The following is a 144,179-nucleotide window of genomic DNA, read 5'->3' on the forward strand; positions in this document are numbered from 1 at the left end:
AACAATGCTCAATAGGAAATGTATTCATTACCTTACTCATGTAACTGTGACCTCTTTGTACAGTGTCTGTTTTTTGTTTTTTTTTTGTTGGTCATAGGGGCTGAACTCTGGGCCTTGGCACTGTCCCTCAGCTCTTCAGCTCAAGGCTAGTGCCCTACCACTTGAGCCACAGCACCACTTCCGACTTTTTTCTGCTTGTGTGGTGTTGGGGAATCGAACCCAGGGTCTTATCTTTACAATATCCTCAATATATATATATATATATATATATATATATATATATATATATATATATTATATAAGGATTATGTAAATCTTTGCATAAAAAGAAAAAACGAACAGAAAAGCATTCTGTTTGCTGAATGGGTACAACAAACAGTACAGAAATCTATTATTAGTATTGTCATTGTTGTTTGTTTTTTCTGCCAGTAGTGAGGCTTGAACTCAGGGACATGTGTTCTTGCTTGGCTTTTTCCATCAAGGTTGGTGCTCTACCACTTGAGCCATGCTTCCACTTCTTTTATTTTGCTCGTTAATTGGAGATGAGTCTCTCATATTTGTCTGCCAGGCTGTCTTCAAACTGGATCCTCAGATCTCAGCCTCATGAGTAGCTAGGATTACAGGCATGAACCATCAGTGCCTGGCTTCTTTTTCTTCTAGTTTAGTTTTTGGCTAAGGCCTCACACTTTTGCCCAGGCTAGGCTTGGATTTCAATCCTTGTATTTCCATCCTACCACACCAGGCCCTCACTCTATGGTTTTGTTGTAAGGTGGGAAAAACAGAGAAGCCCCATTTTGAGTGGTTCAATCTTGGAGTCTTTATTGGAATACTAGCAGTCTGGAGGCAGCCAATTGTTACAAAGGCCAGCAGCCTGCAAATACACTTAAGAAACAGGATAGAGGAAAGAAAGAACAAAAACAATAACAACAAACCAATTATTCAGCTCCAATGGAGAGCTGAAATGGGATGCCATATTGACTAGAGAACAGCCTGGAGACCGGAGACAGGATAGGAACACAGAGACAAGTGACATGGCGTACTCAAGGCCGAAATAGGGTCAGGCCAGTGGGCAGGATCACAGGACACTCCCAATCCCAGGCACTGGACTGACAGGTTCAGTAACCAGGGATTCAGGCACAACCATCACCTGGGAGGTGGAGGCTTCACCTTCTCCCACCTTGAAGACAAGATGTCAGACCTTGAATGGACATAATCAGGTACCAGTAGAACTTTTCCATCTAAGGAAGATAGGCCTCAATCTTCCATATAGGGTATACTTAGAGGATACTCAGAGGCTGGTGATTCAAGCCATTTAGGGAGTTAAGGCAGAATCAGAGCAATCTCTATATGCAAAGCTTTCCTAAAGCTATGATATCTGCATTTCTCTGAAGCAGAGCCCTCCTAGCTTACTTTGAGCAAGGATGCCTTTTCTCACCTCTAGGCCTTGGAACTGGGTAAACAGCCCCCCCTGCCCCCATCTCTTGCCTAGGCACCAGGATGGCTGTGTAAAACAGCTCCAAGCACCTAGCCAGGTGCTGGGATGGCTGTGACTCAGTTTTCTCACTTTATTCCTTACTGATCTTTATGTACATGAAATAAAATAATTTATTTCCTCACTTCAGTTTCAAGTCACAAATCACAGTCTCAATGCAGTAATTTTAAATGTCCAATAGGTACTGGAAAATAACAACTCCCTGAACTTGACCAAGAGCTCAAGCTGCTCCCCTCTCCCTCTTCATGTTTTGTTTTGTACTGAGGATAGAACCCAGTAATGCCATACTAGGTAAGTATTCTACCACTAAACTACAATCTCATCTCCAATATTCCATTTTTAAACAAATAAGAAAGGCCAAGGTAGTTACAAAATGTATTAGTAGATTCTTTAATTTCATTTCACTTCTAAAGTTCCTATAAATTCATGCACGTGAGTGTCACTATAAAATCAGAAACTTTATATTGTTATTGATTAACCCTAGAGGATTTTAAAATTCCACTTATGCTAAGAATAATATGCTTCATTTACTAAAGGAGAGCATGAAATGGTCTTTTATGGCAATAAAATACATCTTGATAAAAACTGACCTTGGGAGTTGAGAGGTAGGAGTGTTTTGAAATGATGAGCTAATTTAAAAAGTAGATCAAATAGGATTTAATGGACTGTAAAGCTGTAGTTTTAAATTAATGAGTATACATAGTAAAAAGTCTTGCACTGATAAGGAATATGAAAGGTCAACTGAAATATAATTATCTTAATAGCTAAAGCATTTTACATATTAACATGTCTATTATTTAGACAGCTTTTGGGAGAGATGAAAGCAAGGAACTGTGTCTTTTATACATCATTATAAATCATTAACCAAGTGCTCACACATGTAGTACCTATAATGGCTCACACAATCAAAATGCACACATTCATACTTGGAGAAAATGTTGCTTAGATGCTTTCACATTACAATTATATGCCTAATACTGGATCTTGATTTGGTCTGTCAAAACCTTCAAAGTCATTAGCCAAAAAAGAAAAAAGAAAAAGAAAGACAAGAAAAATAAGTGGGCTAAAGACTTAAAGAGAAACTTCTCTGAAGAGGAAAGAAGGATGGCCAATAGACACATGAAGAAATGCTCAACCTCCCTAGCCATAAAAGAAATGCAAATCAAAACAACACTTGGATACCACCTCACCCCAATTAGACTGCTATAATCAAGAACTCTAATAACAACAGATGCTGGAGGAGATGTGGACAGAAGGGAACCTTACTGCATCCTTGGTGGGAGTGTAAACTTGTTCAATCACTTTGGAAAGCAGTATGGAGGTTCTTCAAAAGACTCCACATAGAGCTCCCCTATGACCCAGCAATCCCACTTTTGGGCATTTACCCAAATGTTTACAAACAAGACCACACTAAAGCTACCAGCATGACTATGTTTATTGCAGCATTATTTACCATAGCTAAGATATGGAACTAACCCAGATGCCCCTCAGTAGATGAATGGATCAAGAAAATGTGGTATATATATACAATGGAATTCTATGCCTCCATCAGAAAGAATGGCATTGCCCCATTTGTTAGGAAATGGAAAGACTTGGACAAAATTCTTTTAAGTGAAGTAAGCCAGGCCCAAAGAAACATAGGTCCCATGGTTTCTCTTATTTACAATAACTAGTGTATGTCTGAGTCAAGCAGAAAAGGTCAGATAAGTTGATGTTAGGGAAATGAACCCTAAGATATGTATTCAAATGTTTTTTTTCTTTCATGCGATTGTTTCTAACACATTTATAAGATTATTTCTTTGTTGCTTTGTATGTCCCTACCCCACGATATAACCCCTGCTTTCACTGTATTTGATGTTGGTATAATTTGTGGAGGGGAAGGGAAAAAACAAATCGTTTAAATAGAGATACAGGTGGACCCATTGCAACAATGAGATGTACAAGTCGTTATGTTGAAAAATGAACTTTACAACTTTGGTGGGGGAGGGAGGATTGGGTGGGGGGCCAGGAGAGGATGGGAAAGGATGGGAAGGGGAAACAAAGGAGGAGGCTACAATGCTTGATAAGAAATGTACTCATTATCTTGCCCATGTAATTGTAACCCCTCTGTACAGTATTTTCACAAAAAAATAAAAAATAATAAAAAAAGAAAAAAGACCGCAGACATCTGGTCAATCAGCTTTATTTTTAATTACTCAAGTGTGTATTGACCTTTGTATTGAGACATCATGTGAGATTCAGAAGAAAAGCAAGACAACAGTTTCCTACTCTCAAAACAACTAAAATCAGATACACTATGCAGACTACAAGACATAAGGACATATACTGAATAGCATTTGAGCACAGGAAAGCCTTAGTATGGTGTGAATCCACAAAGGGACGCATCAGTGACTGTGGTAGGGGTGGAGAAAAGCAGTTGAGGACTGCATCCAGGAAGGAGGAAAAAGCACTGAACTTGTGTTTTACCCACCCAGATGCCAGTGTTTTATTGTATACTTTGGGTGTTGAATTTCTTCCCCCCTTGGTTTCAGTCTACTCAACTGTAAAATAAAGAACTCCAGTGGCTCACATCTATACTCCTAGGTACTCCAAGGAGGCTGAGGTCTGAGGATCATGATTCAAAACTAGCCTGGGTAGAGAAGTCCATGAGACTCATCTCCAATTAACCACCAGAAAACCAGAAGTAGAACTGTGATTCAAAGTGGTAGAGCACTAGAAACAGCTCAGGGACAGCACCTAGTCCCTGATTTCAAGCCTCACAACCAACCAAAAAAATATAAAAATAAAAATAAAAGGTGAGGTCCAGATGATGTCTAAGGTCTTCTGGCTATAACAATACAAAGCTCTACAGTCAAGTGTAGCAAAATCAGGGAGGTGAAGATATTGTATGTAGGAGGAAAGGACAAGCACAAGACCACAGGCATGTGAAAAAAGTCATGTGTGCAGCAAGGAGGGGGCAAGATTCTGAGGGCAGTGAACTTGGGAATGGCAAGGCAGGTAAGGGATGCTAACCAGGTACCAGCATGAAGTATCTCCTGTGTTCTGACCTATCCCCATGATCCCCCGACTTTACTCTGCATGCTTTATGACTTCCATGAATTTTATTGTAATTGTTTTCCCAGGCCCAAATCCCAAGTAGAGTACAAGAAGGGTATGGTTTCACATGGGTCTCCTTAGATGCGCAGAAGCAGCCCCTTTTTGTAGACCAGGAAGCCCAGAGCTGCTGCTGAAAAGATGGTGGAGAATCCTATCAGCCTCAGCAGGCCTGGCACAGAGGGCAAATGTCTCTCCAGGAAGGTAGTGGTGATAGGCAGTGCAGGGACATCCTAGGTTCAGAGAACATTTGTGTTAACATAGGATTTATGAGGATTATTCCAGAAAGTCTGTATTTCCCCTACTTCCCTTACAGAGACCCATTCTTCCCAACCTCTAGGCTATTAAACCTGACATTCCTTCAGTGAAATTGCTCTCCCCTCTTTTCCACTGGGTCCTTTACTTCATCTCAGCCATTTTGCAATCCCCCCTAGTCTGAGATGGCCCCTTCGTTTTACATTGTCCTTTGGTATGTTGTCTCTATTACACTTGAACTTTGGCAGGGGAGGGGGGCAGGGGGTATGTATCTTCCCCCACCTGTCCTGGAGCCCCAAGAGTGTGCTTCTGACTACAAAGCCAATTGTGGGCACACGTCTGTCACAAATATTTGTTGAGAAAATAAATGAAGGTTTTTTCCCAGCCCATAGTTCCATCTCCAGCAGAAGGTGGAGAAGGATGATTTTAGAGTGTCAGGGCTAGTCTCTGGCTGGTGTTCTAACACTTGAGCCACACCTCACTTCTGCTTTTTTGCTGGTTAAGTGTCTCACAGATTTAAGCTAGATTTGAACAGGGAGCCTCAGATCTCAGTCTTCTGAGTAGCTAGTATTACAACCATAAGCCAACCATGTGTGTCACTTTGATGTTTTAGACTCTTGTCTGCTACAGCAGCTTTTCACTCTATCTGTCTGCTGTGTACCTTTCCTTTTAGCCAGGGGAAATTTCCTGGGCTTTTATTACAAACATGATAAGCATATTGAGAATGGATTTTTAATCTAAATAAGTCCCAAGATTTATTCCATCCCTTTGCCTCACACAAGAGATAATGTAGTTTTCTTTTTCCCTCTACCTACTATTAAGATTCATCAAGTCAGATATTTATTCAACAGACATTCATTGAATATTTTAGGTGTGTGTGTGTGTGTGTTACTGAGGATGGGACCCAGGACATCAGACATGTCAAGACTCGGGCATGTTAAGAGAGCACTCTACCACTGAGCAACACCTTCAGACTCTACTGAGTTCAACCAAACCTCTCACCCCTGCCTTCACTCATAGCACCCATTTAAATAGTCACGGGTCAAATTACTTAAGGAAAGGGATGTGGAATTGATACAAGTGTATCCTTGCAAAACACTGATTTTGAGGAAAGATGTCTACATTTAAGAAATGTAACCTACCACAGACTCTGGTTCTGGCTGCCAGATTTCATCTTCTGGAATCTTGCCCATGGCATGCAAGATCTGAAATAAAACAGTATACCTCAGTGAGAAGCAACACAGGTCCTATCTTCTAATTTACTCTTTAAAGAAGGGAGTAAGTGACTGTCTCTTGGGATAGCCATCAAAAATAACAATACTTGACCTTTAAAAGACTCAAAAAGGTCTTTTAGCTATGGTACAAGAGGTTCTGACTATTGACCTCACTGTAAAGTTTGGAAAATGTGAACATGACTTAATAGGACAGGAGAACAGAGGGATTGCCAAGAGAGATAATCAATTCTGAGTCCTAATATAAACATGTTTGATCATACAATACAGACCCAAGCTATCTCTCAAGTATAATTTCATGTACTCTTTTATTTTAACCTTAGACGATACGTCAGATCTTTTTTTTCATTATTGCTGTTGGGTTAAAATGTTCCCTTCACCTCTAAATGCCATTATAATGGTGTCTCCTGAGTCTTTAGCTGAGGGTCCTGGGGAATTGTCATCCAGGATCTCAGATACTGTTAATCTGTTCAGGACCATGAGTAGTATTCTTCCCCAGAGCCCCTAACCTTGGGCCCTACCTCTCGAGCAGCCCTCTCTCCAGCCTCCACAGCCCCCTCCATGTAGCCACTCCAGTGTGTGGCAGTCTCAGTGCCCGCGAAGAAAATCTTGCCCACTGGCTGGCGCAGAACCCTAGGGATAAAAAGCAAAGTCATGCAGCTAGCAACCTGTCCCAAAAGGTCCATGGCTAGTCAGTTCCTTCAAGTTCAAAACTTTAAGGAGAACTCTGTCAACTGTGGAATAATGATCCACAGAGCTGGCTCCTCCAGCTCGTGTGTGATTTTTGTTTTCCAATAAAAGTTTACTTACAAAAGCAAGTGGTAATGTGAATTTAACCAAAGACCATATATTGCTAAATTTTTGCTTTATACTATGATCTGATTGGATATACATTCATATAAAAGCATACATTCATGTCTTATACTTTATAAATGGAAATGGATCATTACCAAGTAGCCTTTTGAATAGCTATTATAAACCCAAATATCATATGAAATTGTTGCTAACATTAATTCTTCTCCAGCCCTATTCTGTATAAACTAAAAGATGACTAAAATGGCAATTAGTTGCATTGCATTTGAAAAAGGACAATCGGCAAAGTTACAGTTCTTTTCAGTTCTAATCAAAAACCAAGTAAAATTAGCCCAACAAAAGCTATAGTCCATTCCAGCCCCAATACTTCATAGATAAAGGACCTGACATTGATGGATTCCAATTATGTATTTGTTTCATCTGAATGAAGTATCAGCTCTGGACATGCTAAGATGTGTGCCCAATTCCCATCTATTTATTCTACTATTCAAATTGTATTTATTCACTTTTCATTGAGCTCTGTTTCCCCCACATCTCTCTCTCTCTCTCTCTCTCTCTCTCTCTCTCTCTCTCTCTCTCTCTCTCTCTCTCTCTCTCTCTTTTGTTGGTCGTGGGTCTTGAACTCTGGGCCTGAATGCTATCCCTGAGCTCTTCAGCTCAAGGCTAGCACTCTACCACCTGAGCCACAGTGCCACTTCCAGTTTTCTGGTGCTTGATTGGAGACAAGAGTCTCACGGACTTTACTGCCTTGACTGGCTTTGAACCGTGATCCTCAGATCTCAGCCTTCTGAGTAGCTAGGAGTACAGGCATGAGCCACGAGCACCCAGTTCCCCAATTTCTTAAAGAGGATGATCTAATAATGATTTCTAAGATTGTTTCCATCTATAACATTTTTAAGTTATATTTTTATTATCTTTATACTGTACAAAAAGTTGCTATTCAACAAAACAGTGTATGAATACAAGGCATCTTGATCAATGGCACCCCGTTTTTTGTTCTCCCCAATTCCTCTCAACCTTACCCCTGCTCTCAATTTTCTTAATTTTGTAGTTATGCATTGAGTTTTATGACTGTATTCTTCATTTTTCTACTCCTCACCCCTTGACCCCATACACACCCTATCTTTTGAGCACTCATTTCCTGGTAGTCATTTTTGTTGGACTGTGAGTTAGCCTAAGGATTTACACAGTTTAAATTCGCCACTGAAATGATCATAACTTTTTTTTGAAGCAGAGTCTCACTATATAACCCAGGCTGGCCTCAAACTCACAATCTACCTGACCCAGCCTTCTAAATGCTGGGATTATAGACATGCAACATTACATTTGGCTCTTTATCAGTAATATTGAACAAATTCATGAGTCTTATGGCTTTTTGCCAATAAGTACCCTAAGATTGAGCTTCACTGTATCAAATTGTAACAGTGTCCATTTTTTGGGTGCCAATTATTCATCAAGGTACCTTCATCTTCACCACACCAATTTTGCTCACCATGTTGCTGATAAGACTGTGTGGATATTGTGGACACTGTGATGCACCATCCAGGCCTCTTTAATAATGAAAGACTTATTCCAGGTGCTAGGAAGGTCACTGGAAGATGGCCTTTTGATGTTGGCTCCCTTTACTTTTGCCAATCCTGGGGCTTGAACTCAGGGCCTCCTTGGCACCTTCCCTAAGCTTCTTTTGCTCAAGGCTAGCACTCTACCACCTGAGCCACAGCACAACGTCTGGCTTTTTCTGCTTATGTGGTACTGAGGAACAGAACTCAGGGCTTCATGCATGGTAAGCAAGCACTCTACCACTAAGCCACCTCCCCAGCCTGTTGACCCTCTTTGAAGACTTCCCCTCACTGCAGCTAACAACCTCACCAATATCATACTTCTCTCCCAAGAGCAGGCACCTTCAGTGATAGATCATCATGGATCTATAAAGACCTGACCCCCTAAGCCCTATTTGAGACCACTCTTTTTTTTGCCAGTCCTGGGACTTGAACTCAGGAGCTGACCTTCTTTTGTTCAATGCTAGCACTCTACCACTTGAGCCACAGTGCCACTTCCAGCTTTTTCTGCTTATGTAGTATTGAAGAATAGAACCCAGGGCTTCATGCATGCTAGGCAAGCACTCTACCATATAAGCCACATTCTCAGCCTTTGAGACCACTCTTGAGACCACCATTCTAGTTCCAGGGCTCCTTAGGGAGCCAGATTCAGCCTTTACTGAGACTCTATCACCCTGTTAACATTTCCCTCTGAGCATTCTTACTTCCTTTCCCTCCCTTCCCAAACTGTTCATCCCAAGGATGATATATCATTTCAGATTCTGCTTACAGGAATCAAATCAGCACCAACGACAATCCTGTTTGCTCCCAGCATGGAGTGCCGTACTTGACATGAAAGTTTCCAACACAGTCCTTGGTAAACAGTTGGCACTAAGCATCTGGGTAAAAACAGTGATTGACGTACTCCACATTCAGCATATCTAACATTTGGCAATAGCCCATTAGCTTATCAGGTAGTACACTTTGGCCCCAGAATGTTCTCTTGGATGGCATTTTGCCATCTGCAGTAAGATAAGGAATGTGTTGAGCAAATCCATTATACTTCTTCTGAAAAGCAGGTTTTAATGTTTCATCTGTTTTTTTTTGGAGAGATGGATGACCACTCCCATTTACATACCCCATTTGCAGTGTACTCCCAAGCTCCTCTCACTCACTGTATATTTCCTGTTTTGTTGATATGGAGTTCTTGGCATTAAATTATTGCTTTGTGGATCACTTTGAATACCTCTGATCATTAACTCAGGCTTGTTATAGTCATGTAATACAATGAACTGGACATCAGTGACTTGCCCTTTGAGGGGGCCATTTGTATAGTGTATAATTATACCTCAATTAAGTAGTTAAAAAGTAACACTTGTTCTGACCCTATGTACTTATCATTGCCCACTGTATATATCTTGTGTTTTCTCATCAGTAAGTTAAGGAAAATGAGCTTGTCTACCATGGCAAATTTGGTTGTGGCAGTCAGAATGGAACCTAAGTCTCCTTACAGCCTGGCTAGAATTTATCTTGCTTTCCCAATGTTATGCCCATACTGGTGTGCCCAGGGCAGCAATGTCTAAGGACATTCTTCTAACAATGGAAGTAAACCCTTTGGTGTCTAAATTGTCCTTCTTGAGCAACCTTTATTGGTTTTAAGGATTGGGGTTTCTTCTTGCAGAGGGATGATGAATGAGAAGCAGTACCAGGGAGCAGATTTATAATAACTCCATTCTCAAGAGTCCTGAAACCCTGAAAAGCCATAGTGAAATTTGAGATCTATCTATCTCTCTCTCTCTCCTCTCTCTCTCACTCTTTCACTCTTTGTTTTCCTCCTCCTCTTCTTCTACCTCCTCCTCCTTCTTCTTCTTCTTCTCCTTCTTCTTCTCCTCCTCCTCCCTTCTTTCCCCCTTTCTCTCTTTCTTTCTTTCTTCCTTCCTTTCTTTCTTTCTTTCTTTCTTTCTTTCTTTCTTTCTTTCTTTCTTTCTTTCTTTCTTTCTTTCTTTCTTTCTTTTTCTTTTTTTCTTTTCTTTCTTTCTCTCTTTACTTTCTTCTTTCTTTCCTTTTCTTTTACCATAAACCAGAGAGAAAAGCCACATCACAAGAACCTATTGAGGGTTTGGATTTTGGATCAAGGTATACATTTACTCTACCTTCCATACTGTGTCATGATCCCAGGTGGGAAATACGTGGTGTAGCAGCCCCCAGAATACTGTTCCTCACACCAGTTCTTCTCCTCATAATGCACTGGCTGCAAAACAAAGGGACAAAAGTCTAAGGGAGAGGCAAAGAAAGATTCCTAGTGAAGAATAAATCATAGTCCAGTATATTTTATAGACTGAGCAGTAAAGTCAGAAAGATTTCATCTAAAATAACCAGCAAAAAGCAGAGCTAGAGGCATGGCTCAAGGGGTAGAATACCAGCTGTGAGCCCTAAACCTCAGTACTTCCCCATTGACTTTAGTATGTATTTCATATAGTGTCATGAACTTTTGCCTAGGCAAGTCTCAGATCCTTATCCTACCTCCAAGGATCTGGGATCTGGGATTATAGGTATGACCCACCACATTCAGCTTGTTGGTTTTTTCCCCCCAGGCTACTGTCAAAAGTTCTAAGAAACTCTGCTGGTTGCTGGACATTATCAACTAGTCTTCCTTTGATCCCTAAGTTTCAAGGAAAGACAAGGCAGGGAAGGGGTCATCCAGGAGGGAAAGATCAGGTCATTCCTGTTTTAACCAGCCGTGGATAGATTGAGTGGTATTTTATGTACAAAAATGAGACATTTATCTTTGATGTGTCTGTGTACACAGCAGTCCTAGGGCTTGAACTCAGGGCATGGGCACTGTCTCTGAGTTTCTTTTGCTCAAAGCTACCACTTACCACTAGACCTACAACTTTACTTCCAACTTTTGGGGGAAGTTAATTGGAGACAATAGTCTCACAGATTTTCCTGCCAAGACTGGTTTCGAACCATAATCCTCAGATCTCAGCTTCCTTCCCAGTAGCTAGGATTACAGCCATGAGGCACCAGTGCCCACCTGAGATTCTCATCTTGGATGCCAGGATCTAGGAATCTCCCATGGATAGCAGATGCACCCTCTTTTTTACTCCTTGATAGAACTAGAAGCAGAGTGTCTCAATGTCCAGCTCCAAGTAGAGCTCTGAAATCAAGGGCCAGAGTAGCATCACAGCATGGCGCAGTGTGACTGACCTGCCCTGGCTCCAGAATAACCAGTGCCTGCCCTGTGCAGATGCTATGAGTCTAGCAGCAAAAACCTGAGCATAAGGCCCTGTGTGCACAAACATACCTGATCCCACCACACCTTCAGGCAGCACAAGATCTATCTTCCCGCCTGGGAAAAAGTCAAGAAGTGCCTTACCTGTAGAGCTTCTTCTGAGCCTAGAACTTTGGCATAGAGCTCACAAAGCTTCTTTAACCTAGGGGAAAAAAATGAGAAGAGTGGAGATGATGGAAAGAAAGGAAAGAAAGAAAAAGTGAAATGTGAAATATACCTATTCCCTTCCAACTCTACTACAAAGTCATAGTAATCAAAACAGCTTGGTACTGGCACAAGAACAGACGTGCAGACCAATAGAATAGAGCTGAAGGCCCAGAAATGAATCCACAGACCTATAGCTACCTGATCTTGGATAAGGGAGCTAAAAAAATAGAATGGAAGAAAAGAAGCCTCTTCATTAAATGGTGCTTTCAACATTGGATAAATACCTGTAGAAAACTAAAGCTACATCCTTATATATCACTCTACACCAGAATTAATAAGTGGGCTAAAGACTTAGAGACTTCTCTGAAGAGGAAATAAGAATGACCAATAGACACATGAAGAAATGCTCAACCTCTCTAGCCATAAAAGAAATGCAAATCAAAACAACATTGAGATTCCACCTCACCCCAGTTAGAATGGCTAGAACCAATAAATCTAACAACAGATGCTGGAAGGGATGTGGCCAAAAGGGAACCCTACTGCATTGTTGGTGGGAGTGTAAACTTGTTCAACCACTCTGGAAAGCAGTATGGAGGTTCCTCAAAAGACTCAACATAGGGGCTGGGAAGGTGATCAGTTGTAGAGCGCTTGCCTTGCATGAATGAGGCCCTGGGTTCGATTCCTCAGCACCACATAAGCAGAAAAAAAAGCCGAAAGTGGCGCTGTGGCTCAAGTGGTAGAGTGCTAGCCTTGAGCTGAAGAGCTGAGGGACAGCGCCCAGGCCCAGAGTTCAGGCCCACGACCGGACCCCCCCCCAAAAAACGACTCAACACAGAGGTCTACTATGACCAAGCAAACCCACTTTGGGGCATTTACCCAAATGATCACAAAGAAGGCCATGCTAAAGCTACCAGCACAACTATGTTTATCAAAGCATTATTCACCATAGCTAAGATATGGAACCAACCCAGATGCCCCTCAGTAAATGAATGGATCAAGAAAATGTGATATATATATATATATATATATGTGTGTGTGTGTGTGTGTGTGTGTGTGTGTGTGTGTCTGTGTGTGTCTGTGTGTGTCTGTGTGTGTGTATACATATATATACACACATATATGTATATACATATACATATATATATATATGTATATACATATACATATATATATATATATATATATGCCTCCATCAGAAAGAATGACACCATCCCATTTGTTAGGAAATGGAAAGACTTGGAAGAAATTATATTAAGTGAAGTTAAGCCAGACCCAAAAAAACATAGGTCCCATGGTTTCCCTTATTTGCAATAACTAGTATAAGTTTAGGACAAGAAGAAAAGGTAAAAAACTATGTACATATGACCATATACGATGATGCTAAGCGAATTGAACCCCAAGATAGGAACACAAAGGGTTTGTTGTTTTTAATGTACTTATAATGAGGTATGTGATTTTTGGGTTTCTTTATGTTCTTCCCCCATGGTGTAACTCCTGTTTTTACTGTATTTGATTCCGGTGCCCTGCATCTTGTATATACATTTTTCTAATTTGGGGAGGAGAAGGGAAATAAATTCTGAAATAAGGATACAGGTTGACCTATTGTAACAGTGAGATGTACAAAACACTACATTGAAAACGAACTTTACAATGTCAGGGGTGGGGGGAGGGAGGACTTGGGAAGGAGGGGAGGGAAGGAATGATGGAGGAAACAAAGGAGGAGGTAACAATGCTCAATAGGAAATGAACTCATTACATTACTCATGAAACTGTAATACTTCTGTACAGTATCTTTACAATAATATAAATATATATATAAAGGAAGAAAGAAAGAAAGAAAAGAAAGAGAGAGAGAGAGACGGAGGGAGGGAGAGAGGGAGGGGGGAAGGAAGGAAAGAAAGAAAGAAAGAAAGAAAGAAAGAAAGAAAGAAAGAAAGAAAGAAAGAAAGAAAGAAAGAAAGAAAGAAAGAAAGAAAGAAAGAAAGAAAGAAAGAATCATCTGTGTTGATACAAACCTTCTGAATGATTCTCAGATTTGAGAAACCGTGATATAAATTTCCAAACCCAATCATTGGACTAAAAAAAATGAGCAATAAATTTGTAGCTGTAAAGTCTATTTGGGGTATTAGATGATAACAATTATAGTCAAATAAGATGTGTCAATTAGCTGTAATCCTCGCTAATCAGGAGGCTGAGATCTGTGGATCATGGTTCAAAGCCAGCCCAGACAGGAAAGTCCATGAGACTCTTATCTCCACTTAACCAACAGAAAACCAGAAGTGGTGCTGTGGCTCAAGTGGTAGAGCACTCACCTTGAGCTGAAGAGGTCAGGGACAGAACCCAGGCTAGAGTTCAAGCCCCTCGACTGACCAAAAAAAAAAAGTCAATTACTCAATTAAGGTAAGATTAGACAACTCTATTTCAATAAATATATACTGTTATTTCAAGTCTCTTTTCATAGAATAGTAATAATAAAGGGAATATTGAATATCTATCTATATATATTAAAATATAATCTTACTGTTATTATTAAGATGTTATGCAGAGGGTTTACCATTTCACAATTCAGGTAATGTGTGCATTTCTTTTTTTGGACAAAGTTACTCCTTCTTTTGCTTTCCCCCAGATTCTTCCTGCAGTTCCTGCCCACAAGTTTGAATATATACACACACACATATGTACAATAGTACAATATATATGTCTGTGTGTGTATAGAGAGAGAGTATTATTGTTATTATTAGCATGCTTTAAATCCAGAAACTCAGGAACTCACTCTCCCCTGACCCCGTGTGTGTGTGTGTGTGTGTGTGTGTGTGTGTGTGTGTGTGTGTGTGTGTGTGTGTGTGTAATGTTAGTCCAGGGCTTGACCTCATGATCTTGGAATCTTGTTGAGCTTGCTTGCTCAACTGGGGTTCTACTATTTGAGTCATGTCTCTAGTCCAGCATTTTACTGATTAATTACAGATGAAGTCTTACAAACTTTCTTTTTGGGATTGCTTTGAACTGAGACCCTCCAGATCTCAGATTTCTCAGAAGCTGGGAGTACAGGCATAAGCTACCACGTCCCAGCTGCAGGAACTCTTTCTACTAAAAATATTTGAAATAACTGCCTAACAGGCACATGACCATGAGTTCAAACCTCAATACCATCAAAACATGCCTGATTTTTTCTTCTCCTCGCTATAACAACCTCTTTACATAAATGAAATAACTTGACATAGCAGAAGAACAATTAGGCAGAGTTGTGAAATAAAATTTAAATTTAGATATAGAAGCAAACACATAAGGAGATTTTGAATTCTCAAAATTGATCACTTTAAATTACATTCAACAAAAAGGTACTTCATAAAAGAACATATAATTTTTTTAGTATAAAAAAGCCCATTTGGGGATTGCATGAAGTTACAGAGCTTCTGCATGGCAAAGGACATAGCTAGCAAGATCAATAGAAAGCCTACGGATTGGGAGAAGGTCTTCACTAGCCATACAACGGGCAAGGGTCTCATATCTAAAATATACCTGGAACTCAAAAAATTAAATCCCCCAACAACAAATCCTCAAAGAAACAACTGCCCAATAAATAAATGGGATAAAGACTTAAAGAGAAACTTCTCTGAAGAAGAAAGAAGGATGGCCAATAGACACATGAAGAAATGCTCAACCTCCCTAGCCATAAAAGAAATGCAAATCAAAACAACATTGAGATACCACCTCACCCCAGTTAGAATGGCAAAAATCAAGAACTCTAATAACAACAGGTGCTGGAGGGGATGTGGACAGAAGGGAACCTTACTTCATTGTTGGTGGGAGTGTAAACTTATTCAACCACTTTGGAAAGTAGTATGGAGGTTCCTCAAAAGACTCCACATAGAGCTCCCCTATTATCCAGCAATCCCACTTTTGGGCATTTACCCAAATGTTTACAAACAAGACCACACTAAAGCTACCAGCACAACTGTGTTTATTGCAGCATTATTTACCATAGCTAAGATATGGAACTAACCCAGATGCCCCTCAGTAGATGAATGGATCAAGAAAATGTGGTATATATACACAATGGAATTCTATGCCTCCATCAGAAAGAATGACATTGCCCCATTTGTTAGGAAATGGAAAGACTTGGACAAAATTCTATTAAGTGAAGTAAGCCAGGCCCAAAGAAACACAGGTCCCATGGTCTCCCTTATCTGCAATATCTAGTATGAGTCAAGCAGAAAAGGTCAGATAAGGTGATGTTAGGAAAATGAACCCTACGATATGTATTTAAATGTTTTTTTTTCTTTCATACATTTGTTTCTAACGCATTTATAAGATTATTTCTTTGTTACTTTGTATGTCCCTCCCCCACAGTATAACCCCTGTTTTCACTGTATTTGATGTCGATATAATTTGTGGAGGGGAAGGGGAAAAACAAGTCGTTTAAATAAGGATACAGGTGGACCTGTTGTAACAATGAGAAGTACAAGTTGTCATGTGGAAAATGAACTTTACAACTTTGGTGGGGGAGGGGGGGAGGATTGGGTGGGGGGTGGGGGGAGGCTGGGAAGGGATGTGAAGGGTAAACAAAGGAGGAGGCTGCAATGCTTGATAAGAAATGTACTCACTATCTTGCCCATGTAATTGTAACCCCTCTGCACAGTATTTTCACAATAAAAAATAAAAAAGAAAGATGGGAAATAAATGTAAATATTGGGGAAAAAAGAGCCCATTTGCTCTAAGCACTGGAGATCCAGCAATGGACCAAGCATTTGAGGACCAAGCATTCCTAACCTTTGTGATTTTTTTTATCATAGCCAAACATCTTTAGCTGTGCGTTCTGAGCAAATGTTCATATTCCAGGCCACATGTGGTGGTGGCAGTGGTCAAGGAAGATCATATCTGATAGAAGGGAGAACATATACCATAACACCCTTTAGGGCTCTTAGTTTATAAGGATTCAGTAGTGATGTGGAAATATAGAACTGGCAGTATAAATTAATACTATTTGCCAGAAGAGATTGTCACTTCTATAGAAATCAGTCCTTCTGCAACTATAATCTCTAATTGCTATGCCTCACCCATGTGCTGCTCACTGACTCAGTAATTTGTTTACCTGCTTATCTCCTGCACAAGTCAGTTTTTAGTGTCTGGGATAAATCCATTCCCACTGTCTCTGCATTCTTAACATGGTATCATTTGTACAATAAAGTCAATAAATATTAACGAATACTTGTTTGCTCAGTTATCAGCCTTGCACCTTTATAGGAGACTCATAATTAATTTAACAGACATAGAAGGTGCAGTGCATGTTTTTGTAGGCATTTGGCAAGCTCAGAACTAAACAAAATTGTGAGGCAAGCAAGTAGGCTAAGAAGAAAGTAAGAAAGCAAGGAAGGAAGGAGAAAGGAAGGAAGGTAGGAGGTATGGAATAAAGGAAGGTAGGAAGGAAGGAGAGATGGAGGATGAGAGGGATAGAAGTAGGGAGAAAGGAAAGAAGAGGAGGGAGGAAGGAAAAAAGAAATGGAAAAGGAGGGAGAGGAGGAAGTAAGAGAACAAAGGAAGGTAGGAAAGGAAGGAAGGAAGGAAGGAAGGAGAGAAGGAAGGAGAATGGGGTGGATAGAAGGAGGGAGGGAGTGAAGGAAGGAAGAAATGAAGGAAAAGGAGGGAAGGAGAGAAGGAAGGAAGGAAGGAAAGAAGGAAGGAAGGAAGGAAGGAAGGAAGGAAGGAAGGAAGGAAGGAAGGAAGGAAGGAAGGAAGGAAGGAAGGAAGGAAATGAGGGAGAGAAGGGGAGAGGGAAGGGAGAGGAAGCACTTTTTGGTTACCTTTCTTCCTTGGTTAAGCGGGCCAGTTTTCGGGCTTTGTGAGCAAGGATAAATCTAAAACACACAAAAGAGAAAAGGGGAAGAAATTAATGTTTTCTTTTCATCCTGCTCTCATTTCTATAGCTACTCAGCTGCCCAGTGTACAATGTTAAAAATTAGCCAGAAGAAGTAATTTCTACATTAGCTTATTTTTTTTTTTGTCGGTTGTGGGGCCTGGGCACCGTCCCTCAGCTCTTCTGCTCAAGGCTAGCACTCTACCACTTGAGCCACAGCTCCACTTCCTGCTTTTTCTGCATATGTGGGGCTGAGGAATCGAACCCAGAGCCCCATGCATGCGAGGCAAGCAATCTACCACTACACCACCTTCCAATCCTCCACTTTTACCATTTCCATGTTGCCCTCCTGACACTGAAGAACACCTCTGGCTTTGGGGACTCAAGGGACTGTTTACTATAGGCCTGGCTATGATTCCTGTTGTGATAACAACATGACTTATTCTCTTCCCCTCATCAGGCTGGTAGCTGATATAAAGGAGCCCTGGGTCTCAATGCCAAGGAAGGCTGCATCTGAGCTCCCATTCCATTTGGTCCTTTCTCATTGGATCTGCCTTCTCTGGTCATCTCCTGAGCTTTCTTCTTCTCATTTCTGATGAATTTCTAGCCCCATGATGTTTTTCAACTTCCTGTTGTTTTCTTGGTTTATTTTTTAATTTAAAAAATTGCCTGTAATGGATGGGGCTTGAACTCAGGGCCTTGGCACCATCCCTGAGCTTTTGTCACTCAAGGCTGGCACCTTACCACTTGAGACACACCTCTACTTCTAGATTTTTGCTGGTAAGTTGGAAATAAGTCTTACAGAATTTCCTGGCTAGGCTGGATTTGAACCAAGATCCTCAGATCTGTCTCCTAAGTAGCTAAGATTACAGATGTAAGCCCCTGGTGCCTAGCCTCTTGGTTTATTTATTTATTTATTTATTTTTGCCAGTCATGGGGCCTGAACTCTGGGCCTGGGCGCTATCCCTCGGCTCTTCAGCTCAAGGCGAGCGCTTTACCACTGGATCCACAGCGCCACTTCCGGCTTTTTTTTTCTTCTGTTTATGTGGTGCTGAGGAATCGAACCCAGGGCCTCATGCTTGCAAGGCATGTACTCTACCACTGAGCTACCTTCCCAGCCCAGCCTCTTGGTTTATTATGAGATAAACACACACATGTCCTAGTGATCATCTTAGTTTTAGCTTCTCCAGCATCTTTTGGGGTCAGTACTGGCCCTCAAGACATCCTCCATCTGTTCAGTTCTTTCCTGCCAAGGTGTGGATAAAGCTGGACTTGGTTTCTTCCTGTGAATCTTAGAAAATATCAGTATTGCACATAAATCATTCTATGATTTGGAATATTTATCCCTACTAAAACTCATGATGCAATTCAATTCCCAATGTGGTGGTATTGAGAGGTGGTGGGACCTTTAAGAGACATATAGGGTTTGGAGGGATCTGTCCATGTGGAAGGATTTAATATACTAAAAGCAACTGTGGAGTGTCTCTTGCTAGTATGGGTTGTTACAGAGCTGGTTTGGCTTTCTCTAGTTGCTCTCTTTTGTCCTCTCTTGCACATGATCACTTCTATTTTTCCACTATGCATGAAACAGCATGAGGCCCTGACCAGAAGCCAAGAAGATACTGGCATCATGAACTTAGACTTCCAAAATTGTGAGCTACAATTAACCTCTTTTCTTTATAAGTTAGTCTCAGGTACTATATTACAGCAACACAAAAAGACTAAGACAACACTGAATAGCCACATTACCTCTACAAGAAACTCTCTTAGGAAAACAACCTAAGAAAGTTCTTAGTATTGTGTTTCACCAAAGGAGGGTTCATCAAAATATATCTTCCCTAGAAATAAATATCAAGAAAAAACTGAAACAATTTTTTTTAATTTTAGGGAATTCTACTTGTTCTCTAGATAAAGACCTTGAGAAAAAGAAGCAATAAGAATGTTTCTTTGCTGTGATAAATATAGTTGTGCTGGTAGTTTTAGTATGGTCTTGTTTGTGATCATTCGGGTAAATGCCCAAAAGTGGGATTGCTGGGGCAAAGGGAAGCTCTATGTGGAGTATTTTGAGGAATCTCCATACTACTTTACAAAGTGGTTGAACAAGTTTACACTCCCACCAACAAAGCAGTGGGGTTCCCTTCTGTCCACATCCCCTCCAGCATCTGTTGTTATTAGAGTTCTAGATTCCAGCCATTCTAACTGCGGTGAGGTGGAATCTCAATGTTGTTTGGATTTGCATTTCTTTTATGGCTAGAGAGGTTGAGCATTTCTTCATGTGTCTATTGGCCATCCTTCTTTCCTCTTCAGAGAAGTTTCTCTTTAAGTCTTTAGCTCACTTATTTATTGGGCAGTAGTTTCTTTGAGGATTTATTGTTGGGGGATTTATTATTTACCATACCTAAGATATGGAACCAACCCAGATGCCCCTCAGTAGATGAATGGATCAAGAAAATGTGGTACATATATACAATGGAATTCTATGCCTCCATCAGAAAGAATGGCATTGCCCGATTTGTTAGGAAATGGAAAGACTTGGGACAAAATTCTATTAAGTGAAGTAAGCCAGGCCCAAAGAAACATAAGTCCCATGGTTTCCTTACTTGCAATAACTAGTATATGTCTAGGACAAGCAGAAAAGGTCAGATAAGATGATGTTAAGTCATGATTTTTTCTTTCTTGCTATTGTTTCTAACATATTTATAAGGTACCATGTGATTTTTTTTTGTTGCTTTGTATGTCCCTCCCCTATGGTATAACCCCTGTTTTCACTGTATTTGATGTTGGTATAATTTGGGGAAGGGAAGGGAAAAAATTATTAAATAGGGATACAGGTTGGTCCATTGCAACAATGAGATGTACAAGATGCTATGTCAAAAAACGAACTTTACAATTTAGGTGGGAGGCAGGGAGGAGTATAGTTGAGGAGGTGGGAGGGATGGGATGGTAGGAGAAAAACAAAAGAGGAGGCAACAATGCTTGACAAGAAATGTACTCATTAGCATAAGGGTTTGAGAAGTATTCCCTTATAATGTTCTGAATCTTGTTTGTTTCTTTGGTGATGTTTCCATTCTCAGCTCTGAGTTTATTTATTTGGGTGGGTTCTCTTCTTTTTTCTGGTAAGATTTGCTAAGGATCTATCAATTTTGTTAATTTTTTTGAAGAACCAACTCTTTGTTTTGTTGATTCTTTCTATGGTTCTTTTTTATGGGGGGGGGGGGTCCGGTCATGGGCCTGAACTCTGGGCCTGGGTGCTATCCCTCAGCTCTTCAGCTCAAGGTTAGCACTCTACCACTTGAGCCACAGCGTCACTTCTGGCTTTTTTCTTTTTGCTTATGTGGTGCTGAGGAATCGAACCCAGGGCCTCAGGCATGCAAGGCAAGCGCTCTACCACTGAGCCACCTTCCCAGTCTCTATGGTTCTTTTGGATTCTAATTAGTTTAATTCTGATTTAATTTTAATTATTTCTTTCTGTCTACTGGATTGGGGTTTATCTTGCTGCTCTTTTTCAAGGAGGTTCAGCCAGGCCCAAAGAAACATAGGTCCCATGGTTTCCCTCATTTGTAACAACTAGTATATGTCTGAGACAAGCAGAAATGGTCAGACAAGTTGATGTTAAGTGAAATGAACCCCAAGATAAGGACTCAAACGGTTTTTCTTTTTTGCTATTGTTTCTAACATATTTATAAGGTGATTTCTTTGTTGTTTTATATGTCCCTCCCCCACGGTATAACCCCTATTTTCACTGTATTTGATGTTGGTATAACTTGTGGAGGGGAAGGGAAAAAACAAATTGTTTAAATAGGGATACAGGTGGACCCATTGCAACAATGAGATGTACAAGATGTTATGTTGAAAAACGAACTTTACAACTTTGGTGCAGGAGGGGGGTGTGGCTGGGGGGATGGGGGGATGGGAAGGGATGGTAAGGGGAAACAAAGGAGGAGGCAATAATGCTTGATAAGAAATGTACTTATTACCTTGCTTATGTAACTGTAACCCTTCTGAATGGTATTTTCTCAATCGAAAAAAAAGGTTTCTTTGGCTGGATCTGGAAAGGACTATCACTGAATAAATTTATTTCACAAAGTTTGGGATGAAGTTAACAATGTTTCAGTATCTTGCCAACCATGAATACAGTCATTATGTCTTACCCCATTATAGCAGCACAGCTGCCATCAGGTTTGGTATCATCCAGGGTGTAGGCAATTGGTGCATCCTCTCCTTCGATGACCATGGTTCCACAGAAATCTTGGAGAAGGTTAAAATGGAGAAGTTTGTTTATCATCTTATCCCACTATCCTTGCAATGAAGCACTGTTTTCAATTGGAGAATCTCAAAGATTAATATTATAGAATGCCATCAAATATTATATTCTAAACTTATGATAGCAAACCAAAGGGATATTAAGAAGATTGAGTAGCCAATGTTTGTGGGGGGTGTGAGGGGGGAATCAAACCACATGAGCCTTTCTTTACCAACTATAGGGCCATGTGATACTGTCAATTTCAGTTAATGAAATCTATTTTTCCTTGCTGTTAATACTTGTATCCCATATTTCTTTATTCACAAGAAATCAGAATAAAAGAGATGATGTAACCTGGGCTTTGGTGGCTCAGGCTTGTAATTTTAGCTACTCAGGGGGTTGAGATCCAGATGATGGAAGTTCAAAGACAGCATGGGCAAAAAAGTCTGAGATTTCATTTCTAACTAATCAGCAAAAACTCAGGCTGGAAGCCTGAGTACCAACTGCAAGTGAAAAAGCCAAGTAATAGGCCCTGAATTTAAGCTTTAAATAATTTAAGCCTTAAGTAAGAGCATGATAAGTAAATAAGTAAACAACAAAATAATGTTCAGTGGAAATACTCATCCATTCTGCAAAATATAAAGTACTAGATGTTTGTGTTTTATGAAAATCCAGTTATACTGTTTAAATAAATTTTACAAACAGGATCTCAATATGTTGCCCCAAACTCCTGGCTGAAGTGACCTTGCTTCAACTTACCCGTAGCTGAGAGTACAAATGTACACTAATTACACCTGACTCTTGTTTTATTTAAAATATTTTTGACTGTCTGAAAATAGGGCAGAAAGAACATGGATAACCAAAATCCATAGAGTCTCAAACCTGCAACTCAAACATGACTTCTTAAGAATATTTCCTCTCAAGAATAATTAGGATGCATTTGGGGCATTTACCCAAATGATCACAAACAAGACCATACTAAAGCTTCCAGCACAACTATGTTTATTGCAGCATTATTTACTATAGCTAAGATATGGAGCCAACCCAGATGCCCCTCAGTAGATGAATGGATCAAGAAAATCTGGTATATATACAGAATGGAATTCTCTGCCTCCATCAGAAAGAATAATATTGCCCCATTTGTTAGGAAATGGAAAGACTTGGAAAAAATTACATTAAGTGAAGTAAGCCAGGCCCAAAGAAACATAGGGTCCCATGGTTTCCCTCATTTGCAACAACTAGTATATGTCTGAGACAAGCAGAAAAGGTCAAATAAGTTGATATTAGGTGAAATGAACCCCAAGATAGGGATTCAAACATTTTTTCTTTCTTGCTATTGTTTCTAACATATTTATAAGATGATTTCTTTGTTGCTTTGCATGCCCCTACCCCACTGTATAACCCCTGTTTTCACTGTATTTGATGTTGGTATAATTTGTGGAGGGGAAGGAAAAAACAAATTGTTTAAATAGGGATATAGGTGGACCCATTGCAACAATGAGATGTACAAGACATTATGTTGAAAAATGAACTTTACAACTTTGGTACGGGGGGGGGTGGGGGGGAGAAGAAGAGAGTGGGGGTGGGGGTGGGGAGATGGGAAGGGATGGGAAGGGGAAACAAAGGAGGAGGCAACAATGCTTGATTAATGTACTCATTATCTTGCCCATGTAATTGTAACCCCTCTGTATGGTATTTTCACAATAAAAAAAGGATAGCAACAAAGAAAAAAAAGAATAATTAGGATGCAGATAAAAGGAGAGGAAAGGTGAGCAAAAGCAATCATAATAGTCAGTGTACATATGTGAAAGTGGAATGAAGTAACTTGAGGGGATGGGTAGGCTTGGGGCAGATGGAGGGAGAATGATAAAAGGGGTGACATGGCTCAGGATGCACTGTATTCACAAACTGATAGGCTGTATTGAATCCCTTTTGTATAACGACTTAAATATAATAAAAAATTAAGGACTGAGAAATTGGCTTAGTGGTAGAGTGCTTGCCTCGCATGCATGAAGCCCTGGGTTTGATTCCTCAGCACCACATAAGCAGGGGGGAAAAAGCCAGAAGTGGCACTGTGGCTCAAGTGGTAGAATGCTAGCCTTGAGCTGAAGAGCTGAGGGACAGTACCCAGGCCCAGAGTTCAGGCCCACAACCGGACCCAAAAAACAAAAAGTGCTTTCCCCTTCCCTCTCTTGAAGAAAATGCAGTTGTCCCCAACATCTGCAAGTTCTACACGTGTAGATTCAAAACAACTGTGAGTTGAAAATACTTGTCAAGAGGAAGACTGAGATTAAGACACATAAATGGTGGACCAAAGGGTGAACAAATGCAGCAATAATACTCACTAGACACTATGTTGAAAATGAACTCTACAGCTTGTGGGGAAGGAGGAGTCTGGAGGGAACAACTGGGAGAAAACAAGGGAAGGAATGACACTGTTCAAAAAGAAATGTCATTACTCGACTTATGTAACTGTAACTCCTCTGTACATAACTTTTATAATATTTTTTTAGAAAGAGGAAGACTGAATACCCAATGTTTGTGAAGGACATGTGTTCCAAACACGTCCAGCCCATTTGCTAGTTGTGGTACCTTAAAGAGCACAGGAACAGCTATTGCCACAGCATTGACAGTGCATTAGCAGATATTCTGTCATCTAGAAATGACCTAAAGTGTATGAGGTGATATAGATAGGGTTTATGCAAATGCTATACCATTTTATCTAAGGCACTTGAGCATCCAGGTTATTTGTTTTCCATGGGGGTCCTGGAACCAATCCAACCCCTCCATGGCTATGGGGGAGGCATGCTTTTATCTGTGATTTAACCAAGACTGTAACAGAGAAAGGGGTGAAAATGTCAAGCTAGAATGTAAAATGCTCTAATAATATCCTGCTGCAGTATACGCCTCCTCTTGTTCCACTTTTACTTGCAAATGTAAGGTTGTTTAAACAAAATTGTGGTGGAAGACTCTGGAACAAATGTTATGGAGCAAAGCTAATGAGATGATCTCAAAATGGGAAAAACTTTGGAGGCACACAGCTCCCTATCCTTTGTGTGTACTTGTGTATGAGCAGACACACCAGAGGCTTAAATCACCCATATGGCTTCTCCCATATCCCTCCTCAGCATGTTCCTGAGAGAATCAATGCCCCAGACACTTGCATGCCTCTCAGGTGAGAAGAGACTAAAGAAGAAATGTGTCATGTCTATTAAACAAAGAAGCAAACAACAAACGAACAACATATAGAACCTATGCCAGGCACTGGTGGTTCACACCTGTGATCCTAGCTACTCAAAAGGCTGAGATTTGAGGATCATGGTTCAAAGGTAGCTAGGACAGGAAAGTCCATAACACTCTTATCTCCAATTAACTACTAAAAAGCTGGAAGTGGAACTGTGGCTCAATGGTAGAGCCATTAGTCTTAAGCAAAAATGCTCAGGGATAATGCCCAGGCCCTTAGTTCAAGTTCTAGCTAGCACTGGCAGAAAAACAAGGTCAGGAATCACCTATTCTAAGCAGGCGAGGAAGAAGGGTGGGCTCATGCTGATTATGGAAGGCTCCATTGGCAGGATATGGAATGAGCCTCAGATGCCAGGTGGGCAGGGTGGAGGTACCATTTTCCGATAGAGGCCCCCTAGAGACGCTTCTTTCCCAGAGCAATGGTGGTCTCAGCCATGCAGATGCACTTGGAGAAACAGATTTTAAAAATGCCATAGCCAAGTCAGATGGGACCTTGCATCATTCTTGGAATTTCTATTGTGTCACTTAAGAGGTAAAGGCAAAGATAAAAGCAGATACAAGCAAGCAACCAGAAGGAACAAAAAAGACAATGATCATCAAATAGGGAAACCTCCCAATAAGCACTAAGGAACATCATGTGAGAGAACAGAAAAGATATTGTAGCTGTGGAAATTGATGAAGAGGGAGATTCAGAATAAGAGAATTTAACAGGAGCTTTCTATGCATAGTGTGTGGAAGAACAGTTGAGGGTAACTAAAGACAAAATAAGTAAAATATGAGAGATTGTCCCACCAAATATGAAAATATACAATACAGCTGTAATGACTAAAATAGTGTATAACTGCATAATATAAATCTATAGCTGGGCAGCGGTGGCTGTAATTGAGCTACACAGGAGGCTGAGATCTGAGGATTGTTGTTTGAAACTAGCCTAGACAGGAAAGTCTATGAGATACTCATCTCCAATAAACTACCAAAAAGCCAAAAAATGGAAGTGTGGCTCAAGTGGTAGAGCCCTAGCCTTGAGAAAAAAAGAAGCAGCTCAGGAAAAATAACAAAGCCTGGAGTTCAAGCCCCAGAATCAGCATGGCAAAAAATAATGCTGTTACAGCAGGGTATGTACACCAAAATTGTATGTTCAAACAACAGGAAAAATGATAGAAATTTTTAGATTTTAATTTCAGCTTTTCAAAAAATCTGTTTGGCATGGTGGCTCATGCTATCTCAGGAGCCTGGGATTGGGAAGATTACAGTTCAAGGCCAACCTGAGAAAAAGTTCATGATATCCCTTCTCAACCAATAGCTGGGTATAGTGGCATGCACCTGTTATCACAACTATGAGAAGCTGAGATCAGAAGGATCATAGTGCCAGGCCAGCCCAGGTAAAAATATTCACTATATTTCATCTATTTTCATGTGGATGTGCCAGTAGTAAGGCTTGAAACTCGGTCCTCAAGCTCATGCTCAGCTTTTTTCACTCACTATCTTGAGCCATGCCTCTACCTCCAGCTTTTTGATGGTTAATTGGAGATAAGGGTCTCATGAATTTGTTTGCCAAGGCTGGTATCAAACCTCAGGCCTCAGATCTCAGTCTCCTAAATACCTAGGATTATAGGAATGTACATCAATGCCCAGCTACTATACTCTTATCTTGATGGGAGAAGCTGTTTGGTGGTGTGCATCTGTCATTGCTGGGTCAATATTCAGGCATATGGCTGGGCAAAAAGTGAGATCCAATCTCAAAGTAACCAGAATAAAGTGCTGGAAGCATAGCTCAACAATAGAGTACCTGTCTAACAAGCATGGAAGTCTAAATTCAAACTCCAGCACTGTCAAAATAAAAGTCTGCTTTGTATGTTTTATAGTTATAAAAATACATTTTTTCAGAAGTATGAAAAACAGAATGAAAAATCCTATGTATATATGCATATATACATATACATGTAAATATGTATATATGTGTACATATATACATATGTATATACACACATATATGTATGTATGTATATATATATGTATGTATATATATATATATATATATGATAATTTAGTTGGAAGAGAAAAACAGCTGCAACATATACAGATTCTTTTAGCAGTGCTGAGGCTTGAACTCAGGGCCTGACACCTGCTAGCCAGGCACTTTATCCCTTGAGCCACATCCTCCTATAAGATTGTGCTATTGGATGTTGCTTCTATTAGCCCCACTCAGCCACCTACATTTACATTTAAAGCAGTTAACATGAAATGAAGTGAAAAAAATCAGTCCCTTGGTGTCACTGGCTGTATTGCAAAGGTTCAGTAGACACATGTAGCCAGAGACTAAAGTATTAAGCAGAGGTGATCTTCAACATCACTGCAGAATACAGTACTTCTAGTGGGTATTCATTCCTGTGTGCTCACTGACCTGGAATAGTAGGACACCTGATGACTATATACGGATAAAGAAATAAATCTTATTTAGCATAGTAGAATTCTGACACTAACAGGAGGCACTCTAGAAATTCCCAGAATCATCACTGTGTGTTTGTGTGTGTGCATGTGTGCATGTGTGCATGTGTGTGTGTGCGTGCACACACACATGCTCACACACATGCACACATGCACACACATGCTATGGATAGAATCCAGGAATTTGCACATTTGGCAAGTATACGATCACTGAGCCACACCTCCAACCTAAATCCTCATCTTTGTAAATGGCTTTAGTAATGCATGCTTTTGAAAAATGTATTTGAAAATGTAATCACCTATTCTCACAGGATTTGGTGAGAGGATTAAATAAGCTTTCTAGTGAATTATTAAAAATAATAGTTGGGCATATTCCAAGGTAAGTTATTTGCTTTAAACAGTCTTGTTCTTGCTAAGCAGTTGCTCTACCACTGATCCAAGCTCTCAGCTCTTTTTCTTTTAGTTTGTTTTCAGGGAGGATATTGTACTTTTGTGCAGGTTGACCTCCTACCGTCACTGTCTTCGGAGCTAAGATTATAGATGTATATCACTATACCTAGCCTCTAATATACTTAATTTGTTAGAAATATAGTTAAAACCTAGACAAACATTTTATATCCAGAATTCTAAATAGAAATAGCTCCAAACAAATAGATGTTTGGACCTTCTTTTGACAGTCTTTGTATCAGAAAACTACTTACCTTTTTTCTTCCAGAAGGGATCTTTATAATAAACCATGCATTTGATGACAGAACCCAAAGGCACCCGAGTGATCAGCTGATTTCTCATCATTGGCAGAGGAGGATTGAAGTGGATCTTCATGCCCAGAATGGGAGGAATAGCACTAATTACATATTTAGCCTGAAAGAAAAGCAATGTGGTTGAAAGTCATTGGTCTGCTGTTTTACTTTTTCCTAATGATTCTCTCTTTCTCTCTCTGGAAAGCAGCATGGGGGTTCCTCAAAAACCTAAACATAGAACTCCCCTAGGACACACAAATCCCACACCTGGGCATTTACCCAAATCACAACAAACCACCCTGTACTAATGCCACCAGCACAACCATGTTCATCACAGCATTATTTACCATAGATAAAATATGGAATCAACCCAGATGTCTCTCAGAAGATGAATGGATCAAGAAAATGTCGTACATATCCACAATGGAATTCTATACTTCCATCAGAAAGAATGACATTGACCCATTTCTGAGGAAATGGACAGACTTGGAAAAAATTGTATTAAGTGATGTAAAGCCAGACCCAAAGAAATATAGGCTGCATATTTTCCCTCATTAATAACTAAACCATGTCTATAAACCTAAAAATTAATCCAATGGATAGCAAAAGACAAATAATTACACTTGGACATGATTAATAAAACATAACTCTAAGCATCACACAGGAAGAACAAAGGAGGATATTCTTAGGAGAGGATCACAATGGCTCCATAGCTATGTGCATATGACCATATAAAATGATGCTTATTGAAATGAACTCCAAGAAATGGAAACAAGAGGTTTTTTCATTGTATTGTTTGCAGTTATCTTGTTTTTCTTTCTTTCTTTTCCCTTTGGTTTATTTCCTGCTGTCACTTATTTTTTATTTCTGTGCCCTTTGTCTTGTATGTAAGATTATTTGATTTGGGGAAGGGAAGGGGAATCACAGAAATGGTGGTACAAAGGGTAAACCAGTGCAACAGTGAAATGCACTAGATATTATATTGGAAGTGAACTTACAACTTGAGGGGGAGGGTACACAGGGGAGGGGAAATGAGAGAAAATGAGGGAGGGGTAACACTGTGCAAAGAGAAATGTACTTATTGCCTTGTTTATGTAACTGTAACCCCTCTGTAAGTCACCTTTACAATAAAATTTAAATTACAAAAGCCAGGAGGATCCCATTAAAACCTAAAGAAACCTTATTGTTTGTTTCCTAGTTTAAAACCTCCATTAACATCCCATCATGCTTGAAGTCAAAGCCAAATTCCTCAAAAAGTCATACATGTTATAGACTCCAGTTACCTCTGATTCTAACTCCTCTTTCTTTTCCTCACACTAAGTATTTGATTATGGCCTCTCTCCTGTAATGGAAGCCTTACAAGGACAGAGAGTGGCATCTTTTTGTTTGTTTGTTTTTTTCCACTGTTATTTATCCAACCCTTAGAATAATTCCAGATATGTGGGAGGTGCTTGACATTTCTCAAATACGTATTTCCTTTAGGTTTTTAACTATATAAGAAGAGCCTAATATATTATGGTAATCGACCTCCTCCCAAGTATCCTCAGACTTTTTTTCTTTCTTTCAGACACAGGTAGCTTTGGCAAAGATCTATAAGTTCTGGAATATTCTTGTCTGTACATAAGCTTTGGTTACCTATGGGAGTCTGGTTTCTTCCTCCAGTTTAAGGGTATTGCTTACCTCATACACTTCATGGTTTAGAGTCTCCACAATGACTTTCTCTCCTGTCTGGTCAATGCGGATCACTGGTCTTTCTAGCTTCACTCGGTCCCCAAGGAGGTCCATTATTCGCTCACTCACTTGACCAGATCCACCCACAAATTTCCTCTCCTGTAAATAAAACAAGGATTCAGAGGTGGATGGGGAATACACAAATGGTCATTAGTCACCCATTCCTATATTATATATCTCAGAGAAAAGATAAGCCATTTTACTGTTGGGTCTCTTATCTTTTAGCAGTCTTCTAGTGACAAAATTAATAGGTTTCCTGAGTTAGGGAAGGGGAACAACAAAATGGTGAGCCAAAGGACAAAGGGTGAACCAATGCAACAGTAATACTCACAAGACATTATGTTATAAATGAACTGTACAACTTGGGGAGGGAGAATGGGGTGGGGGAGGAAAAGTACCAGAAAAATGAGGGATGAGGTAACAAGTTCAACAACAAATGTACTCACTACAATACATATGTAACTGTAACCCCTCTGTATATCACCTTGACAATAAAATTAAATTTTAAAAAATTAGTAGGTTTTCTAAGTCATCTTTACAATGAGATTCTTGCAGGTTCCCAGGCTCCAACCTCTGCTGGACATCCTCAGAATGACCCTATCCCTCACCTAGATTGTTATCACCCTGCTCTGAGTTCTATTCTTTCATTAGGATGCTAGCCTGGGGACACACTATCTGGAGTTGGAGCTTGACCATCACTTAGCTGAGCAAACCTAAAGCTTGCCAGATGACTCCAGCTCAGAATCACCTTGCCTCAGTGCCACACTTTGCCCCAGGGTAGCCTCATCTCTACTGCAGGCTGCTCATCATACAATTCTGTTCTAATGACTGAGGTCATTTCATCTTGGTGTAACCACATACTCCCAAAGCTTCCAAATGTTTTACCTGGCTATGTTCACCTTTGAACTGACTGCCTCCTTCCCCTTGATTTCCAGATCCATTAATTTAAAAGACTATTTAAAATATTATTTCAAATAGGTTTGGGGTAAAGAAGAAAAGGAAGAGGTAGAGGAAGAGGAAGAGGAAGAAAAGGAAGAGGAAGAAGAAGGAGAGAAAGAAGGAGGAGGAGAAGAAGAAGAAGAAGAAGAAGAAGGAGGAGGAGGAGGAGGAGGAGGAGGAGGAGGAGGAGGAGGAGGAGGAGGAGGAGGAGGAGGAAGAGGAGGAGGAAGAAGGGGAGGAGGAGGAGAAAAGTAAAACAGGGGAAAGAAGAGGAGAGGAACACAGGCTACATAGATTAAGAACTCAAATCCACTTCTTTCTGTGCCTATAGCAAAGTGCTTTGTATAATGCTGTGGCTCAAGAACAGGTATTGGATGAGTGAAAAAGAGAAAGAATTCCATATGTGTTTTTTTTCCAATGATCCTTTTTAGGAATAGTGCTGGGGATGGAACCCAGGGACTAGCATGTGCTAGACAAGTTCTCTACCTCCCAAGCTACAACTCCATCCCATGGTGTGTGTTTTCAATTGAAAATGCATCTCTAACATTCCTTTTGGAGCTTTCTAGGAAGTGCCAGAGCTATGTTCATCAGATAGTCTCCTACAAACTTACCAGACAACAATCAGGTATATATCCCAATGGAAAAAAAACCCATAAATACAACCATAGTCATAAAAGAACACTGGTCACTATAGGCTCATCCTGGGTACCTAACTTTCTCTTCTGAAAGCCACTATGAGCTGCCAGGATAAAGCAGTTTATGCCACAAGCTTGTGTAGAACTTCAGCAGCTCCTGATTGAAGGACAATCTTTCATTCTAGTAGTGGGTGGGGAATGGATAGGTACCTGCCCTCCATTGGTTGTTGACAGGATCCTGGTTGTGCCCCCACATTGCTTGACATACCACAGGAACCACAGAGCAGAGACTTCATGGGTCTCTGCTGTGACACAGAGGTTCACAAAAAGAGTGGCTAACTGTTTTGCAGATCTGCAAAGGAAGGAAAAAAACAATATTGGCAAATGCAGAAAAGTCCCTTTTTAATTCTCTAAAATTGTACCACTGCACAAGTTGCAAGAAAATGTCACTAGAATTCCATATTATAGAACCAAACAACAAAGATTTAGAGAATATGAGATTTCACACTCCTTCAGTGAAACATTATTTAGAATCAAGTTTTGTTCCATATTCAGTGTGGTCATGATTTGTTTACACACAACTTGCCATTCTTCCAGTGATCTTCATCTTGGTAAAATGCCCACGTAAGGGGTTAAAGTCAAAATTCTAGAAATCAAATTTTATTTCTCTCTCTCCATCACTCTTTCTTCTTCCTCCAATATATAAGTGAAGTCTAGCAAGCTCTCATCACAACAGTTCATCTCCACTTCCATTGATTTAGCATCACTTTTTGCCAAGAGTATTGCAGACTGGTCTCTGCTTCCATTCATCCTCATCTGGTGTCAACTGAACACACTGAATACTCTCTTTACAGTGGTGCTCTCTCTCAAATGGAATTCAAGTCACACTATTCCCCTGCTTAAAACCTCCCACTAGCATTCTACCAAAATCAGGATAAGGTTCAGCTTTTCCACCACAGACTCCAAAACCCTAAGTAATGTATCTCAGGCCTGCCTTTTACTTCTCATCTCATACCCTCTCCCATGTATTCTAATGTTTCCTCAGAAATATGCACTCTTATTTGCCAATGAAAATGAGCACTAGCTTCCTTATGCCTACCACTCTGGCCTTTTCTGTCATTTTTACTTGTATAGTATCTTTAGAATTGTCTTTAACATCCAAAGTTATCTTGATTATTGGCTTATCTATTTTGTTGTCTCCTTCATTAGAATATCAATCCATGACAACAGGAACCTTATTTTTCTTGCTCACTGTAGTGTCCCCTTTAACAAAATAGCAGATGGCAGATAAGAATCACTCAGTAGTTACTTGTTGAATGAATGCATGAGAATTCTCATTTGAAAATGGTTTTTGTGCCAGTCTTAGGGCTTAAACTCAGAGCCTGAGAATTGTCCGTTAGCTTTTTTTCTCAAGGCTAGTGCTCTCCCATTTCAATCACAGCTCCACTTCTGCTTTTTGGTGGTTAATTAGAGTGAGAGTCTCATGAACTTTCCTTTCTAGGCTGGCCTTGAGTCAAAATCCTTAGATAACCTCCTAAGTATGTAGGATTACAGGCATGAGTCACTGACACCATGCTTCAATTGAACAAAATTTTTAACTCATTCATAGTGTACAAAAGATACGGTAGGTGACACATGAAACATAAAAGTAGTCACAGATATCTATTTCAATTATTTTACTGCCTAGAAGAAGACAAGTTCCAAGAATGAATATATGGAAATTAGTTATTATAACAATGATGAGTGAACAATTGCATGGTTCTTTGGCCAGTAAATAGCTAAGAGGTTATGTCCTGTCAAGAAACACACCAGAAGTGGACAATCTCCTGCAATTCCAAGGACCCAGTCCTTTGCAATGCACACTAAAATCCATCATAGTAATGCAAATTCTGGGATCTCTTTAATAAGGACCATTGCCTTGACCTTGTAACTGTTGGGATCATATCTCTTTCTTGAAAGAATTATGAAAAAGAATCTTTATGGTGACTTTTATTTATTTACATATATCAATTGTACAAAGGAATTTCACCATGATATTACACATATATGTAATACATGTACATACATATATATAAACATATTTGGATCAAATTCTCCCCTCAATTACTAATTCCCATCTCTACCCCCACTTTTTGAAAAATTTAAACAGGTTTCATTGTTCTATTTTCATGTGTAAAGTCTTTCAGATGGAAGTTGAGCATAGGGAACTGAAACGACAGATAGTTGAACTGCAGATGAGAAAAGTGACCGATTATAACCGGAAGGTGGGTCCGTTTCTAATCCTTTTGACTTACTTCCAGGGGCTGATCCTGAGCAATAAAAGAATGGGAACAGTATTTGATCGATGGAAGGTCAAGACAGCTAGTCTAATACTATTTTACTATTTTTGTATTTTTTGCCCTGTTGACTTTTTAAAAGATAAATGTTATAACATTTTCCTACATGAAAAATATATACACATTAGATCAACTTTGGAGAATTCATGAAATAAAAATATGAGAAGAGTAGCTTCCATATTTCTAACTTCAAAAAAGATAATGACTAGCTGCATTTTGAAGCATTTTCTTCAAGGCACAAGTTTTCTAAAAATGATCGCTTAAGTCTCATTGAAATGTCATTTATAGTTACTTTTTAAAAATTGTTTTTAATGTATGTCCGTCCCCCACAGTATAACCCCTGCTTTCACTGAATTTGATGTTAGTATAATGTGTGGAGGGGAAGGGGAAAAACAAATCGTTTAAATAGGGATATAGGTGGACCCACTGCAACAATGAGATGTACAAGTTGTTATGTCGAAAAAGAACTTTACAACTTTGGTGCGGGGGAGGGGGGAGGATTGGGTGGGGGGAAAAGGATGGGATGAAAAGGGGAAACAAAGGAGGAGGCTACAATGCTTGATAAGAAATGTATTCATTATCTTGCCCACGTAATTGTAACCCCTCTGTACAGTATTTTCACAATAAAAAAATTGTTTTTAAGTTTTTAATTATTTATTTTGTAATTTGTGTTTTTGAGAAACTTTTTTTTTTGCTGATCCTGGGGCTTGAACTTAGGGCCTGGGTGTTGCCCCTATCTTTCTTTTGCTCAAGGCTAGTGCTTTACCACTTAAGCCACAGCTTCACGTCCAGCTTTTTGGTGGTTAATTGGAAATAATCATCTCATGGACATTTCTTCACAGGCCAGCTTTGAACTATGATCCTCAGATCTTAGACTCTTGAGTAGCTAGAATTACAGGAGTGAGCCATTAAAAAAATGTGCACACTGATCTTTGAATACATGATTGTGCTCTTCTTTGAGTTACACCAGGTTGGGTATTCACAGGATTATTTTTCTCAAACCAGGAAATAATTCCATATATATCTTTCTTAGGATGAATTAGAAAATTTCCTTTTGTGTGCATTTATTGAATGGGCTTAGAATGCTATTTTTAATAGCTTATATTTATTATACAGGAATGGAGAGTTCAATGTTACATTTCCACACGTTTATGATATATTCCAACCCCAATCATAATAAATTCCAACCAATCTAACCCCTCTATTACTTTTTTTTGGTTTTGTTTTTTTTTGGGTCCGGTCGTGGGGCCTGAACTCTGGGCGCTGTCCCTCAGCTCTTCAGCTCAAGGCTAGCACTCTACCACTTGAGCCACAGCGCCACTTCTGGCTTTTTTCCCCCCTTTTTGCTTATGTGGTGCTGAGGAATCGAACCCAGGGCCTCATGCATGCAAGGCAAGTGCTCTATCACTGAGCCACCTTCCCAGCCCCCTTCTATTACTCTTGTGATCCCCTGCCCCCACCAAATTTCAACAAGTTTCACCATTCTATTTTCTGCAAACAATCTAACAGTATTCAACCTCTCATCCTCCTTGTTAGCCCAACCCCCAACAGTATTTTCCCCCACCCCAGAATCCTTTTAAGATAAGTCAACACTAAGAGTATTCAGTGACTAGAAGCCAAGAGCCATGATATAGAACATCTCAAGTCTCCACAATCTCTCAAAATATAATTGGTCCTATCTTAAGCTCTCTGGGAAGGCAAGGTACAAGTGAATGTATAATAACCTTTCTAAATCAGGCACCAGTGGTTCACACCTGCAATCCTAGCTACTCAGGAGGCTGAGATCTGAAGATTGCCATTCAAAGCCAGCCTGAACAGAAAAGTCCATGAGACTATTATCTCCAATTAACTAGTAGAAAGCTAGAAGTAGAGGAGCAGCTCAAGTGGGAGAGCACCAGCGTTTAGTGAAAAAGCTAAGGAACATCACCTAGACCCTGAGTTCAAACCTCACTATGAGCACTAAAACAAAACAAAATCAAGAAACTTTCCATAACAGAAGTTCTAAAAACAAAAACAAAAAAACCTCCACAAATACACATAATTAAACTCTCACCATATTTTGACAATGTAAAGCATAGGATTTAAAAATAAATTGTATAATTTTAAGACAATAAAGAAATTTATCGTGTAAGCTATTTTTTCAAAGGAAATATCAGTTAGCTTTGGATAAGGGTTTAGACTTATCAATTTTTTTAAAAGGTGCTGATTTCATGGCACAAAATCATTAACTATTTCCCAATTAGTTGCATTCTAACATTTTAGAATAGGCAGAGTATTATATATTAGTAATAATGAACAACTGGAAGAACTAAAAATATGCAACAGAGTAATAAGGGATAAATAGATTACGACATTTGCATTGCTTTGGCAGCATATATATATATATATATATATGGGTTCAGTTAGCACTGAGATAACATTTCACTGCACATATTCTATGACAACCTACTATTCCATGTGTTTAATAATGCTTTTTCAAGCAACTAAATTTCTCTACAACATGATTTTAAAACAATAGATACATCATTCCATATTTTGAGTGTTGTATAATTCATTTAGGCAATCTGTTATTATATTAAACCTTCAAGTACTTTCTCCTTTAAAATGATGCTTTCATACTGCACCCAGCTAAACTCTCCTTCATAACTGAAGGGCAAATATAAAACTTCCATAGCAAAGAAAAACTGAAACAATATATCTCCATCAACCCAGCCCTACAAAATTTGTGGAGGGGAAGGGAAAAAACAAATCGTTTAAATAGGGATACAGGTGGACCCACTGCAACAATGAGATGTACAAGTCATTATGTCGAAAACGAACTATACAACTTTGGTGGGGGGAGGATTGGGTGGAGTATGGGGGGAGGATGGGAAGGGATAGGAAGGGGAAAAAAAGGAGGAGGCTACAATGCTTGATAAGAAATGGACTCATTATCTTGCCCATGTAATTGTAACCCCTCTGTACAGTATTTTCACAATAAAAAAAAGATACTTAAAGATGTCCTACACATAGAAAATGAAAAAGACCACAATAAAGGCCAAGAAACCACACCGAGAATCCAAGAACCATAGGAAGAACCCAGTGACCACAGCCCCCAAGAAGGTGAATAAAATGGCAGGAACTCCCAAATACCTCTCAGTCCTCTCTCTCAACATTAACGGACCTAACTCTCCAATTAAGTGACAGACTGTCTAATTGGATTAAAAAAACAAGAGCCTTCTATTTGCTGCCTTCAGGAGTCACACCTTGCCCATAAAAACAAACACATTTTGAAAGTGAAAGGCTAGAACAAAAGCTACCAAGCAAATGGCCCCCATAAAAAAGCAGGAGTTGCAATCCTAATATCAGATAAAACAGACTTTAAATTAACATTAGTGAGAAGAGACAAAGAAGGTCGCTACATACTAATTAAGGGATCTCTCTTTCAGGAGTATATTACAATTCTAAATATCTATTCAACAAAAAAGAGAGCACCCAAATTTACCCAAGAAACACTACTTTCCCTCAAATCTCACATAGATCCAAAGACATTAATTGTTGTGGACTTTAACACAGCACTATCCCTACTAGATAGAACAACTCGGCAAAAACTCAATAGAGAAACTGCAGATCTAAACAACTGCATATATCAACTAGACTTAACATACATCTACCAAATTATTTGACCCAGCAGCATCAGAATACACATTTTTCTCAGCAGCACATGGTACATTTTCCAAAATAGACCACATTTTAGGTCACAAAGCAAACTTGTCCAAATTCAGAAACACTGAAGTTATACCTTGCATTCTCCCAGACCACAAGGGAATAAAATTAGAACTGAACACCCAAAGCCACCAAAGAAAGTCCTGTAACACATGGAGGCTAAACAACACATTGTTGAATCACCAGTGGGTCATGGAAGAGATTAGAAATAAAATTCAAACATTCATTATATTCAACAAAAATGAACACACAAATTACCAGCTCCTCTGGGTCACAGCAAAGGTAGTATGCAGAGGCAAGTTTTTAGCTCTGAGTTCCTACATCAACAAATTGGAGAGATCTGAAACCAACAATTTAATGAGACATCTGAACCTCCTTGAAAAAGAGCAGCAAGAGAAACTCCAATCTAGTAGATGGAAAGAAATAATTAAAATTAAATCAGAATTAAATGAATTAGAATATTAAAAAAAAGCCATAGGAAAAATCAACAAAACAAAGAGTTGGTTCTTTGAAAAAATTAACAAAATTGACAGACCCTTAGCATATCTTATCAGAAAAAGAAGAGAACACACCCAAATAAATAAACTCAGAGATGAGAATGGAAACATCACCACAGAAAAAACCAAGATTCAGAACATTATAAGGGAATACTTCTCAAATCTTTATGCTAATAAGTTTGAGAACTTCACAGAAATGAACCTTTCCCTAACAAATATCGACATGCCAAAACTAAATCAAGATGAGTTAAACCATTTTAACAGGCCCATAGCAAGCACTGAAATAGACACAACAATAAGAGACCTCCCATCTAAGAAAAGCCCAGGACCAGATGGTTTTACACTGTAATTCTACAAGGCCTTCAAAGCAGAGCTCACACCAACATTCTTCCAACTCTTCAATGAATTTGAAGGTTCACTACCAAATTCTTTCTATGAAACCATAATAACCCTCATCCCCAAACCAGGCAGGGACTCATCAAAGAAAGAGAACTATAGACCCATTTCTTTGATGAACATTGATGCAAAAGTTCTCAACAAAATTTGGCCAATCGACTTCAACAAGTCGTCCAAAAAATCATACACCATGATCAAACAGGATTCATTTCAGGGATGCAAATCTGGTTCAATATATGCAACTCAATTAATATAATTCATCACATCAACAGGAGCAAGGATAAGAACCACATGGTTATCTCAATAGATGCAGAAAAAGCATTTGACAAGATCCAACACCCCTTTATACCTACAGCCAGCATTATACTTAATTGTGAAAAACTAAAGCCATTTCTTCTTAACTAAGGAACGAGACAAGGATGTCCATTCTCTCCACTTCTCTTCAATCTAGTATTAGAATGCCTAGCTACAGCAATAAGACAGTATACAAACATAAAAGGGATCCAAATAGAGAATGATGAAGTAAAACTCTCCCTCTTTGCAGATAACATGATCTTGTATTTAAAGAATCCCACAGACTCCACTCCCAAATTAACCAAAATGATTCAAAACTTTGGCAAAGTAGCAGGGTATAAAATTAACCCTCAAAAATCAATGGCTTTTTTGTATGCCAACAATAAGAGCATGGCTGAAATCAGGAAAGCAACTCCATTTGTAATAGCCCCACAAAAAATAAAATACCTAGGAATTAACTTAACCCAAGAAGTGAAGGACTTCTATGATGAAAACTTTAAAAACCTTGAGTTCCGGGAAAATGGCGGAGGAGAAGCTGGAATCTGAACAAGCTCTCGCATAGAAAGCAATTTCAGAGTTCCAGTGAACAGCCCTAAGCCAGAGAACCACACCAAGTGTGCCATCACAGGACAGAGGTTTAGGCAAGAGAGGGGAAATCAAGGCAAAAAGACACATCTGAGCGCTTACCAGCAGCCGCCGCAGCTGCGGCAGCGGTCGCGGCGGCGACTGCAGGGCACCATAACTGAGCCACAGAGTCCGGGACAAAGGAGCCAGAGGCGGTGGGCGAGCGGATTCTACTCAACACCAGCAAGAACGGACAAGGAGCAGACATCTTCATCCTGCAGTTTGCGGACCAGAGACCGACCCAGGAACCAAGACTCGGCATGAGTAGAAGCCCGACTTCCTCACTCCTTCTCAGGGAGCAGAGGAGGGAAGGCCACCCCTCCCCCCTAGCACCGGTGATCTCCATCTTGGATACCGACAAAGCTCGGCGGAGCTGCGAGCTCCAGCTCAGGCCTTGGAATAAAACGAGTCATTTAGCAGATCACAAGAACTTAACAGCGAAGTGACCTCACAGACTCAGTTCCATCCAGGGAAAAGTCACCCAGCTCAGGCGCCAGCCATTGGAGTGGCTCTCCTCACTGGGTAACCAGAGCCAGAGGCTGCTCCTCCCTCTAGCAGCCACCACAATCAATTGAAAAACAGAAACCCTGAGAATGGCTCCAGGCTGGGTGCTGTGAGTTTTTTTCACAAAATAGCCCCAAGGAAAAGCTACTATTTATTGAAAGGCCTCAACTCTTCCCAGAACCTAGCCTCATCACTGCATTCCCCTCTTTTGTGATTCTCAAACCAGATGACCCTCCCATTAAACTAACCTTGGAAGGGGATCTCAAAATCTTGGGTAAAGCAGAGCATTTTTCTGCCTGTTCGAACAATCTGACTTAAGAAATCAATCAAGCCACAGGACCTCAAGCAGACCAGAGACTCCAACAAGAGGCTGGCTACAGACACAAGGGAGATACAGGATTTTTCCCCACCCCTTCCAAAAAAACCAAAGAACTTTTTTTTTTTTTTCTTCTTTTTTTTTTTTGGTACCTTATATATATAAAAAATTTTTTTTCCTTTTCTAAAACTTTTATTAATCTTTAATTTTTGCCTCTTTTGAAAAAATAATTGTTTTGCAGTAACTTTTTTTTTCCTCTTATAATTCTTATTTTAGGAATACGTGAATGTACGTTTTCCTTTCTTTTCTTGTCTTCTTTCTCTTTTTCTTTCTTAATTATCTTTTTGTTTTTTTGTCTAGCTCTACTGAACTTCTGATCTTTTCTTCTCACTTTCCTATCCGTTTCACCTTTTCCTCTCTTTTGTTCTTCCTTATGTGATATAACTCTTGTCCTGCACATCCTCAGATAAACCCGTAGTTAACTAGTAGACCCTATCCCCCATTGTGTACACACTTAATCCACAAATTTATTACTCAATTCAAAACCTCTGAGACTTAAATTCCTTATTAGCAGTACTACCCCTTTATACCTATATAATATTTTAAGCATTTTTTTAAGTTTTTCACATCTCCTCTATGTCCCTTACCTTCTCTCAAAATATTCACATTCCTCTCTAAATAGATGGTCTTTTAATCTATATAATAACATTAATTTTTACGTTTCTATTTTTTTTTCTGGTCTCTTTTCATTCCTCTTTCCCTTTCTGCTTTTCCTCTCTCTCTCTACTTGCATCCTACCCAACCTATTTCCTGCATTGTGATTAGGACATAGTTAACTCTCCCTGTGCCTCCCCACACCAATCTATCCCTATTTTTTACGCACATCTCTCCCTAACCCTAATAATTTCTGGTTTTCCAAATTCTTCTCTGCGGTTCGAGGTCCATTAACATATAGTTGTTTGATGTGGAATAGATGTATCTGTTGAACTAGATTGTATCTGTAGACTATTGACTGTACAAATGCAAACTTTGGTTGATGGTTGCCTTAAGATAGTGTTCTAGCACAAAACTGGTGCTATCTTCATCTCAAATGGGCAGAGTAAGCCGGAAAAACACAAGAAAAATGGCAAATTCGGGTATCTCAATTCCCAATCTTGATAATCAGGGGTCAGATCAGATAATGAATAATCCAGAGGAGAGTTCCCAAATAGCTCTACAAAGACTACAGGCAAACATGATAAATGAGAAGTTTGACAATGTACAAAGGACTCTGTATGAGCGTGATAGAGAGAGAGGAGGAATCCCAGAAGTTTATACAGGAATATCATAAGCGTGAGGAAGCTACTCAAAAACTGATACAGGATTTGCGTGAACAACTTGAGAATACTCAAAGAGAAAGGGAGGAATGGCGTGAGCAGGCTGAGAACACTCAAAGAGAACTGCAGGAATCCCACGAACGGCAGGAAAGAGAACTGCAGGAATCCCACGAACGGGAGGAAGCTAATCAAAGAGTAATACAGGAATTGAGAGACCAGGTAGAGAACACACAAAGATCACTAAAGGCATTCATGGAATCCATTAACAAAGAGCTGAAGGAACCCAACAGAAGGAATGGGAGTCCAAAGAAACCATAACCAATCAACTAAGTGATTTGAGAACAAACATTGATCACCAAATTAAGGAAGTAAAGAAATTCATACAAGACCTAAAACAGAGCTTCAACAAAGAACTTGAAGCCATCAAAGCTGACCAATTAGAAGGAAAAGAGATAAAAAACAAAGTAGAGAGCCTTGACAGCAGGTTAGACCATGGAGAAGATCGAATCTCAGGGATTGAAGACAGCCTAGATATTATAGAGAAAGAACATACAACCATCCAAGACAAGTCCAAGAAGTATGATAGATCTATCCAACACCTGGAAGACACCATCAGAAGGCCTAATCTAAGGATAATGGGTGTAGAGGAGCACCTAGAAACAGAAGTTAATTGTCTAGGAAATTTGTTTAACAGGATCCTAACAGAGAACTTCCCAAACATGCAAAAAGATAGGCCTATTCAGATACAAGAAACCTTTAGAACCCCAAATAGACCAGACCAGAATAGGACATCCCACCGTCACATTATAATCCACACAGGATCAACTCAGAACAAGGAAAAGATCCTTAAAGCAGTCAAGGAGAAAAGGGTAATCACCTATAAAGGGAAACCAATTAGAATAACCTCAGATTTCTCAGCAGAGACAATCAAAGCAAGAAGAGCCTGGAATGATGTATGCCATGCCCTAAAAACAAACAACTATCAACCAAGAATACTGTACCCAGCTAAACTCTCCTTCATAACTGAAGGCCAAATAAAAACCTTCCATAGCAAAGAAAAATTGAAACAATACATCTCCACCAAACCAGCCCTACAAAAGATTCTTAAAGATGTCCTACACATAGAAAACCAACAAGACCGCAACAAAGGCCAAGAAACTGCACCCAGACTGAGAACCCAAGAACCATAGGAAGAACCCAGTTTTCGCAGCCCCCAAGGTGGATAACATGGCAGGAACTCCCAAATACCTCTCAGTCCTATCTCTTAATGTTAACGGACTGAACTCTCCAATTAAGCGACATAGACTGTCTAGTTGGATTAAAAAACAAGTCCCTTCTATCTGCTGCCTGCAGGAGTCACATCTTGCCCATAAAAACAAACACATTTTCAATGTTAAAGGCTGGAACAAAATCTACCAAGCAAACGGCCCCCATAAACAGGCCGGAGTTGCAATCCTAATATCAGATAAAATAGACTTCAAATTAAAATTCGTGAGAAGAGATAAAGAAGGTCGCTACATACTAATTAAAGGATCTCCCCTTCAGGAGGATATTACAATTCTAAATATCTATTCACCAAACAATGGAGCACCCAAATTTATCAAAGAAACACTACTTTCCCTCAAATCCCATATAGATCCAAAGACATTAATTGTTGGGGATTTTAACACACCACTCTCCCCACTAGATAGATCAACTCGGCAAAAACTCAACAGAGAAACCGCAGATCTAAACAGCTGCATAGATCAACTAGACTTAACAGACATCTACCGAACATTTCACCCAGCAGCATCAGAATACACGTTTTTCTCAGCAGCACATGGAACATTTTCTAAAATAGACCACATTTTAGGCCACAAAGCAAACTTGTCTAAATTCAGAAACATTGAAGTTATACCTTGCATTCTCTCTGACCACAAGGGAATAAAATTAGAACTCAACACCAAAAACCACCAAAGAAAGTCCGGTATCACATGGAGGCTGAACAACACACTGCTGAATCATGAGTGGGTCATGGAAGAGATTAGAAAGGAAATTCAAATGTTCATGCTATTCAACGAAAATGAACACACAAATTACCAGCTCCTCTGGGACACAGCAAAGGCAGTACTCAGAGGCAAGTTTATAGCTCTGAGCTCCTACATCAACAAATTGGAGAGATCTGAAACTAACAATTTAATGACACATCTAAACCTCCTTGAAAAAGAGCACCAAGATAAACCCCAATCCAGTAGACGGAAAGAAATAATCAAAATTAAATCAGAATTAAATGAATTAGAATCCAAAAAAACTATAGAAAGAATCAACAAAACAAAGAGTTGGTTCTTCGAAAAACTTAACAAAATTGACAGACCCTTAGCAAATCTTATCAGAAAAAGAAGAGAACACACCCAAATTAATAAACTCAGAGATGAGAATGGAAACATCACCTCGGAAACAACCAAGATTCAGAACATTATAAGGGAATACTTCTCAAAACTTTATGTTAATAAGTTTGAGAACTTGACAGAAATGGACCTTTTCCTAGCAAATATTGACATGCCAAAACTAAACCAAGATGAGTTAAACTATCTTAACAGGCCCATATCAAGCATTGAAATAGAAACAGCAATAAGAGACCTCCCAGCTAAGAAAAGTCCAGGACCAGATGGTTTTACAGCAGAATTTTACAAGGCCTTCAAAGCAGAGCTCACACTAATTCTCCTCCAACTCTTCAATGAAATTGAAAGAGAAAGCTCACTACCGAACACATTCTATGAAGCCATCATAACCCTCATCCCAAAACCAGGCAGGGACTCATCAAGAAAGAGAACTATAGACCCATTTCTTTGATGAATATTGATGCAAAACTTCTCAACAAAATTTTGGCCAATCGACTTCAACAATTCATCCAAAAAATCATACACCACGATCAAACAGGATTCATTTCAGGGATGCAAAGCTGGTTCAATATACGCAAATCAATTAATATTATTCATCACATCAACAGGAGCAAGAATAAGAACCACATGGTTATCTCAATAGACACAGAAAAAGCATTCGACAAGATCCAACATCCGTTTATGATGAAGGTTTTGGAAAAATTAGGAATCCATGGAACATTCCTCAATACAATAAAGGCTGTATATGACAAACCTACAGCTAGCATTATACTCAATGGTGAAAAACTAAAGCCATTTCCTCTTAACTCAGGAACAAGACAAGGATGCCCACTCTCTCCACTTCTCTTCAATCTAGTATTAGAATGCCTAGCTACAGCAATAAGACAAGATGCAGACATAAAGGGGATCCAAATAGGGAAAGAAGAAATAAAACTCTCCCTCTTTGCAGATGACATGATCTTATATTTAAAGAATCCCATAGACTCCACTCCCAAATTACTCAAGCTGATTCAAAACTTTGGCAAAGTAGCAGGTTATAAAATTAACCCCCAAAAATCAATGGCTTTTCTGTATGCCAACAATGAGAAAAGTGTGGCTGAAATTAGGAAAGAAACCCCATTTGTAATAGTCCCACAAAAAATAAAACACCTAGGAATTAACTTAACTAAAGAAGTGAAGGACCTCTACGATGAAAACTTTAAAATCTTGAAAAAGGAAATCAACACAGAACTTAAAAAATGGCAAAACCTCCCATGTTCCTGGATTCGAAAGATTAACATCGTGAAAATGGCAATACTTCCCAAGGCTATCTACAAATTCAATGCAATACTTATCAAAATTCCATCCTCATTCTTCAAGGAAATAGAAGAGGCAATCCAAAAATTCATATGGAACAATAAAAGACCCCGAATAGCAAAAACGCTCCTCAACGGAAAGAACACTGCTGGAGGAATATCAATACCAAATTTCAAACTCTACTATAAAGCCATAGTAATCAAAACAGCGTGGTATTGGCATAAGAACAGACCTCAGGACCAATGGAATAGAATTGAAAACCCAGAAATGAACCTACAGACCTATAGCCATCTAATCTTCGATAAGGGAGCTAAAACAATAGAATGGAAGAAAGACAGCCTCTTCAGTAAATGGTGCTGGCAAAATTGGTTAACTACATGCAGAAAACTAAAGCTAGATCCTTATATATCACCCTGCACCAGAATCAACTCCAAATGGATCAAAGACCTTGAAGTCAAAGCAGACACTCTGAAAACATTACAGGATGGGATAGGAGAAACCCTAGGTCTCCTTGGCTCAGGCCGAAATTTTCTGAATAGAGACCCAGAAACACAACAAAGCAAAGAAAGGTTGGACAAATGGGATTGCATAAAATTGCAGAGCTTCTGCAGGGCAAATGACATAGAAAGCCCACGGATTGGGAGATCTTTACTAGCCATACAACGGACAAAGGTCTCATATCTAAAATATACTTGGAACTCAAAAAATTAAAACCCCCAACAACAAATCCTCAAAGAAACAACTGCCCAATAAATAAGTGGGCAAAAGACTTAAAGAGAAACTTCTCTGAAGAAGAAAGAAGGATGGCCAATAGACACATGAAAAAATGTTCAACATCCCTAGCCATAAAAGAAATGCAAATGAAAACAACATTGAGATATCACCTCACTCCAGTTAGAACGGCAAAAATCAAGAAATCTAACAAGAACAGATGCTGGAGGGGATGTGGACGGAAAGGAACCTTACTGCATTGTTGGTGGGAATGTAAACTTGTTCAACCACTTTGGAAAGCAGTATGGAGGTTCCTCAAAAAACTACACATAGAACTCCCCTATGACCCAGCAATCCCACTTTTGGGCATTTACCCAAATGTTTACAAACAAGACCACACTAAAGCTACCAACACAACTATGTTTATTGCAGCATTATTTACCATAGCTAAGATATGGAACCAACCCAGATGCCCCTCAGTAGATGAATGGATCAAGAAAATGTGGTATATATACACAATGGAATTCTATGCCTCCATCAGAAAGAATGACATTGTCCCATTTGTTAGGAAGTGGAAAAACTTGGAAAAAATTATATTAAGTGAAGTAAGCCAGGCCCAAAGAAACATAGGTCTCATGGTTTCCCTTATACGCAATATCTAGTATATGTATGAATCAAGCGGAAAAGGTCAGATAATGTGATGTTAGGAATACGATCCCTTAAATATGTATTTTAATGTTTTTTTCTTTCATGCATGTGTTTCTAACGCATTTATAAGATTATTTCTTTGTTGCTTTGTATGTCCCTCCCCCACAGTGTAACCCCCGCTTTCACTATATTTGATGTCAGTATAACTTGTGGAGGAGATGGGGACAAACAAGTCGTTTAAGGATTCAGGTGGACCTGTTGCAACAATGAGAAGTACAAAATGTCATGTCAAAAACGAGCTTTACAATGTCGGTGTGGGGGGGGGAAGGATTGGGTGGGGGGGAGGGGGGAGGCTGGGAAGGGAGGTGAAGGGTAAACAAAGGAGGAGGCTGCAATGCTTGGTAAGAAATGTATGCATTATCCTGCCCATGTAATTGTAACCGCTCTGTACAGTATGCTCTCAAATAAAATAAAATAAAATTTAAAAAAAAAAACTTTAAAAACCTGAAAAAGGAAATCAAAACAAAACTGAGAAAGTGGCAAAACCTCCTATGCTCCTGGATTGGAAGGATCAACATCGTGAAAATGGCAGTACTTTCCAAGGCTATCTACAAATTCCATGTGATACCTATCAATATTCCAACCTCATTCTTCAAGGAAATAGAAGAGGCAATACAAAAATTCATATGGAGCAATAGAAGACCCTGCATAGAAAAAATGATCCTTAACAACAACAACAAAAAAACCAGTGCTGAAGGGATATCAATATCAAATTTCAAACTCTACCACAAAGCCATAGTATTCAAAACAGCTTGGTACTAGCACAAGAACAGACCTGAGGACCAATGCAATAGAACTGAAGACCCAGAAGTGAACCTACAGACATATAGCCATCTAATCTTTGATAAGGGAGCTAAAATTAGAATGGAAGAAAGACAGCCTCTTCAGTAAATGGTGCTGCCAAAATTGGTTAATCACTTGTAGAAAACTAAAGCTATTTCCTTATATATCATCCTGCACCAGAATCAACTCCAAATGGATCAAAGACCTCGGAGTCAAAGCAGACACTCTGAAAACATTACAGGATGGAATAGGAGAAACCCTAGGTCTCCTTGGCACAGGCCAAAATTCTTTTATTAGAGAACCAGAAACACAACAAATCTAATAAAGGTTGGACAAACGGGATTGCATGAAATTGCAGAGCTTCTGCATGGCAAAGGACATAGCTAGCAAGATCAACAGAAAGCCCATGGATTGGGAGAAGATCTTCACTAGCCATACAATGGACAAGGGTCTCATATCTAAAATATACCTGGAACTCAAAAAATTAAATCCCTCAGCAACAAATCTTCAAAGAAACAACTGCCCAATAAATAAGTGGGCTAAAGACTTAAAGAGAAACTTCTCTGAAAAGGAAAGAAGGACAGCCAATAGACACATGAAGACATGCTCAACCTCTCTAGCCATAAAAGAAATGCAAATCAAAACAACATTGAGATACCACCTCATCCCAGTTAGAATGGCTATAATCAAGAATTCTAATAACAACAGATGCTGGAGGGGATGTGGACAGAAGGGAACCTTACTGCATTGTTGGTGGGAGTGTAAACTTGTTCAAGCACTTTGGAAAGCAGTATGGAGGTTCCTCAAAAGTCTCCACATAGAGCTCCCCTATAACCCAGCAATCCCGCTTTTGGGCAGTTACCCAAATTATCACAAACAAGACCATAGTAAGCTACCAGCACAACTATGTTTATTGCAGCATTATTTACCATAGCTAAGATATAGAACCAACCCAGATGCCCCTCACTAGATGAATGGATCAAGAAAATCTGGTATATATATATATAGAGAGAGAGAGAGAGAGAAAATGGAATTCTATGCCTCCATCAGAAAGAATGACATTGCCCCATTTGTTAGGAAATGGCAAGACTTGGAAAAATTTATATTAAGTAAGCCAGGCTCAAAAACATAGGTCTCATGGTTTGCCTTATTTGTAATAACTAGTATATGTCTGAGACAAGCAGAAAAGGTCAGATAAGTTGATGTTAGGTGAAATGAACCCCAAGTTAAGTATTCAAATGTTTTTTTTTTCTTTCTTGTGATCGTTTCTAACGTATTTATAAGATGATTCCTTTGTTTGCTTTGTGTGTCCCTCCCCCACGGTATAACCCCTGTTTTCACTGTATTTGATGTTGGTATAATGTGTGGAGGTGAAGGACAAAAACAAATCGTTTAAATACGGATATAGGTGGACCCATTGGAACAATGAGAAGTACAAGTCGTTATGTCGAAAACGAACTTTACAACTTTTGCGCGGGGGTGGGAGGGACAGGGAAGGGGGGGGTGGGATGGGATGGGAAGGGATGGGAAGGGGAAACAAAGGAGGAGGCAACAATGCTTGATTAAAAAAAAATGTAATCATTACCTTGCCTATGTAATTATAACCCCTCATGGTATTTTCACAATAAAATACAAAAAAAAAATAATAATCAAAGAAGAAAAAAAGGGAAATAAAGAAACAAACTGAAAAATATAAAATGATGCCTTCAGCAAGATTTTGATAGCTAATAATTTTAATTTTAGCTACCCAGGAAACTCTGATCTAGAAGATGATTCTTTCAAGCCAGTGGGACAGCAAAGCCCACAAGACTCCATCTTCAAAATAACCAACAAAAAGCAGAGCTTTGGGGCTGGGAATGTGGCTTAGTGGTAAAGTCCTTCCCTAGTATGCATGAAGTACTGATTTCAATTCCTCAGCACCACATAAACAGAAAAAGCTGGAAGTGGTACTGTGGCTCACGTATTAGAGTGCTAGCCTTGAGCTCAGGGACAGTGTCAGGCTGTGAGTTCAAGCCCCAGGACTGGCCAAAAAAGCAGGGCTTCGAGAATACATGGCATAAGTGGTAGTGCACCAGCTGAGTAAGCATTCTAAGTAAGTGTGGGGCCGTGAGTGCAAACATCAGTACAGGCAAAAAGAAAAGAAAGAAAAAGCTTTGAAACAGCCTCTCTCCCTCTTTCTCCATCCCTATATGTATCTTTCCCTTTCTGCTACTTCAGAGGTGGAGATCTGGAGGATCAAGGTTTGAGGACAACCCAGGCCAAAAAAAATAATTTCACAAGACCCCCCCCCCCCCCACCACCACCATCTTAACAGGGAAAATTTGGTTGTGTTGGCATACACCTGTCATCCCATCTTTGGTGGGAAAAGTCAATAGAAATATCACAATGCAGACCTGCCTGGGCAAAATGTGAGACCCTATCTCAAAAATCAGGAAAACAAAAAGGACTGGTGTTAAGGTTAAAGAAGTAGATTGTCGGAAGATGGCAGAGGAGAAGCTGGAGGCTAAACAAGCTCTCACATAGAAAGCAGTTTTAGTGTTTCAGTGAACAGTCCTAGGCTAGAGAATCACACCAAGTGTGCCATCACAGTACAGAGAGTTTGGCCATAGAGGGAAAATCCAGGCCAGGAGTCAGATCTCAGCACTTGCCAGTAGCTGGGGTTGCGGCGGCTGCAGCACCGGCAGCAGAGGCAGCTGTAGCCACCATATCTACAATAGACAGAGTCCCGGACAAAGACGCCAGACAGGGGGCGAGAGGATTCGCTCAACACCAGCAAGAACTGACAAGGAGCAGATATCTTCATCCTGCAGATCACAGAACAGAGACGGCCCAGGAACCAAGATTCTGGCATGAGTAGAACCTGACATCCTCTTTCTCAAGGGAGCAGAGGAGGGAAGGTTGCCCCTGCCCCACTACCGGAGATCTCCATCTTTGATACTGACAAAGGCCTGGCTGAGCAGCTAGCTCCAACTTAGGCCTTGGAAGGAAATAAAAGAGTCATTTAGCAGGACACAGGAATCTGACCTGACCTACCAGGCTTAGCTCCACCCAGGGGAATGTCACCCAGCCCAGGCAGGAAAGCTCCGCCCTATCCCCAGGAGTGACTTTCTTCACTGGGTAAACAGAGACAGAGGCTGCCCCTTCCTACAGCAGCCTAGACAATCAATTGAAATTCAATAAACATAAACCCTGAGAATGGCTCCAGGCTGGGCTCTGAGTGTCTCAGGAGCTAGCCCCTCAGGGAAAAGCTAATGATTGCTGAAAGGCCTCAACTCTACCCAGAACCTAGCCTCATCACAGCATCTCCAAACTAGAGGAAACAGCCATCTCCCTCTTTTGTGATACTCAAAGCAGATCTCCTTCCCACAGAACTAGCCTAGGAGGAGGATCACAAAATCCTGGGTAAAGCAGAGCATTTTTCTGCCTGCTCAAACAAACTGACTTAAGAAACCAACCAAGCCACAGGAAAATCAAATACCACAAGCAGACCAGAGACTCCAACTAGAGACTGGTTATGGACACAAGGGAGATACAGGATCTTCCCATTCTCCCCCCACCACCCCCCCCCCCAAAAAAAAATCAAATAACTCTTTTTGTACCTTTTTAAAATTTTATTTTTTAATTGATTTCTATTAATCTTCCTCTCAATTTTTATTTTAGGTGTATATGTGTGTTTGTGTGTGTGTGTGTATGTGCTTTTTAAAAAAATCTCTTTTGACCTTTTGGTTCTTTTTATTTATTCATTCTTTTCATTTTAGTTCTCTTTCTTTCTTTTTTGCATGACTTAACTGCTGTTCTGCTCATCCCCAGATATATACCTGTCGTCAATTAGTAGACCTTATCCCCCATTGTGTACATACTTAATCCAGAAATGTACTACTCAATTCACAACGTTTTAGGCTTAACTTCTTTAATAGCAGTATTATTTCTTTATACTTATATAATTTTCAAGTAACTAATTTTAAGAATTTTTAGTTTTAGTTTTTATGTCTTCTTTCTATCCCTCCCCTCCTCTTATCCTATCCTTTCCTTCTCTCAATATCATTTCTTTAAAGTTACATAATTTTTTTTTGGGAGGGGGTCCAGTTGTGGGGCCTGAACTCTGGGCCTGGGTGCTGTTCCTCAGCTCTTCAGCTCAAGGCTAGCGCTCTACCACTTGAGCAACAGTGCCACTTCCGGCTTTTTTCTTTTTTGCTTATGTGGTACTGAGGATTCGAACCCAGGGCCTCATGCATGCAAGGCAAGTGCTCTACCACTGAGCCACCTTCCCAGCCCAAAGTTACATAATTTTTAAGTGTTTCACTTTTTAAATTTAAATTTTTGTTTTTCTTTTTTCTTCTCTTTTTTTAAAATCTCTCTCCTATCATTCTGTCCAATCCATTTCCCTCTCTGAGATTAGAACTTGGTTAAATTCACTCTCCTTTTACCTCTCCACATCCCTCTAATCCTATTTTTCCCCACATTTCTCCCTAAACCTAATAATTTCTGCTTTGCCAAATTCTTCTTTGCTGTTCTTAATCCATAGTTGTTTGATGTTGAATAGATTGTATCTGTTGAACTAGATAGTATCTGCAGCCATTTTGACTGCAACTACAGGACTTTGGTTGATGCTTGCCTTAAAATAGTGTTCTAGCACAAAATTGGTGTTACTTTCATACCAAATGGACAGAACAAGCCAGAAAAAAACACAAGAAAAATGGCAAGTCCAGGTATCTCAACTCCCACTTGTGATAATCAGGTGACAGAACAGTTAATGAATAATCCAGAGGAGAGTTCCCAAAAAGCTCTACAAACACTACTGGTAAACATGGTGAATGAAAAGACTGAAAACCTGCAAAGGACTCAGTGTGAGTGTGATAAGTAGAGAGAAGAGGCAAACCAAAGATTAATATAGGAATCTCGTGAGCTTGAGGAAGCTACTCAAAGATTGATACAGGAATTGCGTGAGCAGGTTGATAACAGTCAAAGAGAAATGAAGGAATTGAGTGAGCAGGCTGAGAACAGTCAAAAAGGAAGACAGGAATTGCATGAGCAGGCTCAGAACAAAGTGCAACACAGGAATTGCGTGAACATGAGGAAGCTAATCAAAGAATAATACAGGAATTGTGAGAGTGGGATGAGAATAGACAAAGATCAATAGAGGCATTCATGGAATCCATAGACAGCTGAAGGAATCCAGGGACACCACAAATGGAATGCTGAGTAGAGCCCGACAGAAGGAATGGGAGCCCAAGGAAACCATAACCAATCAACTAAGTGATTTGAGAATAAACACTGAACACCAAATTAAGGAAGTAAAAAAGTTCATACAAGATGTAAACAAAGCTCCAACAAAGAATTTGAAGCCATCAAAGCAGACTAATTAGAAGGAAAAGAAATTTCAGAAAAAGTAGAAAGCCTTGACAGTAGGTTAGGCCATGCAGAAGATCGAATCTCGTGGATTGAAGACAGCCTAGATATTATAGAGAAAGAACATACAACTATCCAAGACAAATCCAAGAAATATCATAGACCTATGGCATGAAGATGTCAGCTCCAGAGTAAGCATACTTCCAATAATGTTACTTAGCCTGAGTGGATGGTCTCCTTGAACTTGGCTTTCATTCCTCTTACTCTACAAACCAAAACCTCACCATATGGTTGAACTAGAACTTCTCATAATCCTTTCTACTTTTCCTACTATTTAAGAGCAGTAAGGCCTCTTAAGATCATATGTCTAAACAGTCTTTACAACTTGTCTACAGTGCTATGAGCACTTGTTTTCAACACTATATACTTTTCATTAGAAAAGACCACCAGTAGGTCCACTGGTACGTTTTCCCTATAGTTGTGAATAACCTAGAAGTTGCTTTTCATATCCTTGAGGAGTGGTACTATATTACAGAAAGTGTTCCAGATGCATAAGGTAATCATCTCTACATTTGGCTTCCAGTGAGAAATATAAACTATGCCCCCATCAACAACTTGATAAGTGAGATCTTTGCTAGGTGTTGATGGCTCACACTTGTAATCCTAGCTACTCAGAAGGATGAGATTTGAGGATCACAATTTGAAACTATCCCAGGCAGTGAAGTCCATGAGACTTTTTAATTATTCAGAAAAAGCCAGAAGTGGTACTGTGGTTCAAGTGGTAGAGCACTAGTTTTGAGAAAAAGTATCTCAGGGACAGGGCCAGGCCCTGAATTCAAACCCCAGAACCAGCCTTCTCAAAAAAATAAAATTTCAAGTTGATGGGTGTATGCTGTTTTAAGGAGATGACATGTTCTGGACTGTTCTGAGGACTTTATGGCAGTAGCAACTTTCTTTTTTTCTTTTTCTTTTTGCCAGTCCTGGGGCTTGAACTCAGGGCCTGGGCACTGTCCCTGAGCTTCTTTTGCTCAAGGCTAGCACTCTACATCTTGAGTCACAGCACCACTTCCAGCCTTTTCTCTGTGTGTGGTACTGAGGAATTGAACCCAGGGCTTCATGCATGCTAGACAAGCACTCTACCACTAAGCCACATTACCAGCCTTGCAGCATGGTTTTAGACCCAAATCAGCTTAGTGAACCATATTGCTAAATGAATCAACAATGTAGTCACAGTAAGTGCCTTATCCTAATGACGGGTCTTACTCAGTCCAGCAGATCTTGTTCAGTAGTTCTTCCATTGTCATGTGGTCCCATACTTCTGCAAGGGGTGCTTTCCATGGAGCATCGCTGGGGATCTACATTCAGAGAAAGATTCAAATAAGGAAGACAGTTTTACATTCGAAATAACTATCCAAACAATAGCAACAGCTCTCACAAGAAGTAAAATGTACATTTTTTAAAATTCCTCCAGTAGTTTATTTTACTGAAAACAATGTTATCTGAACAGCTTTCCTGGTCTAGGGAAAAAAGGATATGACTTAAGTGGTAGAGGTCCTGTGTAGCAAACACACAGTTGGGCAGCAGAAGCTCATGCTTGTAATCCCAGCTACTAAGGAGGCTGAGATCTGATGATCACAGCTTGAAGCCAGCCTGGGCAGTAAAGTTCATGATAACTCATTCTCCCATTAACTAGAAAAAAATACTGGACCAGAGGGGTAGCTCAAGTGATAAAGCAGTATCTGTGAGCTAGGTGCTGAGAGAGAATTTAAAGTTCTCAGTTCAAGCCCTGATATCAGCACACACACACACACATACACACACACACACACACACACAAACACACACACACACACTTTACTATAACCAAAAAGAAATATGTATAGCTTTCCTGTTATAGTACTCAGTCTATATTTAATTTACAATAAACTTTTTAACACAATGAGTAGAGGTATAATTTTAATTGGATAGTTTCCAAGTATGAATGATAGTGGTTCCCCTAATCCATTTGTTCCAACACCCCAAGTAGATGAGTGAAACTGCAGATTATACCTGATCATAGATACATAGGTAAATAGAGATCTACATATATATATCTATCTAGATTTTCCTACACAAACATACCTACAATAAAATTTAATTTAAAAAATAGGCCCAGTAGGAGACTAACAATAGCAGTGAATTGGACAAGTTATAACAATATACTGTCATGAAGTTCTGTAACTGCAGTTAGTAAATGTTAAGTGGAAATTTTTGGAAGTAAACACAGAGAGAGACTTTATTCTAAAACCACAGAAGTGAAACTGTGGATAAGGTAGAGCTACTGTACTAAGTTACAAAAACTATTTCCAAATTTCCCTTTTTAATCTAGGCTCAGAGAGTTGTACTGAATCACGTCTGAATCAGAATTCCAAGGAAGCTTTGCTTATGGTTTCTTATAGGTTGCAGATTTGGGCATGGAGAATTAGATAGCCAGACGACTTACTTTGTTATGTTCTGAGCATTTTTTAAATTGCAAATATCATCCCAGGAAGGCTGAGTGGTTTATCATTTTCTGCCTGTTCAGCAGTGGCATGCAGGTAGCAATTGGCTATATTATTTTTGAGTTAGAAACAAGTTCATTCATTCAAGTTATAGGTATTCACTCACTATTCCTATGTGCTCCACAATGTGCTATGCACGGAGGATAGATGGATAATATATCATTCTTTCCTCCCTCCCTCCTTCCTTCCTTCCTTCCTTCCTTCCTTCCTTCCTTCCTTCCTTCTTTCTTTCTTTCTTTCTTTCTTTCTTTCTTTCTTTCTTTCTTTCTTTCTTTCTTTCTTTCTTTCATTCTTTTCTTCCATTTTTCTTGTTTCTTACATTTTCTTTCTTTTTGCCTTCCTTCCTTCCTTCCTTCCTTCCTTCCTTCCTTCCTTCCTTCCTTCCTTCCTTCCTTCTTTTTTCTTCCTTTCATGCTGGTACTGGCATTTGAACTCAGGTACTGAGCACTGTCCCATAACTTTTCCTCTCAAGGCTGGCACTTTACCCCTTGAGCCACACACCCACTTTGGATTTTTGCTGGTTAATTGGAGATAGTAGCCTCACAGACTTTTCTGCACAGTCTGGCTTCCAACTATTTTGTCAGATCTCAGCCTCCTGAGTAGCTAGGATTACAGGTGTAAGCCACTAAAGGCTGACATACTTTCTTTTAAGGACTCAACTTGTATGAAAAAATACAAATTTTAGCCACAAAAGCTTTTGGAAGCTTTACCTCTTCCCCCATGATATCCATTGTTCTCCAGAGGTTGTTATGATCTAGGTAGGCGATAGGATTCCACACAGGAGGAAATGGGCCCCTGAATGGGTATGATTTTCCCTGTAAGACAGAGATGTTTTTAAAAGGAAATCTTCAGAACAGTATAGATGTAGTTAAATCTTCTCTGTTTGTATCTGCAGACAAAATCATGTTAGTTATAGATATGTGCTATACACACAAATCTTTTGCTTCCTTGTGTCACTATTTAATATTTTAGGGTAGAGATTCCTACCCAAACCCTCTGTTGACTAAGTTTGATGTCACATCAAGCACAATAAAAAATGTTCTCTCTGAAATCAGAACCCTTATTATGCAATGTTTAAATGCCAAGACAGAGGTAGGATTAGGATACCAAATGAAATCTCATTTGTCAATAATACTTGTGAATATCTTAGAATCTAGAGCATAGACAATCAGGACACGTTACAAATGGATAAAAACAAATTGCATAAATGCAATCCTGTGTAGAAAGAAATACCAGACAGGGCTCCCAGCAAGCTCTCCAAAGGAGTGAGAGCTACTAAGTCAAGGCAGAAATTCCCAGAGCTCAGTCAAATCAAAGAAGAAGAATGAGACAATTCCAGGTCTCTGGTCCAGACACGTTGACACCATGTGGTTCTCCCCATGGCAGCATCTTGATCAAGCTAGAGGAATACTTCTCAGCAAAGGATTAAAAATAAGGCAGAATGCAAAACATGTCTTGGAAGCTTCACTTGTTAGTGGCAGTTAGGAGATGCACACACTGAAGAAGAACAAATTCAAATTTCTCAGTAAACTAAAATCTCACAGTAAATCATTCAGAGAAGATTATCTTATATTGTTTTTATACAGAGAAAATGGAGAGAGTTAGAGGGGTAGCTCAGTTGGTAGAGTGCTAGGCAATGAACAAAAGTGTCATGTACTGAGTTCAAGTCCTAGTCTTGGAACAGAAAAAGAAAAAAATATAGAGAAACTGGAACTTTGAAATAGGAAGCGAAAACAGGGGTTATACTGTGGGGGAGGGGCATACAAAACAACAAAGAAATATCTTTTAAATATGTTAGAAACAATAGCAAGAAAGAAAAAAACATTTGAGTCCTTATCTTGGGGTTCATTTCACCTAACATCAGCTTATCTGACCTTTTCTGCTTGTCTCAGACATATACTAGTTATTGCAAATAAGGGAAACCATAGGACCTATGTTTCTTTGGGCCTGGCTTACTTCACTTAATATATTTTTTTCCAAGTCTTTCCATTTCCTAACAAATGGGGCAATGTTATTCTTTCTGATGGAGGCATAGAATTCCAGTTTGTATATATACCACATTTTCTTGATCCATAGGGATACAGGTGGCCCATTGCAACAATGACATGTACAAGTCGTTATGTCGAAAAATGAATTTTACAACTTTGGCATGTGGGGGGGAGAAGGGAAGGGATGGCAAGGGGGAAAAAAGGAGGAGGCAACAATGCTTGATAAGAAATGTATTCATTACCTTGCCCATGTAATTGTAACCCCTCTGTATGGTATTTTCACAATTTAAAAAGAAAAAGAAATAGGAAGAGATCTCAGGCTCTTCTTTGTGTTAACTCTATGGCAGGCAAATCTCTCCACCAAGGGTATGAGATTCTTAAGGAAGAGTTTTTCTCAATCAGTATACTCCAGAGAAACAGAAAAGAGAAACTGAGACAGAGACAGCGAAAGAGAGAGATTAGTTTTATAGAACTAGCTTGTGTGACAAGTGATTGGCAAGTCCAACGTCTTCAGAGTAGAGTGTGGCTTAGTGGTAGAGTGTTTACCTAACATGCATGATGCCTTTGGTTCAGTTCCTCAGGACCACATAAACAGAAAAAGCCAGAAGTGGTGGTGTGGCTCAAGTGGTAGAGTGCTAACCTTGAGCAAGAGAAGCTCAGGAACAGTGACCTGGCCCTGAGTTTAAGCCCCAGGACTGGCAAAAGAAATAGCAGCCTGTTAGCAGAATTCTCTCTTCTTCTGGGAAGTTCAAAATGCTTTTCTGTTAAGCTTTTTCTGTTAAAAGAGTATTGGTTCAGAAAGGGAGAATTCCCATGTGACTCATGATCTTGGCCTGGGAAAAGGGCTAAAGGTAAATTTTGAAAGAGGGCAAAGTCAATCAACAGACCATAACAACCAAAGTGGCACTCACCCAGACTTGTGTGCTTGATACTTTTGCCCCCATCTCTGCCTTCTTACCTCAGAGACAGCATCTTTGACTAATATGTGCTATGTGTAAGCAATATGAAGGAGTGGCGGGGTGTCCCTTCACAGACTCCTTTTGATCCATCCCTGCTCAGTGGCCTAGTTGAAATGACACCCCAGCTGAAATACACAGACTCTCTTTCAATGGAGTCCCAAACACAGTAAGGGGTTCCAGCAAGATGATGATGACAGAGATCTTCAAATTCAGGAATGCTTTCAGAAAAAAAAGATGTGTTGGAAACGCTAAAACCAAAATCAGAATAAAAAGTGATCGTCGTGAGAGATCATAGAGAGTGCTGCTACATAAAGAACACAAGGCTGAGGAAGAAGGAAGCACTGTGCCCCTTTTATATGCTGACTTGGAATCCTCAGGATCTCATATCCAAACAGGCAATGGCTTAGCTTAGCCAGGTTCATAAAAGCTAGTATTCTTTTATGAGTAGGGACAACTTCTGATAAACACAGGAAAGAGCTATTGTTAGACTCCTAAAGATATTTTAAATCTTCAAGCTTCAGGGAGTAAGGAGGAGAGAGAGGAATGGCTATGTTTATAAAGTTACACAATCAAAGGCAGTACAAGAGGACTGGACCTCCTATTTGCCCATGGCAGAGACAGTCCAGTGATTGTTTTGTCCTGAAGAAATTGTGAAGATATCACAATAAGCCCCTAGTTCAGGATGTGCCCAAGTCACAAAGTCAAATAGCAGATAGCATTTTTGTTTGAACCTCCAAATAGCCCTATGAGATAACCTAATAGAAATTTATTCTTTTAAAGAAAATAAAGCATAGACAAGTTAAAATTAGTAGCTCAGGATCTCACATCTCATAAATAGAAGCTACTGGAAGCTCAACTGAACTTACAGCAGCTATATAGGTCAAACGTGTGTGTATGTGTGTGTGTGTGTGTGTGTCCACATGTCTGTGTGTCCATGTGTCTGTGTATATAGGATAGGAAATGTCTGGCAATTCTCAACACTCATTAGCGTATATAAACACATAAACTGGTGATGATATCAAAATCCTTTTGATCAAAATTAAGCAAGTGCCATCTGGATGCTGATGGCTCACACAGGTAAATCCTAGTTTTTCAGGAGGCTGAGATCTGGAGGATCACAATTCAGTGCTTGGGCAGAAAAGTTCATGATGCTTTTATTGTAAAATTTTGAGAAAGGTTATAAGATAATTAAAAATATTTTTATTATCTTTATGTAGTTGTTCAAAGGAGTTACAATTCAGCAGGATGATTTTAAGAGGCCAATAGAACTGATTTGAACTGGCTCTGAAATGTGCTAGCAATTTTGAGGACAGGCCAATCAATCAGTATTTATAAGTTTTCATTCTTAATTAATTACATAAATGGTGCTGGGGTTGGAATCCAGGGACTCTCTGCCAATGAGCTGTACCGTACCTTTTGTTCTGTTACTTTTAGAATCAGAATCAATATATTCATCTCACAGGTGTGCCATGGAGATGGCCTGAGATTATATAGAGCACATAGAATACATGTGGTAAATGGTTATTTCTGTGATTGTGATAAATGATCTGTCATCCCTGCAACTTTGTGCTCATAAATCCATGGTTACAATCTTGATTCATCTCTTTTGGCTAAATTCCCAGAATTTGAATTTCTGGCATGGAGATTTGGGTTTGGCTTTTTAAATCAAACTTGTTGAAAACCAGCAACTGAATTGATCCTCATGTGGACTTATTTTGGAGCCTGTAAAGACTTGCCAGGCTCAGTCAAAATATAGGAACTCTGCCTCCTGGAATCTTCACAGAACAAAAATAGGCTGGCTGGGCAATGCAGCTATCAATAATGTCAAGATCAGCATTTCTCATGTTCTTTTTGTTTTCTTGACCTCTTTGCCATCTTGTTCTTTATGTCAATCTCCATCCCTGCTAGTAGAAACGAGTGGCTTGGTTTTTCTTAGATTCTGTTCCTGAGGAGTGACCTTTTCTTCTCAGGATGTTCCCTCTAACTTTCATTGGAATTGTGTCTTTCTGGTCACAGGGACCGAAGGTGGCCACCTGCTCTCTCTCTCTATAATGCATTTGGTTTTACAGCTACCAACAAGACCTGTTTTAAATAGTAAACTCATTTGGAGGACTAAGCTTTACTTTGGATTTGTATTTCCAGTTTGAGAAAAAGAACTATAATGTTTCCTATGAGATAAGAGAGAAGTCCTACGTACTCTACTTGAAAAATTCCCTCCGTGATATGCCTGTTTATTGGTCCTTGTTCAGACTTCTTATTTTTATTTCTTTTTTATAGTACTTACATTCGAACTCAGGGCCTCACACTTAGTAGGCAAAGGGCTCCATTTCTTGAGCCATGCCCTTAATCCTTCTTTTGCTTTATTTTTTTCAGACAGAGTATCCTGTTTTGTCCTCGGGCTAGCTTTGGGCTGTAATTTCCCTATTTCTGTCTTTTACGGAGCTGAAATCACAAGCACTTACCACCACACCTAGCTTGTTAGTTCAGTAGGGCTCCTGTGAACTTTTAAAAAAAATTTTTATTGTGAAAATACCATACAGAGGGGTTACAATTACATGGGCAATGTAATGAGTACATTTCTTATCAAGCATTGTAGACTCCTTTGTTTCCCCTTACTATCCCTTCCCATCTCCCCCCCCCCCACCCTCCCCAGCCCCGCCCAGCCAAAGTTATAAAGTTTATTTTTCAACATTATGACTTATACATCTCATTGTTGCAATGGGTCCACCTGTATCCCTATTTAAACAGTTTGTTTTTGCCCTTCCCCTCCACAAATTATACCAACATCAAATGCAATGAAAACAGGGGTTATACCGTGGGAGAGGGACATACAAAGCAACAAAGAAATCATCTTATAAATATGTTAGAAACAATCGCAAGAAAGAAAAAAAAACATTTGAATACTTAACTTGGGATTCATTTCACCTAACATCAACTTATCTGACCTTTTCTGCTTGTCTCAGACATATACTAGTTATTGCAAATAAGGGAAACCATAGGACTTATGTTTCTTTGGGCCTGGCTTACTTTACTTAATATAATTTTTTCCAAGTCTTTCCATTTCCTAACAAATGGGGCAATGTCATTCTTTCTGATGGAGGCATAGAATTCTATTATGTATATATACCACATTTTCTTGAGCTTTTTGGCTTCTGTGATCTTTCTGATCTCCGCTTCTTAAATAGCTGTGAGATTAAGACATGCTCCTTATTCATATTTCTAAATACCTAGAACTTGCATTGGCATGTCTTCTGATTACACCATCACACAGTGCAGCTGTGATTTTACAATTGACCACCAAGAGCCCAATATGTAAAGACTTAGCATACTTCAAGTAGAGAAAAATGGGGGGGAAATGGGGTGTGAAAAAATAAATCAAGCGCTTCAGGAATAGAACTAGCAAACAGAATGATGGCAAATTCAGTCATAATGTTGAATATATGTATTTGAAAATGGAAATAGGCAAAATGAGGGGATAGACAGGGTTAGGAGATATGGCAGAGAATGATGAAAGGGGTGACAATGATCAAGATGCATTATACTCACAAACCGACATGCTGTGTACAACTACTTAAGGAGATTTTTTTTTGGTTGGTTGTGGGGCTTGAACTCTGGGCCTGGGCGCTGTCTCCAAACTCTTGAGCTCAAGGCAAGCCCTCTCCCACTTGAGCCACAGAGCCACTTCCAGTTTTCTGGTAGTTAATGGAGATAAGAGTCTCATGGACTTTCCTGCCCAGGCTGGCTTTGAACCATGATCCTCAGATCCCAGCCTCTTGAGTAGCTAGGATTACAGGCATAAGCCATCAGCACCTGGCTAAGGAGAATTTTTTTAAAAGAAGAAGTAACAAAAAAAATGAAAATAGCTCCCCCTTTTTGTGCTTCCCCTTTTGATACACTTTGCATCTATTCTTTGCACTTCATCACAATACCGTAAGAGAGCAAATATTGTCCTTTTGGGATGGATATACTTAAGTTCTTACAACAAATTCTCACAACTAGTTAAGTGGCAGCAAGATTTTAATCCACACATTCAAAGGCCAATGCTCTTGACCAGGAACCTCTCCAGCCTCTTCTAATTACTGATCTGCCCTTGCCAAATCCTGAGCAACAGTTTTATTTAAATGAATTTAGTTTAATCCTCACAAAACAGTGAGTAATAGTGTGCTTTGGAATGCATCTTTGGTGTTGTGTTCCAAAGAACAGATGGGTTTAGTAACTTGTCCAAGACTGCATGGCTTGGAGCTGGTAGCATCCAGTTTTAAGCACAGTGGACTTAGAACTCAATTTCCTTGTTTTTATTTTTTTCAGTACTGGAGATGGAACCTAGGTCACTGCCCATGATGGGCAGGTATTCTACCACTGAACTACATGTCCAGCCCCTATTGTCTTCTCTTTTTTCCATGAGTTTTACTGTAGCATGATTGAGATGGTAAACTATACCCAGGAATAACAGAGCTCATATTTTACTCAAGTCTCTGCAATGTGAGCCATTTCTAAGTTGCTTTAATGAAGGTCTCTAGAAGGCGTTTAAATCTAGTAATCCCTTCAGATTGATACAATTGGCAGAAGCCAATGGTAGATTTAATGACTAGCCAGGTCATTTCTGTAGCTGTCTCTCCTTTTCCTAAGTAAGCCCCAATTCATCGACATCCTCAGATGGTCATCCTCTCAGTTCTTTCATTCACTCAACACACAGTTCTTGAGTACCTCCAACCATTGTTCCAGCTACTAAAGACATTACAGATAAAAGTCTGCTTTCCTGGCAGCTTACATTCTAGGATGTATAAACACAGAAATAAAAACAACACGGTCACTTAGCAAAATCATTCAGAAAAATCAAGTAGTATATTAGAAGGCAAAAGTGCTAAGAAGACAGAGAAAGCAAGAACAACTAGGAAGTGTCGGCAGCTTGGGGTTGCTTGCGATTTTAAATGAAATGGCGAGAGCTGGTGGCTCAAGCCAAACTTAGTTCAAAACCAATCTGAAAAGGAAGTATGTAAAATGCAATATCCATCAAACCAGCAAAATGTCCATTGAAGGCATGGCTCAAATGATAGAGTACCAGCTGTGAGCAAGAAAGTTGAGAAAGAACACAAAACCCTGAGTCCAAACCCTGGTACTGAAGCTTCCATTGTAACTACTTCACAACCTGAGTTCTCCCATTTGTGCTTCTTCCACCTCTCCTTCATAGCTATTGGTCCTCAGAACCTTTCTCACAAGGCCCACACCCATTCTTCTCCATCTCCTGTACTGTTATTCATTGGCAAGCACACAGCAGAACATAACAATGTTTGAAAAATCTCCATCCCAGGGCTCTAGATTTGCCCAGATGTCATGAGGGACTTCTGGAACCAGGCCTAAAAGGACTCTATTTGAGAATAGGGGTGTTTTCTTTGGGGGAGAGTCCAATCTCTCTATGATTCTCTCCAGACTTTCATAATCACTGAAAGAAATGGGAACTAGGACAAAGGCTGCTACAAATCTTGTCAGATAGAAAACAAAGTAAAATGGAGAAATGAAGAGAGAAAAATTGATAAATCTAAGGCTTATAAGGCAAAACTTATTTTTATATCCTAGGTCACATTTTTAAATGCCATCAATGTTATAGTAAAGGTTTGTATAGGAATAGAGTGAATGTGTCATCTTCAAAAATCAAATCTCTCCAACAACCTAAAACACCCCTGTAATATGTTTTGAGTTATTTAGACAAAGATTTTGCAATTAAAATCTACATTAATTCTGGATTCCAATAAATCTTAAGTAAATTTAAATATTTAAAACGCTTCTTCAATTCCTTTTTAACATGCTACTAGCTACATTTGCTTGAGTGTCTTGTGTGTGTGTGTGTGTGCGCGCGCGCGCGCGCACTCAGGACTCGGGCCCTATATCCCTGAGCCCTTTTCACTAAAGTCTAGTCATCTACCACTTGAGCCATGGCTCCATTTCCTTGAGTATAATTCTTAAATCAGAGAGAAGACAACACTAAGTCTTACTATAACATTCTATAGAAGTTTCCATAAATAATTTAAGATAGGTTTTCTATCTTTCACATTCTAGTTTAATTTAATAAGTGTAAGGTAGTTTTTCATACACAAAAGTATCAATAAAATTCTTGCTAAAATAGCCATGGCTACATGTGGTGATACATGCTTGTAAGTACTGAGGAGGTGGAGGTAGACAGATTACAGTCTAGGGTCAGTCCAGACAAAAATGTGAGACTTTATCTAAAAACAAACTAAAAGCAAAAGGCCTGTGGTGTGGCTCAAGTAGAAGAGCAGTTTCCTAGCCTATGTGAAGCCCTGGGTTTAATATCTAGTACTCAAATACCTCAAATAGCCATTATTCAAGAATTGTAAACTTTGGGGATATAAGATAGATATCTTATGCCTTGAAAATTTTTACTACCGATGGATGATGATTTTTTTGTGATAATATAAAGCAGTAATGAATGTCAAAGACAAGAGAATTAGCAAATAGGTACAGTGAGCTTCATCATAATCACTGTATACTTTCATTTTATAATATTCAAACACCAGAAAGCACTTGGAAAAGATCTTTGTGGGGGATGGAGTGTAGCTTAGTATATTCCAGTGCTTGCCTACCATGTGCAAGGCTTTGCATTCAATCTTCAGCACTGAAAAAAATATTTTAAAAGATATGGCTTGTTCACATATACATGCTATTAAGGGCCAGCACACAGATTGCGCCAGAAAACATCCCAGTAGGTAGCCATAAATTCAGGCATGCCTGGGTCTCTGCATAGAAAGTGAATATAGATAGAATCAACATCCTGGTGTTAGTGAGGGTAAATAGTGAGATAATGCCAGTAACATGCCTTACATGTGATGAATGGATAAATATTGACTGATGCTATCATTACAGTCCCTGCCCTCTTCCTCCCACAAAGGAACCACCAGATATCATTTAGAGTATGGGAGTTCCATCTCAGGAAACAGACTAATTCTGAATCTGTGACCATTAGTAATTTTTATCTCCTACACTTCCTGGGAAGTTCACTTGCATTTTCCAGATGGTTCTAGAACATGTAGCTAATAGTATCTACTTCTAGGGCTATGACAAAAAGAAATAAGTTAATATATTCAACAAGCTTAGAAGGATCTAAATCATGATTAATGAATGGCTTTAGTATATACCACTAAACCTCTTTCTATACAAATCTTGAGTTTCCCATGACCCTCAAGAAAATTCCACCATGCAGAATTACAGACTCACCAAGCAGCACTGAGCATGCTGGAGTTTACCAACAGAAAACTACATTGCCAAGGGCTTGCCCAGCCCTTGGTCAAAAGAAGTGCTCATCTACACATTATCAAGCCAGTACTCTCTGAAGTTCCAGGCGTGGGCACTCTACTCCAGTCTCCAAGAGCAGCTCAGATAATCCAAAACAACTATACCACTTTCCCAACCCAAGGGTAGACTTCCTAGAGTCACAGGTGCCCGATGACAGTTGTATCCTTCATCTTTCAAAGAGATCCCAAGTGCTTTTGATGTCCCTGAAATATATAGAATAATGAGAAGATGGAAAAGCTCTTTGCAGTGCAATAAAAACTTAGGACAGTGAAAAGAAGGGAAGAGAGGAGAGAGGGGGAAAGAGAGAAAGATGAGAGGGCAAGAGAGAAGGAAAAATCGACTTCCAACATAAATTACTTTTCTCAAATCAATTTTTTTTCCTCAGATATCAGTCTGAGGACTTGTGATTGCCTGAGTCTGGAAATTTTGTAAATATTTTAAAATTTTAAAAGACATTCTTCCTAAAGAGTTTCTCTAGTACCTAAGGTAAAATAATAATGATAAGCTGGATGCCAGTGGCTCACACCTGTAATCCTAGCTACTCAGGAGGCTGAGATCTGAGGATCATAGTTCAAAGCCAGCTTAGGCAGGAAAGTCTGTGAAACTCTTATCTCCAATTAACTCCCCAAAAGAGGGAAATGGTGCTGTGGCTCAAAATGGTAAAGTACTAGCCTTGAGCAAAAAAAGCTCAAGAAGAGTACCCATGCCCTGAGCTCAATCCCTAGGACCAGCACACGAAAAATTAATGGCAACAGCTATTAATATTTATAAAGTTATTTTATGTATTTTCATATTTAATTTTCATGGAAATCCTAGGAGGTAGGAAGTAATAGACCCACGTGGCATACTGGGAATTGAAGCTTCTAAGAAGCATTAAATTACATGCTGAGGGGTCATGGTGAATTTATTGAAACTTCAGGAGTCTAACAGTTCTATGACTCAACAGTTCCGCGTCTTGCTTGCTAGAAAGGTCCTTAGGAGGTAGAAATTGCTATCCTTGAATTTAACAGAGCACAGCATGGATGTTCCTCTCTGTTGAATTACCCACCCAGTTCTAAAGTGTGCTTCTGATTGCAGTCTATACAGGTGCCAACTTTTCACTTCATAAATTGGGAGCAATGTGGCTTTCTTTAGCAGTACAAACTAACATGGTGAAATTACCTAGATGAGTCAGAATACACACCCCCAAGGCATTTTAGACTGGAAATAAGAACTGCACTTTAAAATCAATCAAAGGAAACTTTCTGAACAAACAGGAAGATTTCTTTGCTCCTACAGGATCTTTGCTTCCCATCAGTGGTAAGCCTTAGTGTTGACATTGTGTTGATTTAAGGGAGATTCACATGTTGAGGCAGTAAGAAGGGTACTGGGCAGACCCTAACTATCACAGTGTTCTGGGAACTCTTAAAGAAATGACATGCCAAGAGAAATCTTGGAGTGAGATGCAAATAATAGCAAGAGACAAGTTTGGCAAAGAGGCAATATGTGAGTTTTACATGGAAGACACTTTGGAGGTGCTTCAACAGAATTTCAGCATTTGCCAACTGGATTAAGATGAAAGGGCTATCTCAGAGGCATCTGCTTATGTGAAACAATTACTTTCAGGATGTGTATTCAAAAACACCTGAGAAGTACTTCTGATTGATGCCTGTAAGCTTTAAAGAAAAACACCATATTATGAAGAAGAGATCACTTTTGGAACAAGAAGAATGTGGAAATAAGCAATAAGCATTGCAATAGACAACGGTGTTAGTCAGTTTTCTACTCCATTAAGTACTTGAAATAATAAATTCATAAAAAGGAAAAGGACTTTTTATCTTAGGTAGTAGAGAAAATCTTTAAGAAGAATTTCTTTTAAAAATTTACTCTTTATTTACAATCAGTCCAGGACTGATTGGCCCTGCCACCTTGGGCCTTTGGCAAGGTGGCATATCATGGCAGATATATGTGATGAAACAGACCTGCCACCTCATGTCTGATAGAGCAAAAGAGAGGAAAAGGTGACTGGAGTCCCATTATCCTTTTTTTTTTTTTTTTTTTTTGCCAGTCCTAGGGCTTGAACTGTGGGCCTGCGCTATGTCCCTGAAATTCTTTTACACAAGGCTTTTATTGTGGCTCTACTCCTTGAGCACCACTTCTGGTTTTTACTGAGTAGTTTATTGAGATAAGAGTCTCACAGACTTTTCTGCACAGGGTTGGCTTTGAACTTCAATCTTCAGATCTCATCCTCCTGAGTAGCTAGGATTACAGGTGTGAGCCACCAGCACTGGCTCCACTATCCTTTTCAAAGGCATGCCTTTGACAACTATTCCCTCACCTCTTAAAGTTTCCACCACTCTTATGGTTTGGATATAAAGTATTGCTGCAAAAGATTCAAGTACTGGGCTGGGAAGGTGGCTCAGTGGTAGAGCACTTGCCTTGCATGCATGAGGCCCTGGGTTTGATTCCTTAGCACCACATAAGCAAAAAAAGAAAAAAAAGCTGGAAGTGGCTCTGTGGCTCAAGTGGTAGAGTGCTAGCCTTGGGTTGAAGAGCTGAGGGACAGTGGCCAGGCCCAGAGTTCAGGCCCCATGACCAGGCCCTCCCCCCAAAAAAAGAATCAAGTACTAAAGCTTGGTTCTCAATACAGCAGGGTTTGGAAGTGAGGCTTGATTGGATCATAAGGGCTGTGATTCATCTATTGATTAATTCATTGATGGATCAAAATTTGATGGCATTTCTACCTGGTGGAAATTTAGGACGTGGGACCTTGATAGAAGGAGCAAGTAACTGAAGGAAGGATGGTCCTGGAAGGGTATATCTTACTCCCAAGCCCTTCCTTACTGGTTCTTGCTTCCTGGTTACTACAAAATGAACAGCTTTGCTGTCTGCCATCATGTTGTGTCACTATAGCCTTAAAAGCAGCAAGGCCAGCCTTTGGGGGATACTTGAGACCCAAACTAGAGCCGCAAACATCATAATTAGTATCGTCACCATCATTATAATGAACAGTTCCTGAACATTTTCTGTATACTGATGTCCTTTCAAGGACTTTAGACATCAAATTCATTTATCTCTCTTAACAGTTCCATAAGGAAAGTGTTGTTATTCTTAATTTTTTAGACTAAGGAATAGAGGCACAGAGAAGTTAAGAAACTTGCCTAGAATCACATAGTCAATAGTGAGTTTGAAATTCAAATTCAGATCCAATAGGTTCTAAGCCTACAAACACATATTCCATATTATTACAGATGCACTTAATATTGTCTCTTTTGGATTGCCCATTTAAAAAAATAGTACGGAAGGGATAAATTAGAAATGGAGACTACCAGGTTGGCAGGGGTTACTCCTTAAGAAAGACAGATCTACTCTTCCTTTTTGAGGAGACTGTATTTGAGTTAAGATCTCAGAAAGAATATTCTAACTGGAGTTTTGGTTCTCTGTTTCTGCATAAAGAAATAACCCACAACTTAATGGCTCTAAATCCCATCTTCATTTCTCTCACAGTTCTGGTGGGTTGACCAGGCTTAGCTGGGCGATTTTTGCTTGAATTGCTCTGATTGTGCCAGTAGCTGGGGTCTTTTGAAGGATAGAGTAGGCTAGACAAGCTGTATACTTTCACCCTGAAGTCTAGAACGTAAGTGGGTGTGGGAGGGGCAAAAAGATTGTATTTATCTGGACAGGTGACCAGAGTTCTTCCATATGGCCTCTCCAACCTGGCAGATTCAGGATATTTAGACTTCTTTTCAGTCTTTGTAACTCAAGACTCTTAAGACTGAGTGCTCCAAGAGAGAAGCAGATCCTGCCAATTTCTTAAGACTTGATCTCTTAAACTGGAACAATAGTACTTCTATTATATTCTCTGGGTCAAAGCAATGATCAGGATCCAACGGGATCCAAAGGGCAGGGGTGTGAAACCCACTTCTTTCTCTCTGTGAGAGCCAAGGAATATGCACCAGCCAAATTTAACCTGCCTCAGTCAGGTTATTTATTATTATATTATGTATTTATTATATGTATATAATATATTGCATACATAATAATGTATTTATTATATTATATATTTGTTATTATTACCTTCTGCAAAATCAGAGGGTAATAATAAAGTGGAGGCCACAGGGACTAGATAGAGCTAGACCAGGAGATTGGGAAAAATAGACCATTTCAGGACTTGTAAACCATACTAAAGATTGGATTCTATTCATTTTCCAAATCACTTTTTACTATTTCTTTTTTTCTCCCAGGCTTCTACAGTCAAGAAATCTTCAATCTAGCCTAGATAGATAAGATGTAAACAAGACTTTGGGAGAAATGCCTGGAACCAATCAGAGAGACATATGAGGCCCCCCAAAATAGAAGCAGAACAATTATTCTGACCTTAGAAAGAGCAGAGTCAGCTTCAAAGCAACCTGTTGTTTTTAGATAGTCTTGCATCCTTCCTAATCCAAAGGATCAATGTCATTGGGTATCATAATGGTGTTCTTCAACTGCCAAAATATCAGCACTACATAAATCACTTTTAAATATATAATTTTATTTTCTCCTTCCCACCTAAGCATGGCATTATACGTAAACCAATGCTTCTTCTAACCTTACTATGTTTACCCTTTGCAATGGAAACATTAAAATGAATCGGATGCACATGTGGTTGTCTCTGCCTGTATTTATTTCACGTAACAGAGAGTTCCATCACTCCCACCAGAAAGAGCAGTTTAAATACTTTTCTAATTCCTAGATTAAGAATGAAATGAGATGGCTTAATGTTGTGTTAGTGTGGTATTGGCTGCTGTAACAAAAGACCCAAAGGTACTCTTATTTGCTTTAGCACACAATTTTGAAGGTTCAAGAATATATTACCGACATTTGCTCTGGCCTAGTAAAGACCTACCTATCTATATTATATCTTGGCAGCTGGCACCATTGAGAAGGGAGATATCACAGGGCAAAACAGGAAATCAAAGAGAATGGAGGAGGGGCCGGTATTGCTGTTTTATTATTTCTTTTTTGTTGGTCATGGTGCTTGAGCTCTTCTGCTCAAGGCTAGTGCTCTACCACTTAGAGCCATAGTGCCACTTTCCTGTTTCCTGGTGCTTAATTGTAGTCTCATAGACTTTCCTGCCTGGGCTGGTTTTGAACCTGTTTCTTCATCTCTCAGCTTCCTATGTAGCTAGGATTACAGGCATGAGCCACTGGCTCCTGGCAGTATTGTTGTTTTATTTTATTTTATTGGTTTTTTTTTGTTTTTTGTTTTTTTGGGTCTGGTCGTGGGGTCTGAACTCTGGGCCTGGGCACTGTCCCTCAGCTCTTCAGCTCAAGGCTAGCACTCTACCACTTGAGCCACAGTGCCACTTCCAGCTTTTTTCTTTTTGCTTATGTGGTGCTGAAGAATCGAACCCAGGGCCTCAGGCATGCAAGGCAAGCGCTCTACCACTGAGCCACCTTCCCAGCCCAGTATTGTTGTTTTAGAACAAACCAATCCTCAAGTAAACTAACTGGATTCTCCTGAGAACAACATTAATCTCTTCAAAGGGTGGCATCTCCAGTGGCCTAATAGCCTTTCACTAAGCTCTGTCTCTTAAGATCCCATTGACTCTTAATATTATGAAATTGGCTGCCAAGCTCCCAATAGAACCATTGGAGGATAAACTACATTCAAAACAGCAAAGAATGATGTCTCCTACTAGTCCTTGGGCTTGCAATGCCATGAGGAAATCAGAGAGGTCCTAGGAAATCAAATAGGATTTTTTTTAAATCAATGATTGGGCACAAGGCAGAAAAAGTCAGCATTAGAAGCAAGACCTTGAATAGAAAAGAAAGGGTTAGGGGCTTCACCCACAGTTTAGCCCTCAGCACCCTCACTTGTTTGTATCCCTGGAGTTTTTGCGTACTCCATCTATGTCAGCAGCTCAGCTGAGTGCAAAGTCCTTGGGCTATGGAATGAAATGGACCAGGGTGACAGTAGCCATTCTCTCTTTTACCAACTGAGTGATATGGAGCAAGACATTTTCAGTGCTTTATGCCTCAATGCCCTCATTTGCAAAGGAGAGATAATATTAACAACCAAGCTTTTCAATGTTAGGTGTTAATGCACATAAAATGCTTAAAATTATACTTTGAACATTAAAAATTTTAAGATGTCAGTAACTGCAATAGTCAAAGTCCAATGTATAATTGCCTATAGGTACATGCTTTAGGTAATTATGAATTGTGACTTTTTCCAGTTTGCACATGAATAGAAGGTGTTTATAGCAACTTCCCTGAGGGGGGGATGGTAAATGTCAGCCATAAAGGGTTTCATGTTATTCTGTGGCCCCCTTGCTTAGAATTTGGCATAGAACATGTATACAAAAAGAGGAAATGAATACATTCCTTCCACTGAAGAAAGTCTGGCTTTTCTATGCCTTTTTACTTGCTGGGCACTTCTTTAGACTGTGTTTAACACAATCACCATGGATAGCCCTTGGGCTCACTTTGTTAAGTTTCTTCTGAGCTGGTCATAGTCCCAATATGCTCAGTTTCCCATGCATTAAAATTACAGGGATATAGAATTAATCACTTGGTGCACATAGGAGAGTTTTCTTGAAGTGATCCAAAGCTGGTCTTCTCTTAGGAAGCAACAGACATGTAAGAAATTTCACTCTCTGCTTCTAAGTTCTTCATGTTCTCAAATATTTTCAGTTGCAGAAGAGAATTTGTGATGTGAAATAACATAGAGTCTATGTTGTGAGGTCCAGGTATATGCTTCGTACATATGTTTTAAAATTGGAAGATGGATTAATAATGTTGGCACAACTATATGAAATAGACTAACTTCTTAGGCCTGTTCAATGTGGTAACCATGAGTCACATGAACTATTGAGACATTCTAGCAACTATATACCTATAAACACCTTTCCCTCCCAAAGGTTGTTACAAAAAAAGGATGTAATTATCTCATTAGTAAGGTTTTGTATTGATTGTAAGTTGAGATAATATTTTTGAAATACTGGATTCAATAAGATGTACTATGAAAGAAGAATTTCACCTCATATTTTCACCTTTTAATATATCTTCTGGAAAACTGATAATAATTTATATGAGTACTTCATATTTCTCTTGGACAGTACTGTCTCAAGCCATCTGAGTTTTCCCATATTTCTTGCATATTGCAAAGAATAAATAAATAAATAATGTATTTTAATTCTCCAAATTTAGCTCTATAAGAGTATTGATATGACCACATAGTAGCACCAAGGATAGGATGTCAACTGGCCTAGTCATAACCACTGTCCTGTATTCCAGAGTCTAAAGAAATACAAGTGGAGTGGAAGGAAATTCAGAAGAGGGCATGTTATTTTTCTCTTCTATGATCTCTTTGGTCAGTTTGCCTGGGCATGTGAATTTGGCTACAGCCAAATATTGATCTCCTAGTCTACTCATAATACCAGACACAAGCAAATAAGAGAAAATTGGATTTAGAGAGGAAAACTGCCTGTTCAGTGTCCAAAGGCCTTGCAAAGATATTTTCAGGATGAGTTTATAGCCCTAGTTCTCTTTGGAAATGAATTTGAAAAGTTTTTTTCCTACCTAGTGTCTCTTTTTTAGTTTACCTCTTTTTTATCCTTAAGTAGTTGTACAATGGAGTTTTAATTCAATATGTCTGCATATAAGTTTATAGTGTGTCTTCATTGAATTCTTTGATAGAATCCCTGGAGCCAATTAGAAATGTGTATTTTCAAAAAGATAATGAAATAGACTATCCTTTCTATGAAGATGTCCTTAAGCTCTTCAGTCTCCCTCTGCTAATATCTTCTTTCTTTGAAACTTCAAAGCAGTGAATTTTAGTGAAAAGATTCCTTTTTTTCAGCTAGAGAAATCAAGACACACGGGGCTGGGAAGGTGGCTCAGTGGTAGAGCGCTTGCCTTGCATGCCTGAGGCCCTGGGTTCGATTCCTCAGCACCACATAAGCAAAAAGAAAAAAGCCGGAAGTGGCGCTGTGGCTCAAGTGGTAGAGTGCTAGCCTTGAGCTGAAGAGCTGAGGGACAGTGCCCAGGCCCAGAGTTCAGGCCCCATGACCGGACCAAAACAAAAAAAAACAAAAGAAATCAAGACACAAAACCAAAAATAACATAGCCAGATCAGTAAAACATCAACGATGGAGATAATGAGATGATGATGATGATGACGACGACGACCACGACCACGACGACGACAAGATGAATGTGTACATAACAGAGAGAGACAGACACAGACATAAAGAAACAGAGACATGGAGATAGAGAGAGAGATTGGGAAATTTTGCAGCCCAATAATACCAGGATAAGAGCCTTTGAGGCTCTATATTAGAGCAGCTACTTTGGGATCTAGACTGTATAAACTCAAAGGATCTAAGCTCAATCACTAAGCCTGGCTGGAAGTAGTTTGGTGTTAATGGATCTGTAACCCAGGAGACTACTGCCTAGACAGGTGAGAGGCATAAAGCTCTGCTGGAAACATAGGGCCTAACCTCTTCTCACTGATCATGAGCTCTCCAAAGTCTGTGTCTCATTACATTTATAAAAATAAAACTTGAGAGAAGCCCTTTATAAAAAGTAATAACAATACAAAAAGTATACAAAGAAAAACAAGTAATAAATTATCTCATATCATTGTATCTAGGTTAGGAAAAAGAAGCCAAACCATTCAGTGTAAAATATTTCAGACCTCTGTATAAATAACTACAAGGTGGACGGATGGTTGCTATGGTTGGGAAAAAATAAACAGGTGATTGACAGTGGGAGGAACAAAGCAGAAAGGAAGAAAGTAAGAAGGGAGGAAAGAACAAGAAGTAGAAATGGTAGTTGAATCACATGATATTTACTATTTTAAATGATATGAATGTACTTAAATTCAGAGGGAAAAACACAAACAAGTAAGCGGAAGGAAACATTTAAATGTCTGATGCCCCAGAAATACTAGCTCCTGAAAGAGTCTTGTAGTATTACAGCAAAAGAGTATGAAAGTCACTAAGAGATTTGAGTCTTTGTTTTTTTACTTACTATAGGTGATTATATAATTTTAACCATATAAAGGTTTTCTCTATAACATTTATATTCTGTACTACAACTGTAATTCTTCCACTTCTTCTAAATGTATTTAATGTTTTATACATTTGACTAAAGCCAAGCCAGTCTTGAAATCTTTGCATCATCCTTTGGAAATAGTTGGAAGCAGACTGTTTGATAAGGCAAACTATGCAATTTTGTGTCATTGGCTTAATGGACAGGCTACAAAAATCAGTGTCACTGGATCATCAGGTAAGAGAAATTGGCAGAGCACTGGTTCAACTATTGCCTGGAATCAGGGAGTAAGGCCTGTAATCCCAGCCTTCAGGAGGCTGAGACACAAGTATGGCCTCTTCTCTCAAAATGAAAACTGTTGCTTTGATAATTCAGAAAGCAGACCAGGGGCTTGGAATGTAGCTTAGTGGTAGAGTACTTCCTAGCATGCATGAAGCCCTGGGTTCGATTCCTCAGTACCATATGAACAGAAAAAGCCAGAAGTGGCACTGTGGCTCAAGTGGTAGACTTCTAACCTTGAGCAAAAGAAGCTCAAGGACAGTGCCCAGGCCCTGAGTTCAAGCACCAGGACTGGCAAAAAAAAAAAAAAAAGGAAAAGAAAGCAGACCAAGTGCTTACTGTCTTGGAGGCTCTAACAGAACCCCACCCTGGAAGAGTGTGAGTGATAGTTGGCTTATATTTGTAATTCATTTGCTCCCAGCAATCTGGACAATGAATAGCCATGATTGGGAAACAAATTTTCTTCTCCATCCATTTTCAAATATTATGACCTCATATGGTTCTCTGTTCCTGGTTTTATTGCAACATGGGAATCTTTTTATGTGGCTTTATTTTATGTAATCATTTTTCCTATTTTTTGGTTATTTCCTAGGGAGAGGTTAATCTCTCATCTCACACATTCATACTATCTGTACTGAAAATTGTCTCCAAATTAGCCATATGGTAGATGCTCAAAGAAATGTTAGATGCCCTATGGTGTTTCCATGGCCCCCAAAGACCTCAATTCATGCTCTGAACCCATTGCTTCAGGTCAGGTGTAATTAATCTTTTTAACCTTTATGTCCTCACCTGGTGGCAGCAAAAACCAAAAGAAAAGCTCAGGCTGTGTGATATACAGCCTTGGATTCTATGCTTAAGACCTTCTTCAGGATGCAACTGTGGAGGGCCTGGCAAGGCAGGGCATTGTATTTGAGACCATCTTGTACTTCCTTGCTGGTCTCAGTATCATGAATGGCTAATGCCCTTGAACTTTTTACATGATTCCCTTGTAAATTGTGATCTTTGACCATCTCTGCCCTCTGTCTTTGCTTCTTCTTCAGACCTCTTGGCTCTACCCATAATCATATAATATACATAGACTAACTTTTCATACCAGATATAAGCTGGGCTCCTATTACCCTTTGTGAATGAACCTTGCTAATTATTTCACTAAATTCTACATGTTTTCTCTCTTCTGCACTCAGCATAATTTCTCTCAAACTCTACTTAAGTTTATCCAGATGTATGTACAGAAAGATGTTTACTGATTTTACCACATTGTAAGTTCCAAATGGCAACTTTAAACACTTACATTTCATATCCTCCAATATTGTTCCGAATCCAGTTATCGAAGACATAATTCTCAGCAGATTGTTACATGCTGAAGAGCTACCTGTATTCTCTAAAGAATACAAATGTTTGTTTTCTTTCCAAAATAATAGCATAAGCTACGGAGTGATCACTAGACAAATTGGTTTCACTCACTGAAGAGGAAATTACTATTCATCACATTTTTTGTCTTGGAAAAAAAATCGTGATAAGACATACTTGTTTCTAACAAATAAGTAATGTAATGGAGTGGGAGTGGAAGTGAACGTTCATTATGCGCACCTCAAATAGGCCATGCTCTCAGAGCAAGTAAGCTTGTCATGGCACATATAAAGTTCATGTAAAGTGGGAAGCAGTCCCTGGATGAAATACAAGAGATTATCTAACCTGTTCCTGGAGGCATCTGTGGTACAGGCTTCCCTGGATTAATAGGATTGAGGACACAGAAGTGGAAGGGGAGATATGAAAGAAGGGTCACAAGACCAGACATTTCTGGCCTACTGAACTCTGGAAGCTGCCAAGCTCTCAGAATAATTTCCACTTGCTAAATTCAAGTGTCATTTGACTGCTTATTTCTTCATATTTCTGCTCTTTATATTTTAGGAGCCAGTTCTTAAGACTTGAACTTGTGGCCTTGCACTCTTGCTTAGCCTCTTTCCAAGAAAACCTGGAGTTGGAGATAAGGGGCTGGCTTTGCATACAAATCCTCGGATCTCAGACCTTTAAATCTCTGAGTAGATAGATATGCTCACATTTTTGAGTAGATAGAATTACAGGCAAAAGCCATGGATTTCAGCTAGTATTTCTACTCTTAATTCTGTTTTTATTCCCTTATATTGAGACAGTTTAGACAGGGAGATTCACCAAAATGGTTCCTTGTAAACCATGCCAGCAGAAATTAGCATGCTTATATGTAAAATAACTTTAATGGCTCCCTAATAATAATTCTAAAGTACTAATAGCTGTATCATGAAGAAACACTTTCTACATTATATAAATTGGGGATGAGTGAGAATGTGGAAAGGGGTGACATTGATCAAGATGTATTGTATTCATAAACTGCTTTGTTAAATGGCAATTCCTTCATACAACTACTTGAAGATAATTTTTAAAAGGGGGAAAAAAGGAAGGGCAGGCATTGGTGGCTCACACTTATAATCCTAGCTACTGAAGAGAAAAGCATCTAAGATTCTGAGGATCACTGTTTGAAGCCAGCCTGGGCAGGAATGTCGGAGAAATTCTAATCTTTTCAAATTCAAGCACCCATGCTAGCACAAAATGTTATGTAAATTTAATCTGAAGTGATTAATTTTCCCACTGATAATTAAATCTCAATAGTTTGGTGTCATATCCTTTAACATAAAGTTGTTTTTGGAAAACTACATTTCAACAACTTGAAACAGATCTAGAGTAGCACTAAGAATGCCACTCAGTAGCTAGATAAGCATTTCTGAATTCGGAGAGGATAGAAGCCTATTCATCACAATATTCCGAAGGTTTGTGAATGTCTATTATTACAGGGACACAAAACACACTGCATCTAAAAGTGCTATTTCCTCTACAACCCACCAGAAGTTTCCAGATACCAAAGGTTTCTTTTCTCTCTTGAGGATGTTTCTTTTTTTTTTTGAGTAATTCAATTACATCAGTTTCAATATCAGGCAATAAAGCATTGGGGATGTGGCTGCTTGTGGTAGAGCACTTGTTTAGCATACACAAGGCTCTGGGTTCAAATTCCAGCACTGAAAGTGAAGAAATAAATAAATCAATGGGCATAACCATGTTCCCTTAGCCTAATATGATTAAGGCTGCACATATCAAGATATATTGTATGCATAAACTGCTTTATTAAATGGCAGCTCTATAGTACAACTATTTAGAGATAATAATAAAGAGAAAAATCTACCTTACATTAAAAATCACATAAAATATTTAAAACAGACCTGATTTGAACAAAGGATCTGACACTATGACAAGCAGCATACTTGATACTTTTAAAATTGAGATTTAGAAATACACACGTAGACCCATGAAAAAAGTAAATCAACTATCTAGTTTATATGAACTACAGTTTTCACTTGGGGATAATGAAATAGCTCTTCTTGTCAAGAGTTTCAGAAATAGACACAGCCATCAGAGATGCTTTCTATAGGTTAAAAATAATAAAAGTTTCCAGGTGTTGGTGGCTCACACCTATAATCCTCGCTACTCAGAAGGCTGAGATCTGAGGGTTGTGGTTCAAAGCCAGTCCAGTCAGGGAAGGCTATGAGACTCTTATCTCCAATTAACCACCAGGAACCAGAGGTGGCACTGTAGTTCAAGTGATAGAGTGCTAGTCTTGAGCAACAGAGGTCAAGAACAGCACAAGCCCTGGGTTCAAGCCCCATGACCAACAAAAAATATTAAGAGACCTAAGGCCAAAGACATGGAAGTTATGAAGGTAGAGAACAAGAAGTTAGTTTGAGGTGAACTTCCTGGCTGTAAGGTATTTATCAATCTTTATTATTGTGTAGTCTTCATTAGATAGAACCACAGATGATCAAATCAGCATCTTTGTCAAGATAGCAAAAGCCTTTGCCTCATGGGGTCATTGTGTTTCATTTCTCTCAGGAGTGAGAAATAGTAAGAGTATATAGCTAGATATAGTAAGAGTATGTTGCTAGAACACATACATATCTGTAATCTGCATAATCTGGATATTTGTAAACACACCAATATTTCCCATTTCCTCCAGCAGAGGTCAGATGAGAGCAACCCTGGATTATGAAAATCTAGAAACCAGAAGGATATTTTAGGATGATTTTCTTAAGATAGGAAAGTTGAGAGTCTTAAAAAGTATTTTCTTTTCCTCATATTTTCAAATTGTATTTTACAATCATGCTTTACTTTTTTAATAATTAAAAAGCAATAACATCTATTCTAAAATTTATAAAGAGCACCCTTACACATTTACCCTTTAATAAGTTAGTTACTACTGCTTAATTACTTATATTTTCTTAGCTACACATTGATCATTGGAAATAAAGAAAACCACCACTGTGAAAAATCATTTAAGTACAACATAGCTTCCACAATTGATAAGCTGACATCTTTCTCAAACAAGGACTTCCTGGCAACAGTAAGATCACGAGGATAAAGCCAAGCCTCTTAGACAACATGGCTCTCAACTTGACAAGTATCAATGCACATACTCTGCCAACAGGGAAGAACTCTAGTCATCTCTAGAGAAATATAAGATCTGGGTACTTTGAGAATTTAGTTTTCTGCAAGTCATATGGGTACAATGTGATTTACATTTAAAAGAGCAAAGAACCCAATGTTTATTTACCCAGAACTGCTGGTTTTTATTCAACAAATAATGCTATCATCCTGTTATATTTTCATCTGTAATTCATCTATCACTTTTTTATGCCAGTCCTGAGGTTTGAACTCAGGGCCTGGGCTCTGTGCCTTACCTTTTGCACGCAAAGCTAACACTTTACCATTTGAACCACAGTACCACTTCTGGTTTTGGGTGGTTAACTGGAGATAAGGATCTCACAGACTTTGCTGTCCCAGTTGCCCTTGAATTGCAATCCTCAGATCTCAGCCTCTTGAGTAACTAGGATTACAGATGTAAGCCATTGGCATCCACTAATTAATATATCTTTTAGAAGCAAAAAAAAAAAACAACAAAAAAACAAAAAAGGCTTACAAGATTATGCTAAGTTGAATGAACTCCAAGGCACGGACACAAAATATTTCTCTTTGTTGTTATTGCTTTTAATGTACTATGTGATTTTTTTGTTTCTTTTGTATGTTCTTCCCCCTATGTTATATCCTCTGTTGTCACCACTGTATTTTATTTTGGTACCCTGGTATTGCATATATGTTTATTTCAATTAGAGAAGGGAAAGGGAACAACAGAATGGTTAGACAAAGGACAAAGGGGAACCAATGCAATAGCAATATATATAAGACAATATGTCGGAAATGATCTGTACAACTTTTGAAGGGTTGGGGGAGGAAAAGTAGAAAAATGAGGGAAGGGGTAACAAGTTTGACAAGAAATGTACTTATTACCTTACTTATGTAACTATAACCCCTCTGTACATCACCTTGAGAATAAAAATGTTACTAATAAAAAAGGCTTATAAAACAAAATCTGAAGGACAATTAAAGCACATATGTATTACTGAAGGAAATCTTTTTCCATCATGACAAATTAACAATTGCTTACTTGTTGTTATAGTAAATGATTTATATAGCTTATTATTTGTCCTTTGTGATAGTATCACTCACAAATAGAAATATGATAAAGTTATTTATGTTACCCAAGAGATTGTTGTGAGTTTCTTCTTTTTTGTTGTTCTGGCTTGTTGTTTGGTGGTACTGAGGCCTGTACCCTGGACCTCACCTATGCAAAACACTTACTCTATCACTGAGCTATACTCCCAGTCCCTCTCCTGTTCTCTAAGGAATAATTTCTACCTGTGAGGAGTATGTCTCTCATCTAAATGGGTAAGTGAGGAGAAGAGAAGAAAGATAAAAACTCAAAATCTCTGTCAGAGCTTGGCATGGTAGTACACACCTGTTATCCCAATACATAGGAGGCTGAGGCAGGAAAATCACAAGTTTAAAGCCAGCTTGAGCCACATAGTAAATTCCAGGGCAGCCTAGCTTAGAGACTTTGTCTCAAAGAGAACAAAACCCTGCTAGTTCTTCTGTGGATTTCCAAGGTGGGACTGAGAATAGGTCACCCTCTGTTTTTCAGAGATCATCCGTGATTTTTTTGGACCAAAGTGAGAATCCAGGAAAAACAGAATAGGGAGAGGTAAGAGAAGTGAAAAGCATTTGACAATCAGCAACATGATGGGAGACTGGACTATGGAGACAATGTTACTAGTGAGCAATCCTCAGAGTGCTATGGGGTCTATGGGGTCAATAAAATATCTGATCATTCTGAACTGATAGTATTCCCCAGTTTAAAAGTCATCCATTATACACAGCTTCAGTCATGTCTACTACACATAAATACTGGGTAGTTTGAGGAAAATCAAAATGAAGTTTGAACTCAGGTTGGTATACAGAAAAGGGAAGAAACGAGTCATAGGCCTTGAGATACAAATGAGCTTAGGGATCATGGAGACAACATGTGACCATGAATGAGAGATCTGTCCATTCATAAAAATCATGGTGAGAACAATGGACTGTTCTTTGAAAAAGATGGGATTTGGAACCCAATCACATTTATGTTAATGTCTAAAGATGACTAAATAATGTTGAGTGATATATGGGACACAATGATAAAATTTTTCAATTCTATGAATTGGATCACAAATAATCTTTATAATATAAAGTATAGGGTAATTCTTGTTAACCTGTACACAGATTTTTAAAAAACATTAAAATGTCAATGGTATTTAATATATATATATATATATATATATATATATATATACATATATATTTGTCAGTGATGGGGCTTGAACTCTGGGTCTGGGCGCTGTCCCTCAGCACTTCAGCTCAAGGCTAGTGCTCTACCTCTTGAGCCACAGCGCCACTTCCAGCTTTTTCTGTTCATGTGGTGCTGAGGAATCAAACCCAGGGCCTCATGAATACAAAGCAAGCGCTCTACCACTGAGCCACCTTCCCAGCCTCTTACGTAGGGATATTTGATAAAGAAATCACAAATGTTTTTCTTTACTGAAATTGTTAAATATTTTACCAAATGGATGATGTTATTTTATCATTAACCTGCCAAACTAAGTTCAGAAGTACCACCTCAGGATTGGAATTGTTGCTCACGTGACAGAGTACTTGCCTAGCAAACACGAGATTCTGAGTTCAAATCCCAGTGCCTCAAAAATAGGAAACATATCAAAAATGTCACCTAATTCCCCTCTGATGATAATGAATAAATTCTCAGAGTGATTGAAATCCTGCAGTGCCTGTTTTAAGCTTACCTTTACGTGGTGAATCAGGCGTTCAACTTCATTCACTTTGTAGGTCTCCAATCCTAGATCTTTGGCCAGTCTTAAGATACGATTCTGGGTTGGCCCAACGTAAGATCCTCCAAGGTCCACATATTTAACCTTTTGGTTCTGTTTTCCCATAGGAAAAAATTAGAACACATGTTTGTGAAAGCACTCCTTACATAAGCAAATTGATATTGCACAAGTTATTGGTACATTTGAGGTGCAGCTAAAATGTCTCCTTACAATGTATGAAGGCTCACTAGACAAAAAATACGAAAGGGAAAAAAAGTCATTTGCTAATTCATATATTTAAAAAATAGCACCAGAGACTATTTGGTCATGATTTGAACCTTTGAAATGACTTCTCTGTTTAATAATATTTAATATGATTTTGAATCCACATCATTTCTAAAGATGAAAGAGCAACTTTTTGAATTAGAAATTAACAGAACCAAATTACCTCTTAGTCAGGGTCTAATGTTTCTATTTACTTGTTTACTGTCTAGATTCACACTCACCTCCTGAAAAAGGAACACGATAAAGCAAATGTAGTACATACACCTAATGAAATACTATTCAGCCTTCAAAAAGAAGGAAACTGTCATTTGGAGCAACATGGATGAATCTGAAAGCTCATAATAGTAAACTAAGTAAATCAGGGGCAAAAGGATAAATACCACATGATCTCACTTGCCTGTGGAATCTAAAACAAAAGTTGAGCTCATAAAAGTAAAGTAGAATGATGAGGGGCGTAGGCACTGAGGGAATGGACAGTTATTGGTCAAGGTATACAAAGTTTCAGTTAGACAGGACCAATAACTTCTGAGATTTGTTATACAACAGGTAACCTGCTCTGTAATAATGTGCCATAAATTTCAAAAGAGCTAAGTAAATTGTGGGTGTATTGCCTCAAAACATGTTAAATGAGGCGATAGATAATCTTGATTTAATCATCCCACCTTGTATCCAAAACATATTGTACTCCATAAATGTATTCTGACTGATTTAAAATAATATAAACTTAAAACAAACAAAACCAAGACACATATCCCCCACAAAAGATTAAATTTTCTGGCTAAAATGATTAAAAATTAGAGGTAGAAAGTACAAGGAATTGTGATATTTTTCTTCCTAGTTCATACATGTGTACCCATGCACATGCACACAAACATTATCCACATTTCCAACCCTCTTTGTTCTAACTCTCCAGTGCCAAATATTATGAAGTAAGAAGACCAAAACATGGGAACGAACAAAAGAGAGAAAGATCTGTTTAGTGACTTCCATCACTAGCACCAAAAAATTAAAAAAATAACAACCACAGAGAGAGAATTTTTTCTGCTTATTTTACATTATCTTGAAGTAGTTGTACAAAGGGGTTTTAATTCAACATGTCAGCTTATAAGTACAATGCAACTTACTTAATGTTACCCATCCCTTTGTTCTCCCCCGTCTCTCCCAAACCCACTCATCCTCTAAAGTTACCTGGGTCTATTTCTGCATGAATACATTCATCCACACTTCCCCTCTCAACTTGTCTTCCCCTTCCCCTTGACCTCCCCCCTACCTCCCTGACAACATATACCCTAGTTTCCTGGTCCTCATTTTATTACAGTTGTGAGTTGCTCAAGACTTTTACTTTTTAGATTGAAGATTTCATTTTAAATTGGAGATTTTCATTCAATTTCTAGCCAATCAGAAATAATTTCATGGAATTAAAGACTTTGGGGGAAAATAAAACATTAAAAACAGAAGCCAGCTTCAGTTCCACTTTCTCCTCTCCATCCTTTGTGTCTTACCCTAACAGTGTAAGTTCTGCCTCCCACTCGGTCGCGAGCTTCCAGAACCACCACGTTCAAGCCAGAGTCATGCAGAAGTTTGGCTGCTGCCATTCCTATGGGGAAGAGCATTAAGACATTAGGATCAAGCCAGGTGCCTGTGACTCACTCCTATAATCCTAGCTACTCTGGAGGTTGATATCTATAGATCATGGTTCAAATCCATCTCAGGCAGAAAAGTCTATGAGACTCTAATTCATCACTCAAAGGCTGGAAATAGAGCTGTGGTTCAAGTAGTAGAGCACTAGCTTTTAGCAAAAAAGCTCAGGGACAGTTTTCTGGCCCTGAGTTCAAGCCCAGGACCAGCACCAGGAAAGAAAGGAAGGAAGGAAGAAAGAAACAAAGGAAGAAAGAAAGAAAGAAAGAGAGAGAGAAAGAGAGAGAGAGAGAGAGGGAGGGAGGGAGGGAGGAAGGAAGGAAGGAAGGAAGGAAGGATGTGTATGCCCTAGGATCCTTCCCCAGTACAGCAAATAACACCATGATCCCTCACTTATCGCAGGAATTATGATCCAGAGCCCCCACCATAGGTGAAAATCCTCGAAGTAGCAGCGATAAACAGTGGTCCCTTGCTATATCAAGGTTACTTTATGGTTGCGTCACAGATTTTCACCTATGGTGGGGTCTCTGGAAAGTAACTGCCGTGATAGGTGAGGGATCCCTATTTACCTGTTTGTTTTAAAAAAAAAAAAAAAAAAAAAAACAAGAAAACAAAAGAAAAGAAAAATAAAAACCCGTGATACAGTGGAGCCACAAAAAAGTGAACCATGATCTAGCTAGGGATGACTGTTAAAAAAAAAATATGATAGCATACTAATTCAGTGAACTCTTTCATTGAGACAGGTATGATTGATACTCTCAATGGATGGCTGTTGAAACTAAAGGCTAACTAAATATCCAAGGTCACATACTGAGGAGGTGGCAAAACCAGCTCCAACCTAGCTTTTGTGTTTACAACATGACACTTGACCTTTTCTTGGAGCCATCCTTGACATGGATTGCCTCTCCGAATGCTTGCTACAGAGAGAAATTACATTTCCAAGGATATTTTCTCTTTATTGGTGATAGGAAAGGACACTTAAATCTTGTGAATTGATAAGAATCTGTAGAACATAAAATATGAGCCAAGCCTTCAGTCACCATCTGGTGGTGATCTGCAGAGAAGAAATCCATTTTTCAGAGAGGCAGATTTGACATTTCATTATTTGAATGAATGCATCTGCTCATCCCTGTCCCCAGGGAGCAGGGCCAAAGTTTCCAGTTGGTGGCCAAAGTAATGATCCCAAAGGCCACACTGGCACACAAGAATTGCACAGTCCAGACTTCAGAATACAAGGCATGGATTTTTAAACTCTGTTTCCTAACTAGATCCTCATAATGGTGGGGGTAGGGGAGACTTTCCTGTTTAAATGCAGGATTGCAGACAATTCAATGACATATTTTTTTTTTATCTAACATCAGTTCAACAAATGAAATAACATGCAGCCATGGTAACAGCTGTTATCAGTAAGTTTAGATAAACCCCAGGAGCAGGGTGAGGTTTAAACAAAAGGATACAGAAGGAAACCAACCATCATTCATTGACACTAGTATATTAGATTCTACAAAAGCTACTGTCGGTTAGTGAATGCAGTTAACCATTAGTATCTGATGGGAAAGCTAAATAGTTATTAAAACAAACCAGGTGCTTATCAAACCATGGAAGAGAGTTCTCTCTGCTGTGTACCTTAAAACATTATAAACAGAAAATTGCAAAAAAAAAAAAGTCTTTACACTCTGAAAACATTACAGGATGGAATAGGAGAAACCCTGGGTCTCCTTGGCTCAGGCCGAAATTTTCTGAATAGAGACCCGGAAACACAACAAATCAAAGAAAGGTTGGACAAATGGGATTGCATAAAGTTGCAGAGCTTCTGCAGGGCAAATGACATAGCTAGCAAGATCAATAGAAAGCCCACGGATTGGGAGAAGATCTTTACTAGCCATACAACGGACAAGGGTCTCATATCTAAAATATACTTGGAACTCAAAAAATTAAACCCCCCAACAACAAATCCTCTAAGAAACAACTGCCCAATAAATAAGTGGGCGAAAGACTTAAAGAGAAACTTCTCTGAAGAAGAAAGAAGGATGGCCAATAGACACATGAAGAAATGTTCAACATCCCTAGCCATAAAAGAAATGCAAATCAAAACAACATTGAGATATCACCTCACTCCAGTTAGAATGGCAAAAATCAAGAACTCTAACAACAACAGATGCTGGAGGGGATGTGGACAGAAAGGAACCTTACTTCATTGTTGGTGGGAATGTAAACTTGTTCAACCACTTTGGAAAGCAGTATGGAGGTTCCTCAAAAGACTCCACATAGAGCTCCCCTATGACCCAGCAATCCCACTTTTGGGCATTTACCCTAATGTTTACAAACAAGACCACACTAAAGCTACCAGCACAACTATGTTTATTGCAGCATTATTTACCATAGCTAAGATATGGAACCAACCCAGATGCCCCTCAGTAGATGAATGGATCAAGAAAATGTGGTATATATACACAATGGAATTCTATGCCTCCATCAGAAAGAATGACATTGCCCCATTTGTTAGGAAATGGAAAAACTTGGAAAAAATTATATTAAGTGAAGTAAGCCAGGCCCAAAGAAACGTAGGTCCCATGGTTTCCCTTATTTGTAATATCTAGTAGATGTATGAATCAAGCGGAAAAGGTCAGATAATGTGATGTCAGGAAAATGAACCCTTAGATGTGTATTTTAATGTTTTTTTCTTTCATGCATGTGTTTCTAACACATTTATAAGATTATCTCTTTGTTGCTTTGTATGTCCCTCCCCCACAGTATAACCCTTGCTTTCACTATATTTGATGTCAGTATAACTTGTGGAGGAGATGGGGAAAAACCAGTTGTTTAAGGATACAGGTGGACCTGTTGCAACAATGAGAAGTACAAGTTGTCATGTCCAAAACGAGCTTTACAACGTTGGTGCGGGGGGGGGGGGGGGGGCTGGGGGGGGAGGAAGGAGAAGGATTGGGATTAGGGGGGGAGGGGGGAGGCTGGGAAGGGATGTGAAGGGTAAACAAAGGAGGAGGCTGCAATGCTTGGTAAGAAATGTACACATTATCCTGCCCATGTAACTGTAACTCCTCTGTACAGTATGTTCACAAATAAAATTAAATTAAAATTAAAAAAAAGTCTTTAAATGGGGGAGACACTAGAGTATCTTGTTGAAAATTCCTTGCAATTTATCTCACTAGTATTCTCTTGGGGAAGGAGGGGGTAATAAAATGCTTGTTGAGCATCAGTGACCAAAACTTGATTTGAAAAAATAATATCAGTGGCTTAGGAGATTCACTCCCTTTTTGGAAGAAGAAAGTTAGGTTATCTAAAAAATTGGAGCGTGGTCAGGAGGTGATTAAGATAGCCAGGAAGCTGGTTGTCAAGGAAATCTCTCAGGGATGGGGATCAAGGATTTAACTGTTCAAAGAATAAGCAAACTAGCTGGGTGCTGGTGGCTCATGCCTGTAAATCCTAGCTACTCAGGAGGCTGATATGTGAATCATGGTTTGAAGCCAGCCTGGGTAGGGAAGCCTGTGACACTCTTATGTCTCATTAACCATCTAAATACTAGAAGTAAAGCTATGGCTCAAAGTGGTAGAGCTTTAGCCTTGAGTAAAACAGCTGAGGGATAGTGCCCAGGCTCTGAGTTCAAGCCCCATGGCCAACAAAATAAAACAAACAAGCAAAAAGAATAAGCAAACAACTCTCCAGAGCCTCATAGCTTACAGAAGGGACATTGTTGAAGAGTGTCTTTCTATGTTGGTTATTTCAGGTTTGTTTTTTTTTTAACACATTTGCCATAGAGACAAAAGAGTGAAAGATGATGATACAGTCTCTGAGAAGATTGGGAATTTTCTTTTTTTTTTTTTTTGGGTCCGGTCGTGGGGCCTGAACTCTGGGCCTGGGCGCTGTCCCTCAGCTCTTCAGCTCAAGGCTAGCGCTCTACCACTTGAGCCACAGCGCCACTTCTGGCTTTTTTCTTTTTGCTTATGTGGTGCTGAGGAATCGAACCCAGGGCCTCAGGCATGCAAGGCAAGCGCTCTACCACTGAGCCACCTTCCCAGCCCCAAGATTGGGAATTTTCAAGTACAGAAAATACTACTGTAAAAAAATAATCCATAAAGTAGCACAAACATTTGTCCTAAAAATACAAGGCAAAGTAATTGGCATATTTAAATATGCAGTAGTTCTCAAGAATAATACAATAGCAGTTTTAAATGGAAATATTCATGATAACTACAACCTCCACCACAAAAGCATTGGGTCTGTGTGAATTTTTTTACATACAAACTTGCTTGATCATCAGCACAAGATGGAAAAAATCTACATTTTTATCCCCATGTATAAAAAAGAAGAAAAGGCACTTTAGAGACAGCCAGGGACATGGTATATATTGGACAAATAGTAAAGTGACAGAGGCAGCAATTAACTAAAAACCTGAGCTTTGGTTGCCACCTTTGGACCATAAAGAAACTAAAGATACAATAACTCTATACATGGATCCTTGCAAAATGTTTTAAAATCGTCTGCTATGTATCTAATTATAGGTACTTTAAATATCAGGGTTTTTTCTTAAATAGATATTTGATTTTCACAAACAATTTAAGAGCAAACAATAGTCACTGTATTTCTCAAAAGCTAATGAAACTTATACTGAAGCCAGTGCTTCAGGCCTAAAATCCCAGCTACTCAAGAAGCTGAGATCTGGGAATTTCTCTTCAAAGCTACCCTGGCAGGAAAGTCCGTGAGACTCATCTCCAATTAAACACTAAAACGTCAGAATTAGAGCTGTGGCTCAAGTGGTAGAGTGTCAGCCTTAAGCAAAGAAGCTAAAGGATAGCACCCAGGTCCTAAGTTCAAGCCACAGAACCTCAGTTAAATCCTTAGTACTGGTATAAAATGATAATGAAACTTAAATTTAATTTCTAAAACCAATTAATATTTCACAAACAAATAGTTATCTGGAATTTTCAAAAGCAGTCATTACCTGTCCCTGACAGGCCCTTGGATAAAAGATCATAGCACAATACACACAAAAGTAGTAAACTAATAACTCATGCCATTAAATTATGCAAATATCAGGAGGTGAAGGTAGGAAGATCATGAGTTTCAGGCCAGCCAGGACAACAATAATGAGGCCTTGTTTCAAAAGACAAAAACAAGCAGCAAAATATTCCACCTCTCTTCCTGAGTATTTTATTTGGAAAAAGTTTCATTGAAGTGATAATTATATAAATTAGGACTAAATCTCCAAATTATTTTAAAGACCTTGAAATCAATGGCATTATTAGCATTTTCTGCTTCGACATATGAAACCATCAGAGGAGAATTGAAACCACACAGTAGAGAGGAGGGGACTTGATTAGGACATAAGGATTTTTTCTCACTTTAAAGTTAAAAATGGATTGGGGGACTCACTATAACCAAAATTGACAATGAACTAATTGACAGTACCTCAAAGCACCACTAATCATGTAACCCTGGTGAAAGACACATAAACGTTCCCTCAGAACCAACAAAAATCTTAGAACATACAAATAGCCTTCATCACCTTGGTTGCTTCTGACAAAACATTGATTTGATGGAGAAATTCTAACATCCAAGTGACCTTCTGATCAAAGAACTGGAATTCTTTGATGTTTCCAAGCAGAGTGGTTTTTTTTTAGTTATTTAACACAAATACACCCCAAAAGGGTCTCGAGTTAGAAGAAAAACATCCTCAACTGGAAATTACATTCATGAAAGAAAAGTGGTATTTGTAGGTAAAATCCAGATGTTACTTGTAGAACTTCTCAGCACAGAAATAGAAAAATCCCTGAGCAGGTTAAACCACATTTGAAACAGCTAACACTTGGGGCACTGACTGTGTGCCAGATTCTCTTCTGTTTTATATATCAGAACTTGTTTATTCTTCTACCATCTCTGTGGTATGAGAAAATATATAAATCACAGCGCAGAAAGGACAAATAATATGTCTAAAGTTACATAGCTAGGCAGGAGCAGTATTTAAATCCAGGTAATCTGACATCAGATAACCAGCACACTATCACTGTAAAATTAACAGTTTCACTGGTTAACTTTGAAATGCTGTGTGTGTGTGTGTGTGTGTGTGTGTGTGTGTGTGTGTGTGTGTGTGTGTGTCTGTAATCCCAGGTCCCCAGGTACTTACCTGGGAAGTGGAGATAGGAAGATCATGATCTGAAACTGGCCGGGGGGAGGGGGGGGTGGGGAAATGTGTGAAATCTTGAGAAATAAACTAAAGCTAAAAGGGCTGAGGATCATGGCTCAAGTAGTAGAAGTAAGACTTCGAGTTCAAAGAAATTCCTGTACAAGAGTATAAGGGGAAAAAAAGCGAAACGCTGGAAATCATTTTAATACCATGCACGATCCAAGTATCAGACCCTCTACTAGCATATTCATGCCTTTATACGAATTACCAAAAAAACACATGTTTACTGTCAGGCAAATACTTAAAAGGTTTGGTTGTCAGGGTGTTGCTGGATTGCAATCCTCACTCACTGCATTCTCTGGGTGTCCTTGCAGCTCAGAAACTTATTTCCTAAATGATAAGAATATAAATATCTATTCTTCCTCTTCTCTGTGCTAGGACACAGTGACACTTAAATCATTTTTGAATACCCCTCAACAAAGATGACACTGTTTTCAGTGAACAAATAAATGACGACAGTACTACCTATGTAAGCATAAGTAGTTCTGATAGAGGATAGTAATAAAAATCTTTAGACATACTGAAACTGATTTCTTCTAGTCACATTGGGTATGGTAATAGATACCCTTTGCCTTCAGAAAAGGAAGAAGGAAGATAGCCACCCCATAATAATAACTACCTGACATTTCTACAACAGTGCACAGCTTGTAACACCCCCATACATTCATGAGGCAGCCATCATTATTACCATTTCATATATTTGGAAATGGTGGCTCACAAATTCAAGGTTGTCTTCTGAGTTACAAAGCTAATAGTGTTCTGAAACCTAGCTGTGTTTCTGTTTCCTAAGTGTTTTTCATTAGCCACATTGCCTCCTGTAACATATAAAGGTTTAGGCTGTTACACATAAATTCTCTAAGTAGACAGGATTTTAATTAAAATCAGAATTTTTTTCATTAAGTTTCGTGGAAGGAATATCTTGATAAAAAGTCACCTAGAGCTTTCTAATGTCCAAAGCCCTGGGATGCTATCATCAGGGATGTGAATACCTTTGGTCCAATCAGCATTCTCCACTATTCATTAAGAGGGTCTTTCAGTGCACACCTATGAACCTAGCACTTAGGAGGCAGAGGAAAGAGAATCTTGAGTTCGAGGCAAACCTGGGCTATATCTCAAAAACCCAGAGAAGAGGGATAAGTCTTGGCTAAATAGTTCCTCCTCCTTAAGTTCACATCAGTGATTCCTTGGGAACATGTCCATCACAATTCGGAAGGAAAACTGAAACACAACACAGACCACACATATTGATGTTAAGAAACAAATCTAGACTTCTATTATTCATAGTGTGTCCCCCAAAAATGAAAAAAAAAACTCCAAGCTTTTTTGAGGGCACGATAACCTTTGCTCTGTTTCCTCTGAGACAATCAAAATATAGAACACAAAAACAAATGGCAATAGCTTGTAAAATAAAGGAGACCTTTACTGAAGCCTCAGGCCATAGGGGTGATTTATGCTCTTGAAGAGGAAAAAAACAACTATCAAGCCTCCATATGTTGCCATGGAAACCTATCTTCAGATGCAGCCACTAAGAGATACTAGAATGAGATTGCCTTCTGAGGCCTTTCAGAATGTCGAAAACCATAAAAATTGTTTCTTCATCACACTTTAAATGCAAATGATCGCATTTTTCTAAAATGTCAGCAATCATAATGATTCTTGCTTCATATACAAGCATTTGTCTTTTGCTTTTTGTTGTTTGAAAGAAGTTGAATATATTTTTTATGTATTGGAACTGTGGCAGGCAAAATTTGTTTTTAGTTTATCGCAACATAGTCTCTGAGGAATAAAGAACAGAAACAAAGAAATTATAGCTTTGTCTTTCTCAAGCATAAGAACTACACAATTCATCTTTAATACTGCTCTATAACTTCTAATTTTTGTCCCAGATTCTCTTGGCAATTAGATGAAATATGTGTGAATAAACATACTTTCGTTTAAGAAAACTGGATTTTTCATTCTAGGGCATATTCCTGAAGGATTTTAAGTCATCATACAATAGATATACTGCATGCCCATGTTTATAGCAACACTATTCACAATAGCCAAGCTATGAAACTGGCTTAGGTACCCATCAACCAATGAATTGATAAAGAAAATGTGGTGTATGTGTTTATACATATGTATATACATGCATACACACAATGGAATTTTATTCACCCAAAAAGTACAAAATTAGATCATTTATAGGGAAATGGATGAGACTGTCAGTCTGTAATTAAATTAAATGAGACCAGATGATCATTATATAGATGATGTATCTTCCCAAATGTATCCATGCTGTAAAATTAGAAATTTGAGTGATGTCAATATTGTGAATAAAATGGATGTGATTTTGGTGATTGTTCAGGATAAGAAAATACAAATTAAAACAAAGCTTGAGATAGATGTATGCTAAAGATAATTAGGGGTAAACTGGTGTGATGGTTATGAGTTACTGTGAAAGGCATCCAAAACAACACGGTAGAGATGAAGAAAGAAATGGATAGACAGAGATAGGGGTGAACAGATTGAGAAAACAAAAATGTAGTAAAAAGCAATAGTTGATAGGTATATGTCTGCTGCACAGAGATTTGAAATTTTTCCTAATAAAGAAATTCTAGCAGGTGCCAGTGGCTTACACCTGCAATCCTAGCTACTCACCAGGCTGAGATCTAAGGATTATATTTGGAAGCCAGCCTCAAGTCTTTGAGAATCATCTCCATTTAACCACCAAAGAGCTAGAGTAAAGTTATGATTCAAGTGGTACAGTGCTAGCCTTGGGTAAAAAAGCTCAGGGACAGACCCTCAGGTCAAGCTCCATGACAGGCACCAAAAACCCCCACAAAAATCCTGAGGGAGGGCTGGGAAGGTAGCTCAGTGGTAGAGTGATTGCCTTGCATGCTCGAGGCCCTGGGTTCGATTCCTGAGCACCACATAAGCAAAAAGAAAAAAAGCTGGAAGTGGCGCTGTGGCTCAAGTGGTAGAGCGCTAGCCTTGAGCTGAAGAGCTGAGGGACAGTGCCCAGGCCCAGAGTTCAGGCCCCACGACCGGACCCAAAAAAAAAAAAATCCTGAGGGAAGAAATCAAATCAATTTCTACTCAACTGGCCTCATCAGAGACTTAAATTAACATATTGCAGAACTCCATCAGGAGATACAGTATATACTATGTGCCTAATTTCATAGCCTTTATGCCTTATTGGTGTGAAGAGGATAGATTTTTTTCTTTTTTAATTTTATATTAATATATTTTTTATTGTAAAGATACTGTAAGAGGGGTTATAGTTACTTGAGTAAAGTAATGAGTACATTTCCTATCGAGCATTGTTACCCCTCCTTTGTTTTCCTCCTATCATCCCTTTCTTCCCTAGATCCTCCCTCCCCACCTCTACCCCCAAAGTTGTAAAGTTCGTTTTCAACATAGTGTCTTGTACATCTCATTGCTACAATGGCTCAACCTGTATTCTTATTTCAGCATTGAATTATTCTTAATGGAAGAAATTTCTTCTGACGTATTTTGGAGGATATACCTAAATACGTTACCCAATTTGGTCTAAAATTGGTGGCTTCCTCTCAAAACCAAACCCTCTTCCTATGCTAGAGAACTTTCTTCCATATGCTTGTATGAGGCCCTACAACCAGAAAAAAGTATCCTCTTCCTTTCTTCCCAATAATTCAAATATTATTCATACCACCATTGTTCTTAGACTGTGTGTTGTCAAGGAGTTGATATCTAAATCATAACTTGCCTTCTAGACAAGAACAAAGATTTACAGAAGAGATACCACAAGTGCAGGGAAGAGGGTATAATATCAACAGCAGAACATATGTGGTGATGCTCTCCTAATATTACATTATCTAGAGCCATTTGTGCCATCTCTTTCAGAGAGTGAGATCAGGTCGTACAGCAGCTCTCTAATTTTATATTCTTCCTTAAAGATGCTTGTGATTCTTCAAACTGTTAGTAATCCACAAAAGGGTAACTGTATAGCTGTGAGATACTTCATCCTCAGATCATCATCAAGGAAATGATTGAATCATCATACAATTAACTTAAGTTCATCACGAGGTTGTCACAACTGTACCAGGCTATCATCAGTGGTACTGCATCTTGTTTTATTCCTGTTTCCTTTATTATTCTCAGACTATGGCCTTTATTTTGCACACCTGTGTTCTTGTCTGTTTTTCTGAGTTGATTTCAAAGACACACACACACACACACACACACACACACACACACACATACACACACACACACACACGAAAGAAATGGAAATCTCCTGCCTTCAAGATTTTAAAGAAATGCCCCCCCCCAAGGAGTTCCCCACCTCTGGTTGGTATCAGATTGTCTAGCTTAAGCTCTTGGCACATAGCCCCTAACCTGATCCTCATGTAAATATTCTCCACTTCCCCCAAAGAATTGAAAGGTGGTAGTTGAGACATTTATTCATCTGCCTTCTTTTGGCTTACTTGTACATTCAATAAAGGTTGCTTTCTTTCTCCCTGACACTTGTGTCTTGGGCATTGGATTTCTGTGCATGCAGTACCTGAGTTCCATAATACAATGACAAAATTGTCTAACAATACACATTTTAGAACACATTCCTATCATTAAGAAACAGATGTCAGTCTTTGGAAAGGGAGCTTCCAGGAAAGGCCAGAAGCACAGTGAATATAGCCAAGTTGTAGAAAAGTGCCAAATGATGCAATGAGGAGGAAAACTCAATGGTCTACAAAGAAAGGAACCAGAAGGCATCCTCTACCTAGGACTACCAAGGCAAAGGCAGAATAAATTGAGAAGACCTGAGATCAATGCCTGGAACCTGGAGGAAGGGAAAATGTGCTCTCATATCTGAAGAGCTGAAAATTAACTGAGAAACAACCAGATAAGTAAACTTAAAAAGTACAGTGTTGAGTATTGAATTGTATCATCTCCCAAATTCTTATGCTGAAGTCCCAATCCCCAGGACCTCGAAAATTTCACCTTATTTTTTACAAAGATTATAATGTTAAAATAAGATCATTAGGATAGACCCTGAGCCAATCTGACTGATATCCTTATAAAAAGGAGAAATTTGAAAAAAAAAAAAAAACAACCATTTGAATCTTTATCTTGGGGTTCATTTCACTTAACATCAACTTATCTGACCTTTTCTGCTTGTCTCAGACATATACTAGTTATTGCAAATAAGGGAAACCATGGAACCTATGTTTCTTTGGGCCTGACTTACTTCACTTAATATAATTTTTTCCAAGTCTTTCCATTTCCTAACAAATGGGGCAATGTCATTCTTTCTGATGGAGGCATAGAATTCCATTGTGTATATATATACCACATTTTCTTGATCCATTCATCTACTGAGGGGTATCTGGGTTGGTTCCATATCTTAGCTATGGTAAATAATGCTGCAATAAACACAGTTGTGCTGGTAGCTTTAGTGTGGTCTTGTTTGTGATCATTTGGGTAAATGCCCAAAAGTGGGATTGTTTCTAACATATTTATAAGATTATTTCTTTGTTGCTTTGTATGTCCCTCCCCCACAGTATAACCCCTGCTTTCATTGTATTTGATGTTGGTATAATTTGTGGAGGGGAAGGGAAAAAACAAATCGTTTAAATAGGGATACAGGTGGACCCATTGCAACAATGAGATGTACAAGTTGTTATGTTGAAAAACGAACCTTACAACCAGGGGGGTTGGGGGTGGGAGATGGGAAGGGATGGGAAGGTGTAACAAAAGAGGAGGCAACAATGCTTGATAAGAAACATACTCATTACCTTGCCCATGTAATTGTAACCCCTCTGTATGGTATTTTCACAATAAAAAAAGGAGAAATTTGAGTCAGATGCAATGGCTCATGCCTGGAATCCTAGATACTTGGGAAGCTGAGATGGGGAGAATCTCGGTTCCAGGCTAGCTCAGGTAAGACTCCATCTCAACAGAAAAGGCTGGGCATTGTGGTGCATACCTCTTGTCCCAGGTATGGCAGAAAGCATAAGTAGGAGGATCACAGTCCAGACTGGTCCACGCAAAATGAAAGACCTTATCTCAAAAAAGTAACTATATCAAAAGGAATGGAGATATAGGTTAATCAGTAGAGCAGCTGCCTGAGTTCAAACCCTAGTATTGTAGAAAAGAAAGGAAAGAAGAAAAGAAATGTTTGGACATAGAAACATGCACATAAGGATCACACTTGAAGACGAAATCAGACATTGAATCAATAGCACTGCAAACCAAGGAATGACAAAGATTTCCAACAAAATACCAGAAGTTACGCATGCATGCAAGCACACACCAAGTCTGTGACCAAAAGCTAGTGTTTTAAAAATGCAGCTCTTGCATCATGCTTCTAATCACTTTCACTTTATTTTTACTTATTTGTTCCATTTCACTTAGGTATTTTGTTCTTTTAAAATAGAGCACAATGTTTATCGGGCCTACTCTACCACAAGCATCCAACTATCAACACCACTGATTAGAGAATCCTTTAGTCCTTCAATATTACTATTACTTGGATTGAGTCCAGGACCTTGGCATGATATGCAAGTGCTCTGCCACTTGAGCCATGCCCATATTTTACCCATTCTGAGACCATCTCCACATAAAATCAAAACTCAGGTAAGGTTATTGCCCAAAAGCAAATTCATAAGTACTGCAGTATGTCTCAGCCTGGCCCCTTCCTTTCTAAGAAAGTCTCTTGCCTATCTGGCTGTAAAGATTTTTCTTCCATTTCTAGTTTCTCTGTAAGCCTTCTCTCACTTCCTAAGTGAAAGGCCCTGGAGGTTGCATTGCCTGGGCTTGTCCCAGAGTCATAGATATTGATGTTTGGGGCAAGATCTTTCCTTTGTATTTCATTCCAAGTCAGGATTTGAGATCTCCCAAGCCCTGTGGAGCTGAGTAGAGGAGGGAAGAATGTGAAACAGGGGAGAGTTCAATGAAAGCTACAAACACGGGCATTATGGCTACAGAATGTGTACCCTGAAAAAAAAACCAAGATAAAATGTTGAGACACTAGAGAGCCAGTCCCAGCTTGTAAGAAACTTGACCCTTGGGCCACTGGTTTAGAATTTTTTCATGCTTCCATCTGGGCTTTGTCTCATTTATTGGAGATATGGCCTCAGTACAAAATGCCATTTCCCTGGGCCCTCACTGATTCCAATCAGCTTCCTGCTCCCAAGCAGAGCACCTCTGTCAAAATAGTGTGAAAAATTTCTAGTTGTGAGGATACTTACAATGGAAGGATCATGGACTATCATGAAACCAGGGAATAGTTAAATCCTACCCATCATCTTAAGGTTTTTTCCTAGCTTATTCATTAGAATCAATTGTCTCCTTAGATTTTTCTGGAGTCTAAAGTCTTGGTCTTCCTGGTTTCTTGTCCAATTTTACCCACGATGTATGACAGGCACCCTTGCGAGATTCCTCTAGCCTCTTCTACTACCTCGTCTCTACATACCAATAGTGTAAGACCTCCCCCATGGCTCCCTCCTTTTGCATTATTTAGTGTTTTCAAGGTTCTGCTTTGTTGAGAGTTCATCGAAATCTACTTCATCTCTAGAAGTGCTCAAGTGTCAACTCAGCTAGACAGCTTAGCCTAATAGTCTTCCAGGTGGTATCAGGACCCCAATTAGGGGTTTTCATACAAGTGAATTATTTACCCCTTATTGATTCACACACAATAGGAAAAAAGAGGCCACAAGAGCCAGGACAAGAGAAGCTAAGGCAGAGTTTGCAATGTGAACCCACAAGAATCTTTTTGGGGAGCTCCACAATTTAAAACGTTTCCCTCAAATTATTTTTGGAAAGTGGTTCTTCCTGTTATTTCATACCAACAGATTAGAGATAGGTTGAAAGCTTTCCATATCTGGCCAACACCCAGCTGGTGGTTTGATAAAAGACTTAACAGAAAGCCAAAACAAGCTAACAACGTTTGTGAAGACTAGCTGTAAATAGAACTCAGATGAAATTACTTAGACTTTTATGAGGTTTGATCCTTCTTAGAGAAAAGTATACTTTGAAAAAAGAATAATTCTAGAACACAGTGAGAGGTCCTGGATTCATTCTGTCAGTATCAGAGAAGAAACTGACCCACAAAATTTAACACTGCTACAAAGATTTAGAAAGAAAAACAAGAGCTGGGCACTGGTGGCTCACACAAGTAATCCTAGCTACTCAGGAGACTGAAATCTGAGGATCGCAGTTCAAAGCCGGCCTGGGCAGGAAAGTCCATGAGACACTTATCTCCAATTAACCACCAGAAAATGGGAAGTGACACTGTGTCTCGAGTGGTAGAACGCTTGCCTTGAGCTGAAGAGCTGAGGGACAGCACCTGAACCCAGAGTTCAAGCCCCATGGCTGACCAAAATAGAAAGATAGAAAATAGAGGGGGGGGGGGGGAGGGAGGCAGGAAGCAAGGAAGGAAGGAAGGAAGGAAGAAATTATCTATAGCTACTTTGGAAAATTATTGTGTATGGGCTGAGCTCCTCTTTTCCCATTCACTTTAGGGTACATGCTTAGTGACCCCTCCCCCCAGTTAAAAACCATTTTAGAGAGGCTGGGAAGGTGACTCAGTGGTAGAGGGCTTGTCTTGCATGCATGAGGCCCTGGGTTTGATTACTCAGTACCACATAAGCAGAAAAAAAAGCCAGAAGTGGCACTGTGGCTCAAGTGGTAGAGGCTAGCCTTGAGCTGAAGAGCTGAGGAACAGCACTCAAGCCCAGAGTTCAGGCCCCATGACCGACAAAAAAAAAGTGTAGGTACTTTTATTCAAGCTAAATAGATGAATTGCTAAGTGGTGAACACTAATCCTTGTCAAATCAATTATTTAAATTGTTTGTGTTGAATTGAATTTGTATTACTGCTATAAAGAAATCTTACCATGTTTATCTGGAAAAATTAGATATCTCATTAGGGTGTGGTGATGTATGCCCATAATCCCAGGACTAAGAAGGCTGAGACAGAAAATCACAAGTTCAAGACTGACCTAGGCTACCAAATGAGTTCAAATTCAGCCTAGGGTACAAAGTGAGACCCTCTCTCAAAAGATGAAATAAAACAAAACAAAATGAAAAATGAAAAAGCCAAATTTAACAACTATCAAGTTGTTAAATTGACTAGCTGATCAAAGGTCATTAAGTTTCAAGTGTGGATCTAAAGAAGGAGAATGTTTTGCCTACCACATCCAATAGTTGTAAAAAGGATAGACAGACAGATGGACAGATAGATACATAGATGATAGATAGAAAGATGATAGATAGATAGATAGATAGATAGATAGATAGATAGATAGATAGATAGATAGATAGATAGATATCAGCAATGCCTAGGCACTGTCCCTTACTTTTTTCTCTCATGGCTCCAACTCCACCAGTTGAGCCTCAGCTCCACTTATGGAATTTTTCTGGTTAGCTAGAGATAAGGGTCTCATGTATTTTCCTGTCTTGGCTGGCTTTAAACCATGATCCTCATATCTCAGCCTCTTAAGTAGCTAAGGTTATAGGTGTGAGCCATCAGTACCCAGCTTTTAAGTGTGTGTGTGTGTGTGTGTGTGTGTGTGTGTGTGTGTGTGCTGGTCCTGGGGCTTTAACTCGGGGCCTGAGCATGTCCCTGAGCTTTTTGTTCAAGGCTAGTGCTCTACTACTTGAGCTATAACTTCACCTCCAGCGTTTTGCTGGTTAATTGGAGATGTGAGTCTCATAGACTTCCCTACCTGGGCTGGCTTTGAACTGTGATAATCAGATGTCAGCTTAAATGTGTTTTGATATTAGGTTCTGGCTAAAATACCATGTATGTGTACAAACATGTATATGTATGTGCATGCATAAGTCCTTTAAGCAAATTCTCTGTACCCCCAAGTACATAGCCACAAGCAGTCATGTCAGTCAGCCACCTCTCATGGGAGAGGCCAATTCCTTTTTTCAGAGCAGAGGAAACGACAAATTCCTCTTAGACAAAGGAGCAAGAAAATCATGTGGTTATGTTGTTTCTTCTGTGCTTCTTTAGTCCTTTGGAGTTATATTTGACAGCATGAGTCCTTATTTCTGGAGCTCCTTTACCCTGTGCTGGATCTTTGTGGAGTCTTCATGTGTCTTACCATGTCTATGTATGGCCTGCATTCTCCAAGCTCTTTCCCCTCTATCTCTAAAACCAACAAATATTTAATTTGCACATTTGTTGGCTTGAATGAAAATATATAGAGATCTAGAAGTCATTTTGATAAAGGTGAGGCTTGTTATAATTTTGCTTTCTTTCTGCAGTGTTAGGATGGAACCCAGGTTCTTGTGCATGTTAGACAAGTGTTCTACCACTGAGTCATGTCCCCAGTTCTAAAGGTGAGTCTTGAAAACACTAAGTTCCCCTGGAGTGTTGTAAAAGTAGTAAAATTACAACAAAAAACTACATGGATTAATACCACAATGCAGTAAATGTACTCAAATATGTCTACTTATTCGATTATGCACTAGAGCATTTTAATTGCAGTATCAGGAATCATCACCCTGTGTCTGTGGCCATGCACCTGGGTGTGAAATTTGAACATGGCCACAGCTGAGAGGCTCACAGAATGGTTTCTATGCATATTCTAGAAGGCTAAAGGGCTTTTGGGCAGGAAAGCAGCTTGACAGCCTGGGTAAAATGTGTTTAATAATAGTTGTCTTTCAGTTAAAAATATCAACATAAATAAATGCTGGTTCATTCAAAATGAAGAACAGATTCTACTATGTATTCCAACTGGAAGACAAGAGTAAATTAAAATCACCCTTCCAGAAGATGTAATTATTTATAGACACAAAAATGTTTGACTTTGCTAATAATCAAAAATGAGAAAGTAGTCAAATTCACCTCTTCATGATATTAAGTGTTCCCAACAATAACAAAGAAAGAAACAAAGCTAACTAGAGAAGTAAAAGTAATTCAGCCCACTCTGTCACAAATTTTCAGCTCTTCATACTTTTAAATCATAAATTTGTTATTTTATGATGCAATGTTAAGGAAATAATACCAAAATAAAATATAATTATTCCTATCTTTAGTCAAATGTCATTTATCAAAATCACCACCTAATATATAATGTTCTATAGTCTGGCACTAGTTAAGTAAGCTGTGATGTGTCTTACTTTTAAATTATGTTCATAAATAATGTAATAATATAGAAAATGCTTATGCTGTACAAAATTGTGTCTATAATAAGACTATACTCAGAGCCAAGCCAAAAAATGTATGAAAAAAGACTAAAAGCAAATATAACCAAATGTTAAACTAGCAGGCTTTGAATAGCAGAAGTTTTAAATTAACTTATAAAAATTTCCAGGATTCTCCATCTAAATGATCAACTTTTCTTTATACATTTATATGTTTTAGACACCTAAAATTAAGAAACTAGAGTCTCATAATTGCAGAACTTCTCTATAAATCATATAGTCTTATCTTCCTTTGTATTGCTATGAATCCTTATTGTTTCAGAAAAATGGATGTAAATAGATCAATAGAAATGCTTTCCCAAAGGTCAACCACATATGTAATTAAATAAAAACATACATCCATCTGCCTGTTAGTTTATGAAATTGACTTCAATTACATCCTAATGATCAGAGTGGAGAAGAGGAGACACATTATTTTTTCAAGGCATAGGAGCTGTTTCCCATAATTGGTTTTTCTTTAACACCACCAAAGGGTCTTTATTAGATTATACTGTAAACTTTGGAATTTAATTATGTTGTTTATATTGTGCTTTCTAAACTGATGAATGTAATGTAATTATTGTTCACCAATTAAGGGAATGAACTTGATATCATCATCACTAACTGTAGGCTCAGGGCATAACATAAAGGCCCCGACATTCACCTAAGAACTGTTACTAAGGAAAATACTTATTACATGATAAATATAAAATCTAAAACAAAAAAACAAAAAAACAGGAGCCAGTGGCTCGTGTCTGAAATCCTAGCTACTCAAGAGGCTGAGATCTGAGGATTGCAGGAAAGTCTGTGAGACTCTTATCTACAATTAACCAACAAGAAGCTGGAAATGAAACTATGGTTCAAGTGGTAGAGCACAAAACTCAGGGACAGTGTCCAGGCCCTGAGTTCAAGCCCTAGTACTGACACCAAAAAAAAATGTATGTAAACGTACTCATTGTATACATATACGGATGCACAAGCAAGTATTTTCTTCACTCAGATTTTTACAGGAATGTTGTGCTATTTTGTTTATTTTGTAAGCATAAGTTATATACATATTACATATATTATCTATAATATACATAAAATGTCACTTAGCATATAGCTATTATTTATTTTTTTTCTCATTTTATTTTTTTTATTTTTTTGTGAACATATTGTACAGAGGGGTTACAATTACATGGGCAGGATAATGCGTACATTTCTTATCAAGCATTGCAGGCTCCTCCTTTGTTTACCCTTCACATCACTTCCCAGCCTCTCCCCCCACCCCCCCCACTCCCCCACTCAGTCCTCCCCCTCCCCCCACCCCCCCACCCCCCCACCCCCGCACCAACGTTGTAAAGCTCGTTTTCGACATGACAACTTGTACTTCTCATTGTTGCAACAGGTCCACCTGTATCCTTTTTCTTTCTTTTTATTATATTTAAGTAGTTGTGCAGAGGAGTTGCCATCAACAAAGAAATTTATTTTTTTTATGATGATAGATTGATATGGAATTTATGTGAAAAATTGTTATTTCTTATGGACAAAGCTACGAAACTATTACAAGGAATAGGAAACAATATATATTGCCGATGTAAGTCATGAATTAGAGAAACCCAGTTGCCATTAAGCACCTGAAAAAATATAATTGGTTACATTTCTTTTCACCTGTATCCTTAAACGACTTGTTTTTCCCCATCTCTTCCACAAGTTATACTGACATCAAATATAGTGAAAGCAAGTGTTATACTGTAGGGGAGGGACATACAAAGCAACAAAGAAATAATCTTATAAACGCGTTAGAAACAAATGCATGAAAGAAAAAATATTAAAATACATATCTAAGGGTTCATTTTCCTAACATCACATTATCTGACCTTTTCCACTTGACTCATACATATACTAGATATTGCAAATAAGGGAAACCATGGGACCTATGTTTCTTTGGGCCTGGCTTACTTCACTTAATATAATTTTTTCCAAGTCTTTCCATTTCCTAACAAATGGGGCAATGTCATTCTTTCTGATGGAGGCATAGAATTCCATTGTGTATATATACCACATTTTCTTGATCCATTCATCTACTGAGGGGCATCTGGGCTGGTTCCATATCTTAGCTAGGGTAAATAATGCTGCAATAAACATAGTTGTGCTGGTAATAGCTATTATTTAAAAGTATCCATTTTAAATTGGTCCCCTGAGTGTCTTTTTGTGTGTGTCAGTTGTAGGGCTTGGATTCAGGGCGCTGTCCCTGAGCTCTTTTGCTCAAGGCTAACACTCTACCACTTTTAGCCACAGCTCCACTTCCAGTTTTTTGGTGGTTACTTCGAGATAGTCTATGGACTTCTCTGCTGGGGCTGGCTTTGAGCCACAATCCTCAGATCTCAGCCTCCTGAGAAGCTACAGAATGACAGGCATGAACCACCAGTGCCCTGCTCTGTTGGTTTTGAATAGAAAACTTCAGTATGTCTGCATTTCTGTGTGGTTGATATTTCATTTTGAAAGCTTATCTTACTTCACACTCTTTCCCAGGAATGTCAATGGTCAGGGCATGACTCAACAAATAACTCTGACAGGCAATAGATGAGTAAACAGCACTTGGATAAATGGGTTTATCCCTGCCAAGACAAGGGCTTATTTGGACTTTGGGCTTAATTCCACAGAGGAGTTTTGGGTTTGATTATTAGGCCAACACTTGAGATGGCTCAGTCAGCTCTTAAAAGATGGGAGTGGTGGGGCTAGGCATGGATCACGGTGCCATATCTCTACTTAGCCTTTGAAAGTCTAATTAAGGTCATAACAGGGTCAGCCACAGGTTAATATATTGCCTGAAGAAACTAAGCTGGTTACAGTTTTCCCCTATGAATCTTTTCCAGCCTGAATAGAAAACCCAGGAAGCCAGGTACCCTTATCCTTTTTCTAGAAAGCAACTCAGAAAAAAAAGACTTTGTAGGTGTATTGGCACTCTGAGATTTCCAGTAAATCATTGCAGTCATCTTTTGAATTCTTAAAAGTATACTAATTCCAGCACTCAGGAAGCCACAGCAGGAGGATTATGAGTTGAAGCCAGCCTGGGCTATACCACATGACTGTCTCAAAAACAAAAAACAAACAAAAACAAGAACAAGTCAGGTGCTTGTGGTACTTGTAATCCTAGCTACTTAGGAGGCTGAGATCTGAGGATCATGGTTCAAAGTCACTCCGAAAATCCATGAGACTTTTATCTTCAATTAACCCCCATAAAACTAGAAATGGTGCTATGTCTCAAAGTTGTGGAGTGCTAGCCTTGAGCAGAAAAACTCAGGGACAAAACCCAGGCCCGGAATTCAAACCCCACAACCGAAAACAAATAAACTAAGAATAAATTCTTAAACATAGAGTTACCATGTGACCCAGCAATTCCTCCTCCATGTATGCATCCAAGAGAAATGCAAACATATACACATAAAAATGTTCATGGCAACAGTATTTATAATACCCCCAAGTGAATTTAATCTTAAAATTTTACCCAAACAATAAAATATGGTTTGGCTTTAAAGAGGAATAAAATACTGGTACATGCTACAATATAGATGAACCTTGCATATATATGTGAAATGTCCAGCCCAGGCAATGCTATAGAGATAGAATGATTGCTAAACAGTGTAGGGGTTTCTTTTCAGGGTACAAAAATGTTTAAAAAGTTAATTTGAGGGCTGGGAAGGTGGCTCAGTGGTAGAGCACTTGCCTTGCATGCATGAGGCCCTGGGTTCGATTCCTCGGCACCACATAAACAAAAAGAAAAAATGCCAGAAGCGACTCTGTGGCTCAAGTGGTAGAGCGCTAGCCTTGAGCTGAATAGCTGAGGGACAGCACCCAGGCCCAGAGTTCAGGCCCCACAACCTGACCCAAAAAGAAAAAAGTTAATTTGAGCTGGGTACCAGTAACTCACACCTGTAATCCTAGCTACTCAGGAGGCTAAGTCAGGATCGAGGCTCAAAGCCAGCTCAGACAGGAAAGTTCAAGAGTCACAGCTCTACTAAACTACAAAAAAGAAGTGGAGCTGTGGCTCAAGTGGTAGAATGCCTTAAGCAGGCTCCAATTTCAAGCCCCAGGACCAGCACCAAAATAAACTCAAAAGTTAATTTGGACCAGTATCAAACAGTCTTATGACTATTGGAAGCAAATTAATCGGACATCTTAAATGAGTGATTTGCATAGTATGTGACATTTTGATAAAGCTATTATTAAAAATTATTCAACCAAACCAGATGCACCTCAGTAGATGAATGGATCAACAAAATGTGGTGTATATTTACACAATGGAATTCTATGCCTCTATCAGAAAGAATGACACCACCACATTTATTAGGAAGTGGAAAGACTTGGAAAAAATTATATTAAGTGAAGTAAGCCAGACCCAACGAAACATGGTTTCCCTTGTTTGCAGTAACTAGTATATATCTAGGACAAGAAGAAAAGGTCAAAAGCTATGTACATATGACCAGATAAGATGATGTTAAGTGAAGTGAACCCCAAGATAGGAACACAAGAGGTTTTATCTTTCTTGCTGTTGTTTTTATGTACTTATAATATCTATGTGATTTTTTTGTTTCTTTTTTATGTTCTTCCCCCATGGTATAACCCCAGTTTTCACTGTATTGATTCTTGTGCCCTGCATCTTGTATATACATTTTTTTCTAATTTGGGGAGGGGAAGGGAAATCACAAAATGCTGAAATAAGGATGCAGGTTGATCCATTGTAGCAATGAGATGTACAAGATACTATGTTGAAAATGAAGTTTACAACTTTGGAGGTGGGAGAGGAGGGAGGAGTCAGGGAGGTGGGGAGGAAAGGGATGGTAGGGAAAAAACAAGAGGGTTAACAATGCTGGATAGGAAATGTACTCATTACCTTACTCATGTAACTGTAACCACTGTGTACAGTATCTTTATAATAAAATATAAATTAATTTGAAAATAAATAAAAATTATTCAATAAAGCTATTATTATTCAAAATTCTGAAAAATGACATTTTGGAAGTCAGTAAGATTGTAATTGTTACCATTACTTCTTCAAGTCATTTGAAATTATTTTTTGCTTTGTTTTGGAGTTTTGGTTTTTGTGGTTTTGCTTTGTTTTAGGCTCTGTTTTTTGAGACAGTGTCTTACTATGTAGCCCAGACTGGTCTCAAATTCATAATTCTTCTGTCTTTGCCTCTCAAATGTTGGGATTACAGGCATGTGCTTCCATCCCATGTTAATGAAAGATGTTGTAGCATGTGTGTTGACGATGTTTTACAGGCAATCATTGCTTCCTGGAACCTCTGTGACTCTGGGTCATTGAATACATTCACTTCTTTGCTTGCCCTCCTTCCTCCTCCTCTCTCCTACAGATACAGGCTGCACCCACCTCCTAAATGACATGCACTCAAATCCTTGTCTCAGGATCTGCTTCTAGAAGAGCCCAACCCAAGGTACATGTTCTTTTTTCTTCTCAAACAGTATTCACATCCCACTCTATTAGAAAGACCTGAAATAATACTTGTTCAAGTCACTGAAAAAGATCAAAAGCATTTCAGTAGTTCTTTCTTTAGTCAACACAAAAAGATTCAGAATTAGATTTTGTGGATTTATGTTGACAAATCACTATTTATGTTCCCCAAATCACTAAAGAACTGTGTTGTATCTTTCAAAAGACTACAGACTAGGCTGCATGGAAAATACTGAAGCCTTTTGGAGCCAGGATTGCTGGAGCCACTATCTGTCCATAGGGACTCACACCAGAAGAATCTGAGTCCTCAGTCCTAACAGAACAGAAGAAGCAGCTCTCATTGTAATCCATGCAATGGGCAAATGCAACATGGTTTGAAATATGGCCAAACTGCTTCAGGGGAGAAGAGGGATTGAGGCTGGAAGATTACCACATGGAATGCAACAGAATCAGCCAAATGTTAGTGAGCAGGGAACTCAGAGTTTTCTTTGTTTTAGTTTGAATGAAGGTCCTACGCAGAGGGACAGAAAACTGTTACATGTTATAAAAGTCCTGCTAATATTTTTCATCTGAAACAGTAGTTTTTATTTATTTATTTATTCATTTATTTATTGTTGGTAGTGCGGCTTGAACTCAAGGCCTGGGCACTGTCTCTGAGCTCTTTTTGCTCAAGGCTAGTGAGCCACAATACCACTTTCGGTTTTATGGTGATTACTTAGAGATAAAAGTCTCATAGACTTTCCTGCCCAGGCTAGTTTTGAACTGCCATTCTCAGATCTCAGCCTCTCATGAGTAGTTAGGATTTTAGACATTAGCCACCAGCACCCAGCTAATTTCTAAGCAATTTTATTTGTTTGTTTGTTTGTTTGTTTATTGCCAGTCCTGGGGCTTGAACTCAGGGCCTGGGCACTGTCCCTGAGCTTCTTTTGTTCAAGGATAACACTCTACCACTTGTGCCACAATGCCACTTCTGGCTTTTTCTGTTTATGTGTTACTGAGGAATCGAACCCAGGGCTTCTTTCATGCTAGACAAGCACTCTACCACTCAGCTTCATTCCAGGCCATAAGCAATTAAAAATAATAATTATTATTTTTACCTATCAACACTTTTCAAAGAAATTTGTGTTAAGGAAGGAAGTCAGAGTGAAAATATAGCTGTTCGGTGAAATATATCTTTAAAAGAACACAGTAGGAGAGGGAGAATATTCTCATTTTTATCATCTTTCTAAGTTTTCTTTTTTTCTTTTTTTTTACTGTGAAAATATTGTACTGAGCGGGTTACAATTACATAGGCAAGATAATGAGTACATTTCTTATCAAGCATTGTAGCCTCCTCCTTTGTTTCCCCTTCCCATCCTTTCCCATCCTCCCCCCACCCCCACCCCCCTACCCAATCCTTCTCCCCCCCCTCTAAGTTTTCTTTTCACAAACTAAAATACATAAATAAAACTAGCACAAGTACAAGTGATTTTTTTCTTCCACACACAAATGCCTGTCTTACCGTCCTTCATCTCACCCCCCTTTGTACCAGTTCTCAACAATATCTGCTGGAAACCCAAGATTGTAGACTGGCAGACTTATTTATCTACTGAAACATTCCTTCATACTTGGACAGTTTCTATGAGTCAGAGAGTAAGGAGAAAGGAGAGAAAAGCAGAACATAAGCAGAGTATCTTGGATGTTTTTGCCTTTTATCAACTAGGACCATGTGATTTCATTTCCCAAGCTGACTGCTCCTGGACAAGGCTATATTTCTGATAGCATGAAAGGTATGTGTGAGAGTCACCTTACCCCTCCTCAGGCCGGAAATACCATATCACTCATAAGTAAAGGATAGAGCACTTGGTTCCTTTTCTGACTTTGTCGAAGAGACTGTGAAAAGGACCTTTGAACATGAACCAGTGATAAATGATGTATGTATATGTCTGTATGCCTACACATGTGCACGTGTACTCAAAAAGACTAAATAGGAACTGTTTTCTGATTGCTCATTCCTGGCACTTAGCATGTAGAAGACATTCAAGCTCACATTTTCTAAATGGAAGACTAGCGACATATAGACAGATAGAAATGGTGTGCTACCACCCAAGATTCAGGTTGGAAATAAATATAAGAGGCTGAAATAGTGTGCCTTTTCTTTTTCTATTTGGGAGCAGAATCCTCAAAGTGCTAGACAGAGTAATACTAATAGTCTAGTGACATAAGATTTTGCATAGGGTGGATAAGATCTCTCTTTTCCCCCTTCTCTCTTTCTCTCTCTCTTCTCTTTCTCTCTCCTTTCCTCTCTTTCTCTCCCCCCATATGGTAGAATAGGACACTAAATTGTTTCTCTTTGGCTCTAAATAATAGTCTATACCTTTCCTATATTTTTCTAATCATCTTCAAGAAAATGAGCTGCTAGGAAATCTATCTTTATCTCCCAGGTAGTTCACATTGCTGGATCCTTAACACATTACTTTAGGTCCCCTCCCCATCTTACTTTCCACCTGTGGTGCAAGTGACCAAATGAGGGGTTATCCTCCCCAGTGACTGTGTGCTGGTTTAAACAAGTATCGTTATATAGAATCTTCCAGCTGAAAGTATATGATTCCTGCCTTTCTCAATCTAGAAGGGAGGCCTGTCAGTCATCTCTAAATGGAGATTATTGTCTCCTCTACCCAACTGTAAAACTATTAGCTGATTTAATCTTTTAAATGTACATTTTTTCTGGCTTTTAAATCATTTGGTAAGTCACAGAAGACAACATCACAGGACCTGCTAATTCAAAATGCTAGAGGTGATGGCTGAGGGAAGGGAATAGCTCAGTGATAGAGCAATGCTTAGCTTAGTAAGGCACTGGGTTTCATTCCTAGTATAGAAAAAGAGAGAGAGAAAGAAAAGCAGAAAGAATGGAAGGAAGGAAGAGTGGAAGGAAAGAGGGAATGTAGAAAAAGAAAGAGGGAAAGAAAAGAAAGAAAAAAGAGAGCCATCTACTTCATGGCCCATTTAAGTACAATAGGAAAAAGAGCAAAATGGAAATTTCATCCACTATGTATCTTACAGCATAGATTTACCTTGCAATCACTCAATTATATATATAGTTTTGTTTTTGAGATGAGTCTCACTGTATGGCTGGCCTCAAACTCTAGATCCTCCTGCCTTAGCCTCCCAAGTGCTGGGATTTCAGGCCTACACCATCAGAGTTGTCATTTTAGAGTTATATTTGAAGGAATAATATTTGAATGGGTTGGTACTTTCATCAATATATCCCACTGTCTAAATATTCCCTCAGGGTATCTAAAACTCTTGAAGCAAAGATGCCATCTTCTCTGTCTCTTTCTCTTTTTTTCTAATATATATTTTTTATTGTAAAGATACCGTACAGAAGGGTTACAGTTACATGAGCAAGGTAATGAGTACATTTCTTATCAAGCATTGTTACACCTTCCTTGGTTTTTCCCTTACCATCCCTTCCCTCCTCACCTTCCCAACTCCTCCCTCTCTCTTTCTCTTTTCCTTCTTCTCTTTCCCCTTTCCTCCTCCTCCTCCTCCTCCTCCTCCTCCTCCTCCTCCTTCTCCTCCCCCCCTCCTCCTCCTCCCCCCTCCTCCCTCCACCTCCTCCTCCTCCTCCTCCCCCCCCTCCTCCTAGGCCTCCTGATTTTTCTTTCTCTTTTTGTATATGCTAGCACTACGGCTTGAACTCAAGGTCTGGGCCTTAATTTTTTTTTTCTGGTCTTGGGGCTTGAACTCATGGACAGAGCCTGAGCTTCTTTTTGCTTAAGGCTAACACTCTAGCATTTGAGCCACAGTACCACATCCAGCTTTTCCTGACTAGTTTATTTGAGATAAGAGTCTCACAGACTTTTTTCCCTGGTCTGTCTTTTAACCTTGATCCTCAGATCTCAGCCTCCAAAGTAGACAGGATTACAGGCGTTAGCTACCGGCACCTAGCAGGCCTTAGCTTTTTGGTTCAAGGCTAACAGTCTACCATCTGAGCCACAGTGCCACTTCTGGCATTTTTTGCTGGTTAATTGGAGATAAGACTCTCACAGACTTTCCTTTTGGGGCTGGCTTTGAACCACATTTCACAGATCTTAGCCTCCTGAGAAGATTGTAATGAACCACTGGTGCCTGGTCTCTTCTGTCTCTTCCAAACCTGGTAAACATGTCCTTTTAAGCATCTACCAGCCCTCAGGGTATTCACTCACACATGCCAGTCCTCATATTGGGCACATGCATTACCCATCTAGTATCTTCACACCAAGCCCAATGTTTGGCAATTACTGCATTCAATACAGACTGTTGGTGATTAGTTTTCTGAAAGAGTGTCATTATGTAGCCCAGTGTGGCCTGAAATTCACAATCCTCTACCTTCTGAGTGCTGGGATAACATGCATGAGCCACCACACCTAAGCCAGTAAGAGTTTTTTGAATGAATCAACAAATTCACAGACTGATTTTTCTCCCCTACAGAAACAAAAAGATGAAAGAAAACATACTTAATGAAATGAGAACAATTCACTTAAGTGTACACCTTTCTATGTGCTAATCATCAGTGCTGCACAAGGGCTGTTTGATTTTTGACTAGCTGGCATTGCATAAATGAGTTGTTATGCAACAGCCAAATGTATTTTGCAGCTCTCATAAATAAACGAAAATCTGTTCCAGGAGTTGAATGCAAACTAGAACGGAAATTAAAATGTAGAACATGCAACAGCTGTTTGATCAGCTGTTATAATAGGCTGTAGACAAAGACTATACAAATGTCTTATCTAAATGTGTAAAATAATCATAGAAAACAGTTAGTTCCAAGGCTATTTTCTTTTCTGTATTGAAGCACAATAGTTATCTAGGTAATGGTAGCAAACTTCTAGAGGTGTAAGATAAATGGCTTGCTATACATTAAAATGTGCTGTAAAATATATGTGCCTAGTAAATGATGGTAGGCATATGGTAGTAATTGCAAGTTCCAGGTTGCCTGTAGGTTGCAGAGGGAAAAATGTACTTGCCAGTACTAAGATTTCACACAACTGAATTTGGTGATTTGTAATTACAAATTTGTAATTTTTAAGACCTACAATTTCAATGAATTATGACTATGAACTAGTGAAGAACCATGATCCTTTGTATTGTGTCGGAGAAAAGGGAGAAAGGTTGATTTCCTTTTTTTCTGGTCCTGAGGCTTAAACTCAGGGTCTGGGTATTGTCCCTGAGCCTCTTTGTGCTCCAAAGCAAGTGCCCTACCACTTGAGCCACAGTGCCATTTCTGGCTTTTTCTGAGTAGTTCGTTGGAGAGAAGACTCTCACAGACTTTTCTGTCTGGGCTGTCTCCAAACTGTGATCCTCAGATCTCAGCTTCCTGAGTAGCTAGGATATAGGTGCCACCAGCACCAAGCCTAGTTGATTGGTTTCCTTTTTGAATTCAAGGCAAGGCCCTAAACTCAGTCTCCAGTTGTGGCAAAAAAAAATGTTAATATTTATTAATTAACTCTGGACTTAGCCCTAGGACTATCTTCCGCCCACTTCACAAGGATCTTGGGGCTGAAGAGGTGCTAATTTGCCCAGATTTCACATTTAGGAGAACAGGAGCGGCCTGACCTCAAAAATTTTGGCTTTCACATCATTTTCCTTCTTCCTTAGCTTCATTCTTTCAGCAATGTTAGCTTCATTATTTCCATGGGTTTCCAAATGTAGAACTTATACCTTCTCTTGGTCCAGAGCTTGAGAAGGTCTGTGATCCTCATTCAATTTCAGGATGTGGGAGGGGGGAGTGCTGGAATGAGCTGAATAGTACTTTGCTAATCACCAGAAATGGAGAGAGTAAATCACTAATTTTGAGCAGCCTACGACAAAGGGAATGTTCACAGATCCTTAAATAGATAATCAAAAAATAAAGTATGGTAAATAAGTGCAGTAATAAGCATGGAGAGCTTCCAAAATTATTTAAGTATGATGTCCACCAAATATAAAGATGAAAGTGAAGTGACTTTATACAAAGTCACATGTAACTGTAATAAACATTCCACTTACTCTTGGTGCTACTGACACCCATTATAATATGCATTACACCATTATATCTTGTCATTTATAATAATTTTATATTTGTTATTTTTAGTGTTGTTTAAACATGGGGAATTCTAATTCAATATATGTATCAGTTACATACATGTGCATTTATTGCTTGGATGTTAACAAGAGTAAAGAAATGTACTAACCTATTAGAAGTTAGTGTTAGTACACTATTTGTCATTATTGATAACTGGAGAAATATGGTTTTTGCAGTACTGGAGTGTAAAATAAGAATTTTGAACTTACTAGGCTTGAACTTACTAGGCTGGTGCTTTACTAATTGAGCCACTCTTCTAGCCCCCCCCCCTTTTTTTATCAGTTGTGGAGGTTGAACTCTGGGCCTGAGCTCTTCAGCTCAAGGCTAGTACCATACCACTTGAACTACAGTGCCACTTCCGGCTTTTTTTTTCTGCTTATGTGGTGCTGAGGAATTGAACCCAGGGCCTCATGCTTTCAAGGCAAGCAATCTACCACTGAGCCACCTTCCCAGTCCCTTCTAGCCCCTTTTTACCTTAGTTATTTATCTGAAAGTATCTCCAGGTTTTTCCTGGCACTAGCCTTGGACCAGGATCCTTACACCTATACCTCCTGTATAGCTGGTACCCCAGACACATATCACTAATCTTAGTTTGTTTTGTTGAGATGGGGGTCTCACTAACTCTTTCGCTCAAGCTGCTTTGAACCATGAACCTCCTGATTTTTACCTCCTGAGTAGCTGGGATTACAGGCATTGTGCCACATCACCTGGGCCTGAAGAGATAGGGTTGACAGTGAAACATCACTACACAGACTTTACTAGGCCAATAGAATGTGGAAATCTGCTGAGGCTCAAACGTCTAGAGAAATGTTAGAAACTTAATTATCTCTTTAAGTTCAAGGGATGAATTGGACCCAGAGACTGCCTGAGTATCGTCAAAAATGCAGGAATGAGCAGGCAATGGTGGCTCATTACCTGTTTACTGTAACTACTCATGAAACTGAGATCTAGAGAACAGAGATTCAAAACCAGCCCAGGTAAAAAAAAGTCCTTGAGACTCTATCTCTGAATACTAGGAAAAGGCTAACCTAGAAGTATGGCTCAGCTGGTAGAGCACCAGTTTGTGAGCCAAGCCAGAGCAGAGACCTTTAGTACAAGCCCCAGTACCAGCATACACATATACAAATGCAGGAATGGTTAGAACAACTGGCTTCTTCAGTTACATGTTGTGATATTTTAAAACACACAGTGCTTCATTAAAATCTTGATGTGTGTATGTGTGTGTGTGCACACATGTGCATAGGTGTGCACATGCATGTATGTCTACAAGCATGTTAGTGTGAAGAAAAGATACCAAAATAAGTGATTGCACTGTCATGGGCAAAGACTTAAAGACAGGAACTCACTTCTATATAAGTATTTTCAAGGGAATATTTTTCACAGGCAAAATCCATCAAGGAAATGAATATTAAACATAAATACTGTGTGCCAATCCCAATATTAACACCTGCTGGGCACCAAATCAATATCACATCTTCCTTACAGCAATTTATTCTGCATTTATAGTATCTGACATATTTATCTTTTAGATATATCTTTCAAATCATTAAGAGTTTAAGCTTTCTTCTTAAATTTAACTGCTGGATTCTGTGTATGAGTTGGTAAATCACATACAAGCCAAGGAAGCAAAACTTGAAAGAAGCATTCAATTGTAGGGTAAGATACCATGCATGTATGTATGTGTGTGCATACACACATTCACACATTGCCACAAACCACTTCCTCAACCCACTAGGGGGTGAATGCCCTTTTGGTCAGCTGAATTAAATGAGCTCCATTTCAAGGACTTTGCTTTTTTTGTTGTTATTTGTGGGGCCTGAACTTTGGGCCTGGGTGCTGTCCCTTGGCTCTTCAGCTCCAGGCTAGTGCTCTACCACTTGAGCCACAGCACTACTTCTGGCTTTTTCCACTTATGTGGTACTGAGGAATCAAACCCAGGCCTCATGCATGCAAAGCAAGCACTCTACCACTGCGCCACCTTCCCAGCCCCGCATTTTCTCTTCTCAACTACCTTATGAAGCAGATACCAGGTAAGAAAATGAAGGCAGAGAAAGGTTAACCATTTGGCTTAAGATGGCACAGCTAGTAAGTGGTGCAACCAGGGAAGATGCCATGTTTAACACCTATGCTCTGCCACTGCCCCGGTAGGGTAGGGAGCCCAGACCTCAGCACTCAGACAGTGAAGAAGGAGTTGTGACCATTATTATGAGTGGCCTAACCCTGCTTTAAGCTTGTTCTGATTACTTCTGAGGATATACAACCACCCAGAAATTGTGGCTTTAGTAGCACCTAACTCTACTCACACAGCCCACCAGCCAGTACCTTGCACACATGTGTCTGAGGTGTGAGAAGAAGGCAAGGGGACAGGACAGGCATTGTCATTTGGAAACTTCACAGAGCTGCCACAAAAAGCTAAGCTCCTGGCTGATTAGCCCGTCTGTACTCCATACTCAACAAGTTCTTCTTCTTCCTCCTCCTCCTCCCTCCTCCTCCTCCTCCTCCCTCTTTCTTCTCCTTCCTCCTCCTCTTCCTCCTCCTCTTCCTCCTCTTCCTCCTCCTCCTCCTGTTCTAGTCCTGGGGCTTGAACTCAGGGCCTAGGCACTGTTTCTGAGCTTCTTCTGCTCAAGGTTAACACTCTACAACTTGAGCCACACTTCCAACCTTTTCTGAGTAGTTTATTGGAGATGAGAGTCTTATAAACTTTCCTGTCCCAGCTGGCTTCAAACCATGATCCACAAATCTCAGCCTACCGAGTAGCTAGGATTTCAGGTGTAAGCCACAGGCTCCAGCTAAGTTCCTTTTTTATTTGTATAAGAGTAAAGAAGCAATACCATTTACTATTAAGGCATTTATTTCCTATAACAGTTAAGGCAGGAATCAGGTGACTGAAAAAATGAGGACCAAGTAGGAACTGGAATAGCAGCCAGGCTGGACTGGTGCTAAAGTACAGACATAGGGATTCTGAATTTTCTCCTGATGTAGATTTCAGGGTGGTCTAGGGACCAAGGTGAGCTTGACCCCTAAGCTTCCTGTTGGATTGCCTATGTTCTCTTCTTGGTTAGACAGACACATCTATCTTCTTACTCTCCTTCCTCTCTTTCTTTTCCTCCTTCTCCTCCTCCTCTTTTTTCTCCTTCTCCTCTTTCTCCTTCTTTTCAAGGTAAAAGGAGCCCAGAGAAGTTCTCCATTTTTCTTCACCCAATGTAAGATAGAAGTTTGGCCATCAACATCTGACCACATCTGCCCACAGCATCCCTCAATTCATGATGCCCTGTGACACTCCCTACCCAGATTAGTGACACCTGTCAGCAGCTGGGCAAGCCCAGTTATACAGATCACTAGCCAGATGATCTAGTTATAATTTGGAAGGTTGGTTCCAGTTCTTTCGAAGATTTCAAATAAGTATCTCTTAGATGACTGAATCTTCATTGCTAAGCCTGACCACACACCACCCCCCTGAAAAAAACCCTAAAGACAAAAAATACCCCACACTCTTGTTTCTGCTTAGAGTTGCTCTTTTTTCTGCTTTGATTTTCACAATTGAGTAACATCCACTCCAGAGTTGCAAAAGATTGTTTCTGTGTTTCCACGAACCCAAAGTCTAACATGGTGATTTGGGACCGGCACAACCTACTCCATTTGGGAGACACTGTTTGCTTCACCAAATCTCTGGAGATGACCTGGTCCTTTTCATGGAAAAAAAACTTTGGTAGGGATTTATTTCTAGAAATAAAAGATCTATTCTACAACTGCCTTGGGATATTTTAAACATCAACAATAAAGTTATATATTAACAAGCTATACTCTCTATATATCTGTTTATCCCAAAGGAAGTGATTAAAATTTGCTGACAGCTTTAAAAAAATGTCCAGCTAATCACTAGACTGTTCCAAGTTTAATCAGTAACTAAGTTTAAAAACCAGAGTGAGGTTCAGGGACTTGTAAACACATATCATGGTGACAATGACTGGTTCTAAAATTCTCCACCCTCCACTCTTGCTGGTGTCCTTTTCATTGGTCCTAGTGGCTTCAACTAAAACTCTCTGTCACCTACTCCAGTGACAACAATTTCTTTCCCACATTTCCAGCTGTTAGATTTTTCTTACTGGTATCTTCCCAGCCCCTTCAACTCTCAGATGTCCTGTTTTTAGCCAAAGCCTACCCTCTCTCCTCATCACTCCATTCTTTTTCAGCCAACACCACTCTCACATGCCTAGCCATTTCACACACATTTCTTTGTGAGTAAAAATTTTCAGCAATGTTCATTGATAGCAGAAGAGGCACGTCTTTGGAGAATGACACAGCTTCCGAAATTCATCTCAAAGGATTTTTTTTTGTTAGTTTCTTCTCAGAGCCATCCTGGACTGCCAAAAAAATGTCAAAAGTTGAGCTGTGGCTCAAGTGGTAGAGCACTATCCTGGAGCAAAAAAGCCCAGGGAGCCAGTGGCTCATGCCTGTAATCCTAGCTACTCAGGAGGCTGAGATCCGAGGATTGCAGTTCATAGCCAGCCTGGACAGGAAAGTCAGTGAGATTCTTATCTCCAATAAACCACCAGAAAAATGGAAGTGGCACTGTGGCTCAAGAAGTAGAGCACTAGCCCTGAGCTGAAGAGCTCAGGGACAGCGCCCAGGCTCCGAGTTCAAGCCCCACAACTGACAAAAAAAAAAATCCCGGGTACAGAACCCAGACACTAAGTTCAAAAAAATCAATACAGTTTGTTTTTTATATCTATAGTCACCTTACGGTGCAACTGACCACCAGAGCCCACCAGAAATCATTTCTTGTATTGTCCTTGTTGGGGAATCTCAGTTCCCTTCTTGGATTGACAAATCTTTCCCCCCTCCTTTTATTTTTTTAGACAAACTCTTGCTATGTAGCCCAGGTTGTCCTTAAAATCACAACCCTTCTGTCTCCTCTCTACTGTGCTGGAACAACCACCATGTTGGCTGTCTTCTCTTTTGACATGATCACTTTTTTGAATATGCTCGTACTGTTGCTTGCACTCAGGGCCTTGTGCTCTTGCTTAGCTTTATTGCTCAAGGGTGATACTCTACTAGTTGAACCATATCTCTACTTCCAGCTCTTTGCTACTTAATTGGAGATAAGTATCTCATAGACTCTTCTGCCCAGGCTAACTTTGAAATGTGATCCTCAGATCTCAGCCTCCTGAGTAGCTAGGATTACAAATGAGACTACAAGTGTGAACCACCAGTGATAGATATTGGTGCATATTTTAATTCCCTTATACAGCCTCTCCTAATGCCTACTGTTTGGATAACTGAGCAAAATTCTTATGAGTTCTTGTGCCATATTTTATTTACTTATTGAGTAATGGATTGATTACACACTTGGGGAGTAAATCCAGTCCTCTACCACTCAATTATACACTCAGCCTAAAATAACATCCATACTCATTTGCTTTTTCTGTTTCTCTCTTGCAGTACTGGGGATGGAACCCAGGGCAAGATCTCACACATTCTAAGCAAGCACTGTACCATTGAGCTATACCCACAACTCTTACATGCTATATTTTACATTTTGCAAAGCCAGTACACACACACATCATGTCACTTGCCACTTACAATGCCTCTGCAATCTAGTTATGACTAACTGTTGTCATTACAATATAACAGTTAAAGCAACTGAATAAGGCTGAGCCTTGAAACTGAAGTTCTTAGAGCAATGTCTTGTCTCCTTCAATGTTCCTGAGTAAAGACACGACATATCAGTCCCTTGTTTGATCAGAGTTTGAGAATAAATACAGAGATTACTGCTGTTTAGTATACCCTCATTAACTTCCTTTATATGAAACTAACATGAATAGTTTGAGTTTGAAGGTTTGGAGTATAAGAGCTGGCATGTCTACTATATGTGAACCTGTAGGTTCCATCCCCAGCACTGAAAAACAACTCACACAAACAAAACAAAATACTGCTGAAGGTTCAGAATATAAATCAGAAAGGGAAAAAGAATGTGGGAGAAGCAGAAAAATCTGAACCCATGAGATATCACTTTGAGTAAGAAAGGGAATTTGGGGACCTAGAAAGGAAAGCTTCAGTTTCCATAACATGAGGTGCTGAGCAAAAAGTGTCATCAAGAGTCAGTAAGATTTTCTAATATTTATATAGGTATGCTGTGAAGGCTAAGAGAGAAAAGATGTCAAACACACTCTAAGGAAATTGAGCTGGGTACTGGTGGCTCATGCATTTAATCCTAGCTACTCAGGTGACTGAGATCTGAGAATCACAGTTGGAAGCCAGCCAGGCAGGAATGTCTGTGAGACTCTTAGCTCTAACCACCAAAAACCCTGTGGTTTGAGTAGTAGAGAGCCAAACTTGAGCAAAAATGCTAGGGGGTAACACCTAGGCCCTGAATTCAAGACTCACTACTGGCCCAAGCATGTGCTTGCACGCACACACACATACTCTCTCTTTCTCTCTCCCTCCCCACCTCTCTCCCTCTCTCTCTTTCTCTCTCCCTCTCTCTCTTTCTCTCTCCCTCTCTCTCTCAGAATATAGGAATTTAAGTAAAAAAATTTTTAAAAATATTAAATGTGTACACAGCCTTGCTGACCTCTGCATGCTATGCTTTGCATCTGTGTCCCCAAAGCACCAGGCTGGTGGCATGTTATGGATGAAGTCAGGAGGGTAGACAAAGACATTTACTAGAGCTCTGGCCTGACTCCAGGGAGCAGCATAGGACCAATGGGAGCACCCCACATCTGAGGAGCTCCAGGCCCATGAGAACGGATTAACAGTGCCCTCCCCTCCTCACAAGTAGCAAGGTGGGCACCTGTTCCAGAAGGCTACTTAAGATCAGGTTAAGGAAAGTCCCAGACAATACTTCTCCAGATTCTGGAGGTGTCCTCTGTACTGTTCATATATCCAGAAGCCCTGGGAATTAGGCCAAAGAAGTCCGGTAGGAGTGTGATAAACTGCTTGCACTCATTCCCACTGGCCCCACACCATACAGTCTGCCTATCTTAGAGAGTCCCATTGAAGGCATCCTTTCTATTTTCTGTGCCTCGGGCCCCTGCTGTGTCTACAATTAGGTGTCCTCTCTGAACTTGTCCTTACCAAATATGGGCTGAACCATGGAGTTTAACTGAAGTGTGGCCACGCTGTGCTTCCGTAAGGGGAGCTTAGCGGGTGAGGGACTAAGAGGCATTTGTCAAAAAGGCCCTGCAGGCTCAGGTAGACCCCAGGACAAGCAGGAAACCATGAAGAATTAATTTGTAAAGTCTTTGATCATTGATCAATCAGGGTTCAACCTCTTCCTGCTAAGCAGGAATCTTACAATCAAGTCCTGATACCAAGATTGTAATATTGCCATGCACCCAGGAGGGTCTTACTAGAGTAAATGACTTTTGCAGCTCCTGCCCCCCTGGTCGCAACAGGTGCCTCTCCCACTACCGCACCTTCCTCCCCTCGCTTTTCTCTCCCTTGGAAAATTCTGGCGAGCCCAGGCCTGTAGCAGCCTTCTGGAGGAGCAGTTCAAAGTCTGACTCCACACCTTCAACAGGCTTCCAGTCCCTGACTTCTGCCCTGTGTCCGCCAAATCTTACCGCTCCCTCCCCCACCGCCACCCAGAGAGTGTTGGGGGTGTGGTGCAGAGGATCGGCTAGATCTCCACGGGTCTGGGAGGACTCCAGGATCAGCCTTTACCCTGCGGTTGCCCAGTTGGCCTCCTCTAAGCTGGCCACCTGTCTGAATGCGCAGCCGAGACTGACCTGAGATGCCGCCCCCCACCACGACCACGTCGCATTTGCTGCTCATGGTGCCTGCTTCTCCGATTTCTGGGCCTGTGCCTTGGCCTGCCCGCTGCTCACTGTCCTGTGCACCGGAGCCTGGGCCGAGCTGCTATAATGCTGGTCCCCAGCGCCTGGACACGCAGCCCCGCCCGCTCTGCCTACGCGGGGCTGGAGCTCTCAGCCACCTCCCCCGCCAGAAGCTCTGCGGCCCGCCCAGCAGCCCAGGGCCTGTGAGGGTGTGAGGGCGGGCGCCCCAGCCAACAGATGGGGGACTTCTGATTGTCACTCCCGAGAGTCACCACCCCATGGCCTTCTGCGAGGTATTTTCTAATCAGCTTTTTACAAAGCTTGAGGAATGAGAGGTTGACTGATCTGATTGTCTTCCTGCAGTTCCGCAATTACTCCCTCAGGTGTAAAGTAAATAAGAATAAATATTGAGGTTTTTCAAGTGCCCACCACCAGGCCCTTCATCTCTAGTCCTATCTTAGTTTACAATAACCCATTTTATAGATGAGGATAGTGAACCAGGAAATAAAGACCCAGGGGGAAAAAAAGACAGAAAAGAAAGAGAAAGACACAGAGAGAGACAGACAGAGACAGGAAGGCAGGAAGGCAGGAAGGAAGGAAGGAAGGAGGGAGAGAGGGACGGAGGGAGGGAGGGAAGGAGGGAGGGAAGGACAGAAGGAAGTAGGGAGGGAGGGAGGAGGGAGGGAGAGAGGGAAAAAGGGAGGGAGGGAGGAAGGGAGGGAGGGAGGGAAAGAAGGAAGCTAACCAGGAAATAAAGACCCAGGGAAAAAAGACAGAAAAGAAAAAGAAAGACAGAGACAGAGAGAGACAGAGAGACAGGAAGGAAGGAAGGAAGGAAAGAAGGAAGGAAGGAAGGAAGAAAGAAAGGAAGGAAGGAAGGAAGGAAGGAAGGAAGGAAGGAAGGAAGGAAGGAAGGAAGGAAGGAAGGTTAAAAGGAATAAAGAACCAGGCACAGAGGCTAAAATTTGCTGGCCTACCTACTTAGGAGGCAGAGATCTGGAGACTCCATCTCAAACAAATAACTAGGCACAGTGCTGTACCTGTTATCCCAGCTATAGGAGAAGCAAAATGGCTGGGTTCAGTAGTGCATGGGGAAGCACAAGTAGGGAGTCACAGCCCAGGCCAAGAAACAAGATGCTGCCTTGAAAATAACCAAGGCAAAAAGAAATAGGAGACATAGATCAAATGGTAAGGAGACTACCTAACAAAAGCTACCTCCCAAAAAGTGAAAACCAAAAGCAACAAAAACAGAAAGAATTGGGTGAAATACTAATTATTTTGGGGATGGGGGAGTGAGCCTGGAAGGGACTGCATCCAGTGAATCACTGAATTGATAAGAATCTAAAGCAAACCTCTAACTCATGCATCCCACTCCCTGAACTACTTGCTACTCAAGTATCCTGAATTTCTGCCACCCTCAGGCAAGGGACTTGGACACTTCATTAGTAACAGAAAAAAAAATGGCCCAGCTGTGAGTTAGATTCTAGAAACTTCCTGATCCTGTGCTTATACCCTGTGGGCCTTCACTGCCCACACCCCATTTCCCCACTACAGGGAGTAAAATCCTGCCTCACCCTGGAGATGCCTGTTTGATCTCTTTCCTGTCACATCCTACCAAAGCCACCTGTGTCCGTGGAGTCATGAAGCTGTGGGCATCTTAGCTGTGGACACTGGCCTGCAAGTGAATCATATCTTAGATGGAGTGGGAGAGATGGAGATGTTCCTCATACCATCCCCTGGCAGTCTTTTGGGCTTAGTTCCAAATGTTCAAAGTCAGCCAGTCACTTGGGCATCTAACTCTTTGGACCTGAAGCAGACTAGACATTGCCTTCCCTGGTTCCATCTGACAATAAAGCCAAGAGCATGATCAGAAATCCATGGTGTCTGGAGAATACCCACTGGCAAGTAACATGTCCCCCCTAACAAAGATACTCACTTATGATGTGTTCCATGAGATCAAACTGAGTTGGATTAGAAATCAGGCCTCAGCCAGGCGCGAGTGGCTCACACCTGTAATCCTAGCTACTCAAGAGACTGAGATCTGAGGATTGCAATTCAAAGACAGCCCAGGCAGGAAAGTCCATGAGATTCTTATCTCCAATAAACCACTCAGAAAACCTGAAGTGGCACTGTGGCTCAAATGGTAGAGCGCTAGCCTTGAGCTGAAGAGCTGAGGGACAGCACCCAGGCCCAGAGTTCAAGCTCCAGGTCTGACAAAAAGAAAGAAGGAAAAAAAAGTAAAAGAACTCAGGCCTCATTGGTAGGAAATACTAGAGTATTTAAAAGAGTCATTTCTGGTACTTATATACAAGGCAATTATGCAGATTGGTTTAGAGTACTCAATCTCCTAGGTGGGCTAACTCTTGACATGTGTCTTTTCCCTAAGTAATGGTGCTTCTTAACACTTGAACATGCAGACAAAGCACTTAGGTCTGGGGTGGTACCTGAAGAAGCACATTTCTGGCAAGCTCCAGCACTGCTGACCCAGGGACTGCACTCTGAGCATTAATCTAGGCTTCTGCCTCCCTGTAAGTTCTAGATCCAGGTCCATATTCCAGAACCTCTTTACCTTCTCAAAGATTTCCTAATGAAAAAGTGTCTACTACAGCTTTATCCCCACCACCAAGGCATGTTAAGGCTTAATTCCTCAAAACAGTGGCATTGAGAAAAGACTTAACCTTTAACAACTTAGGTCTTACAGGCTCCACTATCATGAAAGAATTAAAGTAGTTTCCTCAAGAACTAAGGGAAAAAATGGAACTAAGTTAGAGTCAGGCACTGCTCATGCCTGTAATCCTAGCTACTCAGGAGGCAGAGATCTGAGGATCACAGTTCAAAGCCAGCCCAGGCAGGAAAGTCCATAAAATTTTTATCTCCAATTAACCACCAGAAAACTGGAAGTGGAGCTGTGGCTAAAAATGATAGAGTGCTAGCCTTGAGCAAAAAGACCTCAGGGACAGTGCCCAGGCCCCGAGTTCAAGCTCCACCACCAATAAAAAGAAAGGAAGGAAGGAAGGAAGGAAGAAAGAAAGAAAATTTGAAGCTTGGGTTGTAATAAAGGGAGCACAACACCTGACCTCCCTCAATCTGTTTTATGCACATGCCTCTTTTGCATGCATACCAGCTTCCTCTTTTGCTTTTCTGCCATTCCGCAGCAGGAGCCAGGCAGATCCCAATGCCATGCTCTTGAACTGCCAGAGCTGTGAGTCAAAATACACCTCTTTACAAATTAACTAGCTTTATGCGTTTTATAGACTAATACAATGTTTATTATATGAGCACTTATAGAATAGTTGCTATGCTGATCTCAGGGAAAGAGAACAAGATGGAAGCTTTCACCCTCTTTCTGGGGCTCACACTCCATTAAGAAAGAACTCCAGTAAGATTGAAACATATAGCAAGGCTTGATAACCTAGCCCAGGCAATCATGGAGGACCTCCAGGAGGAAATGACATTTTTATTGGGATGACAAGGGATTAATCAACTATAGAAGAAGATAAACCACTAATTCGCTCTGATGGAAAGGTAAACTTGAGGCTGGAGCATTGGGAAAATGGATACAAACTAGTGCAGAAATCCATCACTGACCATCTTTAGGACTTCTCCCAAACACCACCAAATTAAGAGTGAATAGTAAGAGATCATGGTGAATGAACAACAATGAGTGCAGTGATAAGCATCATTTGGCTTTGTATGTATTTCCATCCTCAGTTCTCACCTACAATATTAATTCCTGAAGGAAGGGATAATGTACAATCTTTTATTTGTCCACTCAGGAATAATTTAGTGACTATCAGCTCTGTGGCAGGCATTGTGCCTATCATTAGAAACATGTCATTATAACCCCTGCTTTCACTGTATTTGATGTTGGTATAATTTGTGGAGGGGAAGGGAAAAAACAAATCGTTTAAATAGGGATACAGGTGGACCCATTGCAACAATGAGATGTACAAGTCATTATGTTGAAAAACGAACTTTACAACTTTGAGGCGGGGAGGATCGGGGGGGCGGGGGGTATAGGAAGGGATGGAAAGGGGAAACAAAGAAGGAGGCAAAAATGCTTGATAAGAAATGTACTCGTTATCTTGCCCATGTAACTGTAACCCCTCTGTACGGTATTTTCACAATAAAAAAATAAAAAAAGAGTAATGCAATCCTAGGAAAACTAGATATGCAAATGGATAATTACTGGGAAGCTAATATATGTTCTAACCCAATGATGCTCACTGTCTCTAACCAAGCAAGACGTGCTGAGGAGAGCTGGTTGCCCCTAGCAAAGTTGAGTTGCCTTCTCAACTTCATGAAATCCATGTTCCTTTCATCAATTAAAATGAACAAGCTTTGCTTTCATTTTTTTCATTATAAGACTGTCAAAGAGATAAAATATCCTTATTACTTCTTGCTTGCTGGCCAGCTTTTCATTAACAGATATTTCAGGATATTTCGGTGCGTCCCTTATGATACCACAGGTTTCAATAAACACAGGTCGTGTAGAACAGTTTTCCAGATACTATCTAACTTGTATATTTGCCTTTTTGTCCCCCTGAAAGCTAGAAGTTTGACAGGGGAAAGAAAATTCATTTTAAAATGAGATTCTTTAGAACTTACCAATTTCTTTTTCCCAACTATTCTTTAATCTTTTTTCAACATACAATGATGAAAGGGTCCAAGCCTTGCAGCCAAGACAGCTCTTTACTAATTTTCATTTGAAAGGGTTAAAGACGTACTGATTCTGCCCAGAGCAGTACAGCATTATCAGCTTGGATTTTTACCCAAGAGTGTCCAAATGTCCTCCTCGGGATAACAAGGCAATAGTGTCCAGGTGCTGGTGGCTCATGCCTATAATCCTAGCTACTCAGGAGGCTGAGATCTGAGGATCACAATTAGAAGCAAGCCTGGGCAAGAAAGTCCATGAGACTCTTAATCTCAAAAAAAAAAAAAAAAAAGGAAGAAAAAAAGAAAAAGCTGGAAGTGGCTTTGTGACTCAAATGGTAGAGAGCTAGCCTTGAACACAAAGAAGCTCAGGGACAGCGCCCAGGCCCTGAGTTCAAACTTTGGGACCCGCCCAAAGAAAGAAAGTAAAAGAAAAGGAGAAAGAAAGAGAGAGAGAGAGAGAGAGAGAGAGAGACAGAGAGAGAGACAGAGAGAGGGAGAGAGAGAGAGGGAAGGAGGGAGGGAGGGAGGGAGGGAGGGAAGAAAGAAAGAGAGAGAGAAAGAAAGAAAGAAAGAAAGAAAGAAAGGAGGGAGGGAGGGAGGGAGGGAAACAAAGAAAGGAAAGAAAAGGAAGGAAGGAAGGAAAAAGAAAGAAAGAAAAGAGAAGAGAAAAGAAAAGAAAAGAAAACAATAAGGGATCTTTCCAAGGGCCAAGATCATGTTTTGGCCCTCAAGGAGTTGCCTTAAGGGATCATTACATCCTGAAGCAGTGCAAAAATTGGAAAGTGCCCACCACAACCCCTGTGAAGTCCTTTCACAGGAGGTGGATTGGACAAGCTCAGTCCAGCTCCATAGTTTACAGGCTTGCTTAAGATAAAGCTACCACCCATGGCCTTAGGACTTGTCAGAAACTGGATCAAAGGAGAGTTAGCAAGAAATAAGCCAGAGGGCAAGTGGGGCATGTGTGACTTCTCAGTCTGAATGGTTTGTGGATTCATTTAGCTGGCTTATTGAGACAAGGTGAAGATTGACAGAAAAATAGTTCTACCCAAAGAGCACTGAAAATTTCCCTGGTCCCTTAGAAAACACAAGGACTTAACACAGAAGTATTGATCCCAGAATGTGCAGAGTCAGGCAAAGACACCAGGCTACCTGTCTATAGACAGACAAAGGGCATCCTTGCACAGAGAAGGCAAAAGCAGAACAAAGATCCTATTTGAATCCTAAGTGCCAATTATGCTTGAGGCCTTGGTTCTACCTGTAGCACCACAAACAGACAAAAACAGAAAATTCAGCTCAGGAAGTAGAGTAAATTAAAACAGATATTGGCCATATCAGGTTAAGGACATTCGGCAATTCTTTTCATTAAAAAGAAATTTTAAAATGTATATTAGAGTCCCACTGTATACTAATTACTGATTTTTAAAGGTATTTACAATGAATTTTTCTGTTTTCTAGAATTCTCATTTCATATACAAGTTCACTGATGCATAATCATTTTTTTGGTTGTGTTTATGTAGCCTTGAACTAAGTTGTCTCTCTATGGATTTTTATTTATTTATTTATTTATTTTTGGTCCGGTCGTGGGGCCTGAACTCTGGGCCTGGGTGCTATCCCTCAGCTCTTCAGCTCAAGATTAGCTCTCTGCCACTTGAGCCATAGCACCACTTCCGGCTTTTTTCTTTTTGCTTATGTGGTGCTGAGGCATGCAAGGCAAGCACTCTACCACTGAGCCACCTCCCCAGCCCTCTATGGATTTTATTATAAATAGATATTTTCATCTTGTAGACTCCAGGTGATGATTATAATCCAATTTTGTGACTGTGGAAATCATACATATATGTAGGACATATATCCCCAGATGGGAGAACTGGACACCAGCAAGACCAAACCTTGATTAGAAGATGAGAAATTGTACCCCAACCCCGAATTTTCAGGGAGAGGAGGACTGAAGATTGAACTCAACCACAGGTAATGGCTTAATCAATCATGGACGGGATAGAAATCAAATCAATAAAAATAATATAATAAAATCCACTAAACAAGAGTTTCTGAATTGCTAAATACATCTTTGTACCAGAGTATGGTGTACCCCAAGAGTGTTGGTGCACTCAGGACCCTTTCATACTGTTCCCTATGCCCATCACCTGATGTTTTAAGTGTTTTTGATAATAAATTGGAGCTGTATGCAAAGTGACTGCCTAAGTTCAGCGAGCCGTTCTAGAAAATTGTTGAGCCTAAGGAGGTTGTGATCAATGTGAAGTAGCAGTAGGAGTGGAGAGGGGTGCAGTGGTTCAAGCCTATAATCTCAGCTATTTGGAAAGTCTAAGTACTAATATCATGAGGAAAAAAGTTAGTGATACTCTATTTGAACAAATAAGCAAGACTTGGTGGTGCGCATCTATATGCATAGATTTGAGAAACACAGTCTAAGATTGGTATTGGGTAAAAGCAAGACTATACTTGAAAATTAAACTAAAAATTCTGACTTAAGTGGTAGAGCATTTGACTGGCAAGTATGGAGGCCTGAGTTCAAACCACAGTATTATATCTATGCGCATGCCCGCGCACTCACATACACACACACACACACACACACACACACACACACACACACACACACACACGGTGGTCCATGGCCCAGTGCATTTTGTGACACTGAATCCTTAGCATGCAGGAGTTCAATGCTAACTCCAGGGGCATGGATTTGAGTGCATTTGGTTGACTTTGTAACTAGGTTATTTTCTTCACTTATTTAGTTTTCTACTATGAATGAGACTCTTATTTCATAGACTAGCCTTGAACCTGGATCCTTCTTTCTCTAATTCCTGAGTAACTAGTGTTATAGAAGAGTGCTACCACAATCAGCCCATTTTTAATTTTTTGAGGGACTTCCATATTATTTTATCACAACAGTTCCCCTTTATCCACACCTTCACCAACTACATTATTTTGTTTTTATAATAACCATACTAAAAGTGTGAGGTGATATTGTGGCTTTGAATTGTATCTCTCAGATGATGAATCATATTTAGAATGCTTTTATGTGCCCTGTTTTCTTTTGGAAAAAATGTATATTCAAGTTCTTTGACAATTCTTTCAAAATGGATTCATCTTTTTTTTTAAATTTTTGTACGTTTTTAATTGTGAAAATACCGTACAGAGGGGTTACAGTTACATGAGCAAGGTAATGAGTACATTTCCTATCGAGCATTGTTGCCTCCTTTGTTTTTCCCCTACTATCCCTTCCCTCCCTCCACCTCTACTCCCCTGGTGAAGTTGTAAAATTCGTTTTCAACATAGTGTCTTGTACATCTCATTGTTACAATGGGTCAACCTGTATCCCTATTTAAGCATTTTGTTTTAATCAGGTTACTTGTGACATTTTGCTACTGAGTTACATAAATTCTTTATGCATTTTTGATTAGTAACTTTTTGTCAGAGATAACATTTGCTAATGTTTCTTCTCATGGTTTATTCCATATCACTTGAAAAATTGCTAAAAGAATAGATGTTTAATATTATCCTTACAAAAAAGGTGTTAATTAAATTGATTAATCTTTCTTCTTTTTTGGTCCGGTCATGGGGCCTGAACTCTGGGCATGGGCGCTGTCCCTCAGCTCTTCAGCTCAAGGCTAGCACTCTACCACTTGAGCCACAGCGCCACTTCTGGCTTTTTTCTTATGTGGTGCTGAGGAATCGAACCCAGGGCCTCAAGCATGCAAGGCAAGTGCTCTACCACTGAGCCACCTTCCCAGCCCTTAAATTGATTAATCTTTCTGCACATAGGGATAAGACAAGAAACCATATTATTCTCTGTAAACATATTCAATTATTATTTGCTTATTTAAAAACAATTATTGGGCTGAGAATGTGGCTTAGTGGTAGAGTGCTTGCCTAGCATGCGAGAAGCCCTGTGTTTGATTCCTCAGTACCATATACACAGAAAAAGCTGGAAGTAGCGCTATGGCTCAAGTGGTAGAGCGCTAGCCTTGAGCAAAAGAAGCTCAGGGACAGTGCCCAGGCCTAAGTTGAAGCCCCAGCCCAGGCAAAAAAAAAAATAATTACTGACTTGGCCCTGCCCACGTGGCAGCTGGTCCCAGTGTCAGTGCCCGCCCGCACCAGCCACAGCCCTGGCCTGTGGTTTGTAAATTGGCATCGGAGGATACTGATGTAGCTTGGTGCTGATGGCTGCCGCAGCAGCTGATTCCCTGCCTGCGGTGCCACAGGGAGCAGGGGATGGAGGGCCAGCCCACTGCTCGTGGAGACTTCTATTGACTTGACTCTTTCCTGGCTGGAGGTGTTGCTGGATGCTGTGTCAAAACAACAGTTGCTCTTTTGGATCAAGTAAAAGTTTTATTGCAAGCACACAATCACCATCCCAAACATTTAGCAGTACTCTCAACATTGTGTGCTGTTCCCCGAAAGGAACAATACCTTGGATTGTATAAAGGAAATGGTATATGATGTTTCAAATTTTTCCCTATGGTGCAATCCAGTTGATGGCATTTGAGTAGTCTCAAACGTTAATTACCACAATGTTGGGATTTTCTGGTCATGTTGCACAGATGATCCATAGCTGGTATGACTGCCATTATCAGTACCTCCCCTCTTGACATGGTTAGAGTAGGCCTAGCATTCCAGGTGAAAAGAGAACACACTTACAGGAATCATTCATTCATTCAAAACAATTTACACCAAGGAAGATGATGTCCTAAGATTTTACAGAGGCCAGATGCCTACTGTCTTAGAAATGGCTCCTTATGCAGATGTTTCACTTTCTACTTTGGGTACCTTAAAGAGTGTTGGGCTTTCCCATGTTCCTATCCTTCTTGGCAGACTTTCATCAGACAATCCTAATGTCTTAGCTTTGAAAACTCACCTAGACTTACATTGTGGTGCTGTTGTTAGAGCCCTAGCATAGACAATATTCTACCCATTTGATGTAATTTGTAGGCAAATGCAATTAGGAATTGTTCTTCCAGAATCTGAAAAGTGCCTTACTGTGCAGGAGATGATGAAGTATATCTATGGACACCATGGAATTCGAAAAGGCTTGTATCATGGCTTATCTCTTAATTACATCAACTGTATTCCCTCTCAGGAAGTGGCTTTTACAACATATGAACTTATGAGACAGGTTTTTTTTCACCTCAACTAAAAGAAAAAATTGCCCAAGCAAGAATGTCCGTGAGACACTCATCTCCAATTAATCACCAGAATACCAGAAGTAGAGCTGTGGCTCAAAGTGGTAGAGCAATAGCCTTGAGCAAAAAGAACTCAGGGAGAGTGCCCAGGCCCTGAGTTCAAGCTCCACGACCATGACTGACTAAAATAAAATCATGGTTTGTGGTTTCTTGCCCTCAATAATCTTCCAGAAGGCTAAATAAAATTAAAGTATGAAAATAATTGTGGGGGTAACATTACTTGAAGAGAAAAATCTACCCAGCACCAGGAACTGCTGGTATTTAGTATTTGTTTTTTATTTGGTTGGCTTTGTTTTTATTTTCCTTTTCCTTCCTTCCTTCCTTCCTGCCTTCCTTCCTTTCTTTCTTTCTTTCTTTCTTTCTTTCTTTCTTTCTTTCTTTCTTTCTTTCTTTCTTTCTTTCTTTCTTTCTTTCTTTCTTTCTTATTTTGAGATCATGAAGTCTTCAGATATAGTCCACATTGGCCTAGAACTCCTAATCCTCTTGAATTAGCTTCCTAAAGCCTGGGATTATAGATGTACTCAACCATGCCTAGCATTACTTTTTTTCTTAAATCACAACTCAAATGTTCTTAACATACTTTTTTTTTTTCAGTTGCAGGGCTTGAACTTGGGGCCTGGGCACTGTCCCTGAGTAATTTTGCTCAAGGCTAGTGCTCTACCACTTTGAGCCACAGCACCACTTCCATTTTTTGACTGGTTAATTGGAAATAAGAGTCTCACGGGGACTTCACTTTCCGGGCTGGCTTTCAACTGTGATCCTCAAATCTCACCATCCTGAGTAGCTAGGATTATAGGTGTGAGCCACAGGCACCCTGCTCTTAACATACATTTTAATGTAAAACATTATGCATTTAACACTGAAAATAATTCTTAAGCTGATGCAGGCTAGTTAGGTGACTTGAAACTGGCTAAAAGTATTATTTAGAAGGAGAAGGTATTTTATAATGAGGTTCCAGTGGTTGCTATTAGGGCTGGGAATGTGGCTTAGTGGTAGAGTGTTTGCTGAGTATGCACAAGGCCTTGGGATTCATTCCTTGGTACTGCATGAACAAAAATTTAATACAATTAAACTATTATTTTAAAAAAGAGTTCCTATTAGCTTTATCATATTTTTCCAAGCTTTTCATTGTAATCATGATTTTTGGAGGGGTTCAGTGGTGTTAGTGATTGAATCAAGGGCCTTAGACATGCCAAGCACATGCTGTACCACTGAATCGTATCTGCAGTTTGTAATTCAGTTTGTCTTTCCTTCTTTCTTCCCTCCCTCCCTCCCTCCCTCCCTCCCTCCCTTCCTTCCTCCCTTCCTTCCTTCTTCCCTTCGTCCCTTCCTTCCTTCCTCCCTTCCTTCCTTCCTTCCTTTCTGTTTTATGCTTACTCTACCACTTGAGCCACAGCTCTAGTTCCAGCTTTTTGCTGGTTAATTGAAGATAAGAATCTCACAGAGGGCTGGAAAGGTGGCTCAGTGGTAGAGTGCTTGCCTTGCATGCCTGAGGCCCTGGGTTCGATTCCTCAGCACCACATAAGCAAAAAGAAAAAAGTCGGAAGTGGCACTGTGGCTCAAGTGGTAGAGCGCTAGCTTTGAGCTGAAGAGCTGAGGGACAGCGCCCAGGCCCAGAGTTCAGGCCCCACGACTGGACCCAAAAAAAAAAAAAAAAAGAATCTCACAGACTTTTCTACCCAGGCTGGCTTGGAGAAATGATCCACAGATTCTCAGCCTCCTGACTAATTAGGATCAAAGGCATGAGCCACCAGTGTCCTTTTGTTTTGTTTTGTTTTAATGCAATTCCAGGCATAGGTCCTAGGGTTTCATGCATGCTACTCAAACACTCTGCCAGTGAACTAAATCCTCAGCCCTTAAAATTACATTTTTCAAGTGATTCTAATATTACTGTGTGTGTCCACACAGATGTGTGCATGTATGTGCATGTGTATACGTGTGCATGTGTGTTTGTGTGTGTGTGATATACTGCAGGGATTTAACCCAGGGCCTTGCTTATGCTAGGTAATGTCTGAATGTCATGTTTGATCTTGAATCCCAGTTTAGAATTATTAACAACATTCTGGGTTACACTGCATTGGAAAACTAAGTTGCATTATTTCTGTACCAATTTTTTTGCATAAAAGATTTTTGTCATATCTTGGTAAAAATTAATGACCTGGCTTCATTTTCAAAGTCTTTGTTTTAAAATTAAATGTGTATATCTGTATGATTGTATAAGTGTTCCAGCAAGTAGAAATACATGTGTTTCTAAATCTGTTTTGTATATTTTCATTTCTGGATCACATGGTAGCTGACTTATATACATTAAAGCTTAAGATAATTTATATGTTTAAAATAGGCATCTCACTTGTATTATCAATAAGAGGGAATAGCAAATATTTTAAAGCAAATTTTGCATTCTATGTTATACAACTCATTAGATACTAAAAATAAATTTTTATCCTTATTTTTAAAAGACCCCAAATAGCAAAAACAATCCTTAGCAGAAAGAACAGTGCTGGAGGAATATCAATACTAAACTTCAAACACTATTACAAAGCCATAGCAATCAAAACAGCTTGGTGCTCACACAAGAACACACCAGAGGGCCAATGGAATAGAACTGAAGACCCAGAAATGAACCCACAGACCTATAGCCACCTAATCTTTGACAAGGGAGCTAAAAAAAAATAGAATGGAAGAAAGACAGCTTCTTCAGTAAATGATGCTGTAAAAATTGGTTAAACACTGTAGAAAACTAAAGCTAGATCCTTATATATCACCCTGCACCAGAATCAACTCCAAATGGATCAAAGACCTCAAAGTCAAAGCAGACACCCTGAAGACATTCCAGGAAGGAATAAGAGAAACTCTAGGGCTCCTTGGCACAGGCTGAAATTTTCTTAATAAAGACCCAGAAACACAACAAATCTAAGAAAGGTTGGACAAATGGGATTGCATGAAACTGCAGAGCTTCTATATGGCAAAGGACATAGCTCAATAGAAAGCCCACGGATTGGGAGAAGATCTTCACTAGCCATACAACAGACAAGGGTCTCATATCTAAAATATACTTAGAACTCAAAAAGTTAAATTCCCCAAGAAATCCTCAAAGAAACAACAGCCCAATTAATAAGTGGGCTAGACTTAAAGAGAGGTTTCTCTGAAGAAGAAATAAGAATGGCCAATAGACACATGAAAAAATGCCCAACTTCTCTAGCCATAAAAGACATGCAGGGCTGGGAAGGTGGCTCAGTGGTAGAGCGCTTGCCTTGCATGCCAGAGGCCCTGGGTTCGATTCCTCAGCACCACATAAGCAAAACGAAAAAAGCCAGAAGTGGCGCTGTGGCTCAAATGGTAGAGTGCTAGCCTAGAGCTGAAGAGCTGAGGGACAGCGCCCAGGCCAAGAGTTCAGGCTCCACAACCGGACCCAAAAAAAAAAAAAAAAAAAAGACATGCAAATCAAAACAACATTGAGATACCACCTCACTCCAGTTAGAATGGCTAGAATCAAGAAATGTAATAACAACAGATGCTGGAGGGGATGTGGCCAAAAGGGAACCCTACTGCATTGTTGGTGGGAGTGTAAACTTCTTCAACCACTTTGGAAAGCAGTATGGAGGTTCCTCAAAAGACCTACCCTATGACCCAGCAATCCCACTTCTGGGCATTTACCCAACAATCACAAGTAAGGCCACGCTACAGCTACCAGCACAACTATGTTTATTGCCGCATTATTCACCATAGCCAAGATATGGATCAACCCAGATGCCCCTCAGTGGATGAATGGATCAAGAAAAGGTGGTATTCAAAACAACAAAAAAAAGAAAAAAAGGAAAGAAATGTAGCCAGGCACCGGTGGATAATGCCTGTAATCTTAACTACTCAGAAGGCTGAGATCTAAGGATTATGGTTTGAAGCCAGCCTAGGCAGGAAAGTCCTTGAGATGCTTATCTGCAATAAACTACTCAGAAAAGGCCAGAAATGGCTCTGTGGTTCAAGTGGTAGAATGCTAGCTGTGAGCACAAAGAAGCAAAGTGACAGTGCCCAGGACCAGCAAAAAAAAAAAAAAAAAAAAAATCTATAAAATTACCCTAATATCTAACGAGGATTTGTCTTAATAGAAAGACAAAGGTATTTAAAGCTAAAGAACCCTGAAGAAAGTAGAACAATCTTGCTAAATATTGTTTTTCCTCAGAGGTTCTCTAAAAAAAAGAATTCAATATCAGAACATGAGTTGGAAAATAAACTTTGTCATTAAAACTAGAAAGCATTATGTACAAATATTGAAATATGATACAAAGCAAAGTGAGAAAATGTTACTAACCAACACAGTAAAAACAGTAAAAATAAAACTGAAAAAAAAGAAAAGGTGGTATGTATATATACAATGGAATTCTATGCCTCCATCAGAAAGAATAACACTACTCCATTTGTTAAGAAATGGAAAGACTTGGAAAAAATTATTATTAAGTGGAGTATGCCAGGCCCAAAGAAACATAGGTCCCATGGTTTCCCTTATTTGCAATAACTAGTATATGCCTTGGATAAGCAGAAAAGGCCAAAAGCTATGTATATATAGCCACATAAGATGATGCTAAGTAAAATGAACTCCAAGATAGGGACACAAGATGTTTTATCTTTCTTGCTATCTTTAATCTTTCTTGTTATTTTTAATGAACTATGTGATTTATTTGTTTCTCTTGTATGTTCCCCCCGTCATGGTATAACCCCTGTTTTCAGTATATTTGATTCTGGTGCCCTGCATCTTGTATATACATTTTTCTAATTTGGGGAGGGGAAGGGAAATTACAAAATGCTGAAATAAGGATACAGGTTGACCCATTGTATGTTGAAAATGAACTTTACAACTTTGGGGAGGGGAGGAGTTGGGAAGTTGGGGAGGGAAGAGATGATAGGGGAAAATCCAAGGAGGGTGTAACAATGCTTTATAGGAAATGTACTCATTACCTTACTCATATAACTGTATTCCCTTTGTACAGTATCTTTATAATAAAATATATATTAAAAAACTTTGGTATTAAAAAGGAATAAGATTTAAATTACAGAATTGTTGCAGGGTTGAATAGGATTTCTCTAACCTGTGTACAATTGACATTTGGACAGCTTGACTCTTTGTGGAGGGAGCCCACTCTGAACATCCCTGGCTCCTACCCCTTGCTATGGTTTGTATGTTAAGTGTCCTTTGACTTCCTATTGAAACATTATGTCTAAAGCAGATAAGGCCTCTAGAATGTAATTGGGCTGCAGGGCTCTTTCTTCATGAATGTTATCAGGGACTTCAACTTCTGTCACAAGAGGCTGCAGTTAGACATCCTCAGCAGACACTGAAGCTGCCAGTGCTTTGGACCTTCCAACTTCAGAACTGTAAGAAATTAATTTCTGTTCTTTATAAATTATCCACTCATAGGGGCTAGGATTATAGCTAAGTAGTAGAGGGTTTACTCAATTTGCATGAAGTCCTGAGTTCAATCCTCAGCACTAAATGTATGCATGCATGCATATACACATACATATATACATAATATATCCGTGGTATTTTAATATAGTAACATATATGGACTAAAGGTGCTACTAGATGCCAATACCATCCACCTCCCCTGTTTTGTTTTGTTTTTGTGTGTGTGTGACAAAATGTGATCAAATATTGACAAGTGTTCCCTAGAGACAAAACTCTCCCCTTTTTAGAGCTGTCACTTTAGATGAACACATCCTGTACTGGTCAAATTAGATGGGAAGGAGAAGCACAATAATGCTGGGACAAAGGGTGAGCTAATTTGGCAGTGATACTCACTAGATGCTATGCTGAAAATGAACTATACAACTTGTGGGGGAGGGGGTTTGGACAGAAAAATTGGGAGAAAACAAGGGAAGAGGTGACATTGTTCAAAAAGAAATGGACTCATTACCTGACTTATGTAACTGTAACTCCTCCGTACATCACCTTTACAATAAAATAAAAGAAGTCTCTAACTTTTTCTATCCAGCTGAAGCCAATAAAGGACAATTAGAACAAATAAAAGCTGCATTTGAGAAGCTCATCTCAGAGATGAAGGAAAGTACAGCCAGCCATGAGCCCTAGACGATGCAAAGGCAAATAATCTCTAGCTATTAACATCACATACATTTACGTCAAAGCTCCACACTAAAGTGGTCCTCGGTCAAGCTCTAGATTGGCTCACTCATTGAAGTAAGTGCACTTGACAATGAAAGGCACAGGGTCACAGGTTAATTGCAACAATGAATATTTTTAATGGATGCTTCTTTATCTACAATGTTGGACCAAAGAAAAATTGCCCATGATAAAGGAAGAAGAAAGATGGATAGAAATCTGTAGAGACTTTCAAGAGGCAACAAAAATAACTACTGTGCTCTAGCAGTTCAGAAACGCTGTAGAGAGTTTGCAAGTCAGTATCATTCTACCAGATGGACAGATACCAGATGGACAGATCCCATGCTGTTTGCTGTACTAGTGATGTTATTTTGTCATTTGAGAAGCAATTACTACTAACAACTAATGGAATGCAGGAGAACAAATCCTTTGCTAGAGAAACTTCTTGCATATAGTAATCATTTTATATTTTCTGACTCAAGAAACTATTTCCTCTCCTATGAAGAAGTTATAGAGTTTTAAGGAAAAATATTTTCTGGGAGTTTTAGTATATTTGGTGAAATTTATTGTAGTATTCAAAAATATGGTGGGTGTGTGTGTGTGTGTGTGTGTGTGTGTGTGTGTGTGTGTGTGTGTGTGTGTGTATGTGTTTTCAGAGTTGGAGAACCTAGGGTCTTACACATGCTGGGCAAGTCCTCTACCTCTGAGCTCCATCCTCAGCTTGAATAAACAAATGTATGTTTTCCATGCTCACCACTCCAGAGGTATTATTGACTAAATATCAGAGAAAATTCTCTTATCCTGTCTTAAAAAATTAAAGTAGTGAATGAAAGTTTCTGTACTCCAACTGATAAATATTTTCAGTAAAGTTCCTTAATTTCCTAACCATGATCACATAAAGTGATATGCAGATATAGAATCTCTATTTTCAGGAATATAATATACTACATGTGCTGAAACTTCTCCCAATATGAAATTACTAAAATTCTTTAAAAACGACAAGAAACATCTCAATATGCTAAGCAAAATTAGCTATACTCAAAAGGTCTTATTATTGTACAGTTTCCATACATGAAGTATCCAAAATAACTAAAGCCATAAAAGCCTAAGGCAAACTTGGCGCTGGTGGCTCATGCCTGTAATCCTAGTTATTCAGGAGGTTGAGCTCTGAGGATTACAGTTTGAAGCTAACCCAGGCAGAAAAGGCCATGAGGCTCTTATTTTCAAGAAACTACTCAGAAAAAGCCACAAGTGGCCCTGTGGCTCAAGTGGTAGAATGTTAGCCTTGAACACAAAGAGACTCAGGGACAGCACCTAGGCCCTGAGTTGAATCTGCAAAACTAGCAAAAAAACAAACAAACAAACAAAAAACAAAAACAACCTAAGGCACTGGTGGCTCATGGCTATAATTCTAGCTACTCAGGAGTCTGAGATATGAATATCATGGTTCCAAGCCAGCCCTGAAAGGAAAGTCTGTGAGAATCTTATCTACAATAAGCTATAAAAAAAAAAAAGCTGAGTATGGAGCTGTGGCTCAAGTGGTAGAGGACTAGCCTTGAGCAAAAATTTTCAGGAACAGCACCCAGGCCCTGAGTTCAAGCCCCAGGAGTGGCACACACACACACACACACACACACACACACACACACACACACACAAACACACACACACACACCCTAAGGCCATGTGGTGTTTACCAGGAACCATAGGTAAAGAAGAATGAAAAGCTAACTTATCCTTGTGGGGCCAGGTAACTGTTTTAGAAGTAAATGAATTCATGGTTGGCCCACTTGGTGATGTACAATATACCACCAAATCATGCCCTTCAAAAATGGTTATTTGATGAAAGGGATGACATTGATAAAAACTGATTTGTTAGATAGTGACTTCTTTGTTCAACAACAATAAAGAAAATATAGTAAAAATGGCTATTTTAGTTTATTAATGTCACATCCATAAATATACATACATACGTACATACACATATACATAAAATAGCTTTTGAAACATACAGCCAAGTTAATTAAAAAGTGATAAATCTCAGTGAAGCACTGGTAACTAACACCTATAATCGTAGTTATTCAGGAGGGTGAGATAAGAAGATCATGATCCCAGGCCAACCAGGGGCAAAAACATCCACTAGACTCCATCTTCAAAAATAACCAGTAGCATGCAACAGTGATACTCACAAGAAAATACATTGGAAATGATCTGTACAACTTGGGGCAGGGGGAAAGTGGGAGAAAAAAGAGGGGATAACAAGTTCAATAAGAAATGTACTCACCACCTTATTTATGTAACTGTAACCTCTCTGTACATCACCTTTACAATAAAATTTTAAAAATTTTAAATTAAAAAACATAAAACTAACCAGCAAAAAGCCAGAACAAGACATGACTCTGGTGGCAGAGTACCAGTCATGTACAAGCCAGAGAAAGCATGAGGCCTTGAGTTCAAGCCCACGTATACACACACACACACACACACACACACACACACACACACACACATGATAGAATTCACAAGAGGTCCAAGGTAGGAACTAAATGGGAATAGCAAGTGAACCACTAAAACTCCTAGGTATCCTGGGGCCTTTGATGATTTCCCTAACTCTGGGAACTGGATTTGAAAGGCAGCAGAGACAGGAAGCAGAGCTTTGGGCCTATGTGGCATGAAATTTTAGAAGCTCAATCACTGAAAGGAACAAGTCGCTGAAAGTGCTTATTCAACAAAGACAGCTGCCTGAAGATAAAAGCAAAGGAACAAACTTTAGCGTGAGGTTTGGGTTTAAAAACAAGATAAAATAGTTCCTTCCTTGTCACATCTGACTACAACGAATGATGGTGATGAAGAGGAAAAGTAACAGCTAAAGTCTTACAGTAAAAGAGAATAAATATCAAATTAAACTATTAAATAAAATTGAGACAAATGGCAAACATTGAAGGAGATAAAATTTATAAAAGTAGTATTTTAGAAGGAAAAAAGAAAAGAACTAAAATCCATAGTTATGATTTGAAAAGTTCAAGTTCATAGTAAATGAATAAATATTCAAAGAGCAGGACCCTAAGAATAGAAAAGAAAATAAGAGAGACTGGGCTAGATTAGCCCTACTGTGTGCATGTGTGGAAAACTAACACTTCATTCCAACATGTATTTGATATATATGAATAGAAAATAAAATAAATAATTAAAAACTAAAGAAATAGTTACTAATTCATAGAAAAATAATTTTTGAGCAAATAGTTTTAGTACTTTCAAAGTATTAAAGCTTGATGAAAGTGAAAGTTAGAAAAATAATTTTTAATGTTAAATATGCTACAAGTATACAGAGCCAACACAGAAAAGCTAAGATCTAAACTTTTACATAGGTAAGAATATTTTTTTTGGTCCAATCATGGGGCCTGAGTTCAAGGCTAGCACTCTACCACTTGAGCCACAGTGCCACTTCCGGCTTTTTTTTTTCTGTGGTGCTGAGGAATCGAACCCAGGGCCTCATGCATGCAAGGCAAGCGCTCTACCACTGAACCACTTTCCCAGCCCGTATGTAGGTAAATTTATACCTACACTAAGTGAGGAAAAACAGCTGCCATACAACTAATAGCAAATGAGCAGGAGGGACTTCCTAATCCCAAGTGACATATTGTGAGCATGCTTATGGAAGCCTATTTAAAGAGAGTACAAACTCCAGAGGTGAAATCCCTACTCTGGCTATTTACCAAATTACTGAAACCCCAAACATTCCCCCATTCCAAACACTGTAATATAAGGAGAGAGGGTTCTTCGATAGTACATGACTGATGAATGACCAATCTCTTTTTTTACCTCTGGTCTTCTAGAGCTAAAGCCATAGATTTCTGTCATTTCTTCAAAATCTCACCTCTTAGAAAATAAACAGTAAAGCCATCTATTTTCCTGACCTTGGAATCTTAGAAGAAGGGATGCAGTAAATATAAATACTTTTTGCTAGAACAGAAGAGCACAGAGGTAGGTGACAGTGCTCAAAGGGACACAGAGAAGGTATGATGGTTAAAGCATGCAACAATGCTCACATGGGAACCCAGAGGAAGAAGGTGATACTTAGGCTCTGCCCAGGGTTATAAATCCTGAGTAGAAAAGCCATAGACACAGAGGTAAAGTCTCAGAAAGCTAATCTTAGAGACCATCACTTGGACTGAGATTATAGCTCATGGTTTTTTGTTTTGTTTGTTTGTTTGATGTTAACAAGGCCTTTCCTTTAAAAAATGACGGTGGTGAAAATGGGTAGTCTCTGAAATTTCTTTGTTTGGGAAAAGTAAAATTTCACAACCTTAAGTCATATAATCAATTGGTTGGGTAAGAGTGTTGAAAGGCGTGACATTGACCAAGAAGCATTCAATTCATAGTGTTGTGTTGAATGTCAACTCCTTTGTACAGCTACTTAATGATAATAAACACAACTTAAAAAATTAACAACCTTAAGTCTGACAGTCAACTGAGCATTACTACAATTTTTAAGGAAATCACATCAGTCTATGGAATGCAAAGTCTAAATGGTCTGCAAGCCTTAAGAAGATGGTGCCAGCCACCATGCTATTAATGTGAGTGTCCATGAGAGAGAAAGCTAGAGATATACAAAAAGAAAAACAGAACCAGATGGCTGGTAAATGGCTCTTGTCTGTAAACCTAGCTATTCAGGAAACTGGGATTAGGGGATAGCAGTTCAAGGCCAGCCTAGGAGCAGTGTTTGTGTGCCTGTCATCCTAAGCTACATGGAGGCTAAGATCAGCAGTTCTAGGCTAGCCTGAGCAGAAAAGTCCAAAACAATGCTCAATAGGTAACAATGCTCAATAGGAAATATACTTATTATCTTATTCATGTAACTGTAACCCCTCTGTACAGTATTTTTACAATACAATATATTAAAAAGGAAAAAAAGACATTTTGGCAATGTTAAGAAGGTAGATCAAAGTCCAGGCATGCACCCAAGGAAAAAATGACACCTTATCTGAAAAGGAAAACAAACAGACAAAATCAGGGCTAGAAGTGTTGCTCAGTGTTAGAGTGCCTGCTCAGTAAGTGTGAGGTCCTGAGTTCAAACTCCAGTACTACCAAAAAAATAACCAAACAAACAAAAATAGGAAACAAAGAAGGTTATTGTGGAAATATGGCAGTTTTTTTTTCTTTTTCTTTTTCTTTTTTTTTTTTTGTCAGTCGTAGGGCCTGAACTCGGGGCCTAGGTACTGTCCTTCAGCTCTTCAGCTCAAGTCTAATGCTCTACCATCTGAGCCACAGTTCCACTTCCAGCTTTTTCTGCTTATATGGTGCTGAGGAATCGAACCCAGAGCTTCATGCATGCAAGGCAAGCACTCTGCCACTGAGCCACCTTCCAGCCCCAAAATATGGCAGTTTTACAGAGGCATTCTGGGAACAAGGAGGGATAGGTAGATGGGTAGATGAGGTTGGAGAACACTGATGTCTTATCTTGGCTCTACATAAATATGGCACATTCTTACTTTGGGTTGTCCTGAAAAGCAAAGCCAGAAGCAAGAGTGTTCATACAGATAGTTTATTTTGAGAAGTGATTCCAGAGAACAGTAATAAATACAGATTGAGAAAGGGGGGAATAAAGAAGGGGGAGCATAATATGGGCACCTGGGGGCCTTCTGATAAGAGAGAGTATAGATAATTTATAGACAATTCCTAATTGTCTGCCAATGGTATAGAGAAGAGAGTACTCATCCATTGACTCATACTCAGCACTGTTCAATGGCTGAGGCATACAGTGGGCCAGGAGGATGGAAGGCAATGCACCTGAAGCATCTGCTACAATACTTTTGTCAGGTGGAAAGGTCTAGAACTAGCTGCCTCCTAAGAAATCTAAGCTCTCAGTAGTGAGTTGGATATGATGGTCTTTCCAGGGGCCTTGCGCCAGTGATAGCTTGGATAGAGGTGAGTAAGCCTGAGCCTGTAACATGCCATTTACCTAGCCCAGCTGAGAGTATAGCTAAAATCTCCATTTCTCACTTCCCAAGTTCCCTCATGTCCTCTCAAAATTATATAGTGACTTCAAGAGACATTCTGTCTACACAGTTACTTAATAGGTTGGTCTCAAGTGCTACTGTAACGGGAGTTCATCATTTCTCCATGATACAGACTGACTCATCTCCACCCAGGGATGAGTTTGAAGTACCATATTTGTACAATCCTCTGGAAGTTACAGAACATTCCACATGGCATTTCTGATTTGATTTTCACACCAACTCTGAAGGAATAGAATCCAGCTCTATTCAAGAGGTAATTTAGTGAGCCAACAGTAGTAGTGCTGGCATTTCTGAGAATATTCATTCCTCATAAACATGCTGCTTTTAGTTTATAAAAATGTCAACACAGTTAGATGCAAGTGGCTCATGCATGTAACTCTAGCTACTCAGAAGGCTGAGATCCGACCCATTGCAACAACGAGATGTACAAGTCGTTATGTCAAAAAACGAACTTTACAACTTTGGTGGGGGGTAGGGGAGTGAGAGATGGGAAGGGATGGGAAGGGGAAACAAAGGAGGAGGCAACAATGCTTGATAAGAAATGTACTCATTACTTTGCCCATGTAATTGTAACCCCTCTGTACGGTATTTTCACAAAAAAAAAAAAATTTAAAAATTTTTTTAAAAAAGAGGAAGACTGAGATCTGAAGTTCAAAGCCAGCTCAAGCAGGGAAGTCTGAGACTCTTAACCTACAATTAACCACACAAAATGTCAGAGGTGGAGCTGTGGCTCAAATGGTAGAGCACTGGGCTTGAGCAAAAGAAGCTCAGGGACAGTGGTCAGGACATAATTTCAAGCCCAGGATTGGCACAAAAAATATGTGAACACAGTTGTGAGGTCAAAATGAGTCTCTTCCTGCAAATGAAAGTTTAACCAAATTCTATCAGAGGTACAGCTGTAGCCCAGTAGGGCATTTCATATTCATAATATGAAGGGTTAAAGTCAATTCTGCCTGTCCTGAGGTAGAAGATCCTATAGGGAAGCTAGGGATTGCTTCACTGCAACAATAGTAAGCTAAAGAGCTAGGCTAATGACCAAACAAAAATCAACACCACAGAATTGACTAGGTTATCTTTCAGTAGCTTAAATCAATAATGGTTTATTTCTTGCTCAAGCCACACACTGAAGTGACAGAGGACTCTGCTCCATGGACTCATGCAGTGCTCTAGGCTAATAAGCAACTACTGTCTCAAACATTGTCAGTGGGTATGCCAGAGGGAAGACAGAACTCGGAAAGATTCTCATCACTTATCACTTGCAGCCATAACTGTTCATAGGGCTCCATAGCCACAGGT

At 39.5% G+C, this 144,179-nt stretch overlaps 1 protein-coding gene and 1 pseudogene across 1 annotated transcript; one reads left to right on the forward strand and one right to left on the reverse strand.

The window, feature by feature from the left end:
* Positions 1-4,219: 4,219 nt before the first annotated feature.
* Positions 4,220-121,020, reverse strand: Maob (monoamine oxidase B). The gene is made up of 15 exons (XM_042683653.1): positions 120,841-121,020; positions 84,074-84,168; positions 82,263-82,400; positions 56,165-56,269; positions 54,178-54,269; positions 31,909-32,050; positions 30,074-30,223; positions 28,355-28,514; positions 21,871-21,967; positions 17,667-17,720; positions 11,803-11,860; positions 10,577-10,674; positions 6,594-6,705; positions 5,983-6,045; positions 4,220-4,818 (listed from the first exon to the last, which is right to left on the reverse strand). Exons 1-15 carry the CDS (start codon positions 120,884-120,886, stop codon positions 4,666-4,668), a joined length of 1,563 nt encoding a protein of 520 aa, XP_042539587.1. The 5' UTR covers positions 120,887-121,020; the 3' UTR covers positions 4,220-4,665.
* Positions 121,021-129,728: 8,708 nt separating this feature from the next.
* On the forward strand, positions 129,729-130,704 carry LOC122110939 (annotated as a pseudogene).
* The last annotated feature ends 13,475 nt before the right edge of the window (positions 130,705-144,179 follow it).

Source organism: Dipodomys spectabilis, unplaced genomic scaffold (genome assembly GCF_019054845.1).
Source record: "Dipodomys spectabilis isolate Male_0828 unplaced genomic scaffold, ASM1905484v1 ptg000082l, whole genome shotgun sequence".
Taxonomy (NCBI): Eukaryota; Metazoa; Chordata; class Mammalia; order Rodentia; family Heteromyidae; genus Dipodomys; species Dipodomys spectabilis.

Bases quoted from the DNA above. Each gene is read 5' to 3' on its own strand.
- Maob (XM_042683653.1), bottom strand. From the start codon at position 120,886: ATGAGCAGCAAATGCGACGTGGTCGTGGTGGGGGGCGGCATCTCAG. The intron at 84,169-120,840 runs GTCAGTCTCGGC...TCTTCCCCATAG, and splicing joins GGTGGGGGGCGGCATCTCAG to GAATGGCAGCAGCCAAACTT. The intron at 4,819-5,982 runs GTAGGTTACATT...CTCTGAACCTAG, and splicing joins AGCCAGAACCAGAGTCTGTG to GATGTCCCTGCACTGCCTAT.